This window comes from Rhamphochromis sp. 'chilingali' (assembly GCF_963969265.1).
Source record: "Rhamphochromis sp. 'chilingali' genome assembly, chromosome: 14".
Lineage (NCBI taxonomy): Eukaryota > Metazoa > Chordata > Actinopteri > Cichliformes > Cichlidae > Rhamphochromis > Rhamphochromis sp. 'chilingali'.
This window is the reverse complement of record NC_137941.1, coordinates 11,921,262-12,065,440: the sequence shown is the minus strand read 5'-3', so window position 1 is coordinate 12,065,440 and position 144,179 is coordinate 11,921,262. Positions and strand designations below refer to the sequence as shown.

The 144,179-nt window shown below is 39.6% G+C and overlaps 1 protein-coding gene and 1 long non-coding RNA gene across 6 annotated transcripts; one reads left to right on the top strand and one right to left on the bottom strand.

The window, feature by feature from the left end:
• The first annotated feature begins 37,955 nt into the window (after positions 1-37,955).
• Positions 37,956-133,846, top strand: epha3 (eph receptor A3). Of its 5 annotated transcripts, none has more exons than XM_080903017.1 (18): positions 37,956-38,129; positions 45,664-45,728; positions 54,776-55,436; positions 89,627-89,782; positions 94,993-95,352; positions 99,301-99,425; positions 104,102-104,264; positions 104,940-105,042; positions 105,782-105,846; positions 107,022-107,147; positions 114,060-114,245; positions 117,654-117,715; positions 119,750-119,959; positions 122,664-122,813; positions 123,050-123,243; positions 127,418-127,573; positions 129,623-129,733; positions 131,003-133,846. In XM_080903017.1, the coding sequence occupies exons 1-17, from the start codon at positions 38,036-38,038 to the stop codon at positions 129,699-129,701; spliced, it is 2,955 nt and encodes a 984-aa protein (XP_080759143.1). In that variant the 5' UTR covers positions 37,956-38,035; the 3' UTR covers positions 129,702-129,733; positions 131,003-133,846. The 5 variants fall into 5 exon arrangements, with proteins under 5 accessions (XP_080759143.1, XP_080759142.1, XP_080759141.1 ...); XM_080903016.1 differs by having other exon boundaries at positions 104,937-105,042; positions 131,003-133,844; XM_080903015.1 differs by having other exon boundaries at positions 104,937-105,042; positions 129,620-129,733; positions 131,003-133,842.
• LOC308409983 lies at positions 66,887-76,817 on the bottom strand. The gene is made up of 3 exons (XR_013974096.1): positions 76,529-76,817; positions 67,879-68,059; positions 66,887-67,800 (listed from the first exon to the last, which is right to left on the bottom strand). It is a non-coding gene; the product is annotated as an uncharacterized lncRNA (long non-coding RNA).
• Positions 133,847-144,179: the final 10,333 nt, after the last annotated feature.

Sequence of the window (144,179 nt, the reverse complement as noted above, 5' to 3'; positions counted from 1 at the left end):
TCATGATCTTGACTTTGGGTGTACGAACAAGGTGAAACATTCCATCAAGCTTAATGATCCGACTCCCTTCAAGCACCGTGCACACCCTATACACCCTCAAGATCTTGAGGCTGTCCGGAAACACCTGCAGGAGCTGCTTGCTGCAGGTGTGATAAGAGAGTCTCAATCACCTTTCTCGTCTCCCATTGTTGTGGTGAGAAAGCGGAACAATGATGTGCGTCTATGTATAGACTTTCGCAAGCTGAACTTGCAAACAATAAAAGACTCTTACGCACTTCCAAATCTGGAAGAGACATTCTCTGCCCTTTCAGGATCCAGGTGGTTCACGGTCCTCGATCTGAAATCTGGGTATTACCAGATAGAAGTTGAGGAGGCAGACAAAGAAAAGACCGCGTTTGTGACACCGCTTGGGTTCTGGGAGTTTAACCGCATGCCGCAGGGCATAACCAACGCCCCAAGCACCTTCCAGCGGCTGATGGAGCGCTGTGTTGGTGATATGAACTTACATGAAGTGCTCGTCTTTTTAGGTGATCTCATCATCTTCTCAGATAGTTTGGAAGAACACGAACGCCGACTTATGCGGGTACTCCATCGCCTTAAAGAGTATGGCCTGAAGTTATCGCTGGAAAAATGTAAATTTTTCCAAACCACAGTTCGGTATCTTGGGCATGTAATCTCTGAAAGCGGAGTTGAGACGGATCCCGAAAAGATTCAGGCCCTAAAGACCTGGCCACGGCCCAAGAATCTCAAAGAACTAAGATCTTTCCTGGGGTTCTCGGGGTACTACAGACGTTTTGTAAAAGGGTACTCGTCCATAGTACGCCCACTCAATGACCTCACTCGTGGTTACCCACCACTACGTAAGAAATCAAAGTCCAAAGAACCCAACCAGACCTACTTTGATCCCAAACTGCCATTTGAGGACCGATGGACCGCAGAGTGTCAAAAAGCTTTTGACTCCATCATTGAAAAGCTAACGTCAGCCCCCGTCTTAGGCTTTGCAGACTCGAAGCTGCCTTATGTGCTCCATACCGATGCCAGTACTACTGGCTTAGGTGCAGCACTCTACCAGGAGCAGGAGGGTCAGCTCAGAGCCATAGCTTTTGCCAGTCGTGGGTTATCAAGAAGTGAAGCACGATATCCAGCCCACAAGTTGGAATTTTTAGCACTCAAATGGGCAGTGACTGAAAAGTTTCACGATTATTTGTATGGTGGTCAGTTCACTGTGGTTACAGATAGTAACCCACTCACATACATATTGACCTCTGCTAAGTTAGATGCCACTGGCTATAGGTGGCTTGCCGCTTTATCTAACTACAACTTTAAGTTACAGTATAGAGCGGGCAAGCACAACCTAGACGCAGATGGGTTGTCTAGACGTCCTCATGGAGAACTCGTAAATGATGTCCAGTCCAGGAAAGAGCAGGAGCGTGTAAGCCAATTTGTAGAGCGTCACCTAGCTGACACTGACACCACTGACACCATAAAGCTTGTAGATAGTGATGTTGTCCAAGCAATCTGTCAAAATCACCTTGTAAAAGTCAGTGATGATTGTCAGGATAGTGGTGTTACACTTGTAGAATCGCTTACCCTCTCAGCTGACGCGATTCCAGACATCTATGTTTCAGAAGAACATCATGGCTTACCAACCATCCCTGCCTTGTCCCAATCAGAAATTAAGGATAAGCAGAGAGCAGACTCGACAATCAGCCAAGTTATCAAACAAATCGAACATGGTCAGACACCTCCACCGACTGTTAGAAAAGAACTCCCAGATCTCCCTCTTTTGCTTAGGGAACTCAATCGGTTGGAAATGCACAATGAGGTGTTATACAGAAAAAGACAAGATGGAGACCAGGTGACCCACCAGCTTGTTCTTCCTGAGGAGCTCAGAGCTTCAGTGCTCCAAAGTTTGCATGATGACATGGGCCACTTAGGTATCGACAGAACCCTTGATCTGGTCAGAACCCGATTCTATTGGCCACGCATGGCGACACAGGTTGAGCAGAAAGTGAAAACATGTGATCGTTGTATACGGAGAAAGAGTCCCCCTGAAAAAGCAGCTAGACTGGTCAACATAACAACAACCAGACCTTTAGAACTCGTCTGTATGGATTTTCTCAGTCTAGAACCAGACAGTAGCAACACACGGGATATCCTTGTGATAACCGATCATTTCACTAAGTTTGCCCTCGCGTTGCCCACCTCTAATCAAAAGTCACGAACGGTCGCCAGGTGCCTGTGGGACCAGTTCATTGTCCACTACGGCATACCTGAGCGCCTGCACAGCGATCAGGGTCCTGATTTCGAGGCAAAACTGATAAAAGATCTGTGTGAGATCTCTGGGATAAAGAAAATAAGAACTACCCCGTACCACCCACGTGGTAACCCTACTGAACGATTTAATAGAACACTACTTAGTATGTTAGGAACACTGGAATCCAAACAAAAGTCTCACTGGAAAGACTATGTTATGCCATTAGTACATGCGTACAATTGCACCCGTAGTGATGCAACAGGGTTTACACCCTACGAGTTGATGTTTGGCAGAAAACCCAGATTAGCTGTTGATCTTGCATATGGACTTCCTCTCAGCAAAGATCAAAAAGTGACACATTCGCAATATGCTGAAAGTCTCAAGAAACGGCTAGAGGAAAGCTATAGGTTAGCTTCTCTAACCGCACAAAAAGTGGCAGACAAGAATAAGGCCAGATTTGATCGCAAAATAACTGTTTCAGAACTTGAACCTGGGGACCGGGTTTTAGTTAGAAACGTGCGGCTGCGTGGCAAGCATAAACTTGCTGATAAATGGGAGGCAGACATCCATGTGGTAGTCAAACGTGCAGGCGACCTACCCGTTTATACTGTTAAACCCGAGTCCAAGCAAGGTCCCTCCCGAACTTTACACAGAGACCTGTTGCTTCCCTGCAGTTTCCTCCCGGTTGCCACCGCAGACACATCTGAGCCACAGCAGGTTCACCGTCCTAAAACGCGTCAAACTGTTGTCACAGAAAGCAATGAGGATGAAGAATCAATGGAACTTGACAATGAACTTTTCATTCAATGGGTTGATGATTCCCCATGTGAAGAAATAACCAGATTTACTACTGTACATGAATATCCAAAACCTTCTCATGAACCAGACATTACAAACTTACCTGATTGTGACCTTTCTGAAATTGCTAGCAACAAGGAGCTGAATATGGATAAAGATGCAAGCAAAGACGAACTTACCAATCATGTGCTTGTTGAAAACTTACCAGATGGAGATGAGATTGGAATTGACGATCCTGTGGACAATGGAACGGGAACCGTATTGGATGAATCACCTGAGGATTTGGTTAAAGAACCAGGAAACCAGCCTGTTAACTCACCTGATGAGATGGACAGTTGTGATCCCATTACAACTCAACCAGTAAGACAGTCAACAAGAATCAGACATCCACCTAAAAGACTTGATTATCCTGATTTAGGAAACCCTCTAGTTACTGTTGTGAAATCACTTTTCCAGGGTTTGAGCATAGCCTTTTCTGAGTCCCTAAACAGTACAGAGGGACAGTACTGGCTACACATGCAACGAGACATGCATGACATTTAGCTGGGGAGAGTGTAACCCAGTAGAGAAAACTACCTTTTGTTATTTTTTTCTTGTTTTCGTTTTGATTGTATAAATGTATTTTCATTATTTTATTTTGAAAAGAAACATTTATTTTGAAAAAAGGAAGTGTGATCCTCTAGCAAACTTTATTTTCTGTTGCTGGATCACAAGGGATAAATGCCTTTTTCATTGGTTGAAGGTGGTTTTAGCCCCGTCTTCCGAAACACCAGACCATCATTTCACATGAGCTAGATCTTTTCGCACGTGGAAATAGATGAGACAGGTCACGGATAGCTCGTGCGGAATTTTCTAACATTTTGGTGAGTTTAGCCCATGGGTTTGAAAAGTTAATAATGTGTTAGTCTGTTGCTAAAAGTTGTTTCTTCTGTTCATACCGATTCGCGAGTGGTAATTTGCTGTTTAAAAACGGTTGAAATGCTGTTGTGGTAGGATTTGTTTAGCATACTCGAAGGATGATTGGAAAAATGTATTATCTTGCTGGTTATACCTATTAATCATAATTTCATGGTTAAAAAGAGAACAAGAAATTCATTTGTTGTTTACATGGTTAAAATAATTTCATGTATAACACGAGATATATTCAAAGCATGCATGTAATGTATTACTGTGGTAATGTGAAAGAAATGTGAAAAGAGATAAAGAACTAAAGCTATAGCTGTGATACAAGAGAAGAAACGGAGCTGGCTGTGTACAATAATGTTAATATTGTTGTGCAGGCTAGGTTTTTTTCCCTTGTCCGTGTGGAAGGAACTAAGATTTTGGATTCCAATGGATTCTCTCCGGATGGAGATGGCGAGCCTGAGCCCAGACTGAACTTTGCAGAGGAACTTACTCTTCTTCCTCGACGGAGACTCCCAAGTGGTAACACACAAACCACAAACGAAAGAGAACAAGAACTAGACTAAGAATTTTTGACTTGACAAATGACCAAAGACAAAAAGACAATTGAATATTGAGCTCAAACGACTATTTTTGGGGTTATTTTTGTTTTGCCGGCTTCTTCTTCTTATTGTTATGGTTATTATCACTACTACTGTCAATGTGGAATTTGTGTCTTGTTTATTTCATTTTTGTGCAAAATAATAACTGTTGCTGCTCAAATTCCTGTCTCCAGCCATTTCATTCTGCATTCGCCTCGCTTTCTATTGTAGCCCTGCCGAACCTAGCAACTGGTCCGTAGTTTGGCTGTCCTAAACTATTTAAAATGAGTCAGTGGTTACATAGAGCAGTATCGCCTAGACCTAATCAAGGCGGGCAAGTTATCAGGTGGTGTTGAGGCTGAAGAGTCTTCTCTACAAGGATTTGAAATTTTTGATATTGTGCGTAATTTGCGTTTGGTGCCAAAATTTGATGAAAGAGAGCCAGATGCCCTTTTCTCCCTTTTTGAACGCATTGCCGAATTAAGAGGATGGCCAGAAGCTGACTGTGTGATTATGTTAGAGTCTGTTTTGACTGGAAAGACTCAGGAAGCTTATTCAGCACTCAGTGCAGTTGATTGTCAGAGTTTTGCTACTGTTAAAGATGCAGTTCTGAAAGCGTATGAGTTGGTACCGGAAGCTTACCGTCAACGTTTCAGATCATGGAGGAAGTCTGATAAGCAGTCGCATGTAGAGTTTGCGAGGGATTTAACTAAGCACTTCAACAGATGGTGTTCTGCACTGGGAGTGATTACTTTTCAGGATTTATGTGAGTTAATGGTATTGGAGCAGTTTAAAGAGTGTGTTCCTCCTGTGGTTGCCACTTACATTGCTGAACAGGAAGTGACAACAGTTTCTGACGCTGCTAAATTGGCAGATGAATATATCTTGGCACATAAGGGGCAGGTTGGTAGAAACTGTTTTTCAGTTGGTGCTCCCGCTAGAGCTTTTGGTCAAACTAAATTTATGTCATCGGTTCCTGCGAAGGCCAATGGTGGTGTGAAGCTAGAGCTGGGCGATATGAGATTTTTTCATATCACGATATGTTTTTTTCATTTCAGGCGATAACGATATCTATCACGATATAAGCCAAATAACTATATTTGTAAGATTTAAATGTGCCGTTGCTCACAAGTAAAATGTGAAATAATCAGCAGCTTGTTTTTATTTAAATATTTATTTCCCATAATAAGTTCAACAGGGTAGATGTACTTAAGGAACATGAGACTTTTTCAGATAAATAAAGGCAAATATTGCAAACTACACAAAAGGCAGCCACTAAAGCGTTTAAGTTTCAAAATAGAACAAACAAAACAGACTAAATTGTCAATTCCACTTAGAAACAAAATATTAATTCTAAAAATAAATCTTAGTTTATTTTACAGAAGAACAGACAAAACTGACTAACTTTTGTCAATATCAAATAAACTGAGAACTAAAAGGAAATTCTCAATCTCTCCTTGTTGTATAGCTTAGCTTTTCAAACACTTTTAACAGTTACTTTAGTCTGACAAAAGCCGAATGACGAATTAGCGCTTCCAGTCAGAGACTGAGGCTACGTCCACGGGTACACGGGTATTTTTGAAAACGGAGATTTTCCGTTTTCGTTTTAAAAAATAATCCCGTCCACACATAAAGGCAGAAATGAAGGAAAACGCTGCTATGAACATGCCAAAGCAGCAGGTGGAGCTAGATTCCTAACCGTGCCGAAATGTTGGCCAATCAGAAGTCTAGAAGCCTCGGTGGGAAAAAGTAAACAAAGCTGGGGCATAGAAGCAGAACCGAGTCGTATGTGTGGAGGGACAGTAACTGTGTGTATATGTAAGCATTTAAACACTGCAGAGAGTAGAATTAATAGTAACAGTATTGTAGAAATTCATTTCACCGAAACAATAACGTGGCGCACAGTGTGACGCATGCACCAGTTTATTGTATTTCCAGACTTGCTTTCGGCACAATTTACAGTGCACGCTACTCTGCACGGGAAGTTTCGGTAGTCTCTCGGGAAACGCTAGTTTTGCCTAAGTCTGACTCAGAGAGTTATTCGGGGTTTTAAAGGATTTTGTGTCAGATGGGTTTGTATCACTCCCAGGTGATGTTCATAAAGTTCCTGTAAAGATTTTGCGTGACACAGGAGCGAAGGATTCTTTTGTCTTAGCCTCCGTGTTGCCATTTTCACAGGTTACTGGTACTGGTGAGTGTGTACTTGTTCAAGGCATGGGTTTAACCACTATCTGTGCCCCATTGCATAAAGTCAGGCTGTCATGCAGTTTTGTGGATGATGATATCTGCCTTGGTGTTCGTCCTGCTTTGCTACTTGAGGGCGTGGGGAATGATTTGGCTGGAAATAGAGTCTGGGCTGACAGTTCTTTACCTTTTGAATCTAGAGTTCTGAATGAGTCCCCTGAGTGTGAACAGGGTTTTTCTGACTTTGCAGCTTGTGCTGTTACAACGGCTGCAGCTAAAAGGGATGCAGAGCCTGTAACTCAAGCAGAAGAGTGTCAGGTTGAACCAGATTTGATTGTTCCTGAACATTTGTCAGTTTCCCAGCAAGAGTTAATTCAAGCACAGCGTGCTGATGCTTCACTGACTGAGCTGTTTCACAAAGTGCAACCTAGTGTTGACGCTAGAAGTGCGGCCTCTGGTTATTTCCTGGAGAAGGATGTACTAGTCCGTAGCTGGATTCTGCAAGGGTTGGACTGTGTTGGAAGTCCAGTTGTCCAGATTGTGGTTCCGACTAAATCCGAGATGAGGTGTTGAAGTGTTCTCATGACAAATCTGGGCATTTGGGAGTGACGAAGACTTACAATTACATCTTGCGCTACTTCTTTTGGCCACTTCTTTTGGCCACGTCTTAAGCGTGATGTTTCAATCAGTCTATTAAACCTGCTCCACTTTGTCCCATCCCTGCTGTGAGTAACCCATTTGAACATTTGCTCATTGACTGTTTGTTCTCAAGCTGTTGAACATCACACATAATAAAGCCTCTCCTTATCATCCACAGAGCCAAGGTGCTTTAGAGCGCTCCCATCAAACACTGAAGTCCTTGTTACGTGCCTATTGCACCGAAATGAGGAGTGACTGGGAGGAAGGTTTACTGTGGCTTCTGTTGGCAGCGTGAGAAGTGTGCCAGGAGAGTACTGGGTTTAGCCCAAATGACTTGGTCTTTGGCCACAAAGTTCGGGGACCCTTGAAAGTGCTGTGTGATAAGTGGTTGTCAGGTGAACCACCAGTGAACTTGATAGATTATGTTAATGATTTTTGGCACAGACTGTATGTGGCAGGTCGATTGGCAAAACAGAACCTTGAAAAGGCTCAGGTCAAGATGAAATATTTTCATGACCGGCGTTCTGAAGAGCAGCAGTTTAGTGCGGGTGACCAGGTTTTGGCTTTACTGCCGATTGCAGGGTCACCATTCCAGGCACGATTTGCTGGGCCTTACACCGTGGTACAGAAACGGTCTGAACAGAATTATCTGATTGCTACCCCGGATCGCCAGACAAGAAATCTTTAAAAACCTGTGTGTGGTCTCCCTCTTGATTGTCACTTCCTATGAGCCGGGTTGTGACAATATGTAACAGTCAACAGATTTGAAGGGAAAGGAAACAAGGGCCATTGTTATAATGGCAACAAGGATCTCTGGGTCAGGAATCAAACTGTTGACGCTGCATTGTGGAATGTGCAGGGCTGGCTCTAGACAACACAGGACCCAAAGCAAGTTTTTCTTTGAGGCTCTCATCACTTTTCCTGGAGCCGAGAACTATGATTATATCGAAAGATGGATTGAGAGCAGGAAATACACAAAGATACAAACTCCTGATCTTTTTCACTGTAAATTCTCAAAACAGTTCTCAGAATAGAATGTTTTTCAACATTAATGTGTCCACCTCTTAAGCAGAAAAAGACAACTCCTTAAAAAATGTTGTTGTTTTTTCACCTAAAAATGAAAATGGATGTAATATTATAAATTTGGTCCTTGCATACAGCGTGTGTAAAATTTATGATCCACCCCTCGTTTCTTTATGCTTTGATCTGAAAGACCCAAGTGTTCTTGTGCATGAAAATAGATTAAGAGTATCTGAAAGTAATGTCCTTAAGAAATAGGAAAAAAAAATCTTGTTTAAAAATCTTGTTTAAAACTTTTACACTCATACAGGACACAAGAGACTCATCTGGTCCTTCAGTTGATCCATTTACTGTTCACTGAATGGAATGGTTGTGTACACACACACATACAGAAAAGGGTGGAGAATCCAATCCCAATCAGAGACAAATTTCTACCCTAAGTAGAGGTATTTAAGTGTCTGGGGGTCTTGGTCAGGAGTGAGGGGAGAAGCAGATCAACAGACAGATTGGGGCTGCTCTGTAGTGATGTTGATGCTGTACCGGTCCATCTTGGTGAAGAGAGAGCTGAGCATGAAAGCGAAAGTCTCGATTTACCGGTTGATCTATGTCTCTATCTCCACCTGTGGTCACGAGCTCTGGGTAGTGACTGAAAGATTGAGACTGTGGAAATAGGGGTTGAGGAGCTCAGCCAACCAGGAGGTGCTCAGAGTAGAGCCGCTACTCTTCCATGTCAAAAGGCGACAGTTGAGGTGGTTGGGGCATCTGACAAGGACGCCTCCTGGATTAGGTGTTCTGGGGATGTCACACGGGAGGATCTCGGGGGGTAGACCCAGGACATGCTAGAGAGATTATATCTCTCTGCTGGCCTGGAAACGCCTCAGTGTTCCCCTGGAAAAACTGGAGGTGGTGCCTAGGGAGAGGTAGGTGTGGGCTTCTGTGCTTAGGCTGCTGCTCCCACAACCTGGATACACATAGCAGAGGAAAATGGACTGAAAGATGCAGTGATGGATGAATGGAATGAAAAAAAAACAAAACAAACATTTTTACAAAGGGGAAACCAAAGGGATCCAAAAGATCTGGACTGGAAATCAGTGGAAACATTGTCAACAGCCATCTGTAAAATATGGTATCAACTTTGTTGTGGTTTGGGGCTACATTTCAGCCACGGTGTTGGGGATCTTGTCAGAAAAATAGGTGGAATTATGAATGGCTCAGATTTAGATCCACCATACAATACTGTCTGGAAATTTTTTAGCATTTACTAAAATAATACCTGGATAGAAAATCACACGGTGGAACACTGTCAGTCATGGATTCACCTCCCCAGACTGAGACCTTAACATTATTGAAGCATTGTGGGATTATCTTGACAGAGAACAGAACAAAAAGGAACCAACATTCAAAAATGAGCTTGTTGCAAGCCTATAGAACTGTTCCTGAAGACTACTTAAAGAAATTACAAGAATGCTTGTTTAAGAGAGTTCAGACTGTGTTGAAGAGAAGATCTGGTCATATAATATACTACATAAATATTGGCTTTCAAGCCTCATAACATTGTGCAGACTCTGTTTTTCTGCATATACTGTATTACCATGTGTGTTTGCACAAGTTTCAATAAATTGCTGCACATGTTTCCCATTGTCCTATCAAAATACAAAGAAATAAGGGATGGCTCAAGACTTCTGCAAAGCATTCGAATTTGTGTGATGGCAGTATAGTTTTTTTGAGGTATGCTTAGTTAAGTTAGGAGGTATGCTTTGCAGATGTATCTGATATTGCCATATTGAAGGTATTCAGAAAAAAGAAAACACACACACACATTCTTAATGTTCCTGGAGAAACATTGGAATTAATGAGTCACAATTCTGGAAAAACAACAACCATAGTCAGGGGAGTTTCCCTTTAGTGCATAATGGTAAATGGCCTTCCTTCCAGAAAGGCTTCCTATGGTGGGTCTTTACACACTTGCATATTCAGCCTACTGGTGATGTATGCGTTTCAACCATAGGACTGCACATTATTACAACACATTATTCAATTATTAATTAAATTCTGCAGATTCGGTTAATTAAAGGGACCATTTAATATATAAAACAGCAAGTATCTTAAAAATTCAATCCTTTTATTTTCCTTACTGCTTGTGAAATTAAAGGATTTTTCTTTTTCTCTGCTGCAGACCTTAAGCTATAGGCCCAAGATTTCTCCTGTAAAACCACCTTCCTAATGCATGCACACGGGGGAAAGGCCACATAAGAAGGAGCCCTTTGTGAGAGAAAAATGAATATAATTCTATGCAGTTTGATTAAATCATAATGTGGCAGGTAATGAATCTTCACCTTTGCAGTTCCATTACTCATTGGAGTCATGTTATCAGCCCCTAAATATAACCTCATTACATATTCCATTTCTACCAGTTTGATTCAGAAAGAGAAAAAAAGGACAAAAAAAAAAGCTCCTTTCTGAGCGTCAGGTGTATATTTCACTTTACTGTTCACACTCCTTTCCTTTTCTCATTCCTTTCACTCCATCTCCTTGAGTTATGGCCAGCAATCGCATATACCAGCCAGATAAAGGCGACTTTTGCAACATGAATTGGAAATAGATGAGAGAACCAGGGTGAAGCACTTCAATGGAAGGTTCAATTATTTTGATGGTTGGTCTCAGGACATTTTTTATGATGACACTCATTTATTCCCAGTAGTGCTCTATGGAGACTCACTTACATTATCCTTACTCACTCAGCATAATATATTCAAAATCAGCACCTAATTCTGGCCCATATAATCTAATTCCCAAATTTCCTGTTATATGATAAAGTTTAACTTCAACTCTTAATCCATCTTCAAATGACCCTGTGTTCCTCAGCCACAAACATCCAATTAAGCAAGGTAAATCTGTAATTAGGATGGTGCATAATGAACTTGACCCCTGAGGTGGGGCAGATGATGCCCTAACTAAAGATGATGAGCTAATCTGTTTCGACAGAAGAGTCAAAGGTCACCGATGAAGCTCAGATACGAGACAGGCCTAATGAATAACAATTGCTGGATTAACTGGAAGCCAATCCTTGATGGGGGGAGATTTGGCCAGTAATGACCCCTCAGATTTGCACATTGAAAATGGTGGTAATGATGTCATACAGACTGGAAGATGGCTTTATTTTTGAGTTTTTAACCAAACTGATTCTCTGGACTGATATCTCACACCTAAAAGTAATTTTGCAAAACAAAAAGAAGTATTGTTGGGACAATGGAATACACACTTTCTTGCTCTGTAACATAGCCACACACACAAATGGTCACATATAGTAGGGTAAGTCCATAATTACATCCTTTCTCTACCACAAGTTTAATTAAAATTTAATGCAGTTATGCACATCTGAGAAATGTTCAGTTGTGGGAGACTGAGACTGCACTATAATTTCTAACAAGGAAATCTCAAGTCTTATGTTTCACTGCTGAATAGAATGAACCATTAACTAGATGTCCAAGTAACCAAGCAATAATAAACTGACTTATTTCTGAACATCAGCACATAACTTGGTGATACACATAAGAGAATGATGCAGTTTGATCCTGTTCAGCTAAGAAGGGATGTGTTGGTTCAAAAATGATAGCTTGCAAGTGTCTCAGCATAAAAATATTTATTATGCTTCTTTATTGTACTTTCTTTCTTCTTCTGTCCCAACCAGTCCATATGACAGGAACTTTACGACTATGGTTATCCTGTTATATATTTTTTATATCTTTATTTCACAGTATGAAGCGTGTGGGAAGTGTGTGTGCGTCTGTGTGCACGTGTGCATGTGTCCTTGCTGCAGAGCATCCCTGGGGGTCTCCTCAGCAAATCTCAACAAAGGTCATTGATTGTGGGGGAGGACACACACCCTGCTTTGACCCCTGAGGTCACAGGAGGCCTGTATGATGGAGATACCCAAGAGGGTCAGATAATAGAATAACAATATATATTATGTCTTGTGTTTTATATGCCCTTGTGCACAGCCTGCACACATGCATGAATTCTCCCATTCACTATGTTTGCCCATTTAAAGCATGCATGCAAGTAATTAGTGTAAGCTTACGTTTGCTTTGTCTGTTTGCTTGCATGAATCTTGCATTTAAAACTGAGCAGTTCTCCTGCGGCTGGATGGATGTGTCACAGATAATTGTGTTTGCATCCCTGATTCTGCACATAAGAGAGGAAATCCTTGTGTCCACAACCCAAATATTACTTTCTGTTTATCCTATGGATTATAAACTGCAGATAATTAGAGATAACAAGCTTGCTTATAGAGTCTGTCAGTGTTGCTTCTATCACCGGGCAATGGTGCCATTAACCTTTCCATTTCAAATGTGAATATTTGTTTTTGTCTTAGACAAAAATGGGAAACTCAAGAAAAATATTATATATATATATATTTTACTTAAGTGCTTACACCAGTTCCATTCATTTTAAACAATATATTCTTTCGAATTCTCTTTGGTTTGCCTGCTAATTAAAAGTCTCGGCGGTGTCTCTAAAGAATAAAGAAAGACAAGTGGACACACATACTTACTCACATGTGCAATCTCCTGTTAAAGAAATAGTTAGACAGGCGTAAAGTAACAACAATAATAATAAAATATGAAATTAAACTGCAATATCCAGCATGGATATAAAGACCGTTTACATGAACTTTAAGGGTTTGCACAAACTGCTTTTAAAAGTTAGAGAAGTACTTGGAAACTGGCAAAAAATAAAGCTAATTTATCTGTAATTTTCACTCTAAAAAAATGAGATTTATCACTTAAATCAAGTTTAGGTTGTATTTTGTTTAGATTTGAAAATAGCAAACAACATGTTATTTACCATATTCAGTAGTATATGTTTGAACTGTCAAAAATACATGTAATTTCAACAAAATTCAGCCAACACAGGTTCTCATATTTGCAGCTGCATCAGACACAAGAGATGCTTTTATGTGTTAAACACTGAGCAGTGTTCTTCTCTCATGCTTCCCACTTGCCCCTCAGCAACAGATCCACATGCAGGCACGAAAGCTGGACTAATGTAGGTCTAATTGCAGCACTGGAGCCCTGAATCATCTCTTAGAATGTTTTTCAGAAAACCTAATCGTGTGGACAGGCAGAGTGAACTAATTATCTGCATGCTGTTTTCCCAGCCAAAGCTTGTAATTTAGCAGCAATTGACCTCCTGCAGTCTGCCAGCAAATGAAAACATGTAGGCCAGTCTGCTAACGAAGGGCCCGAAGACCCCAGGGTTTCTCCGGACCCTGCTCTGCACCGTGGACACAGAACCCCTCACTTCAGTTCCAATTTACTTCTTCACCACCTCCAGGGGAGACTTCATCGTCCTCACGCTGTGTAATGACTTAACGTGTCTGGAGCAGAGGAAAGGCCTGTTGGGAGAACAACTCAATACTGTGATTGTCTGGAAAACAGGATGTACTCCTTTCCAAGGTGGTTCACTGATGGCATGTGGCCTTAATGACTTTAGCTGAAGCGAAGACTAGCCGGTTAGGTTTTAAAGTTTTACAAATATTGATCCTTTTAGAGTAGATTTGACTGGCTGTGTGAGAAGGTAAATTGTAAAATACAACCTAAGGTCAAGAAATCACAGCACTGCTTTTGATTTTTTGAAAAGTGATCAAAGAAAAATAAAGAAAAATAAATATAAACACCTCAGTCATTGTTTATCCACTACTTTATATCTGCAGAAAATGTTTGTCCATATGATTCTTATTGTGATATTTATCGAGTCTAAGAGGTTTTAGCTTTTCAGTTAATTATTTCTTGAAATAAGTACTGTCATGAATCGCTGTGCGGCAGGCAGGAGTTGGACCCAAAGTGCAGGACTCACAGACTCAGGGAGGTGAACTCAAAACTCAGCTTTATTTGCTGGCAGGGAAAAAACATACAAACTAATCTAAACTGGGAACTTGGAAAACTCACAGAGAGACACACAGGGAGATCCACACAGCAAGAGGGACGACGCGACACTGACTCAGAGAAACACAGGGTTTAAATACACTGGGAAGTAACGAGGGGAATGAGACACAGAAGGAGGGCACAGCTGGGAGAAATCAGGACTGACGAGACAAGCAAAGCAGGACGCATTCACATGAGACACGGACCATCAAAGTAAAACAGGAAGTATCACACAGAGACGCGAACTTGACACAGTGGAGACATCAACTAAGAAATACAGAGACATAAACCATAAGGCAGAGGTCTAAGAACCAAAATACACAGGGAAATACTCAGCTGGGAACACAAGAGACTAGACTAGAGAGAGTAACAAAAAACCAACCATGAGAACATAATGCACAATGCAGAGTGACAGAAAACAAGAAACTCAAACATGCAAAGACACACAATTACACAGAACAGAGGGGACACAGAGAGACATGAAGGGCAAGGGATCAAAACTAGAAGCCATAGAATAAATCACACACAAGTACAATAATACAAAAATCACAAAGAACTAAAAACGCTGGGTCAGGAGACCCAGGACCGTGACAAGTACAAAGACAATAACATAAAAATCTGCAATAATGAAGTTGCACCGGGCATATGCCTTTGATGCACACACCAAAGTCTGCTTAAAACATGGCCCAAGGCTGTTACTGGGTGACATGAGTCATTGTTTCTTTCCTCACACAGCATTGTTGCTGTGCTTTGGCCATGTTGTGTAGACAACGTTGCACGATCCGTGTACTAACAACTGCCAAATTATGTAGAGTCAGCTAACTGGATACAGTACCAGCATTATAATATAGTGGGTGCTCTTCCAGCATAAAATCTAATGGGCTATTGAGAGGGGTAAGCAACAAGAATACTAATGAGCACAAACAGGACATCACAACACAAAAGTAGGAATGAGGCCTACGAAACTTGGCTTATACAAGCAAATACTCTCACTACTTATAATTTCACTTTAGAATACAATTTAGAGAATAAAATATAGGTTGGGACGGATTTTATAAGGCTTTAAAATGTATAATAGGTAATCGAATTCTTGTAATATATAGGAACAAGAAACATTTTTCGCCTCTTTGGTTTGAGATCACATGATTTACTCAACCAGATTCCAACTCATCAGTCTGAAAGTACTTTGATTGCATTGCAGGTATTTTTTTTTTTTTACTGATGTACAGTGCTAAAGAAAGTTATAAGATCACCTGTCATTAAAACAAGAAGACAATTTTCTTTCAAAACTTTAAATTATTGAATTCACTAAACAGAAATCACATTTTTCACGATTTGAGCCAGCACACTGGAAATGTCAGAAATTAATCAAGCACACCATTTAATAAGTTTGTGTTATTTTAGGCTTGCACCCCTTACATTGGGCGGTGGTCTAATAATTTTTTTTAAGCACTGTATGCCTTTGAACTGCTGCCTGGTGAAATGTCTACAGCACAAATATGTTTTGATGCATTTATCTGCATTTGAGCACATAGACTATTCATGTAAATAGCCATAAATGCCAGTTACAGTTCCACTGCCAGCAGTAAATGTCTAAGCCATAACAGAATCCAAACATGTTTGATTGATAAGGTTATGCTTTGGTTGAGTTGCTGACTTTTTTTTTTGGTTTTACTATTTCTTCAAACATCTAAAGCTATGAGCCATGTGTTCCCATCTTGGAAATTTGAACAATTTGGGGTAAAACAAAATGCAATTTAAAGGTTTACATTTCATGTTAATATTTTCATTATTTTAATATAAATGTAATAGTAATAATAATTTAATATTTAATTAAATTTAATATTAAATATGTTTTTTGTATGTTTGGAAGTAGAGTGAGCAGAACAAAACACTGTAACTCTACTAATATTTAAGACATAAGACAGCTGAATAGCTGATATTGTCTGAAAACTCAGGTGAGTTGATGGGTTACTCCTCATTTAAACTTGCATGCGGCAGTAAGACGTGGCTTTCTTCCAAATTTTTTCCTCCTGAGGTCCAAGATAAAGCCATAATAATTGTAAACCCTCCCCAAAAATAGCATCTCGTCGTAAAAGTCATGTTTGTGTCTCCCTTGAAGTGATTTGTGCTTTTTCGTGCACTTTATGCCTTATATGTAGAGTTTAACTTCATTACTTGTAGCGGTTGCTTAAGTAAACAAGGTTCTTTTTATTAAGAATGAATAACTGCACCACCGTTATGTGCTAATGTGTTTATATATCTGTGTTTGCTGTGAGGGGTGAGTAAGTTCACCACAGACACGTGGTCAATGGTACAGTTACTGTTACTACATTTTATTACAGGCAGTTTGCAATGCCAGTAACTGGCTGACACGAGATACATCTGTCATCAACATGCAGAACAATAATAACAATGAAGGATTCATGAATAACCTTCAGACTGGAGAAAGTCATTCAAAGTCAAAGTCATTAATATGGCTCCAATCCCCTGTTTCTAATTAAAATCAAAGGATTTCTGCAGTTTTGTGACTGTAATTCTGGCAACACTCAATTACTGTATTCTGTTCATTTCTTTGGAACCATTAAAAGATACCCACCCTGTTTTATTGAAAATTTCTTTCTCGTCGTTTATCCATTATTTGTTGATTTCATACATTTCTGAGCTTTGAAGCCAATATACAGCCCCCCAGATGTTCCTTTTTGTGCACCAATAAAGTGGCTAAAACCCCTTCCTGACCAAAAGTAGGAAATTCTTTCTTTTTAAGTGATGGAGTCATACATACACTTTTAACCATCTGCCTATTATTTTATCATGTTGAATTAAATGTAAGCAGGTTACAGATAAAGTAAGGGTCAAGCCTTGTGTCACTTTACATATTGGTGTAACTTCACACAAAATATGTAATGCAATGCGATAACATGCAAAGTGATTTTCCGATGTATGAATGCTTTCCATATGTTATTTCATGTTGCGTACAGTGAAAACAATATCAGGTATCTTTTAATACCTTTTATGTTTTTGAAATTAATTTCATGAATCCCTATATCCCAACAGCATCAGTGAATGCACGAGTTATAAAACTAAATAGCTGTTTTTTTGTTATTCAAAAAAAAAATATATATGGTAAGCCAGTTTAGGGATAGTTGTGAAATTGATTTAACATCTGCTTACAAAGCACCTGTGGAATAATGTTTTCATTTATGTTAGTATATGCTATGGTTTATGGGAGCAGTTTATTTTATTTTATTTTTCAACAGGTGCTTGTTTTATCTACAAAGGACACTCTAAAAGAAGTGAAAAACCAAAACGGTGAAGTTGTGCAGGACAGCATAACACTGAGTTAGAGAAGGCCTCTACACGATTCAAGTAACAATTCTAAATATATTGTAAAAATAGTGCTCATAACTGTAAGACTTTCAAGGATATTAGCATACATCGACAGTGCTGTACTGCAACCATTATCATACTACTTCCTTTTTAATTGCTTATCCCAAGGTCTTATCATAATAAACAATATGATGTACAGACCATCGTTCACATTTATAATTTAACAGTCTGGAGTTAAAAGCATCAAATGGCAGTTCACATTCTACAGTTTTAATCTGCCTCCCTATAGCTTTGCAATGTGAGGACGAATGTGGATCGGTCTGTTTACTTCTGCACCGTCTCTGACCAAAACACCTCTTGAATGTTGCAAGTAACTGTCAGTAAAACAATGTTTATTTGCAGCATTTCCCACGAAAGTCATTGTTCATCATCCGCTGCTCAAAGTAAACATTTGTACACTGAAGTGAGACTCACGCTGAAGCAAACTGTACAAAGTACGGCACGCTGGTATTGTAATCAGAGGATGTAGCTGCATCCTTGTCAACCTGCGGACATATTCCTTATGTTTGCTCAGCTTCCGCTGTATAGAGCTGCCAGTCCTGATTAGTTCTGATTGGTTTCATTTGTTCCTCGGTGTTTAGACATCAATCACAGCACTTCCTTTCCTGAGATTCAGTAATCTCGGCTGCCTCCCAGCAGCAGAGATTCTGGTTATATTTCGTGTGTGAATCTGTCTGTGCATGTCTGTGTATATGCTTGGTTTGTAACCGTGCTGGTGGTCTGGTGTAAATCTATAGGTGATCAGAGAGAAACAAACAGAACATAAATGGCTATGAGGGGTGAAGGTGGGAGTCTGCGTGTTCTTAGTGGAAAGATGTCTAAATTTTGGCCCACTGTTCTGGCAGTATGCCTGCATATGTTTGAGCTTGCAAGATTTCAGCCAGCATGTCAGTTTTTCCATATGTTAAGCTAAATACCAGCCAGCTATATCCAAGAGGCTGTCATTGATTGGTATTACAGTGACTGTCATCTGATGAGCTAAACAGGAATTGATTAAAAAATGTGTCTATAAACTTGTTAGACATTTACTAATATAATTGTTACTATAGTGGCGATGTGGAGTTGTAAATTGAGTGTCAGATTTCTACTCTAACATCAATATAAGCACTGAAAATTACTCCTGCTGAAACTAAAAAATCTAACTAACATATTCAAGCATATTTTTTTCAGAACTTCAAGTTTACTTGGATTGATCCAATATTTGTGTGAAACCCAAAGAAGATATCAGAGTAACTCTGTGGCTGTTTATCCTTGAACAGGCAACACTCTGGCTGCCCTGATTGCTGTTATTTTGGAATGGGAAAAATGGCAATGCCCTTCCTTGGATGGCCCACAGTATGATTTATTACTTTGTTAAGAAGCAAAATAATCCTTCTTGAAGTTCTCGGCTCCCACTCAATACCTTGAAAGAAGGAGGGATGGGGTGTTAGGATGCAACTTTTGGCAAAACAAAGGGCGTGATTTTCCATGAAAGCCTGAGGAATGGTGAGGTGGGAGGCTGGCAGAAAAATAAAATAAAATGCAGCAGTAGTGTATTAAAGTGAGATCTCTGACGTGCAGCTGAATTCTTCAACTTGGCAAGGCTTGGAATGGCCTTGACTTTGAAGGATAGGAGGCAGTGAGGGAAGGAAGTGAAGAAAGACAGGACAAACCATGTGTGGAAAAAGGGGATGGTATTACCCTTCTTCGTTTAACCAAACAGGTCAACTGAGGACTTTTTTTTTTTTTTTCGCTCAGTGCAATTACAATGCTGTTCTCTGTGAAACTGCCCGTGTGGTTCTGGCCCTGGCATACTCTCCAATGGATGGGAGGAAATAAAGGATGGGAGGACAGTGGAAGTATAACACTGGGTTGGCAAATTGAGCAGAATCTAAGTGGTGCCTGAGTACTCTGGCAGACAGCATGGCACCTCTAATCACATTGAATCAATCCTCTGTAGAAAGCCCAAGCCAACATCACTACCAAACTCCACCAGTCTCTCACCAGTGTTGTGCATGAGAGGGCTAGTTGAAGCTAAATTTGAAGATAGCTGTGCTCTGACCCAAGACTATTTAGCAGAAACATCTTGACTCAGAGTGATGCTGAAAACCTAGCTCAAACATTTGTTACTTTTAGGCTAGACAATTGTAATTCTGTATTAACACGCAATTCTAAAATCTTCCTGAAAAGACATGGTGAAAGTAGTAGAGGGAACTGGAAGGAGAAATTATATTTCTCTCATACTGGGAATTCTTCAATCACTCCTTATTAATTCAAGAATTTAAATTTAAATTCTTCTTCCAACATTAAAAGTGCTGCTCCCAGTTTGGACAGACATCCTCTCGACTTTTAAGATTAGGTTTATAACAGCGCTAGCACTCAATCAGTTGACCTTGAATCATCCCTGGGTTCTGTTGCTATAGCTTCAGGCTGCTGTGGGACTTCCCATGATACAGTAAGGACCGCCCCATTTTTCACTCGCCATGCATTTATGTGCCACTATTACATGCCATTACTGCATTTTCTTCTCTCTCCCATAGTGTGCATCTAGTCTTTTTCTCTTTATGTCCTTCTTTTCTCTCTTCTCTTACTGCAGGCCCATCTAAAGTTGTGATCATCACAGCCTCCAAAGCTCAAAACTGGTTACTAATGTTTTGATTATGCTATAATGGTATTGAAATCTTTTGACTTTGTTAGAATAAGCACACTGTGTTCCATGTACAACAATGTTTTCAGTTGTTGTAGCGTTCACATTTTATAACGGATTTTATATTATATTTATATAGTAAGTAACACATTTTTGAATAGCAGACCTACTTTTATGGTTTCCTTTTATTGTGTGAATCCTATTTCTTTTTGCCAAAAATCAAGGTGTTTGGATTGTAAACCTTTCAGTTATAAACAAACCCTGGTAAGTGCCTCTCACACATGACATCTCCCTGTAAGAATGTATCTCATACACTATTAGTCTATTAGTCCAGCTGATAGCAATCAGAGGACTATCTTAAGTTTAAAAAAAAATCTTGTCAGAGTAGTTGTAACTTTGTAAAACAACATCTTTGTTGGCATGTCAACTCATTTGAAATTAGCGAAACATTGTTTTATGTGTTAATGCCATCCCTTGTTAGGCACTCCACTGACTTGAGATAATGACTAAAGAAAGGCACCAATAGTCGTGTGCATTGTTGCACAGATTGCGAAAGAAAAGAGCACATTTGGCTTAAGGCCAGCCCCAATTAATGACAGCAGGTCTGCTGAGAAGTTACAAGAAAATAGTCATTTGGAAGCAAAGTAATGGATGCCATGATGCTAAGCTTGTGTGTCAGAGAAATTGTGCCACTGGGCCTGTGTCACAACGCTTAAGTCTGTCTAACATGCATGTGTGTGTATATTAGCTTGTGTATACACGCAAGCCAGAGACATCATGCAAATTCAGTGCACTGTGTCCTGACACTGACACGAGATACATTCAGCATTCTGCATGTTTTTGTTTTAGTGCTTGCCCTTCTCTGTTGTTACCCTCTGAACCAACAGTGATGCAATGTTGCCCTTTGGGATTATAACAGGATTTTTACAGTATGTTCACTTAAGCAAACTAGGTATGCTATACACAAGGAAGGTGCTTGCACAATTTTCACATGGGAAAAGTGTGCAAATAATTTGTGTGATGGGAATAGTGCTATGATTATTGGGCCAAGTCCATAAAGACTTGCTGCTTGTCAAGCAAAATTGGAAGCAAAAGTTGGAAGTACAATTACTTAAATTACTTTGACAAAGTAGATTTATGTGTGTGTACTGAGCACATAAGACTTAAACACAGGCCTTAATAAATCTGATTTGAATCATTTAATGCTGAGGCTGAATTTTTATCCATATTTAAGTAAAGTTTATTTACCCACTAATGTTTATATAACCTCTTACCAAATCTAAACATCTAACCTGTGCACTGATTTGGAGGTAAGCTAATTAACTGTAGCCACTGAATTTCAAGCCTACAACAAGCCTAACAAACATTACCTCACTAGTTCTGAATGTGGCCTCAGTCACACAGGCCTAGTGACCTATCTGCAACCAACTGACAACCAGGAATGTCTGTGCACTTTTGAGAGGTTGCTGGCAGTCACTATGAAATCAACTACTAAAGCCCCATTCACACAGGCATAGTGACCAATGGCAATCATTAGCACCTAGGGAAAAGCGTCTAGCCCGTGAAAAGTTGGTGAGTGCTAGGAGTCATTAGCATGAAACTAGTTGCAAAGAGATGCATTTGGTCACAAATAAAGCAATCATGAGAAGGTTTTTGATGTAGCGCCTCTTTGCAACTGATTCCATCATTCTTTATAAGGTGACAGCAGTAAAGTAAAGTAACAGTTCTGTAACTGTAACTTCGGTCGTTGCTGTGCTTTTTTTTGGAAGTCGAATTTCCCAGAGGAACCCACCCGAGGGATTAATAAAGTTCTATCTTATCTTATCTTATCTTAGCAACCTCCAGCAACCACACACAAATGGTCAGCGTTGTCACGTTTTAATGGCACAAATAGTTCTTTATATTATTTTTGTGTTGCATAAAAAAAAAACATCAAGATTTTAGTCACCATATTGAAATCTGTGGAAAGCTGTCAGAGTGTTTTTTATATATTCATGATTGATTATTTTTTACTGGGCAAATACTGGGCAGTTGTGGCTCAGGAGGTTGCCTAGTCCACTTGCTAAAGTGTCCTTGGGCAAGATACTGAATCCAAAGTTGCCCCTAATGTATCCATCGGAGTTTGAATGTGTAAGTGTTGAGTTAAAAAAATGGCTTGGGCATAGAAAGGTGGGTGTATGAATGTGTGTGTAAATGAGGCTTGTGCTAAAAAAGTGCTTAGACTTCTTAAAGCGCTACATCAGTAGAAGTTTATTGATCATAGGCGTACGCAGCAAAGATCCAAATACCTTTTACACTGAAGTTGTTCTTAATTTTATGTAATTTAATTTACTGTGGACACCAGTAGTGCTTGGTTTTGACCATCACAAAAAGGGATCAAATTCTAAAATTTTAAGTCACTAAACTAATCACTTGTGATATTTTTTCAAAGAAGAAGAGGAGTGGAAAGCTGTCTTCCAACGGAAACCACCTTTTGTCATGGTCCTGGGCCATGTGGGCCCAGTATTCTTAGTTTTCATGTATTTTTGTATTTTGTTCTTTATTTAGGCCATGCTTCCTGGGTTGATCTGTTACGTTGTTCCTTATGTGTTTTCCCTTCGTGACTCTTACCCCCTGTGTGCCCCTCTGTGTATTTATGAGCCCTCGTCTCTCTTTGTGCTTTATTCTATGTTTTCCCCAGCCCGTTATGTCTGCGTTCTCCCCGTGCTCTCTCTCCTCCTGTTTGAACCTCTGTGTACTTCCTGCTTTACTTTGCCCATCTCCCATCAGTGTTACGTTCACTCCTGCCGTGTCTTGTTATGATTATCAGTGTCACCTGTGTTCCCCGTGTGCATCCACTTCCCCTGATCATCCCTCATGTGTATTTAGTCTCTGTGTTTCGTACAGTCTGTGTCGCGTCGTCTGTGTTCTCACCTCCATGTTTTCACGGTCAGTCCTTGCAGTGATCATCATAGTCTGAGTTTTCTTAGTTTGTCGCAGTATTAGTTTTCCCAGTTTAGTTATAGTCTAGTCACGCCATCCCTGCTTTGTTTGTGCACTTTGTCTTCAGCCATAATAAAGGCTCGCTTTCTGTTAAGTCCACTCCCGTCTACTCACTTGTGTATGCACCTGGGTCCATCACACACACCACCGCACGGCCTGTCTCTGCAGACCGTGACAGTACGACGCGACCATGTCGGACCCAGCGACACAAGAGAGGGAGATCCTCCAGACGGTGGAGTCACTTTGTGGTAAATGGCTGCGGTGCTCCGGAGAGGAGGAACGGGAGGAGTTAGCCCGCCAAGCGGGAGTATGCGTGTCTGTGTTTCCCTGGCTATGGGAGGCACTACACCCGCTGATCACTGACTTTCTCATCACCGCTCTCCAACTCTGTCCGCAGCCACGGCTGCCTAGTGTGCGGGCGGTGCCGCCAGAGCCCTGCTGTTGTCCCGTTTCCCCGCTGCTTCGCGAGCCAGAAGCAGTTGCGGTTGGAACGGTGAGGCTCGCCACCGACACACCCTCCGCTCGCGCCCCGTCGGCTTCCGCGTCTTCACCGCGGTCTGGCCGCACGGCGTGGCACACGGAGACGACGGAGGCCATAGACTTTGGCGAGGAAGAGCGGCAGCAGGTGTTACGGGCTTATCGGGAGGACGAGCTCCGGTGGAAGCCCTGGCTCATCCCGGAGGAGGACCTCTCACCTGCTGCACAGCCTACCAGCCGCTCGCCGTCTCCAATCCGCTTAGACTTTACTTCGCCTGCCTCATTTCTGGCAAGGATGTGGGCGGACGACCGGGAGATCGCCGCTACATCACCCCCTGCATTGGTGCCATCAGCGCCCATCGCGTCAGCTACCAGAAGGGGGCGGCGCCGGCGCCGCCGTGGCACCGCATTAACTCCGGTGAGTGACTGCGTTTTCGTGCCTCACGTCCCCTCTATGAAGCAGAGTGAGATGAGCATTGATTTGCCGGGGCCGGACACTATGACTGAATCGTGTTCGGAGACTGACAGTACAGTGTTTAGTTGTTTAGAAAGACCTACTAAGGAAATCATGGAGTCCGGTCTCTGTGAGCAGCAGCAAGCAGCTTGCACCCACGTAGAGGAGGAGCTCCGGGGAAAGCCGTGGCCTACCCCCGATAGTCAGCACATCTTTCGGGGAACACGCCTGGCTCTCGGGGGCCCTCGGAGCCACCAGGGTCTGCAGCCTCTCACAGCTCAGTTAGCTCCCTCGCAGCCACCCTCAGTTCAGTTAGCTCCCTCACAGCCACCCTCAGTTCAGTTAGCCCCCTCGCAGCCACCCTCAGCTCAGTTAGCTCCCTCGCAGCCACCCTCAGTTCAGTTAGCTCCCTCGCAGCCACCCTCAGTTCAGTTAGCTCCCTCGCAGTCACCCTCAGTTCAGTTAGCTCCCTCGCAGTCACCCTCAGTTCAGTTAGCTCCCTCGCAGTCACCCTCAGTTCAGTTAGCTCCCTCGCAGCCACCCTCAGTTCAGTTAGCTCCCTCGCAGCCACCCTCAGTTCAGTCTCCAGTGCCGCCTGTAGCCCAGTCCCCGATAGCAGTACGGTCCGCTGGTCAGCTTAACATTCAGCCAGGGGTCTCAAATCTCTCTGGCTCTGCATCAGCTCCTGCTGGGAGCTCGGATGAGCTCATCCAGGACTCCGCGGCTCCCACGCCGCCACCTACCTCGTCAGCTGGAGGGTCCGAGGGGCCCGTTCAGCCTTCTGTCTCCGCTGGAGGGTCCGAGGGGCCCGTTCAGCCTCCTGTCTCCGCTGGAGGGTCCGAGGGGCCCGTTCAGCAACCTTCCTCGTCAGCTGGGGGTTCTGGAGAACCGCACCAGCCTCATGCCACGTCAGCTGGAGGGTCCGAGGGGCCCGTTCAGCCTCCTGTCTCAGCTGGAGGGCCCGAGGAGCCCGTCCGGCCTCACGCCTCGTCTGCTGGAGGGCCCGAGGAGCCCATCCAGCCACCTTCTGCTACGCCTGGTCCAGCCTGTGCTTCGTCTGCTGCAGCTCCGGCCTGTGCTTCGTCTGCTGCAGCTCCGGCCTGTGCTTCGTCTGCTGCAGCTCCGGCCTGTGCTTCGTCTGCTGCAGCTCCGGCCTGTGCTTCGTCTGCTGCAGCTCCGGCCTGTGCTTCGTCAGCTGCAGCTCCAGCCTGCGCTTCGTCAGCTGCAGCCTCAGAGCCGTCATCCTCGCCCGGTCCGGCCTCTGCATCAGCTGCTCCTGCTCCGCCTGGTCCGGCTCCGGCTTCAGCCTCAGAGTCTTCGTCTTCGTCCGCCGCAGCCTCAGAGTCTTCGTCCGCCGCAGCCTCAGCCTGTGCTTCGTCCGCCGCAGCCTCAGCCTGTGCTTCGTCCGCCGCAGCCTCAGCCTGTGCTTCGTCCGCCGCAGCCTGTGCTTCGTCTGGTCCCGCCTCGACTGGTCCCGTGCCCACCGGGCCTCGGCCAGTACGCCTGACACTGGAGAGCCGCCGCTGCCTTGCGCACTGCCGGCCCCCTGAACTGCTTCGCCGCCGCCTTGCGCACTGCCGGCCCCCTGAACTGCTTCGCCGCCGCCGCTGCCTTGCGCACTGCCGGCCCCCTGAACTGCTTCGCCGCCGCCGCTGCCTTGCGCACTGCCGGCCCCCTGAACTGCTTCGCCGCCGCCGCTGCCTTCCGCGCGGCCGGCCCCCTGAACTGCTCCGCCTTCGCCGCCGCCGCTGCCTTCCGCGCGGTCGGCCTCCGGATCTGTTCTGTCACCGTGGCCACCTTTCCCGTGGCCGGCCTCCGGAACGGTTGGACTGGACTTTTGTGTTGTCGCCTCTCGGGTTGGCCTTCGGGCCTCTTTGGACATTCGCCTTCCTGTTCTGGACTCTTTTGTGTATTTGTGGACTCAGTTTTGTTCTCGTGCTCCTTGTTTTTGGTTCGTTTTGTTCCCTCCGTCCTGGTCCCCCGCCTCCCGCCCTGGGTGGGGTGTTTTCTGTTTCGCTTGTGTTTTGTTTCTCGGGTTTGGGCTGTCGGGAGCCAGCCCTTTAGGGGGGGGGGTGGTGTCATGGTCCTGGGCCATGTGGGCCCAGTATTCTTAGTTTTCATGTATTTTTGTATTTTGTTCTTTATTTAGGCCATGCTTCCTGGGTTGATCTGTTACGTTGTTCCTTATGTGTTTTCCCTTCGTGACTCTTACCCCCTGTGTGCCCCTCTGTGTATTTATGAGCCCTCGTCTCTCTTTGTGCTTTATTCTATGTTTTCCCCAGCCCGTTATGTCTGCGTTCTCCCCGTGCTCTCTCTCCTCCTGTTTGAACCTCTGTGTACTTCCTGCTTTACTTTGCCCATCTCCCATCAGTGTTACGTTCACTCCTGCCGTGTCTTGTTATGATTATCAGTGTCACCTGTGTTCCCCGTGTGCATCCACTTCCCCTGATCATCCCTCATGTGTATTTAGTCTCTGTGTTTCGTACAGTCTGTGTCGCGTCGTCTGTGTTCTCACCTCCATGTTTTCACGGTCAGTCCTTGCAGTGATCATCATAGTCTGAGTTTTCTTAGTTTGTCGCAGTATTAGTTTTCCCAGTTTAGTTATAGTCTAGTCACGCCATCCCTGCTTTGTTTGTGCACTTTGTCTTCAGCCATAATAAAGGCTCGCTTTCTGTTAAGTCCACTCCCGTCTACTCACTTGTGTATGCACCTGGGTCCATCACACACACCACCGCACGGCCTGTCTCTGCAGACCGTGACACCTTTAGTCATTGTCGGTTTCCTATCCCTGTGCATGTTCAGTAAGACATTTGGACAAGTGAAAACAAGTATGTTACAACACAATTAACTCCTCACATTTCAATTAACAATTGAGCATAATTAACATGCCAAGAATACATCATGGTATAGCACAACTCCAAATTTTGGATCCTCACTTCTGACCTGACTATTCGCATTTCAAAAGCACTCCTTTCTAACTGCTTACCTATACAGGCATCTAATCATCCATAGAACCATAGAATGCAAAGCAAAAAATATCTCCTAATTGGGCACAGTTGCTTCATTTTTCATGTTTGTTTTTGCTTTGCAATTAGGAGCATTTCAGCTGCCAGTTGGACTGTATACTGTGTTTTTGAGGATGAGTACATGCTTCATAATTTGAATCAGTGTATTGCAATCATCCATATATTAGAATGGATCAAACACCCTCTCCTCCCTAGAATTTCAGATATGCAAGAATAATTCATTTATGCATTCATCCGAATGAAATGAAAAACTCAAAATACCCATGATAAGCAGCTAGCTCTCAAGAAAGAGAGAGAAAGTTGTATGATTATTCTTTTCACAGAAATATTTGTAGCACCGTAGGAGGTTGGAGCCAGAAATATGCGTGTTGATAAATTTCTATGATGAGATTCAGAAACAGCTGGCTGCGCAGGGTAATTTTCTGGTTTGTTGTCTTCTCAATACTTCCCGCACTCTCTCACATGAGGTGAACGCGCACACGCTCACTCTTACACACACACATAGATATGATGCAGAAGAGAGGCGAACAAGACAAGAGAGGCACGTTGAAGTTCTCCAAAGTCCATACATGGATTCCTTCAGTGGTTTAGCTTGAAGCTATCTTGAAGCAATGTCCTGCAAAATACTCTAATCCAGGCAAATTGATGTAATCTTGGTTTTTTCTTTGTAGAGGAAAAGATGAGCCGGAGACACTTAGTCAGAGAAGCGGTGTAGGCTAAAGACAGTCAGGCCACACCTCAAGCCAGGCCAGAAACCAGACGCTAAATCACAAAGATTTGCTCAAACTCGTATTCAGCCACTGAGTGTGCTTGTTAGCAAAAGCTTGCGAATCCTTCCCCAGAATCATTTCAAAACGACTTAAACAAGACAGGAAGAGCATCAGACACGTTTTACATGAAAGAGTCACGACTGATGACTGATGAAGGTTTTCCCACTCAGTTCTCTGGTTAAATGTGCTACAAATACATTGCGCTGTTTCGTGTGTGTCATAAAGCAAAGGAGCATAATGACACAGAGTCCATTACACACGGTATTTAGAGATTAGACTAACACTGTGGTTTTGTGGCTTGAGTTGTGCTGATGGTAACCATGTGTTTCCAGAGGACATACATACTTTGACTGTGCTGACAAATAATACACTAATGCTTGCCAGCATACCTGTTCCATGATGAAGTGCCATGTGGGTTTTACGGGAACAGGCTCGGTTATGATCAGCAAAGCTAAGAGCCTTTGCCTATACTTTACTGTAGCTTTCAATAATGCCTAAATGCTTTCATGTGTCAGAACCTTTGGCAGATCATTTATTTCTTCAAAACACAAATCTGGCAAACAAATTGGTTCAAATTTCGAGAAAAGAAAATACACTGATTAAGCTTTGTTTTCAAGAGCTTAAGCTTAGAAATTCTTAGTGCAGGCACATTGAACTGGTTGTACTTAATATCTTAGAAGTGTTATTGTATAGCTAGAAAAGCATGAAAACATTCAACTCACTTGCTGTGGGAAAGCAATACGATGTGTTAATAATCATACATGGCTGTTTTTATCTGAGTGTGCAACTTAATTTGATGAGTCAGCAATGTGTAATCATGGATGTGACAACCTCTTATTATGAGTTGAGGTGATTATTTTCAACCGAACAAACACAATCACCCCCAGTCCGAGAAGCACACCAATTATTCACTTGCTCACATCAGCAGCTCAGCATCACTTTCCCTCAAACGTTTTACTTTTGAGTTCTGTGGCAGAGTTTTGCTTGCTTACGCATGAACAACTGCAGTTTCTATAAAGCTTTTAATGATCCATAACTGCCCTGTAAATGTGTGTTTATAGCTGCATTCAAAGCCCCATCCAGTATGTAAAAGGTGGAGGTTTTGCACTTTTTCGGTCAACAGCGTAGCCAAAGGCAGTATTAAATCTCATAGCTTGTTAAAGTTGTTAGATGATAAGAAAAGTTTATCTTTGCTTCTGTGAAATACCATACATACTGATTCACTGTTAAAGTGAAATATATTGTGGTTAAGAAGTTTGACTAATGAATAACTATATTGTACGAAATGTCTAGCTGGGTTTCCAGTGGGCTTGTAATTTGCATTTTATGCATAGTAGCACACTCAAGAGTGTTGCCACAAACAAAACAACATTCCCGTGAGACCTCGAGTAAGAACTTAGCCCGGACATTCATAATGTTTCAACACAGGGTCTTAGTAACGCAGTTGGGATTAAATTTGTAGCTGTGCACCACACCCATAGGCTTGGTTTTCACCAGGCGTGCCAAATTGTTACAGCTCCACAGGCAAGACTAGAAGCAGATGACAGAAACTAGGGTAGTTTAGGTCTACGGCCTTGGAAAAAGGTGTTATTATTAGGATTTTCACTTTACATTCGGTTCTGTTTTAGCTTTGGCTAGGACTTGTTTTTCATCATCTGTCAAAGGGCACATTAATTTTGATGCCATTCTGTATCTGCAGCACTTTCTTCTGTGTCAGACCCCTGTTCATTTTCTTTACACGCCTAAATCAACCTTCAGTGTAAATGTTCAGTCTGCAAGAGTGTAATTTGATGAATAAGTGCTGAAATAATCATATTAATGTGATGTAATTAGGACTCACGTGACACTGTTCAGTGTCACTCAGTGCTCCAGCTGTCTTGCTTTTTGGCTCAACAGCTTGAACTGTTGTTCAGGTAACCTTATAAGCAGCCATGATTAATTAGAAAGGAACACCTCATTTTGTAGCTTTGGCAGGATTCAAGCAACACGTGTGTGTGTGTGTGTGTGTGTGTGTGTGTGTGTGTGTGTGTGTGTGTGTGTGTGTGTGTGTGTGTGTGTGTGCGTGTGTGTGCATCTGTGTATCTTCACAAGACTTAAAACCAATAGACTTGCACGATTCACCCATCTTTGTTTTTACTGATGTGAAATGTTTACTTTAACTGTGGATCACTGTGTCTTTTACATGTTTATGGTGTGCAAATATTCAGAGACACTTTGTGCCTTTGCATTTATATATACATACACGCATGTTTGAGTATTAAAAATAAAAAGTGCAGCAACATTCTAGACCAGACCTTCCCAAAGTGTGGGGCCCGCTCCCCCTAGCCATTGCAGGGGGCGCGGCTTGGACACTGCTAGCACGGGGCGCTCACACAAACGCAAAGCAGGAGATGAAGCATAGTTGAATATGTTTCCAAACCAACTTCATTCTAAGCCAAAGACTAGAAAATATGGTGAAGCATATTTTCCCTTTGGTTTCACCTGCACAAGTGCCAAGGTAGGTCTCTTCTGCATAATTGGTTTTCCCTTGGTCGGGAGCACACGCTGGGCTCTCCAAATCACGGGCAAAAAGTATCCCACATTCTTGATTTTTAGTTCACAAACACTTGTAATGACTAACTACTCCTGACATTTTGGAGATGTTAGCTCTTTACACAGTAAAGTTACAGCGGGATACAAATAATATCAGGCTGACCCTGCCATGATTTGTTCCTCCGGTTCAAATCACAGACAAACGGTATCCCACAGCTGTTTATGTTTTTAAACCCATTTTGCACAGAGAGGCATTTTTTGAAAAATGTATTGATAGCAATGTTGAATATTATTACACAGGAAAAAAAACAATTGCACCTAAAGTAATTACATCGTGATGCCTCTGCCTTTCTAAATGGAGGGACAGTAACTGCCCATGTTTATGTAAGCATGTAAAACCTGAAGATAGAGACAAAATACTGTTAATCTGACTATCTGCCATTCTGCAGTTCATCTCATGTAAACAATAACGCGGCGCACAGCGTGACGTGAAAAAGGCACATACCTTTGACGTTGCGTGACGAACTCTGTATTCCTCGTCCACACCTAAAGGCAAAAAAGGAGTTTTAAAAAATCTCAGTTTTTGGTGATTTGAAATGCCGTTTACGTGTGAACGAAACAGCTGCATTTTCAAAAATACCCGTGTAGGTGCGGACGTAGCGTAAAAGAGTTAGTAGTTTGTTTTCTTACTACCTGTAATTTATTGCAGATTACTTGTATTTGCTTAATTGTTTACTGTTTGAGGTGTGAAATAAACCGCAATGGAGCAAAATATGGGTGTGTGTGGTTGGAGGATGCGTTTGTACGTGCGCTGGGGGGGGGGGGGGGGATTTTTCTTGTAAAACAAAGGGGGGCCTAGCAAAAAAAGTTTGGGAACCACTGGTCTAGACAACAACAGCAACAAAGATGCACCAATGAAAGTGACAAGTCTGTAGAGCCATTAGCCAATTAGCAGCTATTATGGAAGCTGCGCAATGTTGATACACACTCACGCGCACAACTTCAGGGCCTGTACTCTATCATCTGTATAATTAAGGTGCTTTTCTCCTGAATATTTTAGTTAAGTGTCTCTGCAACAGTGCAGCAACAAGCCTTCTTTGAGCTGTCTTCTCACTGAAGTATGCTGCTCTCAGAGTGAAACCATTAGAAATCACACAGACTACACAGGCGTGATTACAATTATTCATTCGATAACATTATGTTGGTTAGACCTTCACATTGAACATTTTTACACTGAGATTTAAAATGCAATCTAACTACACTCTGAAAGAATAATCAGTGGAAATACAGACTTTTATTACTGATTCCTTCTAAATAGTTATTGTTTATTAAAACTAAATACCAGAGATGCAAAATGCTAAACTTTTCAAGTAAAGAATTTTAAAAAGAGTGGATTTGTTTAGGAAGTGGAGTGCACTGCCGTCCAGGTCTCATTTGGCATAGTTATAAAACCTGTCTTGGGGGGGTGGGAGGCATGTGTGTTGGGGTGTGCAGAAGTTTAATCCTAGCAGATGGAGGAGGATTGGTATCCAAGACAATACTGGCAGAAGGAACGCTATAGGGAGTGAGATGGGAGTAAGGACGCTGTCCTTCAAAGGTTGAATAAAACTGGTTCTAATATGAACACATTGTTGTATCAGGACAGAGCCGTCTCCGCGTAGCCCACAAAACACAACCCTTTCATTCACTTGAGCTAATTATCTCAAGCAGTATTTGGCCTGAACTCTTATGTTGCAACACCATGAAACGAGTTTATTATTACAGTAAAATTAGTGATCAAGTGCTTCACAGGAGGGTTTTCTTTTCTTTTTTTCGCCTGTGGAAACAATAGATTTTTCACATATGAAGCCAAAACAGCTTTTCAGTTTGAGTTGAGTTGGAGATAGCATGCATATGATCATTATTTTACATATTTATTTATTTTGCGTATTATAAAATCATAAAGGAGTGCAGAAGTAAATATAATTGGATTAGTTATGGATTCATATTCATTAAATTTCAAGTACATGTATCATCGGGGCAGTTTTAAACATTTACAGCCAACTCCTTGAATGTCTCCAAAACACAGTCGAGGCCGTGCGTGTGTGTGCATATGCATGTGTGTGTGAGAGAGGGAGCAGAAAGAAAAAAGTAAAAGGAGAGAGAGGAAACTTTCTTTCTGAGTTTCAGAAAGAAAGTTTCTGTCAGCATGTTTGGATTTTTGTGTCTCCTCGTGACAAAACCTCAATGCCATCAAGGAGACCATGTTGTTTCCTCGCTCTCTAATTACCGGCTCTTATGGTCTAGCCTTGTTTAGTTGTCCTACAGTAAATAAACCCTTATGTCAGACTGTTTAGTTTCGAGCAATTCTTTAGCTAAATATGCTGCCAGGTGGGACTGAGTTTTTGTGTACATTCTTTTAGAGGAAAAAAGTATCCACATGTATGTCACTGTGTTCCTTGTTGCTAACGTATACGGTAGACATACATGAGTAAAGCTGTTAGCTGTAGCAAATTCATGACGGATTTGCTTTCCCAAGGGAGAATCCTCAGGCATGTGGGAAGTTATGTGTTTGTCATTTTGCTAGTTAATTAGTTTGAAATGGTCTGTACGCAACAGCAACACAAGCCGCTCTCTGACAGTTTACGTCTGTATAAAACTTAATTGCATCAGCAAATTATTTTGAGGAAAACCAATTACTTTTTTAATGAATCTAATAACAAAATTCCTTTAACTAACATTTTCATAAAGCCACACATATGCATCAGTAATATATTCATTGACAATATCTCTTTTTACATTTGTAGAAACTTAAGAAAAACGGAATATATTTGAAATCTTTTGTCATCTTTCGGCTTGGTTAAGCTGTGAGAAAGATGTTTATATTGGCCCAAGGCATGTCTTATTTATTTGATATTTAAGATTACATTTATTTTCTTAAACATGAAGTGTTTTTGTCTCGCAAATCTAACCACTGAGGGAACTCCCAGGTTTCCTTGTTTGGTGAGAGTTGTGCAACTTGTGCACACCTGACATCCACTCCTTATCACCCCCTGCTGACAACATAACATGCCAATGCATTCATTCACATAACAAGGTTAACCAGCCAGCAATTATGTTGCAACCAAATGTAATCATAAGTGAAAAAAAAAGAAAACAAAAAGTAGGGAACAGGTTTGACCAACAATACCCACTTTGGCTATGTAGTCAGAGAAAAGAGGTGAGAAAGAAGAGGAAAGACAGAGAGAGGCGGGAAATAAAAATAAACCATTTCCACACGGTTTCATTTACAAGTAACTGGTTTTTTTTTTTATTAAAAAAGTTAAAAACTAGCAGAAATTCCTTGTCTCAATAAAAGGTAATTGAAATGTCATGTCTCAAAATACCGAAGGAAAGACAGAAAGGAAGGAAACTTTTGCACATGTTTACTTTATATGGGATTAAAAAATGCATAAGTGCTTCAGGGGGTTAAACACACCAGTTCTTTCTGTCTTCTTTCTGATTTTTTCTTTTTTTGGCATCATTCTGTAACTGATCTCAAACCAGGAACATCCCCTGGACAGTCCAAAGCATTCGCTTGCAGCAATTTTACAAGATTGGGCTGGAAATTGTTTATATGTCTTAAGCAATACTTTGAATAGAGCAACATAGCGTTGCACTGCAGTATTGGTCCTTTGATTTTAGTTAAAGACTTTTTGTCTAACACTGGTTTTGTGCTACATGAGTGGACACAGATTTAACCGATACTTGCACCAAAGCAGAAACAAGCCAGTCAAGAGTCATGCAGGAAAACATAGGAAATTAATGATAAACTGAAGAGCATGCCGATTTCTGCAAGAGCTCCATATAGTTTGAGGTTTTGTTGATGGGAACTGTTTATTGACAGTGTTAACAGAGAACAATAGTCACATTTAACAACCAGTCTTTTTCCTATTTATATCAAAACAAACTCACGAAACAACTGAAAAATCTGCCCCAACATGATTTATAAATTTGGCCTTGTCACCCCCACCCACTAAAGTGTGACAGTAGAGGACATGATCATGAGTGGATGTGGAAAGACGCCTTGCTCTGCTTCACTCTGTCATGGCTGGTCATTCAGACTTATCAGAGCCATCTCTCTCTAAGGGTAAGAGTGGGGGGATTTACCACATGAACCATAACCCAATTATTCATTGGTGCAAATCCAGGAAATGGAGGGGCAGTTGGGTTTTTGTTTAGTTGTGTAGTTAGACACACTCAACTGAACACATTCTTCATACGATAAGAGTGAATGCTCCATGTGTGATGCTGTAATTAACGTCTTTTCCCAGCATAAAGATTTCCTTTCCTTGATCTTAGATCACAGATGTTCACGGGGAATTGGTTGCATCTGTGAAAAACACGAAGGTTTTTGTAATCAGATGCTTCGACTCCCTTTAATCAACTTCTAATAAATTTGACACCATCAGCAAATTCAAGACGGGGAATAATCCTGTCTATACTACGTTGTTTTCAGTACATTCAATGAAATATTGCACCTCCATTCAATTTCTGATAGCAAGCTGACACATGGTACTGTCGAACAAATGTTACTTTAAAAACAAATATTAGTATTTCTCTTTAATGGATGCATAAAATTTTTTAGTTGTGTTCTTCTAGTCCACATGAGTATAATATTGTAAATAATCCTTCTAAGAAAATAAAAGGATGGGGGGGAAAGGGTGAAAAGTTGTGGTGCTGGCAATGGTAAGAAAGCCTCCGTGGTATGATGTTTGGTGTGGGGGGGATAGTGTTACATGCCAGCAGCCTGCTGGCTTCTCCTCCTGCTGTACGCTGTGCGTATGGAGGAATGTGCCGTCTGAGAACCACAGGGAGGAAGAGAGTACTGACAGCAAGCAATAATCACAGTCAGCTTTTCTGTTTGTTTGTTTGTTTGCATGTATGTTACTGCATAAGAAGGCCAAGTCTTGGAGGCTTCAAAGCTGCTTCTAAAAAACATCTGTTCTATGAGTTTGGAACGCTAAAACAGCCTTGTCAGAGCACATGATGACTTACAATTGCGGCTTTAAATCAATATTTTCCTCCATCTCATACTGGATTGTTCCACTGGCAAGAGTTCAAGATGGACAAGCGCTCATTGAGAAGGGGGGGGGGGGGATGCTGGAGTGGATAGATGGGAGGCACCCATTGCATTCTTTCAATTCACCACAATCAGAAACAGATTTCCAGCAATTAGTCTGAACTAACTTGCAGGTTTATTGACTAAAAACATAGTGACAGTGCCTCTCAGACGACCAAATGAAAACGATAACTACTAATTGTGTTTGACTGTCAGAATGAAGATCCTTTAAATGCCAAGTTATAATCTTAGTCACTTAGAACTTGAATTTGTTCACATTCTTTTCATTCTAATGGGAGTTTGCCATTTTTAATTGTGCTCTTTTGTGGCAGCAGTGACTTTGGTGTCTAAAAGAAATAAAATCCTTTCCAGATTTGAGTATAATTCATCTAATATTCTACAAACATGCAGAATGAAAAAAATAAAAGGAGATTCTGCTGTGAAGCTAAAGCCTGTAAACTGTGAGCCCAGAATGACCATCCTTTGAATTGATTGCTAGCTGTGGGGCCTCTTGTATTAATCTCGTTCAGTGTGTAATAAGTGAATTAGTGGGATGTAGAAGATGATGTATGACAAAGGCTGGCATGTCTAAAACCTGCTGTAAATCCACATGCCACAGTCACTTAATAATGCAGTCAGAGACCTCCTGGCATCATTCTTCACTGTATCCATTGACAACCTGAAGCTCATAAATTTCTCTGGTGGTTTTTTAAGCTGACTGCTAAGTTATTATTGTTTCTAATATTTAGGTTAAATATACTGCAAACTAACAACTGATTTACCGAAGGATGGTTTAACATCCTACAAGCTACATAACTCACTGAGCTCGACAGATGGCGAAATTAAAACTGCTGTCCTTGATTTGCAGGATTGTGTTATATATGCAATAATTTAATGGCGCAAATGTTATTCTAAAGCTGTGAAATCTGTAGGTTTGTTGACATCACATTTAGCTGTGTGTTCAGTGGTTTGTTTTAAAGTTTAGTTTAATTCAGTGACTCCATATTATTATCATTACTTCAACTGGGTACTATATTCCTTAGCAGCCTTATTTGTAAATTAAACCTTCAATAGAGGCTAAAACAATATTTATTTTTATTTGATTTAAGATGAATGTATGACAGGATAAAAGATATTTCATCAGTAAACTGATAAAATGATTTATATTCACAAGCAGATATTTCAAATCCAAGTGAAGCGGCATAGTTTCTCTGTGTGTGCTATGTCCTTTAACTTTTCCCATACATCACAAGCCTTCAACCCCCCACCACAACAGCTGGCGTCTCAGCAAGTGCCATGACGTTACACTGCCACCCCAGCCTTTCAGTATACGTCAAGTATTGTGGTGTCAGGGGCCCCTAATGGCCTTCAAAGTAAAATGCAGACAGTAGAACGAAATACACATACGACATATGTCCTTCAGCACAAAGATAAATAAAATTTCATCCTACTGTGGGTGAGTATTACAACATGGAAAACAGTATAAACAAATAGGTATTTTGGTTCTTCAGAATTATATGTTTATATAGTATGAATTATAGGTTAAACATAGCTAGAAGCTTAAATATAATATAAATTTGTCAATGTTATATTACAAAACAGCCGCATAATATGACAAAACAATTGTGTTTGTACCCTTATTTAATAATCCTGTGTGACTCACTGTTCTTTTGCACTTTTGCAGTGCTTTACAGTTTTTGCCAAAGCAGGATTGACACCATAACATCATACTGTTGTCTGCCTCAGTTTCCAGTTTAAAAACAAGAGGTCACTAAAAGTCAAAGCTTAAACCAAAACGAACAAATAAATTAAAGTATGGCCTTTAACAACAGACTTTATGTTATTTATATATTTAATAAATAAATAAAGTTTCTCATGGTGCTTATGTGGCTTTGTTTAAACACGGGCTCACACTGCATTTTCATTCATAATAGTAACTGAGCCAAATGTAATCCATTATGATCAGATATTTTGGGAGAGAATAAACACTCTTTAAGTGTAAGGAAAGATTTGGTAAAAGAAAACATAGTGCAGACTGTTGTTTCTAGATAAACCCATTACGTTTATCTCAGCCCCTGCTCTCCATTCGAATTGATTCATGTTACAGATTTCGGTGAAATAGACGATAAAATACGCTGAACTGCTGAATTCGTCATTCTTTTTCTTTCTTTCTTTTTCTTTTTTAAAGACGCCTGTGGTAGAAATTCTAAAATGACCTGTGATGAACTTGAACGCTGTTTTGATGTATGTAAGACTCTGTAGGACCCAGCGGAAAACTCCTCCAACCGGAGGGAGACGGAGCAAGAGAGAGTGAGAAAGCTGAGTGGGGAGAAGACGTTCCCAGATTAGTCAGTGGCTTCATGGAGTTATGTGTCTCTGATCCGCCGCCATGGATTGCAATCCGCGATCACTCCTTTTCGTTTTACTTCTTTTGTTGTCCTGCGTTATCCCCGCGTTTCCCGTCTTCTATCCCCCCAATGAAGGTAAGGGAACTCAGGCTGCGGACATGTGTGTTTGTGTGTATGTGCGCACTTGTGTTTATGTATGAATGGTGCGCTACGGCACGTATCGCGGTCAGAGCTGTGCGCTCGTCGAGGGCTTACTGTCTAAATTATAGTCTCAAAAATCAAAGGACTATCCAGAGCGAATCACGGTGACACCGGACATCACCGATAAAACTGGATCAGATCGCCAGCAGATAGTAATAATCAGAGAGTAAACTTGAATCCAAATCCGAACAAGCCAGACAAGGTAGCGCGATTTCCGATAATTTGGCTAAGATGACTTAATAGTTTTCAAATAGAGATGAATAAACTAAGTGATGTCGAGACAGCTCCCAAAGACGCGTGATTGTGGGACGAATGGACGTAAAGAAACTCCGATATTTGTGTTTATATGAGATGTGCGTGTCTGTCTGTTTTACCCAAGAATCCATTTGGGGTAGACGCCCCAGTTACTGGGTAACTGTGAGCTTAACTCAGTTTTAAGGCAATAAATAGAATATGAGAATATTCGCATAGTGCGTAAAAACGTGGAGGCTTTTTTAATGGGTTCGACTCGAATAAAGATTAAGTCTATCTTTGTGATCATGTAAATCTGCAGTTTCACGACTTTTTTAAAAGTTGCATTTAAAGCCGATTTCATGATAAATGAGCGACAAAGACGTTGCACTTTATCTCTCTTTAGGTCTTGGTCGCTTTCTAGGCGAATATAAGCTTGTGGCAGTATTTTGAAGCCGGGGCAGAAAAAGGCTACGGTAGACACGTCCACTAGCAGCACAGTCATTTATTCAAACATATGAAACTAAACTACAAACAATAAAGAAAGGGGAAAAAAAACCTTTACACAACAGAGGGAGATTTGGTTTGAACTTTGTAAATTATTGGTTTACATCCTGACATCTTTAAAACTTTAACATGTTCGGGTCAAAGTGTGTGTATGTGTGTGTGTTAAGCAGGGGCAGTAAATGCAAATGCACTCTGAGGATGAGCTCCAACCCTTAGCACTCCACAAGAGACAGAAAAAAAAATGTAATTGAGTTTATTTTTAATGTCCAGTTCTCTGTGGTTTATGTCACATCAAGTAAGGGATAATGTTTAAAGTTATTCTGGGTAAAAGTCCGAAAGAAAAAATGAAAAATGAGTCTGTAAATGTGAATAGAACCTATTAACACGATAGCCATCTAAATGGTGCTTTATGTGAATTATCAGCACAAAGGTCTCAGTTTAGGATACCCAACAGTTTAAACCTTAATGGCGAGAAAGTAATGGAATCCGTCCGTATACTGTAGATGTTTCAGTTTACACCACAGTAATTGAATGTTCAGAGACAAACCCACCCCGTGTAAACTTCCAGATCAAGGCTGATGTTGTTGGAGAAGTTTGGAAAGTTTTGGACGTTAGTTTGTAGGTCACGCCAAAGGATCTGTTTTATAATCCAACGATTATCAAACTAAAAGTTTCACTTGTCGCGCACTTAATAAATGAATTAATTCATCAGGCCAGTCACATTTCAGTGGATTTTCTTCTGACCCTATAAGTTTTGTGATTTCTTTTAAGCCATCAAGCCTAAAATCAATGTTTTCTTAACGAAAAATGTTTGTGGAATGTAAACCATTCATTTGATGCAAAAAAAAAAAAAAAAAAAAAGACTGTCCCCTTTTTTATGCACAGCATTTGGTGTCTGGGAAATATATCTCCTTAGTTGTTAACGCAATGCAAGAGAGCATACGATTTAATTTATGGTGTTTGACACGAAGGCATGGGTCGGGAAAATGTGCAGTTCTGTTGGTGAAGCAAAAAAAAAAAAAAAAATAGAAAAGAGTCAAAGCCACCCAGGCCTAATGCAAATCCACATATAAGCATTTGATTGAAAAATAAGACTGGTGAAGTTTTAGTTTGGCTCACGATGGTAAAAAAATAAGCAAATACACATTGACCCTAAAAAAAAATACACACAATTCCACTGGTAGGAGTGTGTTAGTATTTTATTGTGCGTTTGGAGGAAAGGGAGAAAGTGAGACGATACAGAACGCGGAGTGAGTGGGGCGGGGGATAATTTAAGAGTTTAGGATAAACGTGTAATTTATACGAGTGAATATCAGAGAGAAAAGAAACGATGAGAAGACACACACACACACACACACACACACACACACACACACACACACACACACACACACACACACACACACACACACACACACACACAGATAAACTAACTAAACAGTTTGCATGTTAGCTGGAACAGGGAAAGTGTCAATACAATGAAGAAATCAGGCAATTACGTTCGCCCTCCAGAGTCATAAATCAGCCAGAGAGTGTCAGTATCGAGCTGCCTCGTCTATACAGCACATTGTATAGAAATTCATATAGACTTGTACACCACAAATATGAAGACGACAAAGACGTTTTGAATCACTTAAGCGCTGTTTCTCCGGTTCGGGTTAAAAGTTAAACAGATGGAAACACACGTCTGTTTTGGTCAACTTTGACAGTCCTCACGATGAAAGAGAACTCATATCGATCATTAATTTCTACAAGTAACAAAGTAGAAAAACATAGTAATTTACTACAAACCTTAGAATGAGCTCCACACACATTTTTTTCCGTGACACAAAAGAAAATCAGAGGTATAATCACAGAGTATATATGCACTTAAAGGGCTTTCTTGGATCTTTCTTAATCTTTATTTAGATCATAAACTTTTGCTTTAAAAATAAAGCAGACAATAAACACGCTGGAAAGCTGTACCAATTTTGAAAATACTGATTTTCATAAACATAATGTGACGAATTCGAAGACACTCTTTTTTCATGATCTTTTACGTTGAACTGTAGGTCACTGTTTACACGACCGAAACATAACGTCACTTTTACAGGCTTTATTTTTTATTTCACGCCAATAAGTTGAAGGTGATAAAATCTACCCTGGCGCAGAGATTATAAAACAGTCCACTTGACCATGGGGGGCTGTTTGTACGTTTAAAACTCGATGGCCATAAAAACATCTTCTGTGACTTCGCTGACGTCTTACTGTAGTTTATATAAGCTATCAGTAAATTAGGAAATGAATCAAGTGCGTTATAACAAGTAAAGGAAAAAAAAGCATCAGTATAGAAAAGAAACCTCAAGTTTAAAAGGATGACGACAAACTTATGATGTTTTCCTCGCGTCTGTACTTCGTTGAATTTTCCGTCTCCGCACCGCACCTCAGCAAGCATTTTTATTTAATTTTACTGTGTGGTTTTCATTAGGTCTTAATGATCCCGTAAAACTTTAGGGAAAGTTTAAGAAAATACAGAGAAACGCCTCAGTAATAGATTTCAGCGGAGAGGATTCATTTTCACTTTGAGAAGCCTTTTAGGAGACTTTGTGCTGACATTAGCTATCCGATATCGTTTAAATTCCACATAATTAGAAGAAAAAAATATCTAAAGTTTCGAAAGTCATTCGTTTCTATGATGTGGTGCAGCATGTCCTTCTAGGTGGTGTAATGCTGGCTCGCTGCGGGACGTCCGGAGGCCTCTGGTATTTTTAGTCGGCGTTAGGGAGGCTTGGCCCGGAGAGCCCGGCTCAGCAGTCCCGCTGGGGCTGATGTGCGTCTCAGAGCGATGGTACTTTTCAGAGGGGATGGAAATGTGCGCAGACGCAAAATACCCCTCACTCCCGTCCCCATGTATTCTAAATGCCTATATTTATATGTGTATGCTGACCGAAGGGTGTCATCCTCATTTTAACGTTTCATCTTCAGAGTTAGGCGAAAAAAATCCGTATTTAGGGAGACTACATGTGTAGATATACAGTACGTGGTCATGGTGTGCAGGAGTGCTCTATGCCTTTATGTCTGTGTAAATTATATGAGAAAGAAAGAAAGAAAGAAAGAAAGAAAGAAAGAAAGAAAGAAAGAAAGAAAGAAAGAAAGAAAGAAAGAAAGAAAGAGAAATGGGAGCAGAGGGGCTGGGCAAGCAGCAGCAACATCAGACAGAGCGACTCTGCTCTTGAATAATTCATAATGGGAGGTGAACACTTCACCCTTTAACACAGACACAAGTCGCTTGCTTTGCCTGCACTGCGGCCTGCCAACCTTCAGATGCATGGAACCAGGCTGCAAAGCATCATCCACTCTTTCAAATAGCAGATATTGATAGATAAGGACATGTGTTCTATGCTATTCTATTATGGAGGAAGCTGATTCTTTGGTCATGCCCCTCTCCTTAGTCTCTGACTGACTGACTCTTCTTTCTCCCCTCTAACATCAGCTGTGAAATATGTGGCTGCAGTGGAGAACTATTTCATGAGATTTTGTATTGTACAGTTATTATTTTCATCTGAGCCGTTACTCATGGTAACACTGGCATCAGAAAAAGTACCCTTTCTTGCTTTGTTTGCTACAGTGTTCAACACATAATATGCCAAGCGATATAGGTCACCAGCAAGTGAAAAAAGGATGTCTTCCATTCCTCGGGGCTAGGGTTATGAGTGTGGGCGTTTGATGGTGACCTTAGTTTGCTTTATATATTGATTCACCTGTTTCTACCTCTGTGATGTTTTGCTCCCTCCCAGACAGGCTGGCTGAGTTTGCTATTAATACTCGTAGTTCCCGTTTAGAGGCACTCCCTGTTGGGGCAGGGGCTATATGCTTGGCTGACGCTAGCTTGCTAACTGACTGTGTGTGTGTGTGTGTGTGTGTGTGTGAGAGAGAGAGAGAGAGAGAGAGAGAGAGATTGAGCGAGAGAGTAAAAAGACTGTCAGCAAATGTTGATGTGTGCACTTGTGTTTGCTTGAATGCGCATGTGTGAGAAAAACTGCACGTTTTGGTCAGGTTCTACAAAAAATGAATGCATACAGTAGATGTGCGTGTCCATGTCCAACTACATCATGTGCTTGCAAACGCTTTCCTTTGGAGGATTTCATGTGTTGGCATCATTTGACTACCTCTCAGTATATAGCGTTTTTTGTGTTTCAGAGTATCTCAGTTCTTCTTGCTTCTTAGTTGAGGATGCGTCCTTTGTGTTTGTTGTGCTTTGCATGTATTTGTGAACGTACATGCATTTGTGCGCATGTGTGGGTACTGATTTCTTCAGCCAAGTGCAGCTGGAGGGGGCTTTTTACTCCTGCGATATGAGAGCTGTCTAATTTTCTGCTCTCAAATTCCCTCACTCGGCTCAATTTGAGTGTTGGGCTCGGCTCGTTGAGAAATGTAAATTGGAAGCAATGGCCCTGGATGCTGAGCTGCTATTATCTGACATGAACAGATAGCTTCATTAAACTCTAATATGAATGTGTCCACTGCCACTCAACTGGCTCAGCGGTTTAGCATGACTGCAGCTCAGGTGAACATCTATTGTGTTTTGAGTCCAGAATAATAAATCTAGGTGTTTGTGTCTGCCTTTCTATGCTTCATTTTAAGGTCCTTTTATGCCACATTGGCTGATGTTTACCTGATAAGTCTGAAACAAAGAATCACTTCCTTCTCCAACTTTTTCTGTAGTACAAAACAACAACCCATTCACAGAGAAGTGAGATCGCTTCTTCTTGCAAATTTAGATCCCGGTGCTTGACAGGGGTAGATTGTGTTTGACTTAAAAGGCTTCCCTGTGAGCCAGCGGTCCATCATGACTTGATAAACACTTGATATGTGGACATTCTTGCTTACTGAAGCCTTGCACAGGAGAATGAAGGAAGAATGCATTCTTCATATTCTCACAGTGAATAGAGTTACAGCTGCAGGGCCTCTACTGCACTGCTGCTTCACTTTGCTGTATGTGTCCACTTGCGTTGCTAAGTGTTTGCTACTTGTTTGAGTGTTCAGAGCTGTCGACTGCTTTGCTCTCAACGGGATAAGTAAAAAGAGGCTGAGTCAGTGTTGCTGGAACTGATGAAGTGTATTGCTATTTTTTTCTTTATAATAAATGGTTGTCTGTCCTTTACTTTTTTACCAAATTCACATAATCCTAAGCTACATTTTCTATTGCACAGTAACATATTAAAAGTATAATGTGTCCCAATTTAGCCCACTGTAGGTTTATGTGCTTTTTTTCTCCACCATACCATTGCTTGTCAGAAACATTATATTTAAGCATCCTATTTTTCCTCAGTACTGTTTGAAAAACAGGACTAAAAGGGATTAACTGTAAATAATTTACGTCATGAACACCACCAAAATCTTTTTGTGTATTTTATTCTAACTACATAAATTGTTGTTTGAGGTGAGAGCACTAAGCTTTATTAGTCTGAGCTTTGTGTCGCTAGACAGAATCTATTGCCAAATTGCTCGTGACAGTTTGGTTGCTGAAGTGGGGCATCCTTTGAGCATAAAGCTGCCTTCACATTCCTCACTCCATGTGTCATGACCCATGCTGACAGTTGTATTCAATGACAATTATTCACTCCACAGCCAAGTGTATACACTAAGAATAGAAAATGCTTCAGCTCCTTTTAAGATACTCTGTGTCAGAGTCAATTTGGCCATCACATCTACTATTCACAAGTGTACTTCTAATTATGTTCTGTGGAGGTAGGCAATAAAAGCGCTTTCACAAGTAATTTGTGACTTCAAAACTTCTGCACAACAGACATAGTTATTCGTTCGGTCCCTTAAATTCCATAATTTGAATCCTGTTTTGCTAAGCCAGAGCCTGCACTTGCATGATTTAACCACTGAAGCTCCTTGTCTTATTTGTCCTCAGTCATATTTCCTCTATTAGACATGGATCCCCTTCTGCTGCTTGATGTGTGTTTGAAAAGAACGAATTTCTGGCAGGAGACACACTTAAAACTGTTTTTTTCCATTCATTCTGGATTGGATTTATATTTTGATTTCAGTGTGGCCAATTGAATTTCGGACCACCTCTGAAACCGGTGATTGCATTTGAATTTAGATCCAATAGAGTTTTGCTTCACCTGGTTACACTCTATTTTCCATGGATATGTGTGTGGGTCGGTAGAATGGGGGTCAGATGGGTCAAAAGAAAAGTCTTTAAAAAAAGAAAGAAAAAAAAGGAAAAAAGACATCTGGTGGTTTTTGAAAAACTGACTGTACTTTAGTTCAGTACCTTTTCAGGATATTTTCATTGTTTGCCCAGTGAAGTTTTGATTTGATGCCTTACAAAGCAAGGATACAAAGCCTACTTTATTCACTTACCTTCAGAACAAGGATGTGTTGGAGAAGTGAGGACAATTTGACCAGTCTTAACTTTCTTCTCTCTTCCAAGAGCCCCTTAAGTGTTAACACTTAGTTTTAGAGTTAAATCGGTTTAGGGACGGGTAGGCTAAGGGTCTAGGGAATGGGTTATATCAATGAATCTCCTCACAAAGACATCAGTACAAGTGCTTGTGGTTGTGTGTATGTGCATATGTCTGTGTGTGCGTGGGGGGCAGCTGAGTAAATAGAGTCATGATCAGTGCTTGAGGTTGGTGAATCCTCCTGTGGGATTAGATAAAGGCTAATTGGGGCTAACAAGGGCTAGACACTCATATGTTTTCTTTGTTTTTCCTCTCTCTCTTCCTCACCACAGTCAACCTGTTAGACTCAAAAGCAAGCCAAGGGGAGTTAGGATGGATTTCCTACCCATTACATGGGGTGAGTATCTTCCATCTCTATATTTACCCACATCATGCCTGAATATGTTTGCATTTAGGAGACAGATCCAATAACATGAATTGAATGTCAGCTTCAACCGTGAAATCAGCTTTTTCAGATTTTTGTCGTTCTCACTATGCCGTGTTGAAACAATCATCCAATGACGATTAACCCACTTTTTTAGGCATTTTGTTCATTTTTTTATCTAGCAGGGTAAAGTATTCAGAGCTTACCATACAATCATACTGCCTGTATATGTGTTTGTGTTTTTGAATACATGTATGTATAAATAAAGATTAAACATGAAAAAGCATACATTTTGGACTTTTGGTCCAAAAACATCTGCAAAAGAATTCCAGATTTACTTCCAGCCTCCCATTAACAACTCAGATAGCGTTTAACAGGAAATTCCATCAAAAGCTGACTTGTTGCACAATGTGATATTGCCATGTTAGTATTGTTCCTACAGTATCTTAAATAATGGTGTTAAATGGCCATCACTGACTAGACACACTGTTCTCATGTCATACTTTTAATACCTTTGTTCCAGAAATCATGGGTTTATATAATCATCATCAAATGGGTTTATATTAACCCAAATCATATTTTTGTTTTCTTAACATCAAGTAGTTTTGGTGATTAAACCAAACAAATTACATCTCAGTTATGCAGGCCTAAACACTGGTCAATGACCCCATGATAACTAGCGGTCACTTGGAAAAAATGTTCATTCCCTGACTGACTGGCGAATGGTTGTGAGATGTAGCTTTGTGTTGTTTTGTGAAATTGGTCATGAACAGTGATGCACTGAAAAGGTTCTTGTGATTGCTTTGATCGCTACCACATTGGCGCGGATGCCAGTAATTTCTTTGGAAGATGATGAGTTGTCTGCAAAAAATGCACCAATTGCTTACGGAGAGGTTATGGAATTGTGAACAGTGCAATCGGAAATGGAGATGGTGTTCTCTGTTTCCAGTTTGTGTTGCACTTTTTTATGTCTCACTATCACTCCGTGGTTACTTAGTGAGTGTTTGTGGACAAGTTTCAAGTTTCGTTGCAAACGATGGGCAGTTGTGTCATACTGCTAGTCACTAAAGCAATCGCAAGGAAGTTTTTAGAGCACCCTTTTTGCGACCGATTTCAATCAGTCAGCAACTGCTTGCCATCCGGTTGGGGAATATATATTTATCCCTAGTGACCTGCAGGTTGACAAAGGGGTCATGTATCAACCTCTAGGCCTGTGTTGCTGAAGCCTACACAAGTATTGTGTAAAATTAACTAGTTGGAGAAATAAACATCTAAACATCTAAAAATATTAACTCAACTTTGACTTTCATAAACACATGTGTTTTAATCTATTCATTTACCACAATGTCAACTCTATGTATTTTCTTCTATTGATAATACTTCTGCCCCACAGGGCTAATGGTGCTAGTGTTTTATGGCCTTATTCTCAGAGTAGCACAGCTAGGACATCACAGCAATCTGATAGGTCAGTTCAATCAGTCGCCATGGACCAACATTAATTTATAGTAGTATAAACAACACCCACCCACATGGCAATATCAAGTAAACCTTTGATTTGCTAATCCATAATATGCAACACTTCATTTTGTCTGTCTTTCATTATATTACAGAAACTACTGTAACCTTTTATCAAGCATTTTTCCAAGTTTGTTTTATCCATTAATGCAATTGAAATTAACAGGAGCACAAGGAGGAATCACATTAATATTGTTTTTAGTATTAGCATTATTTCATTGGATGTAAAAAAAAAAGGTCATATATCAGTCTCTGCTTCTAAAATCCTCCAATGGGCTCTCGTTCAGTGTTTATTTCTCCAACTAGTTAGACTTCTGTGCCTCTGAGCAAGCCCACTGTCTCTCTCTCACACACAAACACACACACACACTCATTCACACACGCACACACACACTTCCTTCTTTCTCCTTTATTAAGTGTTAGAATTACTCCTTGGCAGTGGCTTAAGGTAATCCAGTCATTTGTTCCATTGAGCTGCCAAACCTTGTTTCTCTCGGCCATATACAGAGCTGGCACCAACAGAGCACTCGGTTTTTTCATGAGGTTCAACCACAATGAAAAAATTACCCAAAGGAAAAACTTCAGGTCCTTAAAATGTATTTAGTCAAAAGACAATTGCAACCTACACAACAACTGCATGACCAGCTGACAGGCCAGATTGATGTTGTGTTGATAGACATTATTCACATGTAAGCAGCTAGGGAAATACTCATTGATACGGCTATTTGATCCAGCGCTGGACACCAGACTTTTTTGACAGAGGTTAGGCAATTTGTGCAACCATGTCTGTTTTACTTCAAGTTTTTTGCTTTGACCAAGTTCAGATGAAGAGCGTGTGGTTATATAATTCATAAAAATGCTGCAGGAATGTGAGTCAATGTCATTGTTAAATGAGAATAACTCCAGAGAGATAGAGAAGGGAATGGGGGGAGGATCAAAAAGAAGGAGACTGATAGAGGCAAAAGGGATGAAGAGAGAGGGGTGGGGAGAGGGAGACAGAAGCAGGGAGAGGAAAGGACAGGAAGGAATGAGGGAGAGAGAGTCACACACACAGAGATATTGCTGATGATCAAGTCCTCAAGGTGAATCATCTGTAATTACTCACGTCATCCACTGACTGCGCTCCGATAAGCAGAGTGCCCTGAGAGACTCCTGCTCACAAATGATTTCTCATAATGTGGCAGTGGCACTGAGCCCTCACTCCCTCCCTTTCTCACGCACACATACATACACAGACAAACACTCATTCACATTGATGGAGAGGCCGTGGCTATTGGCCTACCGAGACACAACGTGCTCCGGTCAGAACAAATTAAGAGCTTAGCCTCCCCAGGATGTTCACTCCAGAGCCACCGACTGGACTGATGAGTGCATGAGTGTGTGTGCGTGTGTGTCTGTGTGCGTGTGATCCAGATATACAGTTATCTGTCTTGGAAGCTGGCTGATTGCTTAGCAGTGTCCAGGGGGCTTAGCCCATCACTAAAGAGTGTTAAAGATTACATTCTTGCATGCTTTGAAAGCATTCTTCAGCAACAAACCAACACCCTAGACACTGGCTGTGCATACAAAATAGAATTAATGGATAATTACAAACTAAAGTCCATTCTTCATAAGAAGGGAGAATACAATGTCCTTTCTGGTTGTACTTGGAACTTAGATTCATTGTTTTTCAAATAAATAAAGTCGCTGCAGCATTTAGACCCAAAGTGTTTACCACAAGTTATAGCTTAACTCTAGTTTGATTTTCTGATTAAATACCAAGTTTATGTCAGTTATTTGCTACATGCTAATCAGCAAAAATAAAAAAGTTTAAAACTATTTATACAGTAAAAACATTGCCTTGTAATTGTTTTTACATGGGTTCAACAGTCTACATTACTGTGTCAGACTTTAGTAAAAGCGCAGTAACATTTGTATTGTTGATGATAAAGAAGCTTGACATCTGTAGAATAAAAAGCCAGTGCTCACAGTATGTGAACTTTGCTTATAGTGTCTGGACTCGCACAAAAATTGAACCAAAACACATTCACACCTCACATTCCAATTCTCAGGTCTGGAATGAGAGGGTGAGGTGACAGGCAAATAATAGCAGGGCTGATTATGCTTTGGGATCAGGCCCACCAGTCAGCCTACTCTTTCTCTTTCTCTATCTGTCTTCTTTCATTTTGACAACTGCTGTTTCAGCTTCTTTAATCATCCAAGTGCTTAAAAGCCCCCGCGAACTGCGTCTACTTCATGTGCAAAATCAGCCTGACCAGATAAACTGCTTTAAAGGGAGAAAGAGAGCAAACCTATCCTTAAACAAGGATTAGTTTGGTAATGCAAGAGACCAGAGGTAAGGAGGAAGGGGGAGGGTAAAATGATTTATTGTTACTTTCGTGTTCCTGAGATAAGTTGGCACAAATCCTGAGGAGTTTATTTTATTACATCCTATTAAAAGTTGTATGCATTATACAACTGTACTGATAAGCACAGTCAGATTTTGTACTAAACCTCCCTAAACTATGAAAATCTTACACCTCGGTGTTACAAAGAAGCATTAGTAACGAGTAAACATATATTTTACCAGTGCAGTGAAGATCATGGCATTTTTGAGGCAAGCGTGTCTTAAAAAATGAAAAAAGTAAAGAAAAAGAACATTAAGAACTTTGACAATTACAGTACTCACATTTTTCTTTCTTGAGTACTGTTTAAATATAAATGAACAGCATTTGTGATTCCAGCATCCCCAAACAATTGCCATCAGCTAGTCTGTCCTTGAACAAAACACAAACAATGATTCGTCAGGCAAAGCTCAGGGTCGCACATAAACAAGAGATGGGATGAATACAAGGAGGGATCACATAAACATTCAGGTTTTCCTTTGGCCGGACAGAGTGATGAAATATCCTCTATTTGATATGTTGCAGTTGTTGAGCCTGTAACCCCAAAGACCTCTGTGCTCTAAGCTTCTCGACCAGCATTTGTTGCAGACACTCCGGCTTTTAGGATCACCATCTCCAGCTGTAGAGATTTAACAGAACGTTTTAATTATAATTGTTTTCTTTTTCCGTTCAGTAATCTGATATCCCAAAATCACAAATAGCCAATTTTGGCAAATGAGTAAATAAAGAGCTTATTTTAAAAGTAAAAACCAAAATGTGAACCATTATGGTTTTGATTTTAACAGCAAGTAATTGTTTTTCTCCCGCAAATTAAGTTGAAATAATTATCAAAATCTTTAAATAAAAAAATATATTTTACATAACTTGATTAAACTGAATTATGCACTATGTTATAAATTATCTAAACTATAACATAATGAAACATTTGTTATGTTAAGCTCTTGTTGAGCAAGTTAGACTTGTGATAAGAGCATGATTGAGCTTGTTTTCTTACACTTAACAAGACTTGCTTTTAATGTATTGCTGCCCTTTACAAGTCCATATACTGGCCCATTAACTACCATTGACCTGAGTGTCTTTGAAGTGGATAAACTGGTGTGCTGACTCTGTGACTCAGAGATGTGCCTGTTGCTCTAGGTATGTCCAGAGCAGATCAAGTTACCACACTTCATTTTACTGTCCCTTTAGCTACTTTACCTACAGCACAGATCAGAGAAACCAGGGGCAAGATTACACTGAACTTTGTCCCAGCTGTGACCATCAGGGGTCAGGGTCAAAGGTCACGTGGACTGCTGTAGGGTCCTAGTGTTGTTATATATCAATTAGAGGGCAGGGGGATGGGAGTTACACCCTCAACCCCTTGAAGAGAAACAAGGGAATAGCTGCTGACTAGATCTTTTTTTCATCCTGACTGACATTCAGTGTTTCTTGTGTAGGTGGAAGAGCTTTCATGTATTGCAATGAGTGAGTAATAGCAATATTAGTGGAAATGTTGGGTCTAGAAACTCATGGGTACTGTGGTACACCTCCACTGACCCACACATAATGTAACAATCAACTAAATACGGATAATGATGTTAACATATTCTCTATTTCTTCTTATTTCTTTTTTACTTCTGGTCTAAAGGACAGAGAGTTGCAACTTAGAAATAAAGTGAAGTGATTCAAGGTTAGACAAGTTAACTCCCATGATGTAATATTTAGGGACAGTGATGGGGAGACATTTATATCCCTCTCATTTACTTTGGCAGAAAGTTGCTGAAGCTGAGTCATATTCTCATATAGCGTACTTAATGCACACATGCGCAGGCACATACAGACATATACTGGATTTGATTTGAAAACCTTTCTGTGTTTGTGTTTGGCAAGCTTCTCCATAAGACAGCTTACAGACTGCCATCAGTCATAGTTGCTTTAGATTAAGACCAGTTTGGAGCATACTGGACGAGTATAAAAAGGAATGACACAAAGCTAGTAGCTCACACTGAGATCTGCACTACTGAGAATAAACAGGATTCACACAAAGGCTGTCTCACTCCAAACTCATTACACAAAGAACTGATGGTTGAACAGGGCAGTCTGTTACCTCATTGTAAAGTACAGTAGGTAGTACCCCTACCTGAAGGGGTACTCTATGAGCCTAACTTGAAGAAGAAGTACACTGTCTCACTGGACTTGTCACCTGTTAAAAAAAAAAAAGGAAAATGGAGGAGAAGGCTGTTTGCAGAATGGTAGAAGTTCATAAACTGCTATATTTCATTCCTGTTAAGTTCAATTTAATTTATAATAATGCCAAACCACAACAACAGTCACCCCAAGGGACTTTATATTGTAGGGTAAAGACCCTCCTTTAATAGAAAGGAAACCCCAACAATTAGACGACCCCCTATGAGCAAGAAGTTGACGACAATGGGAAGGCAAAACTCCCTTTTAACAGAAACCTCTGGCAGAACCAGACTCAGGGAGGCACTGCCATCTGCTGTGACCTGTTAGCGGCAATGGGAGGGAGGACAAAAGACCCACTGAGAAAGAAATCCAGAGATTAATAGTAACCAATCTGGTATATTAAGTGGTGATAAAGACATTGTGAGTGAAAATAGGTGAGTAAAGAACAAACACTAGGCCTATTGCAGCGTAACATAGAACATTCAGGGTCACCTGATACAGCCTTTGTCCACAGTATCATCCTTTGTTAATCCTAAAAAATGTATAAAAAGTGAATAAACAGCAACTGAAAAAATGTTGATGTTTTACATGACAAAACCGTAGTTTTTCATCCAATTTTTGTAAAATAACTGTTCTTCCACTGTAATATTGAATGATATATGCTGTATTATGGGATTGATATGCTACAATTTACTCATATGCAGTATGGTTCTATCCTCAGCTTTAATCTTTTTTGTTGCCGTTCTTAGCACCTTCACTGGCACAAGTCACCCAATTTCATGTATTTTTAGACAGAACGCAAACATCTGTCACTTCTCTTTTAAGCAGGTCACCACAAAAAAAAGTTAAATTACTGGTTGAACTCTCCTGGCAGAAACACATTGCTTTAACCATGACAAAAAGCACACATCTATATAAAGGACAAGCATAATAGGATATATTATTATTCTCATGTTCACGGAAGTCTATTATCTTGTAAAATTTAATGTCAGCAAAATCATTAATCAAAGTGGGAGTCCTTGCCTTCACTTTTTGTTATGTCAAAGTCTTTCAACATAGCTTTTTGCATGTCATCACATCATTTTTATGCTTCTGTTTAAAGTCGTGCTCTTACACCTTTGAGTAAAGCAAGGTGAAATGTTAAGTTTAGCTTTACCTCTCTATATTTAGTCCCACTCACTCCTGCAGACATTTCCCTGTTATTGTTAGACCTCCAAAGAGCTAGGACTACTGGCTGATGAATGACGTGATACCAAAGAGGGTGATGGGGGAGACTAAACACCAAAGAAGTATTGGCCCTCAGTTTTCATTTCACTTTATCTCTTGCTTTCTTCTTTTTCCTTTTTTTTTTTTAGCGCTTTCCTTTATTTCCTCTTGTTTTCTCTCCCCTGTCCTCCTCATTCTCTCGCTCTCTCAGGGGTGTTTCATTAACTTTGCCGTGAGATGAAAAGTGAGTGGCTATCCCTCAGCCTGAGAGCCTCTTGAACATCAGACATTCATACATATGCTTTACACCCGCACACCCCCACACACAGGCAGACAAAAACATGTAACAGAGAACCAACTCCTTCTTAGCTCGTCATTAATTTCTGAGTTCAGCTGAAGGCACCTGCTGTGTTTGCCTGCTATGAGACTTTAAACACTTCACATGAGCTTTATGTGAGTGCGTGTGTGGGTTTATGTTACCATTAATGCTTGTGGGTGAAAGGAGCAATAATTTAGGTTCCAGTTACCACGAAATTCTTTCTCTGTATATCTCTCCGTCTCTGAAGAAAGTGCTGCTCATTTAGACACACATGCATTCTGGATTTCACCATGAGAAAATATACACAAAAGCATCCATTTACGCATTTACGCCCATTTGTTCTAATGACTGCCATTTCAGCCACTATGAGCCCGCTATTTCAGGTGTTTGTCCATTCATCATCACTCCGATTCAGCGTTGATTTGCCGGGACAGCAAAGCCAAAGCACATGATCAATGAGTCTACCCGCTGTGTTGAATTCAAAAGGAATGACCCCACTTTCTTTTTCTCCTCTCCTCTCTCTTTGCTTTCTCCCAGTGGAGGGAAAATGTAAGATAGACACAAACGTTCCTGGTATACACTCTCATCTGTCTATACGTCGTAGCTCCTTTTGTTTCATAGTGGATTCAGCACGTTTCCTTTAGTAGAAGTAGTAGTGTGATGCAAATAACCAAGACTGCAGCTTGAAAGTCCTCACTTTTAGAGAAAAACATTTTAGTATAAGGGTGGAAAAAAGAAACACTATGAGATTTTGTTAATATTTAAAATTAATTAAGCTGCCTCACACAAATTTAAAAAAAATTGAAGATCACGTTTTCTAGCTTTTTTTCTTGGCGATATTTTCAGAGCCTTCTAATGTAGAAAATTTGGCTAAGCCAGCAAGTTTGCTTTTAATTAATTTCAACAATTTACAAGAGATCTGGTAGTGTGATTTTTCACCCTTAAGTGTTTATTAGATGCTTAGTATTCAGCAAGAATGTTTCTGGATCTAAATAATTCATCCCTAAATGCTTACAGGGTGGAGATAACTTTATTTTTTCTCTGCTATCTTCCCCTCCTTTCCTCTTATTCCTCCTTCTTTGACTGCAAATTCTCACTTTCCTCATTTGTTCTATCTTTAACTCACCCCATTCCCTTTACTCCCTTTGCTTCTCTTTTGACCCCAAACTTCCCAATCCCCTTGCTTTCCTTTTTTAAATCTAATATATTTTCACTTGATCCTTTTCATTACTCATAAAAAAATCTGTCTTTCCTGTATCTATGCTTCTTCTACTTTTCCTTCTGTTGCATCCATTCCTTGTTATCTATCGCTCTCAATCTTTAAATCTACCTTCTCCCCTTTTTTCTGTATTTGGTCTCTCTTGTCTATTATTCTTCCTTGTCTTCCTCTGTTTCTCCCTTCGACCTTTCCTTGTCTCTATTTTTTCCAGTGGGAGGAGATCAGTGGGGTGGATGAGCACTACACTCCCATCAGGACCTTTCAGGTCTGCAATGTGATGGACTACAGCCAGAACAACTGGCTTCGGACCAACTGGATCCCTCGCCAATCTGCTCAGAAGATCTATGTAGAGCTGAAGTTCACTCTGAGGGACTGCAACTCAATCCCGTTGGTACTGGGCACCTGCAAGGAGACATTCAACCTCCTCTACCTAGAGGCAGATGATGACCAGGGCAGCCACTTCCAAGAGCATCAGTTCTCCAAGATTGATACCATTGCTGCTGATGAGAGTTTTACTCAAACTGACCTTGGAGATCGCATTCTCAAGCTCAATACTGAGGTACGCGAGGTGGGTCCCATGACCAAGAAGGGTTTCTACCTCGCATTCCAGGACGTGGGCGCCTGTGTAGCTTTAGTGTCAGTAAGGGTTTACTTCAAGAAGTGCCCACACACTGTGAGGAATCTTGCCTCTTTCCCTGATACTGTGCCCATGGACTCCCAGTCACTGGTGGAAGTCAAAGGCTCATGCGTCAATCACTCCAAAGAGGAAGAGCCTCCTCGAATGTACTGTAGCACAGAAGGGGAGTGGCTTGTGCCTATTGGGAAGTGTCTGTGTAACCCAGGATATGAGGAGAGAAGCAGCACCTGCCAAAGTAAGAAACATATTTTTTTTGCAACTATTTCTCAACAGTGCTCTCACACATGCCTTGCCATGCATTGATTCTGCATGTATAAATGCACGTGTCACTTCTCTTCTACACATTTCCCTTATTTGAACCTTTGGCCTAAACAAGCAGATTTTTTTAAAGCTGTAAAAGTAAACAGTGTGATATCAGGACTCTCACGCTTCATATCTGTCAGTCCAGAAGGTTTAATGTCAAATACACTCTCTGTGTGCATGTGTGTATATGTTTGTGTGTGTATGCATTGTTTATGTGAGCTCTTCAAACTAACCCCAAATTCCCAAGGTGCTAGGTGATTGGTCGGTAGTTATACGTGCATATTCCCATACATGTGAGTAGAGTGTTGTCCAGGTCCAGGGTGCAGCATATAGAGGTTCAATAGTAATTTTCTCTGTGACACATCATTAGCTATGGGAAGATTTTAAGCAGAGCAGAAAGATGGGACTGATAACACAGAAGAAAGGAGTGGGCTGGAGTGGATGGTGAATGATGGGATAGCTGCGGTGATTGTTGTGGGTGTTGGTGAAGGTAGCAATGAGTAGTCATTTGATGTGCTTTCAAAAGTATGCAAATCTGCATGCCTAAAATTGCCTTTCATGTCCTGACCAACAGGACTGGTCTTCCGTACTATCGTCACACATGTTATGCAGGGGACTATTTTTTGTTGCTGCTGGATGGTTTTTAAAGTGAGCTTGTCAGAATGATTGCAGTGATACTTTGGCTGCTAGAGTTAAAGAGTTGTGCTTGGCCAGTGGGGTGACACCTTGCTCTGCAACACATCTCTACATGAGAGTTTAAAGTATAGTAGAAAACATGTAAAATGCCTCTGATTGTTGTTGTTCCTCCTCACATCATTTTGCCTTAACAACTTTGTCAAAAGAAGTAAAGTTATCCATTTTGAGATTAAAAAAAAAAAGGGATTAGCATAAAAAAATGAAAATTACAAAGTCTTCAATATCCATGGTGTAATGCATCATAAACTTCCCAAACATGTATATTTGGATCTGGGTTTTAAATCTTGTAGACATGTACACAGATAGGACATCATTACACCACTTTACACAAAATTAAATTTCCTCTGTTTTGCTTCTGTGGCTGCTATAACAGCTTTCATCAATTACAGTTACAGTACTTCATCAGTGTTTCCATGCATAAAAAAAAAGAAGAAGTAGAAAGTGGTCCCTGGTGTGAACAATACAATGCAGATGTGTTCAGTTCATATAAATGTAAATGCCACTATAGATATGATTACATTATATTACATTTATACATTTTTGTTTGATTATACAAAATATAAAATAGTGGCAAACAAGACCAAAGTTAGCTGAAGGCTTCCATGATGCTCTATATCTGCTCCTCTTTACTTATTTTCTGTGAGATCTTCTCTGCTTAAGAAGCCAGACACAGCATCCATCTGAAAGCAGCCACCCCTGCACTGCGGCTGTCCCAGAATGACTTTAAAATTAAAACGGTGTTGAAGTTTCTGAAAAGGAAATCCATCTTTAGCATTCTAGGTTATTATAGTGGGTCCCAAATGGTCCCTTGTTCATCAGTTCTCTCTTTTCCAGAGCCATGCCCAGTGTTAATTAAAGATCAAAGATGGTCTCCCAGGTCAAGCTCCTGCTGTCAGGGCCAGGGGGAAGTGTTTTTTTTTTTTTTTCTGTTGCTGTGAACTCCAGGCCAACCTGTCTAACTGTACAGATAGGAGGGAAAACTTTTTCCACACTTGTCAGTATATTTTTCTGAATTTACTCATTAAAAGCCAAAGGTATCTACTGCTGAACCCCTTTGTCCCCGGTGATTAACATCTTCAGAGTAATTAGAAATTCTCCCAAGTGTCACCTGTGATTTTCATTTTTGGATTGCATTTATTTTGGTTTTGTTTTTCCAAATTACACAGAAAAAGTGTAATTTTTCATTTATATCTTTCTTATTTTTCTGCTTTTTGTCCCTATATTTGAAAGAGTACGACATGTCATTTCAAGAATGGGACATTGTACAGACAAATGGCTCACCCCTGTCCCCCCCTGCTCCCCCCCCCCCCCCCTCCTCTTACTTCCTGCCTCTGTGAATTGTGTGAATGTTTAGATGTATTTGACAATCTCTTATTAGTTTCAGAGTGGTCTAATGGACTCTAATAAGGTCTTATGTTACCATGGAGTGGGACAGCTGCACCAACAGGCCCCCACAATCCCTGCATGCAGCCGTTGGGGGCCCCATCATGCAGCTTGCTCTCCAGGCCTTCTGTGTTAACAGATAGATGGCTGAATGGGGTTAGGTCATCCCAAACTGATAGCAAAAAGAAAAAAAAGACATATTTACAGTGCTACGAACAACAAGCCACAACATTTTCTGGGAAAAAGAAAATGGAGAAGTGGAGAATAAATAGCACTGTATATTGTAGAGAGATACTTCAGTGATATTAATTATAGACAAAGAAAACTCTTCTGTTGGTAAACTCTTCCGAGGCACCCCGGTGTCCTGAGAAATTTCTGTTGGTATTTGACAAAAATAAACAAATATGTTATTAAGATGCTTAAAAACACAGACAAACATTGAACTGATGAAACATTTATTTTTTCTGGCAGGAATAACAAGGTGGATTTAAAGACAAAAATGCTTGGACTAAGTATTGTTGACAGTGAAGATTAAGCACCTTTACTGAATATTTTATGCTTTGTTTTCTTTGATAAGATGCCTTGTTGCAGCACCTCCTCTCCTCCTTCTCTACTTTGTGAGTCTGTCTGTCTGTTTTTGATCGAGTGAAGGGGGAAGAGAAAGAGTTCGCAAGCAGTTGCTTTTGTTTACACAGACTCCAAAGTGTGTTTAAGGGCTTTAATAAAGTCGACTCTAGCATTAAACCATCATTATCTTTCTGGACTGTGTATGTGTGTATGTGCGTGTTTGTGTCCATAGTCAGCAATGTTTGTCAAAGCAAGGATGTTGTTTCAGTGGCGCCTTCAAAGGACCATGTGAATTCTGTCTGGCTTAGGCAAAGGGACACGGCAGTTATACAAGCATGTGCATGCTCTTTTGTGCATCTGAGTCAGACTGTGTGTCAATATAAACTTTACAATATTCCGCTATGTCTATATATATATATATATATATATATATATATATATATATATATATATATATATATATATATATATATATATATATATATATATATATATATATATATAGATATATATATATATATATATGTGTGTGTGTGTGTGTGTGTGTGGTTTGAATCCATGTCAGAGCCGCGACTTTTATCCAATTTTTGTTGCGATGAAACTCTGTGAAAAGATAAGATGAAGATTATAATACAGTACAATGCGAATGGACGTGTCGCTGATCGCCTGGATTACTGTATGTTTTGTGAGCAGCCTTCAGCCTTTCCACACAGAGAATGTGAGGCCAGATTTAATCTCGCTAAGGCACTCTTTCATCTGTCAGAACAGACTGGAGCAGGTGAACCAACTCCTATCTACCATCAGTGTGAAATTCCTGCAACCCTAATTTGATCCTAAAACAGCAAACGCATGCCAGTTTGTGTACGCGTGTGCGACTGTGTGTTTGCGCATGCACGTTGCAAATGCAAGCAGCTGTTCGCTCATACGTTGACGAGAGACCTAAGTTTACATTCTTGCTGGATTTATCAAGACACACAATCCTGAAACCTTCCAGTAACGTAAAGCTTATTACAATTACACAGACAAAGTATCACACATAAGCCTCAGTTGTTACTCGCCAGCATTGCTTACCGTATGCTTTCACGATAAGAGGAGGAAGGCGAGCTGTTTTAAAAGTGGTTTTAACTTCTCTTTTTAAAATCATTTGCCACTGGCGACTGGACCAACACCAAATAAAAGTTCATTTTCCCTTTCTGTTTCCTTCCTCTCCATTCATCCCAGCGCCCGATCGACTTGGCTGCCGGATCAAAGCCCATCGTCCATCTCATGTCAAATGTTTTATTTCACTCTCCACTCTTTCACTTAAGTGATTTAGCTGCTGCCCTCGTGCACTGAACTGCATGGCTTTCAAGCAGACATTCTGGACTCACATTATACATCTTTCACTGACACTGTCACGCAAACCTGCAACAGCTTGGTCAAAGAAATACTCAAGCTTAGCCTGAAGATATTCAACACCAACTTTAGCATCTTATAAGACGATTATGTATAGAAAGACAAGAAAATAACTTCTTCCCTGAAACACTTATTTGTTGTTTATTCCCAATCTACTGACTCGCTATCATGCAATTTGGATGGCCCATATATTATCACCATAACAGGAAAATATATGGCCAATCCAATTTGCATGAAGCTGGTTGTAAGAGCTAAATGCCAGCATGGATTCACTGTTGTTCTTTTTGTGACAAATGTCCATCTATTTTTGTTTTGGACTCTCCCTGCCCCCTAGTGATCAGCAATCCTTTAATGCAACTACATGTTTCATATAAAAACCCTGGATTTATAAAAAAAAAATATTACATTGTCAATGGCCCATGTATTTTATGCACACACACGTGAGAAAAATACTCTTAATATCCCTGCAGAGCTCCTACAGTTATGCTTAATATTTTTCGTGTGTGTGTGTTTTTTCCATGCTGTTGCTGTAGTGTCTTTGTTGTATACTTTTCTGTCAGACTGTTGAAGTTGAGTGCTGTGAATTCATGGAGCTGCTGGCTCTCCTCTGGTGCTTTGGAAGGACTCTGTTTGTTTGTGTTGGCCATTATATAACTGCCCAGCTCTCACAAAACATGTCACTTGTACCCGCAAATTTACACAAACCCACAAACCAATTGAAATGCACATATACGTAGCACTGCCTTCTAAACTGCATTTATTATTTCTAACCCACGACAAAACTAAAATTTGTCATGCCTTCTTTTCTGCATTCAGGTACATTTTTACACATCTGTCTGTTGTAGCACTTATGTGTCCAGTTCACTGAGTGGTGTGGTGGGACATTATTCAGTTTTCCAGCAGAATCCTCCTGCACTTCATATACCGTCCTTCCCACATTCATGATGAAGAAAGCAGCCTAGCTCAGTATAGCAATAGCCTGTACTATTCGGTATTTGGTTCTTTAATGAAGGGCACCTTTGCTCTTTGTGGTTGAGAATGGAGGTCTTTTTTAGACTATTGCCACACACACATTTAAAAATCGAATCCAGGCAATCACATCAGTTAAATCTGTCCCATGTGTCACTGTGTGTGTTTGCGTGTGTGTGTTTGGATGGGTGAATTGAGCATTATACAGTACACGGCTCTGTTCTAACACTGGTGTTCCATTGCATCGGTCTCCTCATCTCTTGTCAGTTTAGCTTAGTGGGGATGCTTTTTCTGCTGCAGCGTTTTGGCTGTGTGCTGCCTGGCATGTAGCCGCTTTGGAGCTGAAAAGAAGAAAAGAGGCTAGAGAAAAAAGACAAGGGGTGGATTGAGTGCTTCGGAGAGAAAGGTTCAAGATCATGATGCTAACTCTACATTATATGTAGTTACACAAAATTTACACCCCACCCTGATGTAGATCAAAATTAATTTTACACAGTCTTTGTTAAAAATAGGTTAAAAAAATATCGGGGGGGATTCATATCAATCGCCCTGCCACCCTTATACTAACTCTCATTTCACAGCAGCTAGGAGACTATACTGTATGTGTGAATTATGTGTGTGTTTGTGTGTTCAAGCAGGTAAAAAGGACAAGAAGTGTCACAAAAACAGACATAATTACAGATTTTATTGAGCTGTAGTGTAAGTGGATGAAAAACCTCAGCAATGATCTTGAATATGCTTATTTACTATAGGGCGTATATGAGACAAAGAGAGAGAGACCACATTCATCCACTGATTCATTTGCAGCCTGAAATATAGCATCAAAGTCTCAGTTCATCTTTAAATCACTGTGTACTTCCTTATCTCTTTGTGTAGTCTTATAGTATATATATATATATATATATATTTTTTTTTTTTTGGCCTGTCCCGTTTGGCTCTTTTGCCATCAGAATTGTTGTCTAAAGGCAAAGAAAGATGCCCAACGGATTTACTTTACCAAACTGACCATCCCAGCCTTGCCATAATGGTCCATTTGATTCACCTTTTATTGTTTATTTTATTTTCACTTACTGAATACGGGACAGACTTGACTGGGGGAAAGAAGGGGAGAAAGAAAGAGGGAAAGAGAAACAGCTGAGAAGAGGGACGGGGGAGAAGGGCAAAAAACAAAAACCAACAGAACGGGCAGAGAAAAAAAAAATGCATATATCAATCACCTGGATCACCTGCTGAGAAAGAAAAAAGAAAGCAAGCAGAAGAGAACAAGAGTAATAGAATAAACAACATCACAATGATATATGGGAATATGACAGTAAATACTAAATGTTAAACATTATTGTGCAGCACATAAGATCAACAGAACACAGTGTGCTTTGAGGTAGGAGCCAAAAAGGGTGTAGTTTGTGGGTGTGATCACCCGTGTGTACACCTGTGAGCATGGACGCGCTTGTTTTTTGTTTTTTTAAAAGGTTCCTTCATGTAATAATCTGCTAGAGGGTGTGGGGGGGAGTCTTATAGTATATTGATGCATCGTTTGTGTGTGTAGGTGTGTGTGTGTGCATATGTGGCTGGCATTCAGGAAGCGGTAGCCAAGGAAGCAGGAAAGGTTTGCTCATTCTTGGTATTATTGCCTGTTTACTTTTCTCTTTATGAGCCTTCCAGTGCAGGCTGGGGGTAGCGGGTAAGCCTGTCAACCCAGAGCACTGGTGCTGTTGGGGCTTCAAAGCTTTTGGTAACCACAGGCTCAGGAATTCAAGTTAACACACAGTCACAGACAAATATACACAAATGCACACACAAAACCGTGCCTGTAGCAGAAACAAGAGGGATAGATAGATGGGGTGTTTATTTGTTGGAGAGGCCCCTGCCAGTTGACCGAACCTCTTCACAGCGACCAGTCTTTGTGTATGTGTGTGATGCATGTGGGTGTTTGTGCCTGATCTGTTCACAGAGATAGAGTGTACAGGCAGTATGTGTGTCCAGACAGAAAACAAATACACAAAAAAAAAGAACAGCATATGTATAGATGGACATGCATAGCTTTGATTTTGGTGTTACGGCCATATCCACAGATGCAGCCCATGGGTGTAGCTTAATACTGATGGATGATAACTGTGGATTTAGCAATACATTTTAATCTCAGGGCATCTAGTACTCCCATTTTGCCAAAAGCAGCTCTATCACAGACATATGCGCAAAGTGTCTGTTTGGCTTCAGTGCCGTGATACATCAGCCAAAGTTGATCACTTTGTGAAAGTTTGGAAGTTTTGTGTTTGTACTTTGCTTTGTTTGACAATAAATTTCATCTTCATTTGCTTTCAGTGCTTGTACAAGTATGTGGTTAAGTTTAGGAAAATAAGCTTTGGTGAAAAAAAAAAGTTTTAGGCTACTTAAGCATAGACAAAACATTTAAATAAGAAGCCGAGGGGGCCTAAACAACAGTTATATGTTGATTCATAATTAGGATCTTCCTTACCATTACCAAAAAAAACCCCCATCATAATATTGTCACCAAATCCGCAACTGCAACAGGTTTAGCATCAGTATTTGACCACTCCAAGAATGCATGTGAGCATATGTGTCATTGTTTCAGTGGAAAGTCAAGGACTGAAGGATGGACACCAGAGTAAATGTTTAGTATACATGTAATGTAACACAGGAGGGAAACGGTGCAGTACAATACGGCAGTCACTCCATCATTTCTGATAGATGAGAAGCAAGTAGTTGGAAAGAGCTGGAGGAGGAGATGGGGAGGTGAAGGCAAGGAAGAAAGAAAGCAGCTGTCATTGGGATGTAGACCCCCACTGTTAACTGGTGCTGAATGTCGGTTTTATGATTTATGATGTCACCGGCATTAATTTGACATCTGCGTCATTCTTTCTGCTTTGCTCCTCAAATTGTTTTCCACTTGTGCTATTTTAAAACATTTCTGCATATTAACCCATGCAGTGATTATCCACGATAGTTTAAAACAGGCAGGTGTGTCACAAGATGAAATGACTATGTGTGACATTCACAAAAGTCAGTGCATATTTAGTTTTTCTTTGGAACTGCTTAACTTATTGTAATTTAACCTATCACCTTAACATATTCTACTCAGTTGTATGTTCACTTTTTATTTAAAAAAGACGAATCAAAGGAAAACACAATATTATTACAAAAGGAATTCTAGAAACACCATTAGTAAGCAAGCCTTATCTATCTATCTATATATATCTATATATCTATCTATATATATATATATATAGATATATATATATTTGTGTGTGTGTGTGTGTGTGTGTGTGTGTGTGTGTGTGTGTGTGTGTGTGTGTGTGTGTGTGTGTGTGTGTGTGATTCTTTCTTGGGAAACTGGATGCAGCATAATCAGAAGCTCTTTTGTATTTCAAATTATTTCTCCACTTTCTGCAATGACTTTTTTTTGTATATCTGTGCAACCATAGCCAAGCTCCATTACCACTTTCAGTTGGTAATGGAGCTGACTGACTGCACAAAAGACATATTAGAGGACCATATAATGTCAGAAAATACTGTAATGAAACATTCATTAGAATGCTACTACTACCAATAATATGCCTACTTATACTAGAAATTGATATTCAGCCTACACTTATATCACATTCTTAATTAAAGTTATGAATAAAAGAGGCCTAATAATGTAAATCTATTTTGTGTGATCTCTGCTGTCCTTGGTGCTGAAGCTGCAACCTCAGACACTTCTAGGCTGCGACTGTCAAGTGTCTCACTTATCTAAGCCCGCACTGCAGGCATGTATAGTGACACTGAGTAGTTGTCAGAAGCATCATCTTATTGTATAGATGAGATGCGTTCAGTGGAGAGAGCCCTCTCAGTGTCATTTCAGTTGAAAAACCCTAGCGTCACCACATAAATGTCTGTCTTCGAGCAGCTGTCTGATCTTGCTGTGCTGCTGCATCACAGACGTCAGCATAACAACCTTTCCGTTTTAACAAACGCTACATTCTTTAATGTCAGCCAAGCAAAAAGAAAAAAAGGAAAAATGAAAACAAAAGGCAGTGTCTGTTTTAAAACTTCTGAAGGTTAGGGCACAGCATGGAAGTCTGGTGGTAATTCTGCAGTGAGGCCTGAGTCAGTTAATGTAGAGACAGTTACCGTTGATGTGGTGGCACATTAGAACTGATGTACTTATTTGTCAGATACCTCTGTTGCTACAGAAGCCTCCTAGACATTCAGATGTTTTATGATATCTGATATTTTTTTCTTTTCTGCATTCATATGCTGCTCTAATGCTAAGTTATGTGACACATATCAATACATCATAATCAGTATTATCTAAAACCTTGTCAGACTGACTTTGTTGTGGAAGGTTGTTGTGTAAGATAACAGTATTTTAGACTTGGCTATAGCCAGTTTAAGTCAATTATTTGTACTGCGCAATATACAAACAGGGAATCTCTATATGCTATATATGGTAAAGCAGGTAAACATCAGAGGTAAGACTTAATTAGCATACTATAATGCAATTGACGGCTAATTTGACACAGCAGCCTACAGTCTGCAAAAGCAACCACAAATGATCTGCAAGGGCAACAAGGACGGCACAATGTCCACCTAACCCAATTCCTTGTTACACAAAGTCAAATCAAGTTTAATTGTTTTATTTAGCCCAGTTTTGATTTAACCCCGTATATCCCATAGCACCTGAGGGCAGCTCTTCTAAATTCATACAATTCATTGTTTTTCTGTTGCGTAGTTTCTATGATTGTCTATGTATGAAAACATTGTTATACAGACTGTTTTTTATTCTATGTGAATAATATCAATTCTCGTATGTCAATTACATATTTTCGCAGTATTTTTCAGTTTTTCCTCCTGAGTCACCTCAAATGCCTTGATGGCATTCGTCTGTAATAAGAATAGCCTGTCAGTGTGGCATGTCTATTAACTCTTCAAGAAGCTGAAAATCTTTGTGAAAGGAGTCCAAGGAAAGGCAATGAGTCAATGGAGCATCAATTCTGTTTAGTGACAGTGATACTGAGGTGATACTTTACTGCCTTAGGTGCTTTTTTTTCTTAGTGTTAGCTAATGACTGCCAGTGGTGTTAGGAATTGTTAGCCTCTGTTAGGTGGTGTTACTGAAGTGTTATTTGAAGTAAAGCTAATCCTCTCAGCAGCTGGTTTCTATGAAATTAAACTGTTCAGTGCAGGGAAAGTATGCTCTTTTTTTAGGATACTTGAGTCCAAATTATGGTCCTGGTATAATTTTAGCTTATAAACTGGTGTTGTTGTTGTTGCTATAGTTGCTAATGGTCAGCTGTCCGGAGACGATTTACTTTCCTCTGCAGGAGAGTTTCACATCTCATCTGCTAACAATAACTTAGCTAAATGCAACAATGCTGTTTATGTATGGGTTTTTTGTATGCTAAAGTATTGATTGTAGTTCAGGACATGAGGCTTTAAGTAAGGAGGATGGAATGAGATTGAGATGAGGGAGGAGAGTGCCTACATAGAGGAAGGAGGAAAAGATGACAGAGTGAGCAGGGACTATTCATCCCAGGGTCCAGTTGCCTAGGTAACCCTCTAATTTATTTACTACTCTGCCATTAGTCAGTCACCAATAGCTGCGCTGGATACTTAAATCAGTCACCTCAAAGTTGAGAAAAGTTTAGTGGGACGTGCTCACAGTTTTTTAAAATTATATATTATTTATTTTTTTCACATTTAGTCCTCGAATGTCTATGGTCTCTGGTCCCTGTATATCTAAGAGTGGGGTTTTTATTCCTTCTTTACCCTCTTTTGTATATTTGAATGCTCTTGTTTCCTTCTACGTGTGTTTGCTTGTGAGTCATTGACCTTACTACCGTGACCTTGGTGCTAATATTGTTTGCGTCTTCCATCTTAATCACTTCTGAAAGATGTGGGGCTTCACAGTTCCTCTGGGATCTATATGTGCTTATGTGTATAAGAGTGAGAATTAGTACGTGACGTACAGTAAGCCTTTTAATGTTACAGCGATCATTAGAGAGAAGGTGCTTACTATGACAGCAACCACTGACACATGTCGACACACACACACACACACACACCAAATCTGAGTCTGTTTTTACTGGTGGAGTATTATTTAATTTTTTTGTGTCTATTCATTCTTTTATTACATTTTTTTTTAAATAGATGCCATAAATGACTTTCCCGCTTTATGTTTTAAATAAACCCCAGCAGAAGTTGTTTGTTTCAATACAGCACTTCTAGCCTTTAAAAAGATTTTGTTTTTGAGTTTCCAGATCCAATTTCTGTATTTCTATGCCTAAGGCGCAGTTAGTTGTATGTAATAACAGAATATGTTGCCTTTGAGAGTAGGATTAAGGCTTTGATAAAGAAGTGCCTTACTTTTCTGTATACTGAGCTGTGCTTTTAGTTAAAGAGGCCATGATTGGATCGGTTTCCATGTTGAAGCTGTACAGGAAATGGACTGAACCAGTGCCTGCTGCCCTGAATTTAGGTGTACTTTGATTTTGTTTACAAGTGTGCATGAAAAACATGTTGGGAATATGTCTGTGGTTTTATATGTATATATATTGTGCCTCTGTGGTTAAGAGAAAAAATGACTTACATGTGTTTTTGTTTTGACCCGCAAACTTAAGTTTGCTCCTGGAAAATTATAGAATTGTGACGACAAGCACTGTGGAGACAGCAGTTGAAGTTGAACTTTAGGCTCCTTTAGTTGGTGCAAGAGCTCAATGAAGGTGGCAAACCTGGTAATAATATCAGGTATGTCACAACCGGGAGGTCGAACGCTGGAAAGTGGACTCAAATGCAGATAGCATATGGAGACTCGGAGGTATAGTGGAAAAAATAAAAAATAAAAAAAGATTTGTGAAGATTTATTTTGGCACATGAAAATGGAACACGCAAACAGAAGTACTAAGCATGAACTAAGGGCGAGAGGGAAAACACTAAACCTCTGAGTTTGCTCAATTACAATACTAACGTAAAGCTTCACACCAGGGGACTAAGAACCTGTAACAGACACTGTGACTGGCAAGAACTTCAAAATCACTAAATATTACACAAAAGTACTCTATGAGATGCTGTGACGCAAGCAAAACTATGAAGCACTATTCTTGGCTAGAGCAATCTCAATGATAATCAAACATGTAAACAAGAATCACACCGCGAGTACAGCAGCAGAGTCCAAAAGAAAAGGTCGCTCTTAATGAACTGGGGAAAAACAGCCTGGGCTCGATACTGGGTATTTTCCGGAGCAGGCACACTTAGGTGGAAGATTACAGGGCAACACTCACTGAGTCACTGAAACAAAGGAGAGTGAAGTCAGAGCGAGCCCAAGCAGCAGTCTGGGGAGTGAGGGCTAAAATGCATTAGTCTTACTTTTCTAGGTGGAGGTGAGGCTTGGGGGGAAGAAAGTCCAGGTGAGGCTAAAACAGTTCACGTCACTCACGACGAGGTCTTGGGCAGGGAGGCAGGCAGGTGACTACGCCGAGAAAAGAAAACAAACCAGCGACTGAGAGTTGAGCAGGTTTATGACGGCGAGATCCAAATTTCCCTGAAGCTGCAGAGGGCGAGAAGACAAGTTTAGCTCCAGAAGACACACTAAAACAGGATTTACATGTCTGTGACTTTCACTGACGAGAGTTAGCTGACGTTCCAGCAACGAAAGTTTGAGAACGCTGGTCTTAAGAGCCTGCCAGCTGATTGCACACAGGTGCAACAAACGAGGAGGTGTGGCAAACCCCTGCCCAGTGATGGATTCACTGGCATGCTGGAAAATCCCGCACTCACCCAGACCATGACAAAATAGGCCGAAATGAGTGGTACTTCAAGGTAGATCTGATATTTACCTGAAAAGGTTTATTTTATCTCTTTATTTTTGGTTTTTGTTTAGTTTTTTTGACAGGCCATTTTGCTGAAAAAAATGAAAAATCAGCGAATGGCACAGACAAATAAGTGTACTCTACTTACTCATTCCTCCTTGCATTGCCTTCTTCTTTATGTGAAGAAACACAAAATAAAGTAAGCAGAGGATAATATATATCTGTTTTGGTGCCCCTGCAGAAGTTTCTGATGTCCCAGACAGTGCTGTCTTCCTGAAATGATCCATAGACTCAGACGCCACGCATCCTTGATTCTTCCTCCTCCAACAGTTGATAGAGATAAAGTAAAAGGTCTCTGCACTCATTTAATGCATACTCTAGCCATCCCCATCCTTTCGCACGAAGAAGAGTGGTGACATTTTACCTTCATCAGTGGCGGTTAACTTAAAAATGGTGTCAAATGGAACGACATGCCCGGCGGTGTAAATGTGCATGCATCTGTGTGTGTGGGAAAGTGTTCATCTGTGAGAGAGGAATGGGTCATTTGTGTGTGAGAAATATGCTGCTGCTGTGTATGCATGTGAGTGCATGCACAGTTTTTGGTGCTGATTAAAGGCAGTCAGGCCTCAGTGATCAGGCCTTCTGCTTGCACTTCGAATGCCAAACACAACCGAGGATTCCCAGTGCAGCCAAGCATAGAGTCTGCAATGCTAGACCACACTGGACAACCTTAAAGGACTGCAGCTGTGTGCATGTTTTTTCATCTTTTTATTCTCCTTTATGCTCTTCACAGACAACATAAAGTTATATAGATGGGGAAAAAAAGTTTTCAAAAAGCCACTTTTTCTCCATCTTCCAATTTTCGGCATCTAAACAAAGCACTACTGAGTGTGCGAGTCTTAGTCTTTATGTATTCCTTCCTAAGCTTTAACTCTGATTTGTCAAGCAAACTTTTAAGCCATTCATGCTGTACGAGCAAAAGTTAGACTATGGGAGTTTCGACGCCACAATTCATCACCCTGACATTTAAAGGAAACGTCTGTTCCAAGAACTTGGTCAATATTAATGTTTTTGTGTTGCAAGTTCTTGCAGACTTATTGAGCCATCACAATAATATCATGATAAGATGCATGATGCAACACCTATTTCAAAATCATTCGTGCAGCCCTTTCTTTTTTTTTTCAGCATAGCCCCATAATGCTGTCTTTTATTAATCCCAGATTTGTGTGCCAGGAAGTGTTTGCACTGCCAAAAATGTTAAACGCCACTTCCCTCAAAACAGAGGTGTCTCTGTGTGCCTTTCTCTCAGCCTCTCCTCTTCTAGAGGCTTGAGTGAAGTGCCACTTATACCAGGACAAAGAATCCAACCTTTAAAGGTTGAGGGATATTGCAGAGATGACCTTTCTTACAATTACACACACTCACTACACACACACACACACGCACAAATATGCATGGAAGGTTGGGGGTGCAGTGTGAAGATGAGCAAAGTAAAATGGCAGACAGCAATGTCCAACAAGATTACTGTACTCATCATCCACAGATTTCCAACCTCCACCAATTCATTTCCTTCCGCCTCTGTCTGTTCAAATGGATGGCACCAGACATTTGTCAAGGTGAAGGTAGAGCGCCCCATGCCTCGCAATACAACCAACCAATTTTTCCATTCTTCCGCTCTGCTAGTCTTTTGCTATTAAGTGTTCAATTTCAGCACCTGGAGGTGATGCCAAAGAGCAAAGCCTCCAGGAATGTTAGAGAAATCTCACTGATTAATGCAACACCCCTGCACTCACTCCTGCCTGTTTCTAGTGGCTTTGTACTGCTGTTGATGCAAATGCCTACAGTGATGTGCACTGTGCTGATACTTGTGTTGCACAAAAATCTGTTTTGTTTTGTCCTGTCCATCTGATACATTAATTTCATAAACACGTAAACAGGACAGCTGATTCCCTAAATTGAGTTAGAAATTAATTATGCAGTGTGACGCTGCAATATTTTTCTTGTGTATGTGTGTGTGGATTTAGTATTATCAGATGTCAATACAATATGGCAGAAAAGCTCTCCAGTGAGCATGTGATAAATATGAATTAATAGAATAATAGCAGCATTCAGACAATAGAACAATAATGATAATAATAAGAAGAAGATATTAAAGAAATTTCCACTTTTCAGACTATTTATTTTCATTCTTGGTGAATTGCAATTTCCTGGTCAAAGAGCCTCACTCGTTGCTATGCATGTGTGTGTCAGTGGGGGTGGGCTGAGGATGACAGCTCAGTGCCAGAGGTAATTTAGGTGTATTGTATTGATGAGACCTCAAATCTAATGAGCTTTAGCCAATTAATCCATCGATTTACATGTAAATGGCTCCTGAAAGGTTACTGGCTGTGGCTGCCATCTGCATGTACTTACCATGCTAATGTTGTGCTGAGTGACACTTAACACGAATGCAGAAATTTAGGAGCTGAGAGACTAAAAGTGTCTCAGGGAGAGAGAGAGACATGACTGCTTGATCTTTGATAGATTGCGCCACATCCCATTATCTGCAAAATAGGGTGTTAATTGCAATGCCATACATCAACTGTGGGTGCACACACCTTTTAATTATGAAACAAACATCTTTGATCTGTCCCACTAGACCCCTGCACATGAGGAGTTTTTTTAATGTAGGTTCAATATTTTTTTTACTTCATTGATATTCATAATTTGGTAAAAAAAAAAAAAAAAAAGGTAGTTATTTGAGTTTTTGTGTTTCATTACTGTCTCAAAAGCTAGAAATAGTCATAAAATTTATAATGATAAGAAATAATCTTACCTTTCTGTACTCTGTAATATCTGTGATCATGAAAGTGTCATTTGGGTGTGACATGATAAACAATTATTCTGCATTCCTCTCTTGCAAACCTATTCTAGTTTTACAGTAATTGATATTCCAAGTATCAGTTTTAAGTTTCCTTTAAGTGTGAAGAATAGCTCATCCTAGCTGTGCTCTTCCCGAGTCTTGCTATCAACTAGCATACTGGCTGAGGTTCAGCTTTAATTACGAATGTGCTCAGCTTAACTGAGATACTCAGTAAATTGTCCCCAGGTGGGGAAAGAATAGGCTCTATCGTCATTTCTCATAACTGCAGTTGAGCTAATTATGATGGTGAGTGTGTGCAAGCGGCTTGTGCTGGCAAAGCCTTTTCTGTCATCTGTGTATGTTTAGGGCCACTTGAGAGTGGAAGCTTCTACGTGCATTTGTATGTGTATGCTTTGGTGTACACTGTGTGTGTGTATGTCTGTGTATATGTTTATGTATATCTGTTTGGAGTTGTGTGTGCGAGTGGATATGATGCTTTGAAGCACTTTTTCTGTGTGTGTGTGTGTGTGTGTGTGTGGGTGGGTGGGTGTGTTTGTACATTCAAGCATGGCGAGACTACAATTGGCACATGCTAAAACACGAAACTTCCAAAGCCAACAGTTCTGTTAAGTGAGATGTGCTGTGTTATAATGATGCCATCTATCATTCCTTTCATCTCTCCATTCCTTTATCCCCTCACTCCTCCATCACTGTCTCTGTGGCCTCATTAATTTAGCCCGGACTATTTATGGGCCTATAAAAACAATAAGGAAAGAGAGTAAGGGTTTTACTGGCAAAAAAAGATACTTCCAAAGCATGGGAAAGATGAGGAAGCCTGTCAAATTAGATGGAGCATACCACATAATTTTCAGTTAATTGCACTTGACCCTTAACATCTGGTTAACATTGGACAATGGTTACAAATACCCAGTATTCATTTGAAAAATTAAAAGTACTTAAGTCAATATTTCATACAAAAACTAAAATAAATAAATGGGAATTTACTCTGGCTATGCAGACAGATTTTTAGAAAACCAAACACAGGCTACAATGCAATAATTTGAGGTTAGAATTCATTAATATTGAAGGTAGCATTGTAGGACAATTAGAGCACATTCTTAAACTTTCACAAACTGTTGAACTGTAAACTTCATATCAATTTTAATATGAGCAGCCATGCCTCAGGTGGTAGAGCAGGTTTTCCTGACATTAGTGGTTTGATCCATGACACTCCACTCAAATGTCTTTGGTCAAAACCCTCTACCCCAAATAGCTCATGATGGCAGGAAAGCTCAATCATCTTTAGCATGTCCGTGAAACAAAGTAATTGAGAAGCTATTTTTTACTGTTTGTAAAAAGCACATATTTAAATTGTGTTATTGTGGTAATTTTTGTATGTTTACCCTTACATATACAAGTTTGTACTGGGTGCACTTACTTCACCTCTGTCACAAGTATGGTGTAAGTTTAACATGCTATAATTTGTCTTTAGAAGCTGATGCCTCACTTTGTATATTTGCAGCACCCATAACCATATCTACCCAATAGGCCTCTATTGTTTCTTCATGCCTCAAGTTGAATAAACTTCAGCAGTGAGATGTAGAACATCTACAGCAGCCTTATCTCTGTTATCCAGCTGAAAAAATAAAGCATTGTTCCAAGAGAACTGTCAACAACAACAGATAGACAAAAGTCTGGTACTGTGCTTCTTGATGATGCCAATCTGGAATTGTGTGATCAAAATAAAAGACATTAGTGTGCGAGTAAGACAGTGTTTAAAATACATGTGGGTTTTTGATTACATGAACATGACTGTTGCTTATTTTTATTTGTAATCTGTCAGTGGAAAGCTGATTGACAGCTGAATTAAATTTGTATTATAACTCACTGTTAAAAACACAGTATGATCAGAATTAGATTTGTGGGGACAAAAATAAGGTCATAGTTAGCCTGGCTGACAACTGTGCAGTTATTCCTTACCCATACCCTGTAGTCCTGGGAATGTTCTCCCTACCATTTGAGGTCCAGTGACTTTAAACTGCAAGACTTTCTGTCAGCCAGTGAACCTGGGTAACCTGTAGTGACTAACAATGAAGTGTAAAATGCACTAAAGATTAGTCTGTGAGGGGTTGTAACATGCTTGCTGGGTCTTTTAAAGCTTAAAAAAATGGGCTTACATGAGAATACATAGAACTCAAGGTAACCCGCTCACATGTACTGTTGTCAGATACACTGGAAGGATGATTTTATGTTTGCTTAAGCAGTAGAGTACTCTGAAGGTTTGAAAGAAGATCTGAGAATATCATCATAACTCGGAAAATCTCTTGTCGGTGCAACTAATCAGTTATCTAAAAAGAAATAAAGAGTGTGATGAGTTCAGGAGATAACGTGTAAAGATCCTGAAGTTGTTTTCACGTTTCTATGCATTCTGCATCTGCCTGAGATGACAATCGTTCACCAAGTTTCTTTTTAATGATGGACTACCGTGAGTAGCTGTTATTGGGAAGAGTGGGGTTATCACCCTGCTGTAGAGTGAAATACCATGTGCTCGCCCAGCAGGATAACATTCCTGCTGGCCCCATGATTTCCTCAGGTCATTCATGCAGTTCTCATCCCCACTGTAATGGCATTGTACTGGGGCTCAGCTGCCCCACTAGGCCCCCCACGTTTCCCCCTTTGGCCTCCCTGACAGCACTGCCCTTCAGCTGCCTGTCAGCCACACCAAGTCCACGATGGTTGATGGGAGCTCAATGGGAGAATGGAGTCAAGGATGGGGTTAATATAGCTTTTAGTTAGCTTGAATTATTTTTTATTCATTTTTTTTTTCACCACAAGTATGACTTTCATAAGTTTCTGGCAAAATTTGAATTGCTTATCACAAGTGCATATTTTAGATTTCCTCATATGAGGCGTGAAGTATAATTCATAAACTAAAAATTGAGGGGAAAAGTTAGTGGCAAAGAAGAAAATCAATTGCCTTAAACTACACTTCGCTCTCGATTTGTCTCTTGATTTCATCTCTGTCTCAGCTTAACATGAAATATATGTATTAAAGTGGCAGGCACATAACAAAGGAAATCCAAACCGCCTGCTATTTTCTGAGTTAAATGCTATTTGATCCCTTTACATACAAAAGATAATTTCATGACGTTGCCTGAGCAAAGCAGAAGAATTCACAGCATCTGCTGCATTGACAAAGTGGATGTGTGGAGTGAAAGCAGAGCAAGAAGAACAACATCTGCCACTACTTATAAATTCAACGAGTATGCGTCACACATCTTTTCTCAAAGATTCTCCCTTTTTTCCGGCATTGTGTGTGTGCAAAGATGGCTGTTCATCATTATTCAAGGACAGAGCTGATTAAAGGTGATTAAGCCCTTCCCATCCATCACTCTCGCCTTTCAGCCTGTCACTAGCCCCAGTATTAAGGGGGGACACCAGCGTATGTATGCATGATTGTCTCTGTGTGTGTGAAACGGGGGAAACAGACAATGTCCATCCAGCTATGTGTTTTCCTAAATATTCGCCATTACCCTAATTGCAGACCATTTCTCAAGTAGAAAGAAACAATATACATGGTTCCTTAATAATGTTGCTTAATGCTAAAATAATACACAAAAGGATTCAAATTGTGGTTTCAGCTTAAATGGCCCATGGAAGCACATTCTTTACAAGACTCTTTAGCAACCCTATGATGAATGTCCTCTTTCTCCCTTGATGAATGATGCCAGTGAGAACCTTTCTGGCTCCTGCCATTCCTCATAATAACAACTTTAAGTAATGCTAACTAATATCTTTAAGAAGGGAAATTTTCAGGAGGAAGGATTAATTAATTGATTTACTGTTGTGGTTTCTGGTTCCTATGGAAAATACAAGAGAATTAGTAATGCCGTCAATTAAATGTTCCACAAACAGTATAGACTGTGGGAAAAGAGGAGCTTAACTAAGTTGATGCTGTCCTTGGCAGATTGTCATTGTATTCATTAATTTCACATAAGGCACTTGGGATAAGACCTTAAAACTGGATTTCTTTGTGTCTGCAACATGTAACTGTTCCCATGGCAGGTAAAGCTTCTGAAACGGTTTTTAGACTATCATGACGTACTATAAGTCTTGAGCTTTTTGAGATAGAGTGAGGGACGTTTTACACAGTGTGAAGTTCATTGTTGATTGTGTATATGCATTCATGTACAATATGTTTGTGTCACTAGATTGTATTTGTAGGGATGCAAAAATGACATAAGTGGTGTCTGGAAATGTTGTATTTCTTGTCTCAGTTGCCAGTTCCATCAGCGTGACTAACTGGCGACACAATATACATGATTGAGTTTATCAGTTAGTGTGCAAGGTTTGTATGAGTGCCTGTAAGAATGTAGGATCCAGAGCAGAGCATATTTTGTAATTGTCATTTAACATTTGTGTCCCACTGCAATGTGCTGGAGCTTCACAATCTCCCACTAACATTAGCTCTGCAGGGCGCCACACTAGAAATACACTTTTGCTGAACCTGCACTTCTCCAAGTATCTCAGCCTCACTATCACCAAACATCATCTTCTCTGCATCCCAAGGGCACAGAAAGTCACCGAAACAAAAGTTTGGGAAGGCATGATTGTGTCAGTTCTGAATAAATGAAGGTGAAAAGCATTTCAGATTTTTGATTTATTAGCATTGTTTAGGATAACTCTTTAGTCATGGATACTTTTATAACCATATAAAGCACACATTAATTACATTTAATATAATAATGCTCTATGATACAGCTTACAGTTTTTTCAGTAATCTATGGCTCCGCCTTGGTAATTAAGTCCACATTCCCCATGAACCTACCAGGTATTGCAGCTATATGACAATGATATCAGTTAAAATATGCTAGTGTAGCTCTTCTTTCATATTTATAAACTGCATATATTGTTCCTCATCCTAAACAGTCTTTGCATGTTTAATAATTAAGGTTTTGCCATTATTTCAATTTATCTTAATTTGTTTCCAGTGCATTGTTTCACAGGGCTTTTATTCATTCCCACAGCAACTGTGGTGGTGTGCGGTTTATCTGTGTGCGTGTTCAAGGAGTTTGTTTTAAATGGACTCATGTGAATTCTATCTATGAGTCAGTGCTGACTCATTATCCCAAACCCACTTTCCACACAACATCTTGTTTACACACTCAGCAGGATTTTGTGCCTGTCTTTGTATGTTTGGGCATGTGCCTTTAATTTGATTAAAGCGGGTGTGCGCTCATCTGAATACACATGCGCTCATAGGTATTAAATGTCACACACAGTAACACATAGGATGGTGTGTAATCACATGTGAAAATAATTACAAATGTATAAAAATAAGCATTACTCGCTGACATTAACTCACCTTACATGTCTGTACGCTGCGCCAGCCGAGGGTGATGGGAGACTGAGAGTAGGGGCAGAGAGAAGAGCTGGGAAGAAGAGGGTAAGACGAGAGTCCTGATGTGTATTTTGATCGTGCCAGGATGTCTGGCCCTGTCTGTGGTTCACCTGCGCTGGTCTGTCACTCACACAAGCCCACACACGCACGCGTAACCTCATAACACTGATAGGAATAGGCAAAGCATAACATACACACATCTCAATCAAAAGTTTCTGTTTCATAGGAAGGTTTTAGAGAGGTTTCTCCTCATTCTGTCTCTCTGTCTTTCTCTCTGTGTGACCCAGTAACCATTGCCCATGAGTTTTTCTCTCTGCCTCCCTCCCGCCGTCTCTCTCTCTCTCCTCTTTCTTAGCAGCAACACATGGTGGGACACCCGTGGTGAGGTGTGTCATTTGAGGAGTGATTTAGTGCTGTTCTACCCCAACCACTGCTGAGCCACCTGCCCCAGGAATCCTGCTCTATACACACACAGAGACACACATTTACACACAGATGCAAGCATATGATGGACACATACTAACAAAGTGGTTAAGCACTACCAAAACCTCTAAATGCTCTGGTCTCTACAGCCTGATTAGACCCCATTGTGCTATTTTCACAAATTCTTACACACCAGCTCTGAGTGGATCATGAACTGAGGCATTCTTCTGTATATTCCCCATTTTTTACTAGCTAATTAATCTTTTACAAGGGGACCTGTAAGTGGCCACTGTCCAGTTTCAAAGATGTTGAAACACTGTTCACTAATTATATGGCAACAATTTATTCAAGCTCCTCTAAAAGTAATCCAAAATATGTAACAGCATTTGTACATTATTTCCTTGAGGAGATGTGTTTTTCCATTACAGCAGTATAATACAGTTACTGGCTGTAATGGACAGCATTAAAAAAGCTTGATTTTGCACATTGTATATAATGGAATAAAGCATAAAACAACACTAATCTGAATGGTCAACACTGTAAGTAGAATGGGCTTCAATGTTGGTATAAAGCTGAGAATTTCATTATTATTATGTTTATATGAAACCTTGATTAAATTGCCTGTTATATTCTCTGCTACATATGGGGGAATCTTATTGGCCCCCTCACGCCTGCACTGTACAAATACATTCTGACCTTCCTGTCTTTGTCAGAAATTTGTTCTGTTGTTCACTTTCAAGGTGAGAACTAATGAGGTACGTGCAACATATCTGATTTAATGTGATTTTTGAGATAACATTGCAATGCACTAGGGTAATTAAGTCTTTAAAATCAGGTGCATCCTAGCTTTAGATGAAGGACCTTTTTTTTTTTTTTACCATTTCTAAACTCTTGAAAACAACAGTTTTCTACTCAATTTAAATTTCAACACACATGGATGTTTATTTTCCTTCCAAAGTCCAAGACATGGCAAAACACACTCTTAGGAAGCATGATCTAAGAAGGCTCTCACTGAAGCCCAAGTGAAAAAACATTTTTAGCTTTACACAGTGGAAACTCAAAGTGGATACAATTGCTTGAATTATATCCCTGTTTTTACAGTAGTTTATGTTGTTTCCCTTAGTAACAAATGAAAACCAGATGTTGGGGTGTCAGATTACAGAACGCCAGTGTTGTGGCTATTTGTTTTCAGAATGAAAGACTGCATAATTGACACATTATTAAAACAAGAAAGAGTGAATCGACACTAAGTGCTGATCAGATTTTAAACTTATATGTGTTAACTCGGCAATAAAGCATATCAAAACTGAGAAAGCAACCCCCAGGATTTACCAGTTTCCAATAAATATTTCTCTCTTCTATTTAAATTGTTTCCCAACAACCCCTCGTCAGTACTGGTTACATAGATCCCATTGAGAGTAACACTGTGGGCTATATGAAAACCAGAGTGTCATATTGTCTGAAGTGAAAGGAGCCCGGGGGCTCTTTAGCATATGGCAGCAGCTACATTCTGAGGCTTGTGCCTGAGGTGCCTGTCAGCATAGTCATATGCGATGTGTGTTTATGTGCGTGTTAGTATGCATCTGTCTGCATGTTTCCTTCAGCTGTTCTCAGGTGTTCTGGCAATAAAGTGTTCTTTACTCTAATTCCCCACACACGCACCTCAGCAGGCAGAGTAACATGTCCCCGACTGAGGCTCAGTGTCAGCAATCACATGGATGCCTATTAATCTGAATTACAGTACTGAGGGGACTTTAAACTGGAGTGAGAACGCATGAGCCATATTTATAAGACATCAAATAAATATAGATATAGATGTAATGTTGGGGAAGCCTTTAAAATAAAATTTGTATCATCATTAATTTTAAACAAGGAGAAAATATTTGAATTACATTTAAACAGAATGCCTTTTTGTAATCACTTCCAGTACACAGTGTGATAGTGTAATATGCATCATTATTGTAGTATTTCAATATTGTAGTCTTGTGGGCAGGCAATCATCACATCAATTACTACTAGTTGTTAAAGTATTGCCGACTGAGTTCATTCGGTGAAGTGGGTCACTGTCATAGCACTTTCATTGTGTGTGTGTGTGTGTGTGTGTGTGTGTGTGTGTCCAGCAGCAGTGCAGCTGACCTATTTTCTTTTAAAGAAGAGAGCATGTCCTCTGCAGCACTGGTCAATAAAACTGCCCTGTTGGAGCTTAACTCTAAAAACAGGGGGGGACAAGCAAGGATTTTTTTTCCCCCTATACACACACACACGCACACACACACACACACACACACACACACACACACACACACACACACACACACACACACACACACAAACACACACACAAACACACACACGCATACACACACACACACACACCCAAGCAGACATGCAAATATGAGCACATTTCCTCATTTTATTGAAAACTGCACTACAACTTGAGTATGTTTTTCAGTTTTCCCATTATCCATTCTTTGTTATACTCTTTATCTGTCTGCATCTTAAAAAATATTTTTCTTTCCTGTTAAGAACCCCCAATACGCATAAAACATACAAAAAAAATATCGTTCATTAAAAACAGTTTCCGTTTCTCGTATTCGCTCTTACAGTAAATGATTTCAAATGATAAATATGTTTGGCTTTGAAGTATTTCTTCAGAGAATAACAGCGACACAGAATGCTTGACATGCACTTAAAGAGAGGATGTTGTGAGTTTCATCATCTCGAATAATGGATTGCTTATGCTCAGTACTGTTATTATGAAGTTTTTTTCAATAGCGATAATAAAAAAAAAAACTTTCTGGAAAAATAAACTAGAAAATAAAGCAAGAGATGGGAATCTGTCAACTACAGATCAGTTTCTCATAAACAAGCTTGCAAATAGTAATGCAGTTGCCATTTGTTACTACTGCCATAAATGGGTTTAGGGTACTATAGCCTGGCCAGCTAAATCAACAAGATGACGACATGTGTACATGACTGGTTATCGCTAGTGTTAACAGAAGCACAATAGCCCTGTAAAGCATGAGGGGAGACAAATGGGTTTAAATGCTGATTGGGTTGACTGCTGTGTTGCCAGGGACTGTAAAAGTGGAATGTCTATGTATGTGTGTGCACTTGCATTTGGGCAAGTGCGAGGGCAATAAGAGGCCAATGTCTTCTTCAAACACAGTGACTGCATACAAACAGATAAACACCCCACATGTGTTGAATTTAAAAACAAGGACTGTTTTTTTTTTCTTGTGTAGTGGATAAAGGCAGAAAAGTTAATATGATGATAAAGAGTATGATATCTAGAAATGAGTTACTCACTTTTTATTGACAAGCAACATTTCTGCAGACATCAGGACAATGAAAAAAAAGGGCTTATGTAAAGTGTAGAAATTTCTTCATGGGATCATTAATATAAGACCTAGAATCCATCTGTTAAATGTACACACTTAGTAAGTACACACTTTTTATTATTTGCAGCGAGCAAACTCAGTGATGTAGCATGCAGTTAAATAAATGGTGCACTGACTATAACCTGTATCATAAACGTTTAAACAAGAATTGAATCCAGGTTTTGGGGGGACGCTCAGCACTTTAGCAAAAGTCAACCACTCAGAAATATTTTGAAAAGGTTTTCTAGAAACAAGCATTAACTATAAAGTAAAATGCCTATATTGTTTGGTAAATGCTCATAAAATGAGTACAAAGAGGTAAAAAAAAAAAGGGGGGGAGTAATTTGCTAATAACATTGTTACCCTAAGTTGTTCAACTGATATCTGTCCACTCATTTTCAGTAATTAGGGAAGGTGAAATCATTTGTGTCTTTGGAATGAGGTTAACCATAATTCATTGTTTATTGATATATAACAAGCATTTCCTTCCTTTAATGCTAGAGATGGAAAATTTAGTCCCCAGAGTCTATGTCTCTCACACTTTTATGCCTCGTAGTATGTGTGGCAGGTACAAATTAAAATCCTGAGCCAGTTGCAGAATAGAGACATCGGAAAAATTTTTCTTGGTAGAAAAACCAAAGTATATAGCAACGAAAAAAAAAAGGTGGTATATACTTTCTCCACTATCACTCCATCAAGTGCAAGGTTAAACTTCTGCCTCCTTACAGTCACATCACCCCTTTATTATTGAAATTAACATAACCTCACTGTGTGGGTGGGTGGGTGTGTAGGGGTGTGGGTGTGTGGGGGTACGTGTGTGTATGTTTCTGAAGTTTGTTCCGGCTGGTGTGCCGGTTGCCCTGGATTTTCTTACTGACCTGGCTAATCTCTGGAGTGTGGAGTGTGTAGGAAACAGTTATTGCATCCTTGATGGATACAGCAGGGAGTTGATCCATGCCTCTGCATGTGTGGGGTTAGTAGAGTCCTTGCCCTGTTTTGTCCCAGTTTATTGTCCTTCACAGCAGCTTTGCACACATACATACGCACACATGCTATTTTAATAAAAGTGCCCTTGTCAAATCAAATGCAATGTGGAGTAATGTGACTTAGAGTAGCTTTCATTGTATTTGCTAATAATAAAATGGAAAAAATAAATTAGCAAGACATTTTAAATTCCTGATGATGGGGAGATTTTTTTGACCTATGTAATTTGCGCAGATACAAACAACAAAAATGTGAAATTTACTATAAATATGAGATTCAAAACATGTCGTGTTTTCATCTCAGTGCTTTTCTGATTTAAAAATGCTACGCTGATTTCACCGTGTAGCATCTCAGTAAACAATATATTCTAATTGGCATCTGTTCTGTTGATTTTGATCATTTTCTCTCAAACTGAAGCTTTTGTGAATATGAAAGGGAGGGGGGGGGGAGCTTGAGTTTCCTCTTTTTATTAAATCAAGAAGATTAGACTGATATATGAAGGCCGATACTTGCTCCAATTAAAATCTAATATAGTGCAGTTAGCACACTGCTTGTTTTATGATTACATTACACTAATTAACATGATTTTAATTTGCTGGAATTAATGAAGTTTAATTTCAAAGGCTACATCTGGTGAATCTGCTTTTAGAAAACACAAAGAATGATCCGTTACTTCACATAAACCCTGTATCATATAATTTGCTTTTATATATATTTAAAACAAACACATATAGTATTTGGTTTGTTACTATGATGATGTGCCTTTGAGTATCTAACTTCAAAAATATATGCTTTTTTTGCTTGTGTATCAAAGTATCAGTAGTATAAACTGTCCTCCTCCTCTTCATCCTTTCTTCAACTCATCCTATCCTCCTCCTCCTCTTCCTCCTTTCATCCTCCTCTATTTCCTTTGGTCCTCCACTTACCCTTTCATCAGGCTGCTTTATTATGCAAATCATTGTTGGACCGCATCACTTAATTAAGCTTTACTATGCCAGTTTAATAATAATAATAATGGATACTTTATTGATCCCCATGGGGAAATTACTTGTTTTTCTCTGCATTTGACCCATTCACTCAGTGAAGCAGTGGGCAGCCCACTAAGCAGGCGCCCGGGGAGCAGTGTGTAGGGACGGTACCTTGCTCAGGGGTACCTCAGGGTAGCCGTTAAGTGGATTCGAACCGCCGACCTTCCGATCATGGGGCGACCACTTTACCTACTGAGCTATCCCTGCCCAGTTTGCGTGTGAAATCTAACACACATGTACAAAGCACACTCTCAGGCACAATAACACATACTCATCCTAACTTTTAAACAAACATTAAAGGAACTGGGAGGTTTAATGATTGGTATTCGGAGTCTGAAATCATGCTCACAAACACACAAGCGGTCCCTCTGTGCAGCAAAAGCACCTCTTTGAGTGAGTGCAGATAAAAAGACTTGAATAGCAGGGTTTTCCCAAGTCATTAGCCTGCAGTTAGTATCTATACTCCAATCTGGCCCTCCGCTGCTCACCTTGCAATGCCAACTGCTTCATTCCTATTGCTCCTAAAAGTGCTACTTATGAGATTGTGGTGGCAAAACTAAATAGCATGGTCTGAAACTGATGTAGCATGTATAGGTGCTCTTGACAGAGCTAGCTCATTAATTAATATTAGTGAGGAATTTGAACTTAGTCTTAATTAAATACAGCAATACCAAAGTTTTTCGATACAGATCGGTTTATTTACTGGTATTAAAAAGTAGCAAACAAAAAAATATATATTTATAGTTTAAATCTAGCAAAAAAAAGAAAGAAAAAATAAGAAACTGTAATAAACTTGTTGTCACTTCTACATCCCCTCTTCTTCTTGCAAGCTATGTGCAAACAAGTGACCCAAACAAAAACAGTAAAAGGATCAAAAAATATGACCCTGAAAGTTTAGAGTCTAATAAAACCCTTCTTGTTATTCAATTGGCTTCAGTAGCTTTCATCCCATTTACAAAAAAACAAAAAACAAACCTGAATTGGAGGCACTGTTAAAATGAATTCTTGCTCCTGACCTTCTGGAGGCTTGAAAATGCAGAGAATAACTTCTGCATTGGTCGACAATACTGACTACTGACATCTGAATATATTCTCACATGTCCCTGTAGTGATTAGCAGGGTAAATGACATGATAATTGAACATAAAGAGATAAAAATGTGTAGTGATTTGCCTTGAGACACAGCCTATCAATTCTGATGATTGTTTTCATTTATATTTCTGACAAAATTAATTTGGTTTATTGGGTTACAGAAATATTAACTTCAGCAAATTGTTTGCAATTCAGCGCACTGGATATCCATGTTACTCTGTATATCAGAATACTGAGTTATATATTCATAAATTAGTTTTTCTTACCTCAATAAGACTTTCTAGGGTATATTTTGCAGGTTTTTTTAAGGTAATAAAAATGGCAATATTAGTGTATTATAGCCGCTTATATCTAACATTTCATGCCAAACTGAAGTGCATTGAAAAAACTTAAGATGGGAGATCATAAAATAACAGCAAAACTGCACTTTGAATATTAAAAAAAAAACATGTGTATTTTTATGCGTTAGTCAACAGTTTGCTTAACATGTTTCTACATCAACCCCATTATTAGGAAGACAAAAAAATCCCACCAAAATATGCCACCCTTTCATAAAAGACTTTGACCTTTCTGAGATTTCTGTAACTTGTTACTGGTTCTGCCTGAAGCAGGATTTCATGGCAGGGGGCAAGATGTTTACTGTTGCCATGTCTCCAGTAACATTACAAGTGGCTCCGGATAAGACCGCCAGCCAAATGCCTAAGCTGTCAAAGTAAATAACTTTTCCATTTCAAAGAGAGCTATTCCAATTAAGGAAAGAAAGTTGGAGCAAAAGAATGAGAGGGAAAAGCCGCAGAAAAGAACTCAAGGAGGGAGTGCAAGATGAAGGGAAGCGGACATGGAGGGAAATGGAAGAGGAGGAGAGAAAGAGTGAAAGTCATTGCAATCTTATTGGAGTGAAAAAGAGAGGTGGTTTGGAAACAGGAAATCAATTGTTGGGCCTGCGTTTTGGTTTGGCTCTGTTTGCAGCTTGACTTAACCTTGAAGTGTGTGAATGGGAGAAAGCACTATGCTGGGATCAAGACTGAAGCATGATGCAATGATAGGGAGTCAAGGGCAGAGCACTTTCCCACTTTCCCACTGTAAATTGATTGTTGTAAATTGTATCAATTTGCAAGTTATCTTCAGGGGTTAAGACACTGATCATGTGACAAGTAACATTCTGAATGTCATCACATTTTGATAAAATTATCACAAGGTAGTTTAATAAAATGAGCTTAATATCTTTTAATAGTGTAGTGATTTGGATTTTCCCAGTTCTTTACCTTGTAGCTGAGTTTTGGCGACCTTTCACACACAGACTGCAGGTGCCACTTGAAAGCTGTATATCACAGATTTTCTACTTAAAAAAAAGGGAAACAGCATCAGCGTAACAGGATTTTTCTTCCCCTTGAGTTCCTTTAATGGAAGATGATAAAGACATTGAACGGAAGTCTTGTACGAAATGAGACCTTCCATCCTAAACAGCAGTCAAAGCATGTAGAATTGTTGAAGTACTGGACTGGACACCAAATTATAATAATGATCACTACTGGTAATGATCACTACTAGTAAAAAAAAATCAAGGAACTAGATCCACAATCCAAAGACATGTAGTTAGTGGGAATAGGTTAAATGGAAATTCTTAATTGCCCATAGGTGTGACTGTGGAAGTGAATGTGAGTGTGAATGGTTGTCTGTGTCTATGTGTTAGCCCTATGACAGACTGGTGACTTGTCTGGGGTGTAGCGGAAGTGGATGGATGGATGATGGCTAGACCATCTAGTACAGCAGTCCCCAACCTTTTTTCACGGACCAGTTTATGTCCGGCAATGTTTTCACGGACCGGCCTTGTGGATAAATACAACAAAATGAAACCAATGATCTAGCACTTATGCTAATTATTGGAAAGGAAGCCCCTTCTTGTTTGCAGTGGTCATGGATATGTTGATAAATGAGGTCAGGCAGGAGACTCCATGGACTGTGATGTTCGCAGACAACACTATGACCTGTAGTGAGTGTGAAGCGCAGGTGAAAGAGAACCTGAACAGGTGGAGGTATGCTCTGGAATGAAAGTCAGTAGAAGTAATGCAGAAAGCATGTGTTTGAATGAGATGAAGAGTGGTGTAACAGTGAAGATCCAAGAAGTAGAGGTATTAAATGTACAGAAGATGAGATTAGATACCCAATGTCAACCAAATTCAAAGCAATGGACAATACACAAGAAAGGTGAAGAAGAGAGTGGAATAGCTGGAGGTGAGTGTCAGAGGAAGTTTGTGTCAGAAGAACAGCTGCAAGAGTGAAAGGGAAGGTTTACAAGATAATAGTTAGATCTGCTGTGATGTACGGTTTGGAAATGATGGCTTTAACAAAAAGACAGGAGGCTAAATTGTAGGGTAGCTGAGTTAAAGATGTTAAGGTTTTCATTGGAAGAGACCGGGATGGAAAAAATTAGAAATGAACATGTCAGAGGCACAGCTCAGGTTAAGCATTTTGAGACAGAGTTAGACAGGAAAGGCTGAGATGATATATTCGACAAAGGATGCTGAAGATCTAGGCAGGACAAAAAGAGGAAGACCACAGAGAAGATTCATGGATTTAGTGAAGGAGGACATGCAGAGGGTTTGTATTACACAGGAGGATGCTAGGGATAGGGTGAGATGGAGGCAGATGATCCGCTGTGGCGACCCCTAAAGGGACCAGCTGAAACAAGAAGAGGAGTATTGATTGAGCAGAATGCATTCCCAGTTATTTTTCAACCACCATGTCATGTGGCTTCTGCAGCTGTGTATGTGTACACGTGTGTACTTCTGTGCGTGTATAACTGCTGTTTCAAAGTGTGTAAAAGGATTGTTCCATCTGCTGATATGTAGAAAGTAAAAAGACATCATGTTATACCTTTATGTGTGCGTGAGTATTTAAGACCATCAGTTGAACGGCTGTTTATATGGTTAAAGAAATGAGTACTTGTAGGAATAGTGACAGAGCCTTTGCACGCTATTGACTGCGAATAAATAAAAGATAATTAATGGTGGAAAACCTTCATATTTTTCTCTGAATGTCAGTGTAACACTTCCTGATTGGATGAGGAGTTAATCCCCTCGGTACAAATATGATTTTACCATCAGTCTCTTTTAGAGCGGCTTTTTATTCTGGCAGACCTATATTATCCGTTTCCAGCAGTTGTAAAAATATGGTTGTGGTCATGAAAAAAATCTGTACACTGACATATGAAAAATCTCATACTGTAAGTAGAGATTTTGTTCTCTAAGATCCTCTCGGTATCCAATAAGTTTCATAGATGTGTTGAAAAGTCTTCAGTGTTGACTCGCCAGAGTCATTTAGTATGCCCTGCAATGGACTGGCCACCTTTACACGCTATGCCCCGCCTCTGGCCCTGTGATGAATAGGATAATGACACTGTAGCAGTTAAGAAAATGGATAAATGGATGGAAGATGTGAAGTTCATTTAGTAGGTGCAGAGGTTAATAAAGCTACTCAGTAATTTAATTTTAGTTCCACAAATTTATGAAATTTATAAATGAGCTCAAGTACTTAAGATGTGTATTAATCTATAGCTGGAAATAGTCCAAGCTAATTTGCAATGCCTTATTGTGCGAGCAAGCTTTGCTAAAAAACAAAAACAAAAACATGTATATATATACATGCCTTTTTTTTTCTATTTCTAACATGTATGCAGGGGAAAAAACAACTTGATTTACATTCTCTGGCAATATCCATGCAAAACTCTAAGCTATGATATAAATGACTTGGAAAAAAATCTGCCACATGTGAAAAATAGCTTCTCCTATAAATATGCATGTGTCTGCATAAGTGATTTGTTTCTACCCTTGAGTGAAGTTGGTATAATACGGTACCTAAAAGAAAACAGATCTACTTGGACTTGAGCCCAGTGACTTAGCTGGCCAGTATATATGGTAAATGCATCTTTGTTTGGTGTTATCCAGTGGTGAATTGTTAGTGGCATACATACTCTATCAAAGTCTGCTCATGGCTAGACTAATCAGTCTCTCCCGCTAGTATGAGACTAATGCATTTTAACTCTTGCCTATTATCTATAATTCTCTTTTATATTCCACAATTCTGTTAACCCAGCAATTTCCTCTGCTTCTGTTATACGATTGGCTGTCAGGTGTAATTTCCTGGCGTGTCCTCCAATCAGGGTGGTCTGTTTTCTGTGTGTCAGCAAGTGTTGGGGTTGCTCTTCCATCAGTAGGATCATACTGGGGGTGTTTGAATCAGCTTCACATTATATTACTATCTCACACAAGCATGCATGTACCTTCTCTTACAGACTACCACATTGTGGAGGAGAGGTAGTATTTAGTGCAGCACAGGGACCTTGGTGTGGCAGTGTCAGTGATGGATATGGCAGTAGGATCAGCAGTCTTGGCTTTTGCAGAAGTGTGTTGTCCACCACTGGGATCTGTCAGATCTGTTCTGCTGAGCCCACGCATTCTGCTGGCTGGCTGCTATTGCTGCTAGCTATTTCTTTAATCGCTTGTGTGTGTGTGTGTGTGTGTGTGTGTGTGTGTGTGTGTGTGTGTGTGTGTGTGTGTGTGTGTGTGTGTGTGTGTGTGTGTGTGTGTGTGTGAGTGAGTGAGAGAGAGCGAGCGAGAGAGAGAGAGAGACAGAGCGCAAGCTTGTCTGAGTATGTGCACAACACTGGGTTTACAAGGAGCATATATTACAACTGCAATTGGTTATAAATCCAGCAGAAAATAAAAAGGTCATCAAATACACCTTAATGGCCATAAAATGACAAACACAGTAGCTGTTGGTTTAAACTTTTTCATAAAAAGTGAAAAATGCACAAAATAAACATTTAAACCTGATTACTTCCTTGCCTCGATCTTTCTGCACATGGACTCAGTCTTGGAATACATTATGCTCTTTTTTTCCTTCCAAACAAAGAAGACTTGCAAACTGATATTGTCCTCTGAGACCTTGTTTTTTTACTTTTAATTTATAAGCTGTAAGAGATGAAGAATTAAAAGCAGTACTACGCTAAACAGATGATAAATATCTGTCTTCAAAGAGCTGGTGAAACACATGCCTAAGAGATCCATCCATAAAAGCATGCCATAAAGACACACCTATGAGCTGCCATAAGTAAAAATCGTACTATATTAACATCATATTAGCACATCCCATCTAGACAGCTTATGCACACTTAGCTGAATTGATTTTATAATCACTTTGACTTTGACTTGGATATGTTTAAGAAAATGGATAGATGGATAGGACATTCATACAGTATTCCAATTCTAAGATATAAAATTTCTGCCATTTTTGTGGCAGGAACTGGAGGAATGGTTACAGGAGCTTGAATTTCCAGTTACTGTGGTTCGGCAGTGGAGATACCGCTCATGCTTGGAAATACAGTACTGTTGATGGTGAACTCTAAATGCAGTTGACCATCATGGAAAGAGACAGTTTGTATGCCTAAATGCTTTTTATCTCACTATAACTCTGGATAAGTTGACAGAGGTTTCAACCTTTGGTGGTGGGAGAAAAGGGGAGCACTGAATAAAGTAGAGTGGAACTAAATATGTAGAGAAAGGAAGAAGAACAGAAAAAACACAAGGGAAAGTCTTTTTTTTAATCTTCCCCCCTTGATCTTCCATCCTACACAGAAAAACAGACACACATACAGTCTACTTTCACATGCAATATACTTTACACAGGTAGAGTGTCACCCTACTTGCACAGATTGCAACAGATTAGTGGTGAGTAGGAGTTAAAAGAGCTGCTGAGTGCACATTTAATACCACAGATATTTAAAGAGAACATCCCTTTTATCTGAGGGGACAATCTGCATTATTCATGCTGTGCCCTCTGAGAGTTGAAGGGAGGAGGAAATAGATGCAAATACATTTCAGAGAATTATTGTTTTTACTAGCAGCCAATGGATTCCTGTTACATTAACAGGAGATATACATTCTGTCTCCTTCCAGCACTTTGTTGGTGTCAGTGTGTCTGTGTGTTTGTGTGTGTGTGAGAGACAAAGAGAGTGCATTAAACATGTCCAATCTTTCATTTTTTGACTTGCAATTGTTGAAGGTGCTCTGAAGAAGAATGCAGCTATTACACAGCTGCCGATGTGCTGGTTCAGCGCGATGCTCATGTATCTGTCTGTGTTGTTTTTGTTTTCAGCGTGCAGGGCAGGCTTCTACAAATCTACTCTCGGGAATATGGAGTGCTCAAAGTGTCCACCTCATAGTTTCTCTCACCATGAGGGGTCTCTTCACTGTGGCTGTGAGAAAAACTACTTCCGTGCTGAGGGAGATCCTGCTTCTATGGCCTGTACTCGTAAGTGTGCATTTTCCCCCAGTGTAAATAGCACTAACATTTCCTGGTGAGCTATCACATAGTGAGTCAGTGAGTCTCATATGTTGCAGTTTGTATTTTGTGTCACTAATATAAAGGTTTCCAGACATTTTAAACAACTTATTGTTTTGCAGTCGTCCATGTTTGCCCATGAAAATAAACACCTTCAGCACAACATTGGAATTCCAGAGATAACACACTGGGAAAACAGTGAATAAGTGGACACAGGAAGATAAAAATCCCTCATTTTTTTAAAAGGTCACATTTTCTACCACCTTTTGCACTTCCTGTGTGAATCTGTTTGCCTCCATCTCATGCAAATGGATTGCAGATGCAGACGACTCCTGCAAGTATTCAAAAATGCATTCTCTCTAAACCAATAAATCACTGCATTCCCTGATGTCAGATTATTGATACATCCGTTACTAACGGGGCTAGGAAGAAAAAAAAAACTGTGTGGGGAATGGTGGAAAATATAACGCCCGCAGCCGCAGACAGAATGCTAATTATAACGACAATCACAGCAGGTCCCTGTTGTGATTATCTCAACATCATCTTGTCAACTACGCAAATTTCATCTCATTGGGACAAACTGAGCAACGCTAGAGCTGAAAATGAATAGATAAGTTGTTAGGAGATAATAATCGTGATTATCTCAGGAGAGGTCTTTTACTGTTAGCGGTGTGATAAAGGTTGTTTCAAGCTGACTTTGGAAATTTGTTGGCAAGAAAATTTCAAAGGTCAGAGGGAAGGTTGAAGAAAAGGAGAAAATGTTTCTATTTTGTTCTTCATTCAGTACAGGGAGTGCAGAATTATTAGGCAAGTTGTATTTTTGAGGAATAATTTTATTATTGAACAACAACCATGTTCTCAATGAACCCAAAAAACTCATTAATATCAAAGCTGAATGTTTGTGGAAGTAGTTTTTAGTTTGTTTTTAGTTTTAGCTATTTTAGGGGGATATCTGTGTGTGCAGGTGACTATTACTGTGCATAATTATTAGGCAACTTAACAAAAAACAAATATATACCCATTTCAATTATTTAATTTTTACCATCCATCCATCCATTCGCTTATCCTTTTCAGGGTCGCAGGGGGCGCTGGAGCCTATCCCAGCTGTCATAGGGCGAGAGGCAGGGTACACCCTGGACAGGTCGCCAGTCTGTCGCAGGGCTAACACATAGGGACAGACAACCATTCACACTCACATTCACACCTAGTGGCAATTTGGATTATCCAATTAACCTATCCCCACAAGTTGCATGTCTTTGGACGGTGGGAGGAAGCCGGAGTACCCGGAGAGAACCCACGCAAACACGGGGAGAACATGCAAACTCCACACAGAAAGACCCCGGCCTGATGGTGGAATTGAACTCAGGACCTTCTTGCTGTGCGGCAACTGTGCTAACCACCGTGCCACCGTGCTGCCAGTGAAATTTTTACCTTACCAAGGCCCCACAAGCTCATCTTTGATGATACCAGCCCAAACCAGTACCCCACCTCCACCTTGCTGGCGTCTGAGTCGGACTGGAGCTCTCTGCCCTTTACCAATCCAGCCACGGGCCCATCCATCTGGCCCAAGACTCACTCTCATTTCATCAGTCCATAAAACCTTAGAAAAATCAGTCTTGAGATATTTCTTGGCCCAGTCTTGACGTTTCAGCTTGTGTGTCTTGTTCAGTGGTGGTCGTCTTTCAGCCTTTCTTACCTTGGCCATGTCTCTGAGTATTGCACACCTTGTGCTTTTGGGCACTCCAGTGATGTTGCAGCTCTGAAATATGGCCAAACTGGTGGCAAGTGGCATCTTGGCAGCTGCACGCTTGACTTTTCTCAGTTCATGGGCAGTTTGGTTTTTCCACACGCTTCTTGCGACCCTGTTGACTATTTTGAATGAAACGCTTGATTGTTCGATGATCACGCTTCAGAAGCTTTGCAATTTTGAGACTGCTGCATCCCTCTGCAAGATATCTCACTATTTTTGACTTTTCTGAGCCTGTCAAGTCCTTCTTTTGACCCATTTTGCCAAAGGAAAGGACGTTGCCTAATAATTATGCACACCTGATATAGGGTGTTGATGTCATTAGACCACACCCCTTCTCATTACAGAGATGCACATCACCTAATATGCTTAATTGGTAGTAGGCTTTCGAGCCTATACAGCTTGGAGTAAGACAACATGCATGAAGAGGATGATGTGGACAAAATACTCATTTGCCTAATAATTCTGCGCTCCCTGTATGAATCATTGCATTATTGCTATTATTAAAATGTAACACATGTCGCACAGTACCACTTACATATGACGTTAAAAAATTATAGTATGTTGCTGTTCATCTTGACTTGACTTTTCCACAACCGTATTGTAATGTTGACCGACTAATAATTAGAGATTAGGGCCACTTTTTCCTGCTTTAGCTGACCACTTCACACATTAGGGTTAGGCGCTTTGCACATGATCATGACCGTGCCATTGCCGATGACCGATAGCATTGCTGCAGGGCAGCAGAGGAAGTTAAACTGCACAATTATGGTAGCACCGTTCATGACACACAAAGTGTGGCCCACATGTAAAAGGCGCAGAGGTCAGAGCTGACCATAATTAGACAGATAGCAGCTGAACAGCTAAAACTGTATTAATTCATCACATTTTCTGGCTTGTTACTTTTTTAAATTAGACCTATAGTATAGCTGTCCTACAGTTCTTTTTTTTGTTTGTTTGTTTAGGCGTTAAATATTTCATCTGTCTTCCCTTCGGTCTTCACCATGCGCTGCATACACACTGTGGAGAAAAAAAAAGTTAACAAGATAAGCCAGCATCTGCAAATGAAAGTCACATAATGGGGTTTTAAAAATCCATCCAGCAGTCAAAAGTATCTTCTTCTGTTTTCTCTCACTTGATGCTGATGATGGATTAGTGTAGCTGCTCCACGCGCATTAACTTCAAAGCATACAGAATTCTGGGTGTAAACTTGTGTTTGCACGCCGCTGCATGCCCAGACATGTCTTTCTTACAAATATTGCTTATATGTGAAGGTGCTATTTGAAGTTTATTATGAACCTTATAATAATGATATTGATTTCATGCACCAATTGGTAAATGAAATAAAATTCACCTTGAGTTATGAGCTATTGCGCTTACTTCGATCATTGTTGATCCACGACATCGTCGCTCATCAGCACAACCCTATCACACAGCACAGTTGCAGACAGGCAGGTACGCAGCCCCTCTCCTTGCTAGCAGGTAAGGTAGCTGACCTTCAGAACAATGAACAACACTGAGGGATTTGGAGAGGTCACTGATGCTCCCGTTTATACATCACGGAAGCATTAAATAGCACATGATAACGTTTGTCATTTAACTAAGGCGTTTACTGGCTAGCTACTATATATATAATAAAACAATAATGTTAATGGCGCAGCCCAGCGCATCTGTAACATTAATAAACAGTGTTAGTTTAGTAGGATAACAAACTAATTTGTGTTCAAAAGCAGAGGCACCACTGTTACTGTATTTGTGGATAACTCTGAGTATTGATCTGAGTATTTGAGTATTGAGTATTTTCATGGGTGTTAATTCTGAGTTTGAAGTTCTAAGTTGCAGTACATGTAGTACACAGCAAAAATGTACATTGCTGAAAGTAAAATGAGTTAACTGACTTCTTGGAGGAATTTAATTTTCAATGACGAATCCAAACTGTTAAAGTTAAAGAAAATATAAGTGACTGAAACTTCTTCCACAGTAGTTTTGCACCTTTAGCTTTAACACATTGTGTTTGGTTTCACGTGCCAGTCAAGATGTGTTCAATCATTTTGACTTTTACTTTAGCTTCCCTGTATGCATGTGCATACAAGCAGTGCAGTGCATATACATGTATGCACATATGGGTAAAGCTAAGCTGAAATGCAGACTCAAAACTCTGATGTGGTCAGTGGATGTTATGTTAGTTGTACATTTTTTTACTGATGTTTCAGACCTTTTTTTTTTACCACTTAGATATTTAAATGACTGACTTTTAGAAACTTCTTGTGTGCAACTGTATTTAGAGTTAAAAAGTTTGAATCATGTAACTTGACATGTAATTTCACATGTCTTTCAAAGTTAGATTCATGAGACTTGCAGTTATCAGAACTTCTTTGCAGCCAAATCGTGTGTGTATTTTTCTTTTGATTTCTCTGGCTCAAGCACATAAATATCTGCGATGCAGATAACTGAGACAGCCACTACGCATAGTTTGGGAGTGAAGTAAATTCAGCAAAACAAACTAAACAAAGCGTTTTATCTCAAGACACAATCCAGTAAGCCCATTTGAATCTTTTTTTTCCTTCCTCTGCCTTCTCAGTTTCCCCCACTGAGCTATTTGGCAGTTTTGCTATGTCCCCCATGTAATTAGTCATAGTTTTTCATATGAGTATCTGGAAATCTGTTTGTAATAAGACAGATTTTATGTTAGTCTGAGTGAGTCAGACTCACTTGCTCCGACTGTGCCATGCTCCTCTTATTTCTTACGGAATTTGAAAGTGAGATGTAAACACATACATACTGTAGTAGATTCACCTATTTACATTAACATAACCCTAGTATTACGACAACTCATTCACTGTATAGCACTCATAGTAAGAATTTTCTTCCATGAAGATGTCCAAGTAGGCAAATAATGCATTGTGAAATATATATATATATATATATATATATATATATATATATATATATATATATATATATATTTTTTTTTTTTTTTTTTTTTGCCTTTTTGTGAATTGTCTTCCTTATGAAAGAAAAAGGAAAAACTTTGGGAAATTTAAGGAAGAATAAACACCAAATCCAGCTATAAATGGGTGATTTTTCACAACCCTGCTCCAATTCTCAAAGAGAAAGACATAACAGCAAAGAAGTAAAATGACCATATAGTTAGAGTTAAAGTTCATGTTACATGTTCTGTGTACTACACTTAGCATATGACTTTGCTGTTAAATGTAATTCAGTTTAATGCCAGTCTACTGACTGATGTTAATATTGCTTTTCGTCTGTTATGCTGCTGCATTTTCCTTTCTTTGTGTTCTTTCCTTTCAATCTGCCTTTTTATACTATACTAATCAGTTTTTGTGTGTTTTTTATACTACTAAGCGTTCTGTCCTTCTGTAAATCCAGTGACCTGCCTCTCGATCTCACCTCATCTCCTTCTGTCTACCAGGACCTCCTTCAGCTCCCCGGAACGTAATCTCTTCCATCAATGAGACTTCTGTTATCCTGGAATGGAGCTGGCCTGAGGACACCGGAGGGCGCAGGGATATCACCTTCACTGTCCTTTGCAAACGTTGCCGTGCTGTTGCTGCTAATGGCAGCAGCAGTGGGACCCAGCGCTGTGAACCTTGCCGGAGCAATGTTCGCTTCCTGCCAAGAGCCATGGGACTGCACAACACCACAGTGACGGTTGGCGACTTGTTAGCCCACACTAACTACACATTTGAGATTGAAGCACAGAACGGTGTGTCATCGCTGGCACCAAAGATGAGACAGTACGCTGCCGTCACCATCACCACCAACCAAGCGGGTGAGATGTCATGATGTATGGGTGGCTAGCTAAAGATATGAGCTGAGACGATTGACTATACACAATAACAGCAATACTTTTGAACCATTTTGGATATTGATTGAAAGTTGTCTGCGTATAATCAATAAAAAAGATAGATCACTGATGTAAAAAACATAGGCCCATTCTCCAACAACAAAGAAAAAATAGCCTCTGGCAGATCTTAGGTTAAGCAGGTTGGTCATCTCATGCAGGTTGCAAGATTTTGCTTATCTCTATTTTTAGCTGGTCTGAGGACTGGGAACTATGGAGTGGCTGATTCATGCATGAAGAAAAGTGCATTTAATACAAGTGTATTATATGTGTAATAACAAGTACTGTGTGTAAATAAAAAAAATAGCTACCATGTTGATAACATACACAAGCTTCTCCTCCTCCTCCCCCTGTGCTTCTGAATATTCTGATAAAATAATACCCTAGCCTATGGTTTATATACCTCAAACATATGTACTACAACCATCAACCCTGGACATTTACAAGGCGATCCCAGGCCGCTATTCTCTTGTTTAACGACCAGGATCGAATGTCCTCCTCCTTTTCCAAAATATAACTCCTCCTTTTAACATACTCTCTTAACGTGAGGATGGGCTCCTAAAACTCCCATCAATCTTTTTATACAAATATCTCTCCACACATCCAGTTCTTACAAGAAAAAGACGGCAAAGGAAAGCAGTGCCGTGAAATTCCAAGGGTAAAATAAATCTAGCTGCAGCAGAAAGTGCCAAACCTCAGAAATCCATGACTCTAGCAAGGAATGTGCAAAGGTCCCAGTCTAGTTCATCAGCTTATTTTCTTCTTTTTGCCATTCCTTCAGTGTTCCCCTACACATTTTGCCTTTGTGTTTGGAAGCTCAGCATTTTTTTCTCAAGCAGTGTGGTTCCCTACATCCCCCCCACCGCCCTACCGACCTCCTTTACTTCTACCTGTCATGTCCCAAACCAACCCCACACCCAGTTTTTCTGTGTTCCTCTATTTTTCTGTATGGCTCTTCTTCTAAACCTTGAAGGTTGATTTAGCACCTGGAAGGGTTACAGACCAGACAGATGCGAATTTCTCTCATAAGCTGTCATACAGCAAGGTCAGACTCCATCACATCGATGATGATAGGCAGATGGCAAGAGCAATGAATTTAAACAGAGTCAGAGTAGAGATGCCTTCAAGCAAAATGCAATGAAACCTTTAGTACTTCAAGTCTTTTGCTTGTTTTAAAAGTTACATGCAAATGTCGAGTCTTGGTGCCTCTGCTTTATGAATGAAAGAGACGCTTTCTCTCACAGGTTACAGGGTGTACTGATTATTCTTAGTATCAGTATCAGTAATGTAGTCCCCTTGGAATTCACATGCCTGTAAATCAGGAAAGCTGTGTGGAGAAAAATGAAAATCAAGTAATGTAAAATGTTAAATATTATAACAACAGATCCAAAATTGTAAAAACAGCCTCACACCTGTGGGTACGCTAAACGGGAAATACCATGAGGGTTGGATTGTATTGGATAACTGATTCAGATCTTGCTACTTGCAGCAGTCTTTGTGAAATGTCGTGTTGGGCTGACTTGGTGACAGGCTGATTTTCTTGTGATAGAAAACATGCATGTACTACAGCATGTAGTTTAAGGTTCAGAGAGTTCCAAGAGGGAGACTCAAAAGAGGCACTGCATAGAGTAAACAGTTGTATTATGGAAACTTTTAAACTAGACACACAAATACAAATGCAGGAGCTTTGATATATATAAATCACATACCATATAAAGAGTCTGCTGTGTGTGTGCCTTTTAAGTGACAAAATAGGGATAAGCGTTAAATGTAGATTTTAAGTGTCTTTCTGGGTGCTCGTATGTTTAAGTGCACATGCATCAAAAGTTCAGATTAAAGCAAAATTAAAAATATACAAATTTGGACAAAAAAATAAGCACATTTTTAGTAAGCATTATATTGTAAGTGTGTGGTTAGTTAGTAGGATTATCTCTGCAATCTGAATATATATTAGATTTGAAGAGGGCTTATCAATACTAAGAGGTCTGTGTGTGCACAGAATATCAAAATCCATCTTAGTGTCTAAGTGATAATCAGATGAAATGAAACTCATCTTTACTTACCATTTATCAGTGTGCTCACATAGATGCAAGCAGATTTACACACCGAGAAGGACAACATACACACCTCGGTACTACACCCTCTGTCCCGGCTATTCACACTTACAATCCCCTCTCTCTTTAACAAATATCTCAGCCTGCAGCTGCACACTCTCCATCAGCCCTCAGAGTTTACAAGGATTAAGTATGTCAGTGCACTTGCCCCACCCGTCTATATGCTTTCCCTCGAATAAACACACATACTTACACACCAGCACACACGTATAGATGCCAAAGCTGTTAAAAGCTGGATTAAGTGTTTCCCTGGAAGGAGCAGTGTGTCCTGGTTGTGCTGTCAAGGTGCTGTCAGACAGTTCTCCTCCTCTCGCCTCCTTTGCCCTCCACTTATTTCATAACTATGCTAAGAACAGAGTAACTGTGATTCAGATGCAGAGTAATATCTAGTTGCATATCTCTAGTGATATGATAATATGGTTGGTGATGGTAGCCGTTAAACAATGAGAAAGTAAAGGCAAAGTTGTATATTTTCTCTCATTTGGGCAATGATTTTTGCCATTGAATAGCATCTTGTTTAATTTAGTTTCCAATAATAATTACTTCTAACTGTGTGCCAGTGTTGTAGAGGTCACTGTTTCAACATCTGCAGCATGGCCCTCAAATTACGAGTGAATGACAAAGAAGGACAGTTTTTAACACCAGTACAGGCCTGGTATACTGTATCAGTTATGCCTCAGACAAAAAACAGAGTGACAGCAAATTAAGTGCTTAGCAGTAGACATGCCGAGGAAGATAGAAAGGGAAGCAAGGCAAAGGAAACAGAGGAGTAGAGGAACTTGAAGCTGCCTCTAAGCAACCCAGACACAGTAAATCATTACCACCATAAACCACAGAGCCAATAAAAAGCACAGCCTCACCCCACTATCAGAAGCAGAGGGAGAGGAGAAGAGGAGGAGCAGGGGGTATAGAAACAGATTCTCCCCATCTGGATTCATTACAGGAGAAAAAATAACTTCCCGCGGAAATACACACGAGTAAATGTACACACACACTCAGACGCATTCTGCAGCCATATAATCACAATCAAGAAAGGCTTGAACATTTCAAAGACAAACATGTTTTTTCCTGTGGTCTAATAAAATTAAAAGTCGATGCCTCAGATGCCGAGCTGGTCCTGGAGCTGCCTGGCAATTAGAGAGCAGTAAAAAAGGGAAATGAGAAAGGGAGTGAGGAGAGAGACACAGAACGAGAGAGGGGTGCGAGTCTTGATAGAAGGAGAGATGTGCTGAATTACTAGATTGGGACCATGTGAACTCCCTGAGGCAAAGCGGTGCATGGGCAAAGGATTGGCGAGGAAGATTGGCGAGAGAGAAAGCGACTAACCAAAATGGATGAGGACAGCAGAGAGGAAATTGTTTATAGTGTTTTAAATATAAGTGATGGAGGACAAACTACTATACTCTGATCAGAAATAGCAGAAATTATCGTGCTTTTGCTTGTTTTTGGTACACATGTAAATCTTACTGGTCCTAATCTTTACTTAAAACGACAAATATCGATACACATTTTGATAAATTTAAAACCAGTAGAAAATTCCGATATGTTGATCCAGTGCAGTTTCTTGTACATTACTTCACACGGTCTTGTTCCACTCACAACCCTGGGCCTTTGCTTTAGAATGCCACCCCACCAAGCAGCAAACTGAATTAGGCTAACAGGAACTATAGACAATTGCCAGGATTCAACACTGTGGACTGAACTTCCACTGAACCTTACACTAACGGAACTCACTCTCTGACTGTCTATGTCTCCTGCCCAGCTCCCTCTCCAGTAGCAGTGATCAAAAAGGAGAAGACAACTCGAAGCAGTGTCTTCCTGTCCTGGCAGGAGCCAGAAAGACCCAACGGTATCATCCTTGACTATGAGATCAAATACTACGAAAAGGTTGGTTCAGTATATATCACTGTTAAAGTTTTCCTTGTGTGCATTTGCATCATAAAATGTGCCTCTCTAAGAGAAAAAATATCTAACCCTAACTCATTTGGGGGAGTACACCTAAGATGGGAAGATTGTAAGCATTCTCTAAACGTCTGGTAAGAATGATGCTAAATTCAGAAGATAAACGCACATGGCATAGTAATTCGTGAGCCGCTTGTGAATAGATTCTAGTATTTTATTATTTCAATCCAGCTGTGTCTCCAATTTAGGCATCAAAGAGAAATAAATACCCTGAAAACTGGTCACTTGAATTTCCTGAAAATATTTCTCACCAGGGGAATAGACTGAAAAGGTTTACTTACATTTCCACCTTTTTAGGTCCATGTAGTATATCCATCAGTCTTTCTCTAACATTTGGAAGCACATCCTGGACTTATTCTCTGGCCTAGTAGACTGAATTTCTGTGAAAATAATAAAATTTAACTCAACTCTAACCCTTCTAGTCTTTGTAAATGTTATTCGAACTAATGCGAGTTGTAGTTTTGGGTTTTCAGGTACAATTTAAGTTAATATAAATTAAAATGAAATGAAAATGTAGTTGTCGTTATGTTGTGCATAATGTTTTATTTTTACAATAAAAGAAATCTCTTCATCAGAAGACCTCCCTTTCCACCATGTTTTCTTTTTCATGTGACAATTTTTACATTCTTCCTTTCTTTTTGCTTCTCTTCTCTTTCTATCTATCCTTCCATCTCTCATGCTGCCCTCCTCTCTAGTCCACTCCTTAATGGAGACAAGTTTTATGGCAGACAGTAAATGCATCTGTGGGGTCCCTCATTCTTCTGTGAGGGAAATTAGTGCAGAACGAATTACACTGGCTTTCAGCACCAATGCTGGGCTATGGCTGACATTTGATGGTGAAATTAGCCGTGGATGCAAGTTTAATCACTCTGGCAGATTCAGTGTGTGTGTCTGTGTGTTTGTGTGTGTATATGTGTGTGTGTGTGCCCCAAATCAGTTTGCTTGAATGCCAACAGTGGCCCCTAATCTCTTGATTAGTAGGCTGACAGAAGCTGTTTCCTCTCTAAACTCTGGTCTCTGCTCAGCCATCCCTACCTAAGATGTTAAAACAAGGCCGGAAAACAGTGAGAGGAAAAGTTAATGAGTGATGCTGGGTCAGAGCTCACTGCAGGTCTTATTCTCAGCTGTGGTTTTCCAATTGCACACACATGCTCACTTATCACCAATGCACGCTCGTTCAAAAAGGACAGGAAAAATATGAGGGTGGAGCTAAAGTAAAGCATTTTGTAATAAAGCCTTCTGGGTATTTTGCTTGGTAACCGCATTATCTTTCAGGAAGTGCTGGAGACACAAACACGCATACCCACAAAGCAAGTTCCCATAGGATTCTCCTCACTAGACATACATACCCAGGGATTTTAAACCCCTGACAAAAGGCTCTTCCACGCAGAAGAGCAAACTTGGAGAATCATGGTAGATCCCAAGACGAATGCCAGACAGAGGCCTCTTCTTGTTGTAGGCACAGGGACACTGAGGGCAACTAGCATGCCAAGGATAAAGGCCACAGAAGGAGAAACACTGGAACACGAATTCCCCACACCAAGACCACACCATGACTCACTTATGAGACAGAAAGAGGCTTTTAGAGACACATGCACAGACACACAGATATAATTGCACATAGACATAAACAGGATGGTGAAACAGAACACAAAAACAGACTAAGATTAAAGAGATTAAAAGAGAGAGCTTTTACCAAGGAAGTGATGTTCAGGTTTACATCAACAGCCAGACTTTTTTTTCTTTTTTTTGCTGTGGTTTCCTGTCTGGATTTAAACAAGTTTAAAACAGACATTTGCAGTGAGAAGAATTCAGTAATCCAGTAGAAATTTACCAGCGACTCCAGCCTAGCATCTGTCACTGTAGAAACTGCAGTCATATCAAAAAATGCCGAGCATATAGTGCATAGAGTAATGGATCCTCAGTGGACCAACATTTTTTGGGGGGGGTTAACCCACTGAAACCAGAAAGGAAAGTTATAAAATTACAGCCTTGTTGTTTTTGTTGGGTGATAAAATCAAATACTGTTTTATATAAACACTTCATAGTTTAATTTTGGACCATAACATATTTCACTGGTAAAATTTAAAAACAGGAGTTCTCTACTGGGATGTTAATGTGAGGCAAAACAAAAATGTTATTTGTCACAAGTCATTTCATCTCATATTGTGGGCTACCGCTCTAAATCCTGTGATTATTGGCCTTCCTAATGCACCAAATTGCAACGTATTTTCTGCTAACTGATAAAAATGTGTATTTTCCAGACATCTGTGTAAACTTAATAGACCACGTTACTTCAAGATAAAACCACGTGAAGCTAAGGCACTAAGTATAGTGTTAGCGGCTTGATTAAAAATAATCATATTCCTTTGATATCCAGTATTCAACAGATGTGAAATTTTATATATAACATAAGTGAAAAAAAGCACTGGATACAAAAAAGTGTTTTATTGCAGAATGGCAGGAATAATAATAAAAAGAGAGATACTTTTTTTTAATCCCAAAAGTTGAGGTTAGCAGCAGCCAAAACCTAACAAAAACAAACCAAATAAAACCCAGAGCTGTAAAAAACATCGCAAATATTGTGTCAACATAGAACTGTTCTGAAAAGTAAAAAAAAAAAAAAACATTAAAGAGAGGCCTCAATAAATCACTATACATTGAGGAGCTTAAATCTAAAATGAATACTACCTGGGAAGGGTTATACCAGACAAACAAGCCAACTCATTATAATTAAATGAACCACAGCTAACCAGTTTTCTACCTCTGGCTTTGCTCACTTTGCTCTCGCTAGCACACTTGTAAAACTGATGGGTCAGAATGTCTGAATTGCAGGGGCTGCACATTTTATGTCCCATATTTGGGGATGGGGAGGTTTTGTAATAATCTTGGGAATTTCCAACTAGAAGGCTTCCCAGAAGAAGAGAGGTGTTTCATCTTTTGGAAATCCCATGGTAGCTCCATGCTCTCCGTGTCCGTTAAACAAGCTAAAGGGCAGACCGATAAGACAGTTCCTAGTGCACTTTGTGGAAATCGAATTTGTGCGAATACACTTTGCTAATTATTTTTGCGTGTTTTATCACTATAATCTAAAGAGCCGAGAGCCGAGAGAGAACTCCAGATAAAATTAATTTAGGCTGTTTATTTAGTCTTAGACAAAAGGGATTTTTACTAAAACAATTCACAAGACTTCTGCTGTACATCACCCATCTTAGGATCTGTATGTTTTTTTGCCTCTGTGTCTTGTGTGTGTGTGTTTAAGCTATAATTTACTGCAGCTTTGTTTATGTTATCAAAGCACAATTCAGCACTGAGACCATATTAAATCCTTACAGCGTTCTGGTGTTCAACACACAAAAAAGTACATGGAGGCTCATGCACAGAACAGAAAGTACACACACACGCACACATATCTATCTATCTATCTATCTATCTATCTATCTATCTATCTATCTATCTATCTATCTATATATATATATATATATATATATATATATATATATATATATATATACACACACACACACACACAAAGATACTTGTGCCACACCTGTGTATGATTTTCAGGGGATGACATGCTGTCCTGAACAATGACAAGCTGTAAGAGATTTATAGCTGTGATGAAGGGTTGTTCCAGTGCAGGTCTGGTGTATCAGTTACTGCCTCACACACATGCCCGTTTTAAAAAGCTTTGTGCACCATAAAACTCTGATCTAGTCCATTAATAAGCATTAAGTTTCTTTGGGGGACTGAATTTTTACATGCCAGGGTCTTTGAAAAAAGAGAATATGACAGTGTCAGGAATTTTATAACATTGGCTACATTGCAAAACATGTAGCTCATTTTTAGGATTGCTGAAGTCATCCCTAATAGGTTGTCATTAATATTAACAAGTGGCCTTGTGCGGTTTTCCTCTTAATCCAAAGTTTGTTTTATACCAGAACTGGGTCAGCAATAATGTGCCTGCAGTCCTCTGTGGGCATGGACAAATCTAGCAAATTTTACTCAGGACAGTTGAAGGCTATAAAATACAGAACTGTGTGCACGTGTATTCTATTATACAATGAGATCTTGTTTTGTACCTCTGTAAGATGTACTCAGTGTTAATTAATTTCATAGAGTGCTACTTTCCACCATCCCACTTTTTCTCTGCCCTCTCTTTTCTTTCAGTTTGTTTTTTTTTCTCTCTTTTTTCTTTTCCTTCCACATCTGGAAACAATGTGTTGAATACAGACCTGGTGTGTAATGCTCTTGTTGTTTTATCAGTGGAGATCAGTAGGAGAGAAGTCATAAAACGTAAAGGGCATAATTTATCAGATTTGCAAGAATGCTATCAAACTGTCTGGGATGTTTACGCATTTGCATCAGTACAAAAAGAGAGATACATGATTATACTATGGAAAACTTATATATATATATATGTATATATATGTATATATATATATATATGTATATATACACATTGTATTCATTATTAGTTTACACTACTGCGTCTATAAATTACATAGTACTAAATCAGTATGTTAAATAAATATTTAATTCCTCAAAACGATTTGATTTCTCATCTGTCATCCTGTTTCTTTTTTCTCTTTTTTCTACAGGAGGAGCAGGAGACCAGCTACACAATCCTCCGTGCTCGAGGTTGTAATGTGACCCTGAATGGTTTGAAGCCCAACACTGCCTACTTACTTCAAATCAGAGCCCGTACCGCAGCAGGATATGGAGCCAGCAGCCCCACTTTCCAGTTCGAGACCAGCCCTGACTGTAAGCTCAGTAGAGATTAAAATGAAATTAAATTATATGATAGTCCATTAGCCTTTTACATACAATTTTTTATTTTGAATTGTGGGGTTATGAAACCTCTCTGGCAGGATGTGTGCATGTTAATTTTTTTTGTTGGAAGACCTTATGTCCAGTTGTGTAGCAGCTGTTTCAAACATGTTCGCTGACAAGAACAATTTTCTTTCCTTTCTTGCTGTTGGTGAAATTTAGATATTCATGCAGTAACTTTGGCAGAATTTCAGAAGTGAATTCAACCATCACATTTTTTATTGCAGCAAACATGCAAGTGCTTTGGGGAAAATGTGAAAATACTGCCCAAGATTTTTGCTTTACTTTGTGTCTGTTACACGCCTAAGTTGTTTCATTTAGCTGTTACTGTTCCATGGGATAAAAGCTGTGAAAGCACATTATTGTTTATATCAATTTTGCTGCCAAATATGTGTAAGTGTCTCTAGAGTGAGCTGAATCACCTTTACCTGCTCTTGTGGGAACTAAATACAATATCTTATTGAATCAAAGGTATATTTATTCTTGATGTGCATGCAGTACGTTGGAATAGGACTAGCAGGTAATTGAAGTTTGTATTGTGATGTGCTGTAATGTTAACAAAACAAAGTTAGCACTGCTTATTACTTGTTTCTTTCTGTCTTTCAGCAGCCTTCTCTATCTCAAGTGAAAGCAGCCAGGTTGTTTTGATTGCCATTTCTTCTGCCGTAGCCATCATCCTGCTCACTGTGCTTCTCTACGTCCTGATTAGCAGGTCTGTCCACCAATCACTTGCCTGGATTCTCGCCTTGAGCATTGTCTCCTTTAGTCACACCATCTGTACTCTCTCCTTTCAGTTGATTCTGTGTGCACTTTTCCAAAATGTACTTTCAAAAGCTTAGAAGAAACAAGTTAAATGATGTGCCATAAAAGAGGGCAAATTAAAAAACACCAGTTAATAACCAAAGGAACTTTTACCACTGTGGTTTACAAGGTGTTTTAACCTTGTTGATGATTCCTTGTAATTGTAATGCTATCATTATTCATTAAATATTTGAGAACGTGTTCTAAATTTGTTCAAAGAAGTTCTTTTTAGAACAGCTTCATCAGCTTTCTCAGGAAGTACACATTCTGATAGCCTGTATGGTCCTTTAAAGTCCAGATCTATACACACTTCAGCTGAAGTTGCTCTTGGCTTAGTTGCCACTCAATCAAAAAACATGAGCATCTTCAATAAATGGAATCTTTTCAGTGCGTTCATGCACAACACGGGCGTTTGAATGCCAATGTGAGCGCGGCTGAAGTTGGTGGTCAGCAGGTTTCAGGAAAGAGTATAAATCCACATCACATTATAAGACTTACTGATACTCTTTTGGGTTATAAGAGCCAGAAGTATATACACACAGACATAAGTATGCACACATGGATCTTGGTAGCGTTTGGGCTGGGCTTGTGGGCGAATTTTTATTGAAGATGTGGCACTACTTCTGGTCTTTCTCTGTTTGCATTGGCAGGTTTTGTTGCCGGAGCAAATCCAAACATCCTGATGAAAAAAGACTGCATTTTGGCAATGGACACTGTAAGTACTGGACTTTGTTTATCTGAGAATTGGCTCTGTCTCTCCTTGCCGTACTTTACTAGTCACTGAATACAGATAGAACTAGCTAGTTACATAAAAGATAATTTGAGGGATGTTATTCGAATATGCATGTCCTTCTGAGAACCTTTTGACCAATAGCGGTTGTTTTAGAGTAGATATGTCAAAGCTTGAAGTGGATTTCCCCTTTAAGTTTAGATATATCTTTGTTTTTTCATACGAGAAGACAATAATCAAACAAGACCATGTTATGACCATGTTTTTGGCCCATTTAGAAACAAGTACTTGAGGCTTCATTTAAAAGGAGAACAAAATAACACCGTTTTCCAAACCAGCCAAGTGAAGTGGCTAAATCTGCGCTTTAGTTTCTACTTTCCAAATAAAAAAGTTTCTTGATATTACTTCTACTATTAGAGTCAGTACTAAATAAATAGTAATTTAATTTTCTTTTCATGCTACTTCCTCATCCCTTTATTCTTTGTTTCTTCTCTCTTTCTGTCTTTACGAGATGTTATTTATTTGAAATAGTCCTACCTTTAAATTTGACCTAGGCTTCTAGAATTCCTCAGGGTACTGCCCACTGCTTCATGAGTAGTTTGGATGGGTCAAACCCAGAGCATAAATTTTAACACACAGGGACTACTAAAATACAGCTGTGTTACATATCTTCCCTTTGTTTTCAAGTTTATCATAAAATAAAACATATCTCTTAAACATAGTGTTTCTTAAACTTGATGTGTTATGAAGGGTATAATTCCTCTTTTTGTTATTGTTCCTCCATCAAATCTCAATAAGAGAGACTCTCTGGGGAAAGAGAAAAGAGGGAATTGTAAAAAAAACTCTTTCCATTAAAACAGCTAAAAGTGTCTTCATATCCATTTGATAAGTGACTGTTGCTTTAATGCATAATATATTAAGTGAGAAAATCTCAGCCCTGCCTGCTCCTTGAGGGAAATTCTTCACTAAAATTCAATCATTGAAATACTCAGGACTATATCGTCTTCATGGTTTTGGTTTCATTGTGCAGGGTTAGTTGGATCTTTTGCCACCCTGTGTGTTTCCTAGACTCCTCTGAAAGTGCAATATTACTGTAAGCTGTGCTATTTTGGAGTTTTTAACTAGTTGGTAACCAATGCAACTTTCCTGTGCTGCTGCAGTGCGTCTGCCAGGGATCAGAACCTATGTGGACCCCCACACATATGAGGACCCGAGCCAGGCTGTGCACGAATTTGCCAAGGAACTGGATGCCTCCTGCATTGCCATAGATAAAGTGGTGGGAGCAGGTGAGAATAGGCAAAGGAAAGTGTATGGCCAGATGCTGCTGCTTGTATAGATTCCATATAGGTTTGGCAACTTTGCAAAAAATTCATGTCATTTCTAATATTTTCAAAACAATAATCAAAATGAGCTTGGTGGGATACATAAAAAAAGGGAAATCAAAAAAGACTTTTCCCACTTTCGTATCAGTTACTTCCTTTTACTTTTGCACTCTTTCATGCTCTATTTAAATGACAAAGACAAACCAAGTGCACAACCACTTTAAGGAAAATGGAGTATATACAGAGCTCCTATACATCTATATTTTCATAGCAGTGAGCTAGTTATCTATGCGTCATGCTGCACAGCCGGGAATGAGAAAGCATTCTGTGCCCCAGCTTGATGTCTCTTCTTTCCAGCCCTCACCTAGGATGGAGGGAAAGGTGGTGAAATGAGAAAACCTTCAGTTGGTTCATGTCTCCTTTAACCCTTTCTTTCCTTCCTTTATTTTTCTTTCCATTTTCCGTAGCTTATGCTCAAGTTCGTAACTCCCGATGTACAGTAATTGCAATAGTAATTGAAGCCTTGTCTCCTCTTTTCCTCTCCACTCATGTACTCCCTGATAACTTGAGCAGGAGTGCAGACGGGAGGGTAATGCATTATGATTCATGTCGAGTGCAGTCAGAATAGATGGAGACTAAAGCACACAGCACATAACAGCAGACTGGTCTCCAGAGTCCCACCGGCCCTTCACACTGTAAAACTGTCAGGACAGCCTGAGAGTCTATTACCTGAGTATACACTGGACTCACACTCTGCAGTGCTAACCGCAATATATTTTTCATACATAGCAGACACAAAGCACAATGATTTTCACAGGGCTGCAATGGTACATAGGAGATAACTGTTTATATATTAAAACCACATATAAAAAACAAAATCAGCTGTTCTCTTTTAATATAATAAAAAATGTGGTACACATTTGTCCACAGTTCACTGTGGCTGTCATTTTGATTTTACACAAGCATGAACTTCTTCAAATCTGCATGACCATTTGCAAGAAATGCACACAAACTAATGTCCATACTTCATTTAATATTATTAAATACATGCAATTTGATGTTTGAGGCATGAAAAGTGAAACAGCAGTGAAACATAATCTATCGAAAATGCAAATAGATGAAGAGTAGCTCCAATTTATCATCATTCTAAACCAGTATTAGCTGACTAATACCTTAACCCATAGTCGATTTACAGCAGAAAAGTCTATACTGTACTATACATTTTTAATGTGTACAGTGCACAGCTGATTCAAAGTGTATTTATTTTAGTGTTCTTCCATAGTAACACAAAGAAGGGAGAGTGCAACTTTGAGAACAAGTTCTGGACAATATAAATAAAATGACAAGTTGACAGGGTGATTACCAGAGGTGGGACCAAGTCATTGTCTTGCAAGTCTCAAGTAAGTCTCAAGTCTTTATCCTCAAGTCTCAAGTCAAGTCTCAAGTAATGTCAGGCAAGTCAGAGTCGAGTCTCAAGTCACTGGTGTAAAAGTCCGAGTCAAGTCACAAGTCTGAAACTTTGAATTTCAAGTCCTTTCGAGTCTTTAAAAAAAAAAAAACGAAAAAATAATGTTGCAGTTATGCTAAATGTAAATATTAGACCATGTAATTTTAAAATCTGTGTTTTTCTCAACACATGACAAAATAGTGAACTTAGAAAATATACACAAATTGTGAAATTGCACCTCTTTAAAATGCAGCTCAATTAAACCTAGCTCCAAGAATAATTTTCACCGACAGTTCTGAGATACGCTGCATGTTATTCTTGGATGCGGTTGTAGGGCCAGCTTTAAAATCGCATGACAAAAATATCATACACATTAAAAAAAACTGTATCACCAACATAGCCTGGACAACATTTGCTAGTTAGATGAAGTCAGCTATCTCATCTTAGCATATTTATTTCAATTCAATTCAATTCAATCTTAATTGGCAGACTTCATGTCCATAAAAACAAGACAAAAAAAAAAAAAACACACACACACACACACACACACACAACACTCCCCCCCCCAACACAAGGTATACACCATTAAATATATATATGTATATAAATAAGTATCTAAAACATTTGTAAAAATATAAAACCATAATATACATAAAACACAATTACTTAAAATAAATCAATAAATACACAAACACTTTAACCAGTGCTTTCTGAGACTGGATGAGTAACGGGAACCACTCACTGTCGGATCTGTGAGTGCTAAAATTATACTGTTACTCGAGCCATCCAGTCGTTCTCTAAAATTGAACATTAGCTTCCTTAAAAGTGCTTTAAAAGTCCAAACACCCACAGCTACAAACATCTGGCTGGCACTACCACTTCTAGGTATCCTGCAAAGGATTCTCATCGCATCATTATATGCAACATGCAGCTTCTGCATGCTACATTGTTTGTAGGATGACCACAAGGGGGCAGTATATAGCGGTGTGCAATACGCTTTAAACAAAGCCACTTTAACTGGAAGTGAACAAAAGCTGAATTTGCGTGCAATAGTATTTGCCTGCACATAGAGCTTACACCGTTGTCTGTATATGTCATCATCATCATTCATTTGCTCAGTAATAAAGTGACCGAGGTATTTTTTTATGAACTTCAAGAGTTTTTTGTGCCAGTTTAAACAAAGGGAAATTTAGCTGTTTATCCTGCTTGGTTCTACATATCAAAACAGCACTTTTAGCAGCATTGTACTCAATGTCATATTGCACACCATATTCAGTACAGACATTAAGAAGATCCTGTAACCCAGCACTGCTTGGACTAAAAACAACCAGGTCATCTGCATACATAAGATGATTTATCAGTGCTTTACCTAATATACACCCAGTGTTACAGGCTCTCAGTTGTATGGACAAATCATCAACATACAAATTAAATAAAATTGGAGACAAAATCCCACCCTGTCTGACACCATTGCTGACACCAAAGGGGGCAGAAATACTGCTTCCCCATTTAACCTTCATGTTCTGATGAGCGTACCAGTAAGAGAGAATCCTCACGATGTACTGAGGAACTCCCCGTCTCTTCATTTTATCAAAAAGTTTTCTGTGGTTCACTCGATCAAAAGCCTTAGAGGCATCAATGAAAGACATGAGGACAGATGAATTTTTAGCCCTGTACAAACTGACTATTTCCTTGAGTGCATATATGCACATGTCAGTGCCGTGCTTTGGTTTAAAGCCAAACTGATTATCCAGAGAAGAGATGAACACACTAACTCTATCAAACAGGATTCTTTCTAACACCTTAGATAAAATACTGGCTAGTGCAATTGGCCTGTAATTATCCAAGCAGCTCACTTTTGCAGCTTTGTCCTTCATAACTGGTACCAGTAAAATACACAGCATTGAGTCTGGTAATATGCCATGAATCATAAACCCAGTGAAACAGAGTGCTAAAAGAGGAGCTAGCCTTACACTAGCATGTTTTAAATGTTCTGCAGTGATGTGATCCAAACCAGAGGATTTATTATCAGACAACCTATGAATGGCTTCATATACTTCATGTGTCCTTACACTTATTGTGTCATTACTCATGTCAAGATTGTCCTCATATGGTTCACTTTTTATACAGTTAAACAACGCACTGTAATGCTGTCTCCATAATGCTGCAATGTTATCTGCCCCAGAAACACCTTCAACAGTTGATGGTAGAGATGGTTTACAGTTATTAAGAGCTTTCACCTCTTTCCAAAAATCTGCCGTATTATTACACAGCATTTTCCTGGCCAAAGAATCTGCTCTTAGCATTTGCTCATTTTTAGTTATAAAGCGAACAGCGTACTTATATCTGGCATTCGCACATTTTTTCTGTTCAAATTCTGGGCCTTGTTTAGGTCTTCCAGCCATGGCCCAACATTTATAAGCTATGCGAGCTTCATCATGGTACATGGATACATGTTCTTTCCAGCCAGGTCTGATGTTAGGTTCCTTATGCTTATATTGTTTATCAAGCAGTGTGCCACTTTTATACAGAGCAGTCACTATATCATCATACATGGAGCAGAGTAAATGTTTATGCACAGCATTCTTACAGTTGACATCTTTGCACAAAATAGCTTCTTTATTTATATGCATATTAATAATCATACGGTTCTTGGAGTGAGTGCATACACTCATGAAGTTTAGTAACTTCCGGTCACTGCAACAAGCCCAGGTACAGTTTACCGACGGATGGGTGCAGGACCTTGAAATGCACCGTGTAGAACGAAAGACCATCGTACGTATCATAAGTTTACCAATCTCACAAATCGTCGTCATAAATACACATTCCTTAACCGTTTATTAATATAACCTTTGAGCTCAACGGTAATTAATTAGTAGTGGAAATAATTTCTGGTTCATCACAGAAATGTAGCAGTGACAATAATACTGTATGCTGTAATCGTACTGGGCAATTAGTGATACAAAAAAACCTGTTTTATCCTGTGAATAAACGTATATGTTTTTGTCAATGTACCATAATAACATAAGCGAAACACAATATTGTGTCAGGACAATTCACTATTTATGCACAATAAATAAAGGAGCATAGCGCCACAATTTCTGTTCAGCGCCAGACTTGCTTGTAACCTATATCACCAATTATGTTATGAAAATGACGCATTAACTACTAAAAAACACTGACCTTCGTGTAAATGCTTGGAGCAGACTAACCTGTGAGCTGGAGTGTTCTGGGACGTTATATTTGATCTTTGAATGGCTGCAATCCAGGCCACCCGTCGCGTCTTTGTTACTTCGGAAACATGGCTCGAACAATTTCTCTTCAACGACGTAATCCGATAACAAACGATCTCTTTACCCGTCGGCTTCCCGTGGCTGTCATGCGACCGGCTATTGCAGTTAATAATACAACAGCTTCTTGACATTTTTGTGTTTCTTTTTATCGCTGTGTGACTGGTTTCAATTGAAAGCCTGCGTGCGCTAGTACCGCTTGCCACGAGTTCCCAGAATCCTTTGCGGTTCTACCCGTGAATGACGTCACATTTTCAATCTCTATATAATATGCGTGTTAAATTTTATATTTGGGGTAAAATATCAAGTCTTTTCAAGTAAACCGGTTCAAGTCCAATTCAAGTCCCAAGTCATTGGTGTAAAAGTCCAAGTCAAGTCACAAGTCTTAGAACATTTTTTCAAGTCAAGTCTAAAGTCATAAAATTAATGACTCGAGTCTGACTCGAGTCCAAGTCATGTGACTCGAGTCCACACCTCTGGTGATTACTTTTGAAAAGCAACTTAGTAGTTCAGAGCAGTTTAATTTTAGAAAGATGGACAGAAAATCCCTGAAAGATTTTCAGATAAAAGCCAGAAACCTTATATGAGAAAACCATAAATTTACAGATCCAAATGTGAGATGAGAGGAGAAGAAAGGGGACTTTGGCCTGCTCTTGCTAATCTATTTTAACTTCATAAAATGTGAACCGAACACCAGAGGTGAACATTAAAGCTCCAGCCATGATGTAAACATTTTTGTCCGTCAGCTTCAATGCACCCTGCCACCCATCTGTGTGATTTTTATAAAGCCACATAAGCACTCTGAACAATATACAACATACCTTCTCTTTCTCCATTCCTGCCTCAACTCCATCTGTCTTCATTAAACACGTTAAAGGGACTTTGATCCTCTTGCCAATCGGTGATTGTGTGTTAAAAGACATGAAACACATGCTCCACTCTGCTTACATGGGTTAGACTTTAACATCAAAGTGAGATACCTAGCTCTACTCATAACAGGAAAGGAACGAGTGTCCCTAATCAAGCCTTATTAGACGAAGATCTTCTTTCTCTGAGTGACCACATAAAAAGGTGCCTTGGCTTGACTTGCCTGTCCACTGCTCAGGACAAGAGGTGCAAAGCAGAGAAGGAAAGAACAGGGATGGTCTGGGTATTTAGACAGGTTATAATTATTCAGGCTTAAGTCCTTCCAGATGCCATTGCTTCAAGTCCAGGATTTGACCCATGCTCTCTGATCCAGAGCAGCTATGGGACATGATTATACTGGATGAAGAGTGAGATCTGCATATCTTAGTTCTGACATCACCATTCTTGAGCACACTCAGCATGCATGTACGTTCTGTTCAAACACCTACATTCAGTACACACACACACACACACACATACACACACATATATATATACACACACATATACACACACCCCTCATCTTCTGCAGTCCAGCCAAAACTCTGTCTCCAGGACTGCCTTTGAAGTGGCCAGCATACCTACAAAACTTACAGTACCTTCTGGATAGCTCCCCATTGCATGCACATACTTACAAGTAGTAACTGAAATTCATGCATCCCCTCACCAGCGAAGAATGCTAATTGAGCTCTCCCCGAGTGGATGTTAAGTAATTTTGTGTTTTAATTCGACATATAAATGAAGCTGAAAAGTTGTATTGGTGTCTATTCACTTTGTTATTTTGGCTATGGGTACACGCTATGCATTAATCAGGAAATGCTGTTTTTTGTCCAACATCAACCAAAGCATTTCCTGATTAATTGGAGTTAAGTTATTACAGATGGAAATTTTAAGACCCTTCATGATCTGCAGCTTTGTCTGAATGAATCACTGACAGGCAGCTGTAAAAATCACATGTTGTAACACCTTAAAACACATCTGAACCCCTGTTGTACATCAGAGCAGTCAGGATTTTCTGACTCATGCTATGCTAGATGCTGGGCTCTCAGTTGTGAAGCTGACCTAGCCGTAGGTTTAAGGAGTATCAGCATGCAACCTGTCTTTGTGGTTTTACTGCTGATCATGTACTCTGGTACAAGAGAGCTAGTTAAGTTAGCCATATTCACTCCAAAATGCTTTTCATGGCAATGTCATAGACATCATACATAAAACTTGCCTTTATTTTATCTTTAGGTGAATTTGGAGAAGTCTGCAGTGGTCGCCTGAAGTTGCCCAGCAAAAAGGAGATCTGCGTGGCCATCAAAACTCTCAAAGGTGGATATACAGACAAACAGAGGCGGGACTTCCTTTCTGAGGCATCAATCATGGGACAGTTTGACCACCCTAACATCATCAGGCTGGAGGGGGTGGTAACACGCAGTAAGTTCCACGACAAACTGAAGAGAATTGAATTACCAGGTGCTATTTTGATAATTATATGTTACTCTGGTTCTTGGAGAATATTAATCTATGAAGCACTTACTTTTTCAGAAGCATGATGTTTCAGAGAACACAACAATTTTTAGTCACATTCCATAAGAGAGCAGGCTTCTCCTGAGAGAGTTTTTACCGATTCCGGATTTGCAGTTGTCTTTGACAAATGGCTCTAAAGTGGCCGACACTTCTGTGAAAGAGCAAAGGAGTTTTATTGAGTTGCCGTGGTGTAAATCTCTGCAGATCAATGTGCTCTGATCAAAGCCTGTGTCCAAAGCAGGCATAAATCCATAAATCCATATCTCTGACTAGCTTCCCTCTGGGCCTCTTTATAAGACTATCATTAGCACACAGAAGGCCTCTTTAAAATGGAATGACTGCAGAAAAGGGAAATAATGAGTCTGAACTTTGTCGCAAAGAAACAGTCCTGGCCTCTATATTTCCCTGCGGCACTTGGCTTGTTAAGTAGTTCTGCCAGTATTGTTATTCTAAAGAGTAGAATAAAATACCAAGTGAACTTGCCTTCTCTTTATTATTCTGGATTTTAGGTTCTTCTGTTCCGTCTCATTTGTTCTTTGCTTCCTCGTCTCCACCTTGTCTTACATCAACTTGTTTTACCTGCTTCCCTAACTTATCTTCTTAGCAACTTACTGCCGTGACTTGTAATCAAAAACTGCCCAGTCTTACAATGTAATGTAATTTCCAAACAGCAATGAACTGGGCATGTAAACCATATTGTTCTGATTATGCTTCATCTCTACAAAGAAAGAAGGAAAACAAGAAAAAAGAAGGGAAGGAAAGGAGGGAGGGAAGGAATGAAGGATGGAAGGAAAGTAGAAAAAAGAAAGGAGGGATGGAACGCCAAAAGAAACAAAGGAAACAAGGAAAGAATGATAGAAGGCAGGAAACAGGAGGGAAGGAAAGAAGCAAAAAAGAAGTTAAGAAAGGAACAAGAGAAGGAACAAAGGGAGAAAGAAAGTAATGACAGTAGAATCAAATAAATAAATAAACAAACAATAGAAAGGATGGAAGGAAGGGAGGAAGGATGGAAACATTGAAAAACACAAAGAAATAACACAAAGGAAGCAGGAAGGAAGGAGGGATGAAGGACAAAACAATAGAAGGAAGACAGAACAACACCAGTTAATATCTTATAACATATCATTTTGAGTCAACAGTGGCACAAATTATGCTACTAAACTGTCACTTATGCAGTTTTTGTAGGAGAAACTTGTTAAACATGCTAATACGCATGTATTTGTAAAATAATGTCAGTAAATAAGGTCAAATAATAGAAAACAGTAACCAGAACAACAGAAGCTAATCATACTCCTTCATCCAGTTTTGTCTCTTTTAGAATAATTTTTCAGTTAGAACGTACGGCATGGTTCTGCACTGTACTGATGAATGAAATCAGTCCACTCTGAAAGTGAAAGTCTGTGTGTGTGTGTGCATGTGTGTGATCCCTCATCACACATTGTTTGCCTAATACATCTTAAACCACTCTTCCTGTTAATGTCCGACCTGTGAGAAATGCTGCAATAACACAAGACTGCGGTTTCATTTGCTGGTTTGAGACTAATAGGGGAGGCCCCAAATTCACTACTTCGCACATGACATTTGGAGAGATGCCCTGAGCACATGTGCATAAGTAGGAGCAGCATGAGTGCAGGGCATAGTTTTAGGAGGTCCATTTGATATGCTCCCACACACAGACACACACCTACACACACACAAACACACACACAAATGCACGCTGCTGTCGGGTGATTTATTAAGCTGCTCCTGTTAATTCTTAATAATCCTGAGACTTTCACACCCCATTTACCTTGCTGCTGCTTTTGGCTGATCCACAGGCTGCATATTTGCAGGAGCACACACACACGCGCACACATGCACACTTCTTGCTCAAGTTCATACATCCACACTTGCACACATACAAGTACACTCACACTTGGGTCCGCAGAACAAAGGGGCTTGGGGGCCTTTATCTTTGTTGCCAATGTTGAAAGTAGAGAGAAAGAGGGGAAAGGAAGGGGCGGAGGACAGGAGGGAGGACCGGGTGCGTGCATGCCTGTCTGCAACTATAAAAGCAGTTCTCTGTTAAACTGAACAATCCATCACAGCCTTTTTGGGACAGGGTGTGGGTGGAGGGTGTTGTACTGGTCCTGTGACGGTGTTTAAATGATGAGAGATTTTTGCTAAGTGAAATTGGTGCAACTTTCCTGAGACATGCTGTTCTGTGAGTTTAATCTCCCCCTTTTTTTTAAAAAAAGGTTTATTTTTATTTTGTCAACGTCACATTTTTATCTACGCTTACTCTGGTAAGATGTAAATAAACAGAATCAGTTGAAATAGATTCAAAATCTTTCAGAGTCATTTCAAGCTGAAATTGACAACATCTGTTTTGTTTAAATGTGCTGTGATAAAGAAAATGAATTACCAGTGCAATGCAGATTCATGAAACGGCCCTTTTCTTAAAATTTCCATTGAGTTTAATAGATTTGCTTCTTTTCGCAACTAATTCCATCACCCTCTCCCTTCAGCCTGCGCGATTCCTGAAAAAAAGTCCCTTTCTTTCCAGATGTGGGGTTGGTTCACATTAATACATGCAAGAGGGATGGAGATGAGAGGGAGGGATGGGGTGATGGGGAAAGAGAGGCAGGTATGATAGAGAAAAGGTAGGTCAGGAATGAAAGAGGAGGGAGCAGGGCACATTAATCAGAATAAAAAATGGAAAAGAAGAATATGGCTGGTGGTAAGTCAAGAGTGAAGCTGAGAGAACAAAGCCATCTGGGGCACAAACAAGTCCTGACACGGATGCTGTTCATTTAACCATGGCTGATTTAAAGCTTTCTTAAAGAGTTTTTCCCCCCCCCTTTCCCCCCTCTGTAATAAACTTTGTGCTGGCCACAGTCTGATCAGGTACAGATGATAGCAGGCAGCATGGATTTACAGCCAGATCTTCCACAGAAATAAAGATGTCACACTCTGACAGGTGACCTGCTGGGACCCTAAAACTATGACTAGGATCATTTCATTCTGGTGTGTGTGGGCGTGTGTGTATGTAGGCGTGCATGTGAGTGTAACTGAGAGAAAAGAGAGTACGTTCAGCCTGGTCACTCTCAGGGTCTGTGTACGTCTGTTTAATGTCGAAGTACAGCTCTTAATGTCCACTCATTATTATTTTTGCTTGTTTCAGAGAATAAATCTAAAATCAATACAATACTGGCACAAAAGAGGGTTTTCTTTCGTTGTTTTTTTTATATAAGTATTCAGGATGTTATTGCACTAAATTTTTTTAGTCCTGTTGCTGGTATGATATGGGAATTTATTGAAATCTTCCTGTTGTAGGTAAACCTGTCATGATCGTCACCGAGTACATGGAAAATGGATCTCTTGACAGCTTCTTAAGAGTGAGTAATAATTAAAAACACACTTATGAAATTTTAATGCACTGAAAACCCAAACCAGTTTTGCAATGAACGATTAATGGCTAGTTGAAAATTAAGAAACATTCAATGTCAGCTTTGTCATAGGTTCTTATTTTATAATTTATGTAAGTATTATTTATATTTTATATATGAAACGAATTAGGACAGTCAGCTAATATAGTAAGTTTTAACACTACACTATAACACATTGCACTGTATACACTATAAAGTACCTGAGATATGCTGGCTTTAGCAGATTTCTTTCAGCTGTACTCTTCTTACACCTTGTCAGCGAACAAAATATTTTGAACTGCTCTTTCAGCCAGGACTGAATGTGATTCTTGCCATGCCTCAGTCTCTTACAGAGAAATTGACCTGCCTTACTGAAATTAGCCAAAGCACGGCAGCCAAGCCACAACACTGGCATGAAAGCATGTGTACTAATGCCTGTTTTAGCCTTTTTCCACATGCGTCTGCAACACACATAGACAAATCCAGGACGTGTAGCTGTTGTCTGCCGACGTTTTGACAGAGGCCTGCACTTCATCATTGAAAATGTGTCATAAACACACAAGCACGCACACGGAAATTCATAGCTTTGCGCTTTAGCTTATGTCTGTGTTATGAATCTACAAAGCTTTGAAGTGACTAAACCAGGTGTCCTGGCCACTAATGGTTCAAAATGAAGTGGAAGGTCTGGTTGGTTTTTAGAGAAAAACATACTTATCATACACTCAGAATAAGCCATTTCATGTGAAAATAAATCTTTATCAATGTAAACAGACAAGCCATACTAGCTAAAACGAGCCTAATGAAAGCCTATTGATAGATAGTTTAGATAGATAGGTGGTGGTCAGAGGGCCCGGTGTCCGGCAGCCTCGCCTCTGTCAGTGCGCCCCAGGGCAGCTGTGGCTACATGTAGCTTGCCATCACCAGTGTGTGAATGTGTGTGTGAATGGGTGAATGGCTGAATGTAGTGTGAAGCGCTTTGGGGTCTTAGGGACTGAGTAAAGCGCTATACAAATGCAGGCCATTTACCATAGTTTTGAACGAAAAATGTAAAAGTTACTTCAAAAACTGTGACCATGCAAAATTTACATAACTTGCAGTTACTTGGAAGAGATGATTATTTAAATTGAATTTATAGAGAAGACTGGACGATTGCCTTAAACAGACAACACAGACACATAAACCATAGGATAAGAGTATTTATGCTCAAATTCTGAATGGAATGAATTTGACAATGCAGGGCAACAGAAGATACAAAGAGCAGCAAGAACAGACAAAATGAAAGCGCTATGGATAATGAGCACAAAAAAAAATTCATATGGCTCTCCTCATGTTTCCTCAGTTTATATTTATCTCATATTCAGATAGTAGCAGCAGATCATAGAACATATATGCCTAGTTATGAACTCTTGCCAGTTTGAATCAGTGTAAACACCGCTGCTTGCCAATGCAAACAATAAAATGTGCTTTGTGTTTACATCTCACCCACTATATGTTTGACTGCTGCAACTCAACACCTGGCAAACATTTGGCTATAAAAATCCATTGGATAATGTGCCATGAAAATGCATTATATCCCTTTTTTCCACATGATATGATTTTCTGATGAATATACAGCATTCAAATATATATATGTGGATGCCAGTGTTCATATTGTCTATGTGTGTCATCACATATGTAGCATATGAAAACTGCTCCACAATAACAGCAGTGATTTATTTAAAAAAGAAATTCATTTTTATGGTCTAATCCTTATTTCCATACATTACTCTGTATTTGGCTCTGGGATTTCATAGTTGAAACGAAAGATGAGGTACATAATGTCAAAGGTGATTTTTAAAGGTTAATGAAAATCTTGTGGACAGTAATGCAGAAAAGTTTCATTTTATGCAAATACCCCAAAAGGTCAGATTCCCTTTGTGTACTATATAATGTATGTTAACGTGTAACATAAAGGGAAAAGCACGCTTTTCTTTCTATAATTATTTCTTTTATCTCCCTTTTTAGAAACATGATGCCCAGTTCACAGGAATCCAGTTGGTTGGCATGCTGCGCGGTATTGCTTCAGGCATGAAGTATCTGTCAGACATGGGTTACGTTCATAGAGACTTGGCCGCTCGAAACATTTTGGTCAACAGCAATCTGGTGTGTAAAGTGTCAGACTTTGGCTTGTCCCGGGTGCTGGAGGATGACCCGGAGGCTGCTTACACAACTAGGGTGAGTTGGAATACAAATACAAATAAAACATTTAAAGACAACACTGTTTTATATCAATTCTATATATATCCTCTCCAGCAAAAATAATCCCCCCACCAAAAAGCAACACACTCCATCCTCTTCCGGTCTTTGTTTTTGTCATCACACATACACAGATACTGTGCACCTGTTCCCCTCACATATCACAGCAAGGGTGAACGACACATAAAAAACTAGTTGTTAAAGGGCAGACATAAATCCACATATCCTAAACTGGAAGGTCATAGGGAAGACCATTAAAGCCCCATGTGCCATAAGACGATGCGTCTCATTGAGAAGAATATTGTTGGGCTTTGCCACTGTCATTTGCTTTCATGATGTATATGACAGAGGTTTTTACTTCTTAGACTGAACTTTTTTCAGATAACTCTTTGAGGTATCCTGCATAATCTGTTGGTGCAACAATGGCAGGAACTGCCTCTTGAGGCTGCTAGCTAGTAGAGAAGGCATCTACTGACCAGATCTATTGGGCTGATTACAACTTATAAAAGCCGTTTGACATGCTAATAAATTCTGAGTTGGTTGCTTTTTGGTGATACACAGAAGTTGATAAAGTTCATCCTTTAGGAGGAAAAGCACCGATACTTTCAAAAAGTATCATGTCTCGCTTTTAGAGGCATAGGCACACATGCCAAGAAGACAATTTCAGACATTTACAGTGCTTCTTACGATGATGGAAAATCTGTGTTTCAACTTACCTTGGAAATCCACTTAGGATACTTCCCATAACAATGTAATAATAGCACATAGGCAATGGAAAATTAGTATTATGAGAAAGATCATAAAAATGGAATCCTACAGATGGTCTCCCAGTAAGTTTGGGCAATTCAATTTTTCAGAAAGAAGTGTATGCATGTAATTAGATTTGCACACCTGTGGTGAGAGAAGCTCTAATTGCTCTGTTTGTGTCTTTGCATCTCTACATCCTGAAGAAGCATAACCTGGTATGCATTCATGTATTTTTAATGTCATTAGCCCTGTGAAATAAAGGCCCTTGATTGCTTTTTCAAACCTACCTTGAGTACCAGAACCTGGATGTTTTATGCCATTTATTGATTTATTGATTTCTTTCCACCATTTCCATTAAAGTTAAAAAACAAAAAATATTGTAAAAGCATTTTTTATTTGCCTTAGCATTAGATGCTCAAATTGAAACACACCCAGTAGGCAAATTGTGATCCAGACACTGATCTTAACCGTTGGAAGTGTGTGCGTGTGTGGCCATTCTCAACTGAGGAATCTGTGGTCTTAACCATGCGTGCAGCCTTTTAGACAGAGTATAATTTTCTGGCTGAGAATGGCTTGTCAAATAAACAGTCAATGTGCCGTTTGCCTTTCTCCCAGAAATTCATAATCTGAAATAATGAGACAGAATAATAAACTCTGCCGCATTAAAGTAACTGACAATGCTAACACATGTGGGCTTCAGTGGATTTTTTTCTCTCCACTTCTTTAGTCATTGTTTTTTAGGAAAAAATCAAAAGTTTGTGGTCGTATGTGCATGTTTACATGCATGTGCGTCCCACGTTTAAGGGTATTTCTGCACATTTTAGACTTTAATATCTTTGTGCAGCAGCTGGGTATAGTATAAGTGCAAGAGCAGAGTGTATTTTCTTGTTTGTATTTATAAAGTGTTTCTTTGTAAACTGCTTTATGTGTGCCGCCATTTGTTGGCTGTCTGCATTTCATTCTCACATACATTCCCCATTATTTCCATAACTTCAGTATGGAAATAGTAATAGAGGAATGTAAAGTTTAGAGTGTGACTGCACAGCATTGGGCAAAACCCAACTGATTGGGCCAAGGTTTCTGTTAACTTTGGCTACCATCAGCCTCCTACCCTATGATCCATTTTGTTCATCTGTCTTGATTTTTAGCTAAAATGACAAATACAGCTACACACTGTAGTATGGGGTTATCCAGGACACCTTGGATTACAATTTGATGAATGGATTTTTCTTTCTGGCTTCAACTTTCTTTAAGACTGATGATAATCCATTTTGATTAAATCTTAATATAATGTGTTTTGTTACAATAAAGTTCAATGTCCCCTTATGTGACAATTTTAAAGTCTTTTTTAGAAGTCTTAGACTTTTTTTTGCCAGTCTGGGAAAACAAATTAATTAAAGACAATGAAATGAAAGTGAAAGGTAAAAAAAAAGCTTATGCATGGTTCACCTTTCTGTGATGAAACATGGACTTTGGACTCTTCCAGACCAGACTGGAAAAAATAATAAAAATATTATTTTTACAATTGTTACAGTTTTGAATCTGAAGCTGTGATCTCAAACCTTAAATCCAAACCACGAAGACCACCAGGATTTAGGGGTTTCAGAACACCCTAAATAATATTCATAAGAAATATTCTTGCATTGGACACAAACCTGCACCTCAGATCCAAATCCTGGTTTTCAGAAATTTTGCTCAAGAATACATCCAGTTTTAAATATTTATATCCACGAGCAGTACTAAACTTTGAAATTCTATTTTTAAAAAGTTTTTAAAGATTTTAAGATGTAATATTAAAAGGTTTATCCAAAAAAAACCATAATTTTAGGTAGAAAATTAGTTATGCTCAAGAATTATTGATGTTTTCCAATGACAGATTGAATGACTGAAATACAAAATGAGCTCAATGAATGACCTCTCATTGTCTGTATTTCAGGGAGGTAAAATCCCTATTCGGTGGACTGCTCCAGAGGCTATCGCCTACAGGAAGTTTACATCTGCCAGTGATGCTTGGAGTTATGGCATTGTGCTATGGGAGGTGATGTCATATGGGGAACGACCATACTGGGAGATGTCCAATCAGGATGTAAGTTCTATTTATTTGCAAAGTTGCATTCCTTTAATAGCTACACATGCACATCTGCAGGGCTACCACCTTTGCACATCTGAATAATTTCTGTATCTCATCTGAGATACAGAAAGACATACTCTAGTAAAGTATTCTTACAAAACTGAGAAAAAAATCACTTACTATTACAATGTATTTTGTTTTGAATATTATCTGCCTTTTTTCAAATGCTGTCCGTGTTGTTCCTCATAAAGGTAATAAAGGCTGTAGATGAAGGTTACCGACTGCCCCCACCCATGGACTGCCCTGCCACTCTCTACCAGCTCATGTTGGACTGCTGGCAAAAAGAGAGGAACAATCGACCCAAGTTTGAGCAGATAGTTAGCATCCTGGATAAACTCATCCGCAACCCCAGTAGCCTCAAAATCACAGCGAACACCACATCCAGGTATCAAAGCTATCTTACGTGTATTTGTTTTCATTATTATTTTTAGGTGCTTGTCACTTGCATATATAAAACTTTACACTTAAGAAAATACGAAAAGAAAAACCCAGAACTGGTGGTCAAAACCATGCAAGGCTGGTGAATGTCTCTTAGTCTTGAATGGTTTCTAAGTTGTTCTTTTTTTCTCTTCTTCTTTTAATTTTATTGCCATGTACTAGACAATCCAGTACTGTATTTTAGGTCATATAAAGTTCTGGCTGGTGATCACTAGATATATTATCAGCATATTTATGAAAGTTCTACTTCTCAATAACATAATTTAACATTTTTAATGTCATGAAAATTTGGGATGGGGAAGTTTCTTTCACTTGTTTTACCACCTGTACACAAAGGAGCTCAATATAAACACCGCCTATTTTTTCTGCTTGTAAGATTTAAATGCAAATTAGCACCACTAGAAAATGTATCAGATCTCTTTTCTGATATTTTTACAAATGTTATCTTATTTGTTTCTCACATTACTTTCTTTTTTGCCCTTGTTAATGCTTTGTTCCTTGCCTTTATTGAATCAGTCATTTTCTCCCAGGGGTGTGTGGGTAAGCAGGGCAAGATACACTTGTCAGTCCTGGGCAAGAAGGAATACAGGCATTGGGTCTGCAGCAGACGGCCATGGTATTATGTAGATGTCAAAGCTAGTAACATTGACTAATGATTTCTTAAGAAAGTGAAAATAGGTCCCTTGGAGTTTGCACGTAATTTTTCTGATTGGCTTTTAACACTGGGTGAGCACAGGCTGGCCGACAGAGGCTGGTGCGTTGATTTATGAGAACTCTCTGTGCGTATGTGTGTATGTGTGTGGTGGCGGCGGCAGTTGCACAGCGGGAGCAGCTGCACTCAGCTCCACACACCTCGTTTGTCTCAGGGCTGTCCTGGCTTGCTAATGCAATACCCCCTCCTCCACAAAGCCCAGAACAAAGCCTGTGAACCAAGTAGAGCATCTGGAAACTTCGAGGGTGGGACCTGGTCAGTTTACTCTTCCTGCATATGGATGATGAGAGAGTCAGAAGGCCAAGGTTGACTGTCAGGGGCTAATTATGGGCCAACTGGTGTCCAGTAGAGGTTAGCAGCCATTGGGTATCTGACTTAACTTTCAGGGTGTCTAAATTACGTGAGATTGCTGCAATCGCACTTTCTAAATCAAAGATAGTTTTTTTTCTGCACAACAAAGCATGCCAATGGCTGCTTACAGTATTACCTTTAAATACATAACACTCAAAGTTTTATCAAATCTAAAATATTTATATAGAGAATATCTCAAATATCAACCTTTATCCAGAGAGGCCAGGAACATAGGTTGGATAAAAGGACTTGGGAAGCAACAAGGATTGGTGCCTGGTCTATGCTTGGCAATTGCAATGGGCAAACATTCACCTGTGAATGGAAACCGCCTGATAGTAGAAAAGAACACAGGCATTTATCACAGAGAGGTATATGTTGATGAGAATATCTAAAAAGTCACAAGTATGAAAAACTGGATAGAAGTTAAATAGAATAGTTTTATAATGAGCAATACTTCAATTCAGTTACCAAAAATTCTTAAACTGTTAGCTCAGACACTACCAAAACTTCAGAGTGAAAATAAATTGAACAAAGAATTCGGAGCACAGTCACGTATTGTTGCTGAAATCAAATCAAAATGTCAGTTTAGCTTTCCTCAGCCCACCAGAGTACTGGTTAAAACTACATGATATCATCCAATTTGGCAGTGGCAGCAAAGGGCTGCACCTGAAAGGGCTAATATTACCCCTAAATATCAGTCTAAACTGTCCTTGAATTGCCTTGGAGCTGTCACGCTGAAAGGTAATTTCATTCCCTTTTTTGTGAGCTCAAAAATCAGAAGATTATTTGGAGATTAAAACAAGGAGTACAGAACAAAAGATGAAAAAAGGGAATATATAACCCGACTCCCTTTCTCTCTGATGTAGTCATATTTTCATCTATATTTTCAAGTGGGTGTTTTCTGCTTTGCTATATAGTATTAAGTAGACATTATACCCCCCCGCCCCAAACCCCAAGTCTCAGACAGATGCTTTTTTTATGATTTTCCAATTCATCACATCTCTCTGTTTCCTCACCAATCATCGTGTCTCTTGAGCTGCAACAAGATGTTGCTGAAAATGTAACAACAAAGGAAACGTTGAAAATGATAAGGGAGACGAATCAAGGTCATCTGCAGTTTACCTCTCAGTGGAGACAGCAGAAGGGAAAAAATGAGACAAAAAGAGGAAAAAAGATCAAAGATAGAAAGAAAAAGGGGTATAGGAGGGGAGGGAAGAAGATCAATAATCCTGAAAAAAGAATTTTTTTTTATAGCCCAAAACTTTAAACGGAAGATAGTTATCTTTTATATGTCTTAATTGATTTTTCCTGATTTGTTTTCTAGCAAATATCAGCAAAAATCTCTATTGATTCCTCTTCCTCTTTTTTCAAAAAGAAGTAACACATATTTAAAATATTTTTTAAATGGATTTCTACTGTCAGAAGATTCACATATTACTTTATTTTTGTGCTCATGCAAACCACCCCCTCCATCTAGCCCTCAATTCCCTCCTTTGCAGACAAACCATCTTTCCAGGGGGTCCTGGGGGCCCTCAGCATTTTGACAACCCTCTGATCTGGCAGGAAAAGACTCAATCACTGTAACAGCACCCACTCCACCACCTCAAGTGCATCTTTTTTTCTCCTTCTTTTTCTTCTTTTCTCCTGTCACCACTTGGGATACCATCTCAATAATCTCAATGTGCCTAATATTTTGTTGGCTTAGTGTGCTGTTTCTGACACCATTAATTATATTATATTGATTTCATTAAAGAAAATCAAATCAATAAAATACATTTTAATTAGAGCAGGTGACGAAAGCACGTAACATATTATATGAAATTAAACCTTTTTTTTTTTGTAGGTACACAAACCCTGGCACATTTAGAGTGGCTTTAAACTTCCTTGCCAATTTCCAAGTCAATTAGGCAGAGGTGGACTTTCTGGTATTCTAATGAGTTTGTTTACAGTGCTATAAATAGTTTTCCCCAAGGGAGCGCTATCTGTTTTTTTTGTTGTTCTTTTTTTTTTGACCTGCTTTGCTGTATTCCCTTGAGTGCCATACATATCTTGGTACAGGTGTATTTATCTGATCTTTGTGACAAATGCAGTGTGTCCTTCATTTTTGGAACCCAGTTTTAGATGATACTCAGAAAATCAAAATGAAAATGCACAGTGTGCTACTAGTGGATTGATTATTGTGTTATGAGCTGTAGTTTGACCTGATATGGTTTGGCTTTGTTTCCCGTTCGCTGCACTAATGTGCTCAGGTTTCACAGTAGCTGAGGGAATCACATTTGTATAAACATGAGTTGCGGTATCTGAAAGTCGCCATTAATAAAGCACATTGTTTCCTTGGGCCCTCTGCACTCTCCAGCTCTAATGTACCTTTACTCTCTGTAAGTCTTTTTACCCATCATTGTTCCTCAGCCCCCCCTCCCTTTGGCAAACATCAATCAGAGCTAGTCACAACAGTGCCTGCAGTTTTTCCCTACACCCTCTACAGTTGACTGAGCATTTTAAAGCCCAACGCAGAGCATTTAATATGATTTGATCCAATTGAAACCATCAAGTCTAATCAAATCTAATGTTACGTTCTGCTGCATGGTACATCTGCTACAGGAAATAATGATGGAATTAGCCAGAAACATTGCTAGCTCAAAATAATAAAAAAGGACAGTGAAGCAATGACTGCTGATGATAGCATGAACAATGAACAAAGGCTGATGTCTGTTGTGAAAATGCAGTTGCCAAACTGTTTCTGAGACCGTAAAGCATGCAGACCATTTTGCACACACACTCTGACATGTCTGACATGCTTCAGACTCTGTAAATGGTGCAATAGTGTATGCTTGAAAAGACAATATACATAGTTGTAGGACTAGTTCACTATGACATCAGCTGGCTGTAGATAAAACAGAAACTGTGATACCTGGTGGTGTTTATTCTCCTGTTTTCCTTAAACTACAGTATGCTGTGAACTCTAATGACATCTGGGACACGAAAATCTTACAAGTGGTTCATCATCACTTATTGATATGTTTGCTTCTCCCTTGACTATTCTTCTCCTCTCTGTCAGGCCAGCCAACTTGTTGTTGGACAGAAGCAGTTCAGAGGTTCCCTCAGTGGGAACAATGGGCGACTGGATGGATGGAATGAGGACCTTGCCCTGCAAGGAGGCCTTCTCTGGGGTCAGCTACAGCTCCTGTGACACACTGGCCAAAACCTCCACAGAGTAAGGCAACAACACACAGAGACACACACATTAGGCTTCTTTGCCTATTCATGTCAGCAGTGTTTACAGGGCCCAAGTATCAGAGGTAAGGCCCAGGAATTTGAAGAGACTCTTGGTGAAGAACAAGCACACACATTCTCTTGTTCTCACTAAGTAAAGAAAGCTATAGAGCCATTACTAAAGGTGTCCAGATGAGACTCATGGTAACTCATAAAGACAGGTCTTTAGCTATGCTTTCAATGCTGCAAGTATGACCAGAGGGGAAGGTGAGAGCATTGAAAGAAAGAGAAAAAAAAAGAGAAACCAAAAAAAAAAGAGAAAGAGGGTAGAAGAGTTGTGAGTTCCATGAGGGAAAGGGAATAAGAGAGACGCTATTGAGAGAGAGAATGAAAGGGGAGATTTGACAAGATAGCGAGAGGGGCCTTTGAAAGAGAAAATGAAGGCATGGCTGTCAAGTAGGTGTGCAAAGACATGGCATTCTCTGTGCTGTAAAGCATTAAAATGCAAAGAATAGAGCAAGGATAGATTGCTAGAAAATTATTTGGCAGCCACATCCAGAGAAATCACAACTGGCGAGCACACAATATAGGACCTACAGTATGTTCACTTGGTAAGAAAGTAGGTCCTACAGTGTGTATTGTTGTTCGGTCCCTTTCTTTCCCTCTCCCTGTCCTCCTTTTTCCTCGCTCTGTTGGCCTGCTGCTAGTTTAATTGATGTGGAATGTGACAGAGTAAATAATTGGACATTTCTAATCATTGTGATCAAAGCAGCCATTCTCTGCGTTGATAGCAGTTGCGGGGGCAATTGGGGACTGGTGGTCAGTACTACAAGCAGTTGTAACTCAATAACTGTACAAAGCAGGGAGTCATTAACTGTGTTGGGCTTAATATGCTGGAAAGAAGGATTGTGTGTTGTGCATGAGTTTAAACTATGTTAAATTGGTTGGAGCTGATATTAAAAAAAGCTGTTGTTTAGCAGACCTCCTCACAGTGCCAACTGTAGACTTCATTGACTTGTAACTGGAACAGAATAGTTTTTCCTGGAAATATTATACGTAATGCTCTGTACTACCTTAAGACAAGCTCAAGTGTGTTTATTTTCCACACAGAGCGCTTAATTCTGAAATATATACTTTCAGCTTCCTGTAATTTTTATTATGGTTCTTTTCTTATGTAGGAGTACTACACAAAATGTTTTTTTCTCTTCTCTTATAAGTCACTATCCAATGTGACAAATGAATGTGTTTAATCTATGAAAAGGTTATCTTAAAATGTTGTATTTAGTGCACAGACTAGGTGGAAATCCACAATCAGTATTGACAAAATACATCAAAGACAAATTGCACTGAAGGAATCGTGCACTAAACATAATATATTGGTCTACAATGCCTTTTCAGTGGCTAGATGCTAAATTGGATCACCGCAGTATTAATCCACTGAAGGCTTCATCTAAGGCACCTAAGCTCAGCTACAAGGCAGAAGCCTTGGCTCAGACTATGAATTGCACTGTATAGATTTCTGTATTGATCTGTACAGTCTTAATCTAGTCCTTGATATTCAGCACAAGGCCTGGCAATGCTCTGACCTCAGAGGAACAGTTATCATACTCGGCCGCAGTGTGCTGAGTCATCTGTTGGAGTAATTGATTAATCCTTTTTCAAGAAGAGAAGATGGACTGACATATAAATACTGCATCATTTGGAGTATTTTTTTTTACCTTTACACTGTCAATGTCAAAATGTTTTCAAATCATTTTAGGATCTTTTTTTTTTTTTTTTTTAGATTTTCTTTTACAATGTGATAGACACACACACAAAAAAAAATTAAATCAGCATACAATATAATCACAATCTATACACTTTATTTTTATTGCCCGTTAAAGAAAACATTCTCATTGCAGTGGCAGACAAGTCATCATTGGTGTCTTGTCTGCCACAGAGGTGAGATAAGCAGTTTGTGTTTATTCTTACAAAATGTGCTAATACCACCCATAACAATAATATCTAGTTTAATGTGTTAACATTGCTGGGCCTGGCTGTTTCTCAGTAGAGTGGTTCTGACGGAGGTCCATGTCACACAAGCCACTTGCCCAGAATGGGAGCCATCCATGGGGATCACCACTCTCTAACACCCAGCTCCACCCTACTCAAGCTCTGGATGGTGGGTGGAGGACCAAGGCCTAGGTCTAAGATCAATAACCTCCAGAACCACTGATGGGCTTTTACTTGTCTGACCTTTGAAGGGATAGTTAGTTTTTATTGAGTGGTAACTTCATCCCATTTTAGGCTGTAATTATAAAAAAAAGAGTAAAATGCCACATGTTCTAAAACAGGGCTACTGATTTGGTGCTCAAAATACTAATACAGTGTAAATGTTGATTAGTATTGCACACATAATCAGCAGTAGATGCTGGTTTCAGCCTCTTTTGCATGCTAATGACCAGAAAACAGACCAAATAAAAAGCTTATAAATTACAGATTAATTATTTATCTTTATTGTTGCAAAGGTAGATAGTTGTAAACCCAAGTATTGTGCCAACTTGACAACAGAATAATTTGTATAATCAACACTGAAGCAACTATCCCTTAAAATCGTCACACAAAGTAAGGCAGAATCTGTAATTTGGATCACTGTCAGTTTCTGGGTTTTCAAATTGTATCTGTATTTTTTTTTAACTCTATTTCAAACTAAACTTTCTGCTTGCATATGGAAAATAAAAACATTGTTTGTTTTTTTTTTAAAAAAAGCACTAAATGGCTGAAAGAGTTTCTTGCAGTAATGCCATAATCCCACTGCTTCTACTAATACAATACACTATTTAGGAGAAAGGAGTCCTAACATGTGCTGTGATTGCTGTGTGCTGTAAAATCAATACACTGTATACAGTGTAAACTGTAGGTTTACACTGTATAACATTCTTAACAGCTGTATTCTAGTTAACTCAAGTGGTCTTTTCTTTGAATGCAAGTAACCAACCTTCTAAGAGCTTTTAAGAGTATTAACGCTTTAACAGAAGCACTTTATGAACCAGTGTCGTGTTCAACACATGTCCCTGTGCTGCTCCTCTCCACAAAATTAAGTGTACCTGTCAAAAAAATCCAGCTTAATGCAATGCAGAAGAGTAGTTCTGTTCTGCCACTGTGGCCCTTGTATTTTATTGTTTTCTACCCTGACAGGGTCATAATGGCAGCTGTCAGTGAAGCCTTCTGGGAAATGCAGTCCTTTGCAAATGACAGGCGCACAGCGAAGCGAAGGGAGCAACACTGGGAGCATGCCACTATTGTCACACGGATGTCATATTTACTATCACTAACGCACACGTTTCCATTTTTTTCCTTCCCATCTTTCTCTCTGTCTGATTTTGTCCCATTTATTTTTCAACCTCACTCTGCCCCTCTCTCCCCCTTTCTCACTTTTCTTGCAAACCAGGGATCTAAAAAAGGTTGGAGTGACTATTGTAGGACCGCAGAAGAAGATAGTGAGCAGCTTGAAAGCCCTAGATTCTCACAACAAGAATGGCCCAGTACCTGTTTAAAAAAATGGACCCGACAAATGAAAACCACCAGAGACCTATCTGTTGGTCTGTGTTGACAGACTGTGTTTGCTAATTGCACTCTAACACAGTGGCTGCATATTCAGACTGAAAATGGCGGAAAAATATGGCATGATTCAAATGATGTCTTTCATTGATTCATTTGAAAGATGTCCCGGCAGAGAAGTGGAGAAGAGCTCAGTTCAGTTCTACCTGCTAGGTAACTGGCTGACTCAACCCTCTGCCCCTCTGTGCCCATGTTGAGTTGCCTTACAGACTAAGAGGGGGGTAGAGAGCAGAGAAAAGAGAAGAAGGTCAGAGAGACCTGATCAGGAAGACAAAGGAGAACTGTACTGGGATGCAGGGCAAGGACTGCATTAACATATAGCCGGACGTCTCCATGATTATGGCTTACCCACAGCACGCCCGAGAATCAGCCTGTAGTCCAAGGCAGTGAAACAACTGAAACACCTTGCCAAGAAGGGTACGACGGACAGCAGCAGCTGACCCACTTGTAGAGCCCTCCTGGAGTGAGGAAGTCTGAAGCGTGAGATTTTGTTGCAACTACCTTCATTTACCGTCTCTATCCATGTGAGATCTCAGCTGGAATGGACACACCGAGATGCTGACCGAGCCATTTTACTCTGTAGCTCTGATCTATAGCATTTGCATTCAGTAGACATGTCACTTAAAAGCAATAATGATATAATCAGTGGAATAATTTCATTGTATGGAAGCCATGAGTCTATCACATGTAAAATGTATTGAATGCTGTGCTTTAAAAATAACAGGGGCCATAAATCACTTCACCCACAGATTTTTCTTTATGGTGACATCTGTGTTCTGTGTGCTTATGAACAGATATTGTACAGTTTTAGTGCAGTTCTCTCTGTAACCCCTTTGTGTGAAATCTCAGGATGTATACTTCCTTATGTTTTCTCAAGCAAGGACAAACTGATGGGGAAAATGGAGCAAACTAGAACTGAGAATTCAGGTTAAGATACATGTGCAAGAAAAGGGAAAACAGAGAGATGATGATGAGAGACAACAAGTAAAATCAATGTCAGCCCTCTGCTACTGCTGCTGATGTATTGCAGAAGTGTAATATACTCAGAGCTCACGTTTCTTCTTTAAGGAAGACAAGTTAGCATCATCAAACTCTCACAACTCTCGTTTTCTTTCTAAAGAGTGTAATTTTTGCCTGTGTAAGATCGGTTTAGTAGGTTGAGATTAACACTGCCTATCTGAGGTTATAGTCCAGTAACTTAGGTTTGAATTCATAATTTATTAATAAAAGCCATTTAGGAGTTGTCATTTTGTTTGATTGGAAAAATTTGTGTAAAAAATAGTTTGTTATATTGTAAAATTAACTTTAACCGATTATTTTTGGTGTGTTTAATGCAAAAAAAAAGTTGAGTGCCTCCTGTAGTTGGACTTGGTTTTGGTTTGACGTCAAGAAAGTCTTGGCCTTCTTTCTCTGTTCTCTTTGGGATATAGAGTTGGTTATTACCTAAACTAACTAGATTTTGCCCTGGAAGAGATGCAGCATATCTAATAGATGATTGCTTTCTGAGATAGTATCCAAGTGCGTCATATCTCCAGTATGGGCTTTCCTAAAAGCACCTTAGAAGACCTTTGTACAGTGAAGTACTTTACGATGCTAGTCTCCTGCTTTGATGTCACCCAGTCAATCCCTCAGTGCAACATGTACCCAGATTTTTTTAACTGGCACTTTGGTACTTTGTGCTTTTGGTTGGGTAATATGTAACAAGAAGGATGCAATATTTAAGTTTCTTCAAGCACTTAGTACGCAGTATTGCAGCACTTTGAAATTAAATGTTATTGCCTTGGCGCTAGATTAAACTTGTCTAACAGACGGGGTGATTTTGGTGCTTTTGGGAAACCCAGCCTTGGTCAGTCTGTCAGTCCTGTCTTCTTTTCTTTGGTCTACCTGTGGATGCTACTGTTGCTGCTATGTGTTTTAATTAGCATGTACATAATGTAAACCATTGTTATTATGGCAACTAGCACTACAGATCCCACTATATGTACATGTCCATCCCTTTTTTGTACAAATGTTTGTATGTATAAAAGCCTGAATAAAAATTGTGCAACATTTTTAATTAAAAAAAAGAGAAAAAGCATTTGTATTTTATTTTATCTTGTTTTGAATTATATTTGTCAGCTTTGTTTTTTTTTTCTACAATAAAAAGGCAATTATGATTACGTTATTTATTTGTTAACATTATACAGTGCATTGTTCGTTTTTTGGGAGGGTGGGGGGAGGGGCGTAGAGTAAATACTGTGTCAATGCTGTCTGTGTTTTGGTTCTAGACTTACTTTATAAAAATGACACAGCTGAGAGAGCAATACTGTTATGAGCCCTATATCCAGATTCCTAAATTTATGTTTCAAGTCTGATTCGAGTGTCTGTGTGAGAGTTTATGTGTGGAAATGTAGATCGCCTTGTCTACTAATGTAAAATGATTTGTAGTGGAAACATTTATATTTTTATAATAAATATTCTCAAAATATTTTCCAAAAAACGGATGATGACAGACCTGCTCCTGTGTTTTTTTATTTGATCATGTCGTAGTCATGCAGGCCGACAATTTTTATTACGAGCGCATGATTCACATGTTAAATAGATCACAAGTGGAAGTTGTTGTTTTTTTAATCTAAAACATTATTAAATGTCTTTCTTTTTTATAATTTTACACCCAAGAGAATTTTTTAATAAGAATTCAAGCAATCCCAAAATTAACATTTGAAGTATATAGTCCAAATGATCACTGATAGGCACCATCAAAAACCGCACTCATGGAACTGGTAATAACAATGTAGGGTACTTTACAATAAGAAAATAACTGAACCTTCATTTTAAACTCTGTATGTTTGTGAAATATAAATAAAAAACAGGTAATTTATCATGTAATTAAAATACACAGAATCAAAATTCCAAATGAAAGAAATGATTAGATCTTAGAGTTTAATGTTATTTTATTTAACTTGGTTTAGCTTGTTAGTTAAATAACCATTTCAATTTAGTTCTTATAACCATGATGTCCTATCTACCTCCCCTCACCCCAACTGGTTATGGCCCATAGCTGCCTGTCCCTGATCCTGGTTGTGCTGGAGGTTTCTTCCTGTTAAAGGGAGTTTTTCCCTCCCACTGTCGTCAAAGCACTTTCTGAAAGGGGATCGTGATTGTTTGGGTTTTTTCTGTCCTTTGTTCTTTGTATTATTGTAAGATCTTTACCTTACAACATAAAACGCCTTGAGACAACTATTGTTGTGATTTGGTGCAACATAAATAAAACAGAATTAAAGAGAGTACACGTGTGTCACATTAATTTTCAAGAAACTTTCTTTAACTGCTGGAATGAGTTCAACATGATGTTATAAGAACATATTTTACCAGCAGGTGGGGTATCAGGATGAATAATACCTTTATTGGAATGGTTAACGAATAAATCAGTTTCAAAACTATGACTGATTGATTGCAATTGATTTAAAAAAAGACACACAGATATATGCAAACATGCCTCTGCCACTTAAATAGGAATCTCAGATTGATAAAACAAGCCAGCAATTTTGTAATTATTCATATTCTGTCTTTGATGTCTACCTATAAACACTTACCAGGATAAAAGAATAACTCCATGTGTGTATATTAAACAAAGTATTAAGATTCCAAAATTCCCCAAACTAAACCAAATGATGTATTTTTCCCATTGTATCAATGCACACCAACTTTTTAAATAAACAACTTTTAAAAAGCTTACATTTAACATTGAAACATTTTGTCATTAATTTGTAGTAATCTGTCTTTTACTAACATCCTGTCTGTTATAGGTTTGTCACAAGACACATTCCAAACCACTTATTACTCTACTCATCCATGCTGGACCCAGCTCTTCCACATCCTCCACATCTGTTAACCAGCTTCCCACCTCTGCCTCTGTTTTTAATCTCTTCCACTCTCCTCCTTGTGTCCACAGCCACATCTAATAAAGCATTTTGCTTCCGATCATCCATGGTTAAAGTTGATTTGTTTCATGACTTTAATGCGGAAGATCTGTGTTTTCTCTCTATTTTTTCCTCACTGGGAGGAGATGAGATGTGTCAGAGAGGGGAAAGAGTGATGGTTGCTCTGCTCAGTGTTGAATGCTGACATTATCCAGATGGTCCCAGGCAGATGTGCACAGTGAAATAAGAGGACATTGCCCTCCTCAAACAATGAACACAGTATGCTTGACACCGCCACCAATTTTTCTCTTGTTTTTTATCTGGAAGACCTTTGTGACACTGAAATTGCAAGGGTGATGAGAAAAAACAGAGGGAGAATGAAAGTGGGGGAGGTACAGAGAGTGAATGTTAACAGATTATGAAGCCACAGACCAGAGGATAGAAGGCAGGTGTGCTAAACACATGATGCCGGTGGTAGTTCTGCCTAAGCAGATAAGAACTTTTCAAACAACGGCATACTATCACGGAATAATGCAAGAGAAGATTAGCCAACAGTATTCATCACCCTGCTTGGCAGATACAGAAAGCACGGTTCCAGTTGGAGAGTAATGATAATGAGAAAACAGAGTCATGATGTGTAAAATGAATTTCTCACTTTGAGCAGGGGTAACATGCAATCATGAAAAATACAGCTTTACAGTAACATACTGGTCCTCTTTCTAGGATCTGCCAAACACCACTGTTTCCGTTTGGCCTCAGACATTTCAGAACAGTCAATGAAACTGTTATTGCTGTGGTTTTCAAATCATCTCCCCAACCCTGTGTGTTAGACACCAGGACAATGAAGAACAATAAAAAAAATGTTTTATGTTGACTTGAGGCCAGTGTTTTTAATCTGGTGTCAGTCATTTTTCCATCATCTTCAAGGGTCCGTAGTTTGTGTTTAGATTTTCTGCTGAAGTTGTGGTTAATTCTTGAAACTTGTTGGTGTACACATCCTGTGGAGCTTTTGTAGCCACATAAATACGGCTGATGGAAATTAACCTGATTCTTATGGAGAACGAGTCCTATCCTCCCCATGTAGCGATATCTCCTTCCTTTGAACCCTGTTCTGTGGCCTACCCTCATCGCTCTGTCTCCCCTATCTTCCCTTTTGGTCTTTGGTAAAAACAGGTCTCCAGCTGTGTGCAGCTGCTTTACAGGGCCTGACGACATGTTGCAAACTTCTGTTGCTCTGGTGAGCCAGTTCTGCTGTGAGGATGACATCCTTGTAACTTTACTTCCCGGATTTAAACTTCACTGAAAAGGAACCAGGGTGTCATGTGTTAATTATCTTTGTTTCACACCAGGTTTATCTGTCTGCAGCAGCATATTATGAATAAATACAAGCTGTGTACCTCCAGTGTTCTTCAGAATGTGCAAGAGCACACACAGAGCGGGGCAGTGCTGACACAACGGAAATCTTATATGAAAACATATACACTGCAGGGACCACTAAGCTGTCACACACGTACCGGTGCACACATTCAAAGATACTGTAGATGGATGTTTGTTGGTGGCTTTGTAATGTCTGTGTTCTCTATGGAACCTAAACACATCCTAACTCTTCAATCATTTTATTACCACATTCTGCGCTATCATCACAGCACACACTAACACACAGGTCCCAGGACTACAGTGCTCAGACTGCTTCTGTCATTTTAACAAATGGCACCATCACAAAGGGAAGTGAAGCTATCATCACAGCCTCTACACCACTACTGGATATTTGTCTTTTTTTTAAGTGGAAACTACAAGTAGGTGTGCTTTTTGATCAACTTGGGCCCCAGGTGGAATCACTGTCACTGAGTCGTCTCAAATGAAATGACCTCGAAAAACTTTTTGTTGTGTTGTTTGATTGAGTGCATTCTCAGCGCAAACCCTGTCTTATGATTTCTTTTTGGATTAACGTTAACATTTTAATGTTTGTATATGGTTTGATTTTTTGATTTCAAATGTTAGAATAGTTCTCCAAAAGGATTATTTATGCGGGTGAAAGCCAATTTAAAAATGTGTTCTTTATAGACCTGAATTTATACCTACATTAGAACTACATTAACCTCTTAAGCCCCAAGCCTACCTGATCTCCTGCCTTTTGCCCCCATATCAGGGGGCGTTGGGGCTTAAGAAGTTAAAATAGTGTTTTTGTAAATAACTGCATGAATACGCTTACCAGTTACTTTGTTAGGTATGGCTGTTCAGCTGCCCGTTAACACACGTATTTGATTAGCCAGTCACATGGCAGCAGCTCAATTCATGTTCAAAACAACCTCTTGAAGTTTAGATTACGCATCAGAATGGGCAAGTAAGATTATTTAAGTGACTTTGAATTGGACATGATTGTTGGTGCAGGGCAAGCTGGTATTTCAGAAACTACTGATCAGCTGGGATTTTCTCACCCTACCATCTCTAGGGTTTAGAGAGAACAGTCTGAGAAAGACAAAATTTGTAGTGAGGGCAGTTCTCTGGGTGAAAATGCCCTGTTGAAAGTGAAAGTCGGAGGAGAATGTCCTGCCTGCTTTGAACACTTAGGAAGGCAAGAATATCTCAAATGACTCATTACAATAAAGGTATTCAGCAGAACACCTGGCAACTTGTCAAACCTTGAAGAAGATGGGCTACAGAGAAGACCACACCTGGTGCCAGTCTTGTCAGCTAAGAACAGGAAGGCTATAATTTGCACAGGCTCATAAAAAATGGTCAAAATGGTTATTTGAACATGAGAATTAGTTCACTGCACATAAATGGCCACCACAGTTATCAAATTTCCAACAGTGCACCTTTGTTAAATGATGGAGTGGGAGATATGCACATGAAGAAAAACAAAAACCTGCAGCAACTGTGTGATGCTATCATGTCAGTATGGGACAGCATTTCTTCCCAGCACCTTGTTAATTAATGCAGTTCTGAAGGAACTGTACTAGCAAGGCATACTTAATGCCTATGCAAATTTTTGTGTTTAATTTATTTATCCCAGCCTGTCACCCTTAGCCTCTGTCGTATAGAGTGATGAACTTGTTTTTTTGCAGTACCATTGGTTGTTGCTTATAGAGATTATTTAGACTGAGGTGTTCCATGCCTGCTAAATAATAGGATATGCTAGACTACACAGTTGTATCCCTTTTGCTTACAGGACCTCAATTGTCGCTAGAACCCTGCCATATTTATATTCATATTCACGGTCTTTTATGAAATAATCACACTATATAATTTTGATTACTGATTTGGGATATTTAACAAATCAGTATGGGGTTAACCTCTAGAGAAGGTGTTATTACCACTCTGTCTTTTAGTGTTAATGGCAGAACGAAGGCCACAGAGGGGCTGGTCTTGCCGCCTGCTGACACCATTGTCCATACCAGGGAGAATTGATTTTCCATGAATGCTGAATGATGTGAAGGGACTGCTAGCCCTCTGATGTCAGCACTCTGTCATCTCTCTCTCACTCTGCATTTTCTTTGTCATTCACCATTCTCCTTTCAGTTTTTCTTCTCCCCCATCTTTTTACCCTCCCTCTCTTTTCCTCACTCTTCTCCTCGCTGCCAGTTTTCCTCATGATTTTCCTCGGCTTTCCTCTTTCCTGCTCTCTTGCCTTTCCTCAGCTTCTTGCTTCTCTCCCATCACGTAGTAAGTTCCATAGTCAATTTATATATGAACAGCTCATTAGTAATAATTTTATTACAAAGAAATCAGCTATAGTAATGCCTTTCATGCCTTTTCCTTTGCTGTGTGATATTACAGAGATGCTTTTTGAATGCCATGATGTGGTGTTAAATGGCACTCCAAATCTTTAAGGCTGGGCTAAGGGTCGAGTCTGAGTTGTCCTTAGTTGACACTACACTGTGCAAACTGGCAAGTAAAAGACAAAAACACACAATTTCATCATACCATGCTGGTCTCATCTCTTTTTCTTTCTATAGCAACAGGAAGGGTGATTACATGACAAGATCATTATCCTAAAAAAAGAGTCATATTTCCACTGTTGTCGTATTTTTGCATCATTCGCTTAATTTCACACAGTTGAGCATGGTAGTCAGTTTGGAACAACATGGATTTTATCTAGTTCATATTCTCCTTCGACCTTCTCCTTTATTGTCCTTATTAAAAAACATTTGTTGATTTAACAGTAAGTAGTTTGCATTTTGTTGGACTAAAATGAAAGTATCTGTTATGTCAATAATGGCTGAAATGTGGCTATAATGATTATACTTGTGTTTGTTATAAGTAGCTTAATAAATTGTTTCTTTAATAATCAAACTAAAATGTAATGACAAAGGAGGAGCACATTTTTTAAATGCTATTAAGATTTCCTCTGATGTACGAGCACTTTTGAAAAAAAAAAACCCCAAAACAAATAAAACAATCAGTGTGCCCTCTGTCTCTCTCTTCCTGTCTACTTTTATTCTCTTCATTGCGCCATGCTTCCATAAACATATTAAAGGCATATATCACCAGGATCAAAATCAGTGTGTGAGAGGCAGCAAAGGGCTGATTTACTGCTCGGTTTCCTCTGTGTCTGCTAGTTTTATGACTGGGGTCGAGGGCCATGGACACAGGGATCCATTTCTGACAAGGTCTCTCTATGACTACTGGTATTCTCGCCACTTTTCATGCCTTTTCACTCTGTTTGACCTCAGTGAATTGCAAGGCCACATGTTAATGCTACTATTGACTTAAACAGCTGAGTTTCAGAAGATATTGGATCCAAGGATCACCAGCTGCTACTGTGGTTAAGGGATGGCCATATTTATTCTTTAGTGGGTTGCCATAATGTTGCAACATTATTTCTAAATGTACTTGAGAGAAAAGATGTAATGTACCAAAGAGTATGGGTCAACATCATGATTTCAAGATCTATCAAATTTGTATTTTTACGGTACTAAATTTACACTAAATTGTTTCTGCAATATTATGTTATTTTTAGTTTCACCAGTTCTTATATTATCTAATTATTCTTTTTCTACTGCACAAAGATCAAAGGGCGTGTTTTCATTTATATACAAAATCTGGAAATGATTTGTGAAAAAGCTGGAGAAACACAGTACATATACAGTACAAATACAATAATGCAGTATAAGAGGGATAGCACACTCGTGGTTAAGTAATAAATAATGAACTTGATGATAACAATCCAGTCTTCTAACTTGTTTAAAAACACTTTATATGTTGATGACACTGATTTATTTTGGCTCTCTGAAAAATTTTAAAAAAACATTCTGAATGCAGTGGAAATTGAATTGAAAGTTTTAATAAAAGTGTTTGACATACACCAACTGCCAACACCAGTGTTTTTTTTAATCAGAGCTTATCTTGGAAGGCTCATATAAACCATGTAAAAACAAAAATGCCCATAGAAAAGATATTGAATCTAAAAATATTATCCATACTCTATTGTTCCCTAATAGCTCCATATATGTATGGGGAAACATACAAAGTAAGCAGTAATCCAGTTTATATCCTACAGAAGAAAGCTACGCATATTCTATATGGATCAGATTAATAACAAGCCAATCCACATATGAGTCATTAAACTACACATCTTAAAATGTAATGATTTACTTGATTTCACTGCACCAATGATGTAAAGCACAAAATAATTGCCTTCCAAATTGTATTGAGAGGTTTTTTGAAATTAGAACGATAAAGTTTGAGCATAAACTTCCACAGGAAAACGCATGTTCAAAAAAGCATTCAAAAGAAATATAAGAAATTTAAAATATAAAAAAGATGTGTATCTGTAAAAGGGTCAAACTTAGAGTAACTGTGATGGGGAATTAATACTCAAATTTAGAAAGCTGCTTAAAAATCAGGTGGTAATCAAATGCACAATGGAACTATATTATTATCACTGTTTATGGTTTTTTTCTTTTTTGAATATTTATTTATTCTTTTTCTTTTTTGGTCTTTGTGGGGGTTTTTTGTAAAATGTAATTAGAAAAGTGTTGACATTTATAATAAACTTTATGGGAAAAGATAGCTGTAACAAGCTAAAACTTATTACAGCCATTTTTAACTTAAGTTTTCCCATCTAAATTAATTATTTGTTGTCATCATCATTATCATTTATTTTTTTAAGTTAATATTGACCCCAAATTTAAAAAAATCCCTAAGTCCCTAAGCACAAACAGTTACAGGCTAATCATGACTACCCCAGAATGACTAATCCATGAATCACGGTCTAACCAGTGAACATTAGATCTGTGCTTGCACACATGATAGAAGCAGTACGTAAAGAGCTTTCTATCCCTGTGATTTATTGTCTTTTTTATTCTTTCTTTCCTTCATTCATTTTTTCCTCTAACATGTTTCCATGTTTGGTAAAACCATATGAAGTTCTCCCCTGTCTTTCCTCAAAGTAAGTCAGTTTAACACACTCCATCCGTCAACCCTCAGTTAGTCCCTTAAACATCAGCCATATCATTCACAGTGTGATCACAGTGAAAAAGAAATTGTGGAAACTTAGATATAAGTGTAATGGCATGTATTTTGTTGAAAAGCCATAAATGTTACACGGTTCACATGTGCGTAATCTGTTTATATAGTCAAAAAGTGTAATTGTGAGTAATTTATGTGTAATATTTGTGAGCATGGATCATATTTCATTTACAATCCGAATTATACAGACTTGATGCTATGAAACTAGCCGATGACTGACTTGCAGAAAGCTGTGTCCTCTGGCTCTGCTATAATGTTTTTCCCTTGTCCCTGCTCACATATACATGTAAGGGAGGTTAAGCTATTTATTTTTGTGTTAATTCTGCCTGACATTTACAATTACGACTGTGTTTGGTTGCAGCCAGCCCTGCTTGAATAGGGCTGTTGACTGTCAAACTTGGTTAGATCTCCTTAGATCTCAGCCCTTCTTTCATGGGGACCTTATTGTTTTTGCGTGCGGAGGAGGAAGTACGTGTGCGGAAATCCTTGCTCCTAAGTGTGCTCTTTATTCTATTCTATTTTAGTTCTAAACGAATGTGTAGGGGCAAGTCTGGCCAAGCTAGATCTGCTTGTCAGTACAACTATAGGGGTCATTGTATACCTAAATCTACCAGTGGGCAAAATGTAGTCACTATTCCCAAGATTTCATAGGTGCTTCATGCTAAAATAAGCAAAAATGAAAGAAAAGTAGAAAAACAAGGTTTTTTTTACCTGCCATGATCTATCAGTATAAATGGACAAATTGTTATAAAGCACATTTTTATACTATAGCAACAAGAGCTGCAAAACAATTTTAACCAGAGGCATTTTATGTTTAGTGGAACATTTTTCAGTGGACCTTTTGTCAGTCATGTCAACATATGCACCTGTATGTTTGTAGTCCCAGTGAGGACCTGCAAAAGACCGGATGCTTCTCATGGCTTCAATGAGAAATGATAAAACCTTCCCTCTTCCGATGATTGTCATAAAAGGAAAAAGACATTAACAAGCTAGGCAGTATCAGCTGGCTTGTCATGCTCTCTGATTCTGACTTCCTCTCTAGTTACAGCCATTTGTGCAGTTCAGAGAAGTGGCTGCCATAATCCACTAATGACATGAACAGTTAGCTGAAGGACAGATAGACAGACAGACAGACTCTTGGGGACTGTCAGAAATGTCTGTATTGATTTGGTAATATGAAACTTTTTCCTAATGGAGGCATTATAATGTTATTATGTTATTATTGCAGGCCACTGGAAGAGCAAACCTAACATTTAGGGGTAAAGAAAGACTCTTTTTGCTTTAGTGATCCCCTATCGCTCTTTCTCTGTGTGTGTGTATATATTGACGTTTATAGGTCATATAGCACTGACTCATTTTATTTTGGATTTCTATTTCAAATTCCCAAAAGATGGTTGACTTGGGATTGCCTTGGGGTTCCCACAGAAGAGCTGGAGACAGTGGCTAGGGAGAAGAAGTTCTGGAAAAATTTGCTTTGACCTAGTCCCCCCATCAGTGGCACAGAATGACAAAATGAATGCATGGAATAGACATTCTGTTCTGCTTCATTTAAAGGTATTAATAAGTAATAAGGAGAAAAAACGTAATTTGAAAAGTGAAACAGAAGTGTTAAGAAGCACAAATGTCAGATAAAACTGTAAAAATTAAATACTGAAAGGGGCCAAACTGGCAGATGAGTCACAGACAACCCGAGATGCACACACACTCGGGGCACTTTGCCTACTTTCCCCTATACCAGCGCAATAGGGTTCAAGGCTCTTGTAATGATGTGATGGTCTGCTAGCACCCCAGCCACTTTAGATGGAAAATATGAAGCGATCCTCCAAAAGGTCCAGCTTGATCAAACGCACGCATAAACTCTACCTCCTAGTCTCTCTCTGCCTTCTATCCAAAATGAAAGGTGGCAACATCAGGAGGAATATTTTCATTGTATTAAGAGGATTCATTTAGATACCCTGGTCCTCATCAAGCCTGTAAGCTCTAGGAACAAAATATCTAAAGGGATGATCACTTCATCCCACTGGAAAGCCCTTCCTCCTTCCTCATAAGATGGAAGAATACTGTCAGTGGTGAGGAATGTGAATCAAGGTGGACAGCATGAGCAAAGGTCATCAACATTTGGTTGTCATTAAGGCTGCACCCAGCTCTCCATGACAACATACTAAGCTTTTGTTGCAGAGAAGATGCAGTATATAGTGTAAGTACGATGGATGCTTAGTTCCGTGCTATAGGTCACTATGTAAATGTGAGGTGCTCCAACACTCTAAATGGAACAGGAAAAAATATTTGATGAATTCATTCCTATGAGATTTAATTATTTAAAGTAACAAAATTTGGAAGGAATCTTTGAAACTAGTCATACTTTTACATAATTATAGACTTAAAGCTCTGTCTGTAGAAGGGTTGAAGTTGACATTTTAATTTTAAGGTATTGAAAAAAAATGTGCTCAACAGGTTTCTTCTACACTAAAAAAATACATATTAAATTGTATCAAAATGTATTCATACTGTACATTCTTGTATTTTTAACATTCTGCTTTAGGAGATTCCCACAGTTTCAACCAGTCAAGAAGTTAGGTTTCATGCAGCAAGGGATTGCTGTAGAAAAAACAATTTGCTGTAAAAAACCAT

Bases quoted from the DNA above. Each gene is read 5' to 3' on its own strand.
- epha3 (XM_080903013.1), top strand. From the start codon at position 38,036: ATGGATTGCAATCCGCGATCACTCCTTTTCGTTTTACTTCTTTTGTTG. The intron at 89,783-94,992 runs GTAAGTGTGCAT...TCTGTCTACCAG, and splicing joins TGCTTCTATGGCCTGTACTC to GACCTCCTTCAGCTCCCCGG. The intron at 123,244-127,417 runs GTATCAAAGCTA...CCTCTCTGTCAG, and splicing joins ACAGCGAACACCACATCCAG to GCCAGCCAACTTGTTGTTGG.